This window comes from Numenius arquata, chromosome 14, assembly GCF_964106895.1.
Source record: "Numenius arquata chromosome 14, bNumArq3.hap1.1, whole genome shotgun sequence".
Lineage (NCBI taxonomy): Eukaryota > Metazoa > Chordata > Aves > Charadriiformes > Scolopacidae > Numenius > Numenius arquata.
Window position 1 is genome coordinate 1,260,898 of NC_133589.1, and position 143,427 is coordinate 1,404,324.

At 47.2% G+C, this 143,427-nt stretch overlaps 2 protein-coding genes across 2 annotated transcripts; both read left to right on the forward strand.

Annotated features, from left to right (window-relative positions):
* Window positions 1-41,186: 41,186 nt before the first annotated feature.
* On the forward strand, window positions 41,187-99,795 carry FAM20C (FAM20C golgi associated secretory pathway kinase). The gene is made up of 10 exons (XM_074158396.1): window positions 41,187-41,713; window positions 43,844-44,016; window positions 53,268-53,346; window positions 86,442-86,534; window positions 88,287-88,402; window positions 94,850-95,030; window positions 95,617-95,726; window positions 97,149-97,230; window positions 97,328-97,387; window positions 98,655-99,795. Exons 1-10 carry the CDS (start codon window positions 41,187-41,189, stop codon window positions 98,905-98,907), a joined length of 1,674 nt encoding a protein of 557 aa, XP_074014497.1. The 3' UTR covers window positions 98,908-99,795.
* Window positions 99,796-126,986: 27,191 nt separating this feature from the next.
* On the forward strand, window positions 126,987-128,822 carry FOXL3 (forkhead box L3). Its single transcript, XM_074158723.1, has 3 exons — window positions 126,987-127,093; window positions 127,818-127,986; window positions 128,340-128,822. Exons 1-3 carry the CDS (start codon window positions 126,987-126,989, stop codon window positions 128,820-128,822), a joined length of 759 nt encoding a protein of 252 aa, XP_074014824.1.
* Window positions 128,823-143,427: the final 14,605 nt, after the last annotated feature.

Below are 143,427 nucleotides of genomic sequence, written 5' to 3' on the forward strand. Positions count from 1 at the left end.
GGAAACATCTTCTCTTCTGGCCATGGGGAGTTCTCAGCCTCTTGGTTTTGCTGATGACGCTCAAAACTCATTCCACATTCCTGGTCAAAGCATCAGTCATAATTATGGGAAAAATCAGCCTGGGACCCCAAGGAGCACAGCACAGGCTGCAGCGCTCTGCCTCACCATCTGTTCTTCCCTTCGCATCTCTCTCCTGTTGGGGGATGGTTTGCATCAAATTACAAAAATTACACTCCACAAATAATAAATAACCAAATCACTTAGAAGATGGCACGCACAGGACGTGGAAGGACCGTGCTTTTCCAGTCCTTCAACACCTGTTTGTCGCTCACGTATCCTGTGTGCTTTTGCCCCTTTGGACATGTGCTGTCAATGATTTGCTTGAATCATACACGTTTCCAAATACCTACATGACCCAGCACCTAGTGGCAAGCTCAGAAACCAGCAGCAGTTTGTAAATCATTCACAGATCAACCAGAGAACAGAACCTTGGAAAGTGCTATTTGAACAGCTATAATATACTTAACAATATTGCAACAAAATGTTGATACTTGGAAATCAATAGGGTCTGACAGACTAAGTATAACTCTGCCGTCACAAACATGAGTTTAACTAACTTCAGAAATATTACCTAGGCTGGATGAAGATGAAAATTGGCCTTTTCCTTTATTGAGGGAAGAAAACATCCATTTCCTGCACTGTGGTCACACAGAGATTTCACCTCCCTGCCGCAGCACCGCTCTCCCGATAAGGAACCGTTTAATCTCCCTGACCCAGGGAACGCCAATTCTGCCGATTCTCCCAAGGAAGCCATGACATCCAACGTGCCTTCGCCCCAGACGTGTCCAGAGCCTGGAGTGAAGCAGCGTGATGGGACACACACCACAGCTGTGGCGAGGCATGAGTCAGCCTCCCCCGGCTGTAAATCTCAGCCATTGCAAAACTCCCTTCCATTTCTTCCATCTGATCCTCTCCCCTGATTAATTTTGCAATGGTGCAATTTTAAAAGCACGGTTACCCTCTCAGAAGGAGGCACGGGATCTCTCGGGGAGTCTTGGAGCAGCGTTGCCAACTCACATGATTTTTATCTCGAGTCTTATGATTTTTGAGCATTCTTCAGCTTTGGCTGCCAGAAGCGTGCGATGACATGAGAAACTCAGCTAGCTCCTCTCTTAATTTTTATTAATAGTAATTTTCTAGACTTTATGATTGTACCCTAAAGACCCAGAAATCAGAAGGCAAAGGAAAAAGGGGCCAATTTAGTCATTTTAACTGTGATTTTTAAGATTACTGTGTAATTCATGAAAACCTGACTCAAGACATTTTTCTATTGCAGTTGGCAGCACTGTTTGCCTTTCATCCTCACTAAACTGCCCCTTAATATTATTCTAATTTAACTGTCTAGGTTATTAAAGAACAGGGCGTACAAACTCCCCATATCTGGAGGCAGAACAGGGAACTGAGTCATTTTTTTCAGGTGCTTCCAAAGGGCTTGTCGGTACAGGACGAGGAAGGAGGCCATCGGGATGGTGGGGAGGAGAAGGCAAGGAGTTTGGTCCTAACTGGAAAGGCAGAAAAGAGCAGGAGAAGATGATTTTGCCCCTCCATGGAGCCTTCCACAGGCAGAGCAGCCTCTTGGGCTGCTTCCTCCAGGATGAGACGTGATGGGATGGTGAGAAGCCCCTTTGCAGAAAACCTTCTGCAAAGCAGGTCCCCATGGACATGGCTTTCCACAGGGCTGCAACCACAGCCAGCTCAGAGCCAAGGAAATACTGTTCTTGGGGCAGAGAGGAGTCTGTATTTCAGCAGCTTTGAACCCAGAGGGGGAAAATTATACATGTTCCTGCAGTTACGCAGCTTCCAAGGTGGGTTTCTGCTTTGCCTTTCCAGGGGCTACGCATCCACGGCATCACTGCTCTTCCAAACATAAAGGCTTGCACATAAATGAGAAGGAGGTTTATTTCTCTTCTCAGGCACTCAGAAAGGGTTTTGCTGAGGTCTATTGTGACCAAACTATGCTGCTGACAGGGCCAAAATCCCTGTGTCGTTAACACAGCAGCCAAGCTCCCATGAAGCGGGGCTTTGTTAGGGACAACCGGTTTTGACCTTGAGGAGGCATATGACCATCAGAGCCGCTGTGTTTTTCAGGGGTGGGCAGGAGGCTGTGCACAAGTTGCCTTTTCCTCTCTAAGAAGAGCTGCTTTGACACCAGTGAGGCAGTGCAAATGAAGTGCCTCTGCCCAAAAACATCGCGGCAGAATACTCTGTGGGTGTCTGTTCCCTTGCCGAGATGTGGCACGGTCACTCCTGGTGACCACAACAGGACTCCTGTTATACTTGGCATCTTTCTGAAAGTGTTACCTACTGAAAGGGTTTAATTAACTGATAATTTTAACCTTCAGAACAAACAAAACAAAAAGCAACTGTTTAGCTCTGATGACTTTGGATAAAACCTCAAAATCATAACCCGGGCATCCCCTGTAGGCACCAAAGGCAAGTGGAAAGGTGCCAGACTTTCTAGTTTGCTTTCAGATACTGTGGTTGTAAAGTCAACCTCCTACTTTTAGAGGATCTGACATAATTTGTGCATGGGAGGAGGTATTAACGGCTTATCTGGGCATTATCTTTGAGAGAAAAATCATTTAGCAGATATTAGCTATCTCTGGATAGTAATGGGCCAGTGAAGAAAAATGCGTTTTGCTTAAGTGTTCATTACCATTGCAAGTCTCACTTGCTTTAAAACAACTTGCATATTAAGTAGCAATAATGTAAGCCTCTTTAGGGGCTGCCCATATGTCTGGCAGTGAAAGGATACATAGATCTCGTACCGTGAAAGAAATAAAGACTCACAACGGTAAACTGTTCCCAGCCTCTTCCCAGGCAATCCCACCCTGCCCAGCTCCTCATCCGGGCAGAGGCTCCCACTTCTGCCCCTGGATTGACCTGCTGTCATTCCTCCCCTCCTTCAGGAATAACTACTCCCCTACCTTCCCATCTGTCGAGGGGTGTATTGCTCTGTAACTGCAAAATAGATTACTGGTATGTCCATTACCAGACTGGAGTACCAGCGAAATAAAGTGATATTCGAGGAAGATGAGTAAATGTATCAAAACACGGCGCTAAGGAAATGTTCACCCCAGTACAAATGGAGAATTATGGTCTGCTGTTCCGAGCTCTGCCCCAGAGAGGAGGAGAGAGACCGGGAGAGCTCTGCCTTACAGCTTGATAATATAGATAATATTACTGGGAGAAGGGGTCTGAAAAAATGAGCAGGTAAATATGCAAATCTGCATTTGTAAATTTGCAAATGTAAATTTGCACACAAAGACGAAGATTTCTAAGTGCACTGGATATTCTGGGAATGTGGAGATTTGGCTCCTTTGGAGTGAAAAAAAATCAAGACTGGGTGTATTCATAGCCAGACCCAAACCAATAATGGAAGAATTTCACCCCAAATTGTAAGATGTGCTGTATTTTTCATGCCCCTAAGCAATAAATATTGGTATTTCCTACAATCTATAATACAAAATAACTTTAATTTCTTCCAAGTGCGCATGTTTATGAAGTTAGAGGGATAAAAATTCTGACCTTGAAACACAGCCATACTAACAGCAATAAACTACAAAATATGTACGATCCAGTTTATCATTATGCCTCAGTTAGATGAGATTAGCTAATCACGCAGCTTATTTCCCAAACATCTATATGCTGCCATTGTTTGTTTGTTTGTTTGTAGTTCTGGCAGACAAGCCTCAAAAGGATGAAAAACATGATTGAGGATTTATTTACATTTTCTTTAAATATCAGCAGCATTATATTACGAACAACGTTTTTAATCACCTACCCAATTCTGTGTTTATAATGCTGCCCGTAAATTCTGAACACAGATTTATTTTTATTTTATTTTTTTTGCTGGTTTATGTGCAAATCTACGGAGCCTGATTTAACCCTCAGTAGAGTCAAGAATCAATGGCTCTTACAGACACCTGGGCGTTCCACCAGGTCCCGGTGGTATCTTTGCAATCCCCAGCGATCACAAAGGAGCAACGGAGAACTTGCAGATTCATCTCAAAATCTCGAGTCGTGTTGGATGGGGGGAGGGGGGAGATTTTAGCAGCAGCTCCGAAATCAGGGCATGGAGGAAGCATCTTTATCCCTACACCTCAGGCAAACTAAGGATGAAGTTACACAGCACGCCTGAGCAGACCCACCGTTTCTCATTGCTGGATGTGGGAATCCCCCTCCCTTCGCCATCACTGCTCCTTGCTCCCCTCGTCCCCAGCTCCAGCCTCCCCCTCGCACAGCCTGTCCCTGTCAGACGCCCCACCGGGCCAGTTCAACACACTAATCCAGCAGAAAACCATCCATTTCTTCCATCAAGTCCGCAGTTACCTTAAACCCACACTTGTGCCCCTCCAAAGCCAACAGATTGCAGGGGACTACCACCATGTTACCGCAATTATGTAGAATCATCAGCATCAAAAGCCTTGAGCCTGATTATACCCCCAGTCACACAAATCGAGGGCTTTGTACCCCACCAGCACATAAACAAGCCAGAAGCGAAGGGGGACCGAAGGGTGGAAGATGCCCGGGCACCGCAGAGCGCCCGCGCTCAGGCTGCCCCTCAGCACCTGGGATGCTGCCTGAGAGGGGAGGGGGAAATCCAAAGGCTGAGAACAAGGCAGGTCATTCAGCAACTATTTCAACGCTATCTTTATTTTAACCACAGCCCCCAAGAACCAAGAGCTGGAAAGACTTATTAGGTCATCCTAGTCACCCGCCTGCCAAAGCAGGAATACGCTCCGGAGTATTTTCTTGAGGGCTTTTATCCAGCTTATGTTTAAATGATTCAAGTAATGGGGATTCCACAATCGACCAGACTGCTGTTTGGAAAAACTCACTGCCAGCCAGCTTACATTTCCTGCTGCTCATTTTCATGCCATTCCTCCTTGCCGTGCCTCCTCCTACCAACCAACACGACTTCTCCTGCTCTTTTGGAGCAGCTTCCCTGTCCCTGCCGCGTTGCGCTCGGGGCGGGATGGAGCGAGGGGAAGGGTTGACTCATGTGAAACGCAGCTTTAAGCACAAATTTATCTCCAAGATCTCGGGATTATTTGCTCCTTGGCTGCTGGCATAAACCACAGCAGGCTTGGGAGTGCCCGGAGAGGTTTAAAGCACAAACTGGTGATCTTAACAAACTAGACCCCCTGCCCTGCTGGGTGTCCCAGTGTCACCATTGACAGCTGAATTATACCCCTCCCTCCAGCTTTTATTTAAGCCATTCAGGCATCTTCTAAGCATCCCTCCCTTTACAGCCCTCCCGCCCTGATGCCCTTCCAATCTGTCCAAGGGAGCCTTTGTTCCCCCGATCCACTCCAGAGCAACGAGGCCCCTGGCAAATTGCAGACCATCCTTTCAATTATATTTCTATAGTAATGCTGGCACATTAGTTCCACTTATCCTTGGTTAATAGTTCAGCTTATATTCAAACAGCCATTAACATAAAATCAACACAGCAATTTTGTATGAATTCTCATATCATTAATCCATTTAAAGTGGATACACAGTTCACACTCCAAATTCACTTAATTATTGACTTAATAACATTTAAAGAGGCCATGATCTTTGGCTCCATTGGAATGAAATCTTGGGGCTTTTTCCCCCCCTCTCTCTACTTTTATGGCTTTTCTGCAGAACTTAATTTTGCAAGGTTTGGGTAATGCTTGGAGGTGTGTCACCTCTGTGAGAAACCTCCACCTAATTATAGGTTCAACCTCATGAGGAATAACCTTGCAGAGCCCATTGGGCGGCCCAGTTGAGGGAAAGAGGGGAAAAGTCCCTTATGGGCTGCATAAACTGGACCCCATTTGCCCAAACCCCTCCACGGGAGGCAGTCCCAACCATTCCAGCCTGGAGCATCCTGGGGGGGCTCCTTTAGGCGTCCTCCATCGCCGTGGGCTTCAGGAGGCCCTCATGTTGTCCTGCTCTGGTGGCAGCCACGAGCCCTGCTGAGGAGAGGGAGATAATTATATCTTCCTCTGTATCTGACATAATTAGCTCTCTAGCTCTGGCACGGACAGTGGATACATCATGCTAATTTCTAAGCATTACACACAAAATTAATAGTTTCATCAAAATTGTCTATAGAGAAGCTTGTTTTCCTCCACAATGTGATTCAATACCTCTTTTTTCTCACTCCTTCCCCATCCCCCTATTTCTCTCCCTGTCCCCATCCATGGCGAATGATGTTGTTTGCGCTTCGGTTGCTGTTACAGGGCAAATGCAATCAGCGGGTCTCACATTTCACTTTGAAAAACGTCAGGTTGGGACTTGTCTGAATCCTCACATAATTTGTGCCGATGTTGGAAGCCCTTCCCGGAGACTCGGCTTCCTCCAGTGGCACCGGTGGGATTTGGGAGCGTGAAGAAAAATCTGGGGAGGATCAGAAAGACATCTGAGAGTTGTGGGGAAATGTGTCCATGGCTGATACAGACCTTCATCCCATCCAGCCTCCCTGTGTGGTCTGGGTGCTTCCCTGAGGGTCACCAGTGCCAGCAGGGGAGGATGCTGAGCACCACACCGTGCCCCAGCTGGATCCCACCTCATGTCCTGTGAGGATGGACTGTCAGAGTCCAGCAAAAGGTAAGTCCATGCTGGATGTGCTGTTTGGCCAAATCCTTAAAAACTACTTGGAGCCCTCCCTGTGATTGTAGTAGCCCATTTCATTACCTTAAAGCCACTTCTGTTTGCCCCAGCCATGTTATCTCGCAGTGTAGACATATTCCAAGCACCACTTCTCCTCTCCGAGATAGCAGGGCGAGCCAGGCATCCCCGCTGGCTCCAGTCCACTCGCAGCACGGTATTGGCAGGGAAACGTCACTCTAACAGGCACCAGTGGAGACTAATTGCATCGGGCTTTCTGCTGGAGAGGGGTCAGCGGAGCCCACGAGGCTGCTCTGCTTTGCCCTGCCTTTCAGAGAGAGACGAGCTCTTGGAGGATGGGATCGATGGACAGGAGCCAGAGTTCGTTAATGCACTCCTGCCGCAGACAGGGCAAAAGCAGAGTCAGACACGCAGAGCTGCAGGTTGTGAGCAAATCCTTTCGTTGGGATATTGCAGCAGAGAACAGAGCAGAACATCCCAGGACAGATGATAACCGCAGCGTGCGGTTTCCTCTTCTCAACGGGGCCTTAGGCTGGTTCCCACATCTTCACCGCACTTAACACCATTCCCTCTTAATTTAGGCATGTGGGAATTCCCAGGTTGTGTTTGCCTGGGACTGCCTTTAGAAGAACGGGCCGGTACTTGATAAAACTAGGTGCAGCTTTGCGCTCATTTTATTGCTTGCTGGGTTATGGCATTGGGAGTGAATGTTGTTTCCTATTTGAGATGCGAGACTTATCTGCACCAGTAAAACCAGTTCCTTCTTTGTTTCATGTCTACTGATGCATCTACTTATTTTATAAGGTGACACTGTAATCCTGCCTTTACTATAAAATGCAAGAAAAATAATATTGAAAGGAGTCGTAAAACTGCCCCTGAAACTCTCTGTGACATTTCACAAATATTGGCAAACATCTCCATGCTCTTCTTAAATTTGCCACAGATTTTTCTAAACACTGTGTTTATAAAACACAGTCCTCACAAACAACAGCTTCTCTGAGCGAGGTCCAGAGCCTGGTTTCGGGCAGGACGCAGAGCAGCGCTCTCGCTGCAGGCATTTACGTGTCCTTCGGGACCCTGGCCCCTCTTGTAATTCCCAAAAAGATGGAGCAAGCAAGAACTTGCCCATCCCTACCTCACACACAGCAGCCACCGTGACATGTGGCTGTTTGAAGGGTACAACAAGAGAGGGGAAAGTCTACTGAAACACAGAGATTGCTCCTAAACAGCCAGGTTCACATCAGGATATTGGTGATACGGCCCCGGCAGCGCAGGGTGGGCATCACCCAGCAGAGTGCAACTACACAGAGGGCTGGACCTTGTGGTGGCCTCATGGCTTGTCCCTGTGGCTCAGATCCCTGCCCGATGGCACAGACATCGCTCAGGAGACCCAAGAGAGCCACAGGCATCGTGAGCAAACAGAGCTGGAGCCCCTCCGCTGTGAGGACAGGCTGAGAGAGTTGGGGGGGTTCAGCCTGGAGAAGAGAAGGCTCCGGGGAGACCTTAGAGCCCCTTCCAGTCCCTAAAGGGGCTCCAGGAAAGCTGGGGAGAGACTCTTGATCAGGGAGGGGAGCCATAGGACATGGGGGAACAGTTTTACAATGAAAGAGGGGAGATTGAGAAGAGATATTAGGAAGAAATTTTTTACTCTGAGGGTGGTGAGAGCCTGGCCCAGGTTGCCCAGAGAAGCTGTGGCTGCCCCATCCCTGGAGGGGTTCAAGGCCAGGTTGGAGGGGGCTTGGAGCAACCTGGTCTGGCGGGAGGTGTCACTGCCCAGGGCAGGGGTGGGTGGAACTAGATGAACTTTAAGGTCCCTTCCAACCCAAACCATTCCATAATCCTATGGTATTTCTACCTAGCATTTTTAAGAGAAAAAAAAAAATAATAATCAGACTTTTTGGGTAGAGCACAGAAGCAGGTTAGGGTGCAGAGCACACCTGCCATCTGCATCCAACAAAACCCCTGGGGACTCGTGGCAGCCCTGCCAGCAGGGATGGTCTCTCTGCTGATGCTCATCCTCAAACACCCAGCCTGGGACATGCCTGGACAAAGAGAGCTGCCGAGCTCCAGCCCCAAGCCAGAAGGGACGCAACAGCAGGAGTGGAAAATTACCTCTCTCCCACGTGTCTGCATTGAATCCGAGCGCCCCGCTCCTCTCCATGCTGTCCGTGAGTTAATATAAACTACCTTGGAGGGTTGCCCTGCTTTCAGGATGCACGTCATGCTTCCTGTTAGGCCCCTCGCCATCCTCATAAATATGTACTAGAATGGTGGTGGTTGTTCCCAGAATAGATCATGTCGTAATCAAATCTGGAACAATCCAGTTAAGTATTTTCTCCATCTTGCTGCATCCAGCTCCTCACTATAGAGAAACATTAGAGGGGACAACTTCAGGTTAAGAGATCCCAAATGTAGCACACACGCATCTTTTCAAGACAACACTTAGGGGAAAGAAAGGAATTGCTGGGCTCTGCCGGGGCATCTGCCAGCGATACCCAGCTGGTGGGATGTGCCTGTGGACACCCCAACTACACCCAACTCCCGTGCACAGCTTCCCCGGCCCAAAGTGCTGCCCGAGAGAAGCACCGAGATGCTTTGAAATACCAGTCTCAGAAGTAAAGGTAATTTCCAGCAAGCCATCTGCCTACATTCCCATTGACTTCGGTGGGATGAGGATTTGGAGTCTCGTTGTGGGGACCACCAGAAGGGTCAGCGATGCACCGCTGTAAGTCAGAGAACACACACCAAGGACTGTCTCTATCTCTGGAAGGTGGAAGTTACCCAGAGATGTTCATACACACCCCGACTGCACTTGCACATGGCAGGTACTATGAGGAGGACACTACAGCACCATCAGCTTTGTCGTTCTTGCAGAAACAGAACAAAGAGGAGCAATATTTCATTTAATTTCCATGTTTGTATGCCAACGTAATCCTGATTACGGTATATGCTTCTTGAAAGGTAGAAGGACATATCCTTTTTTTTTTTTTTAATATAGATGAAAAAGGAAAATGAAAAAAACTTGTTCATACCAATCAACAGACAGATTAGATTTTATCCAGTGTATGTTTTAGTCACATGGGATTTTCTTAATGCCTTGGATTTTCCCTCTCCCCACTTTTTGCAGTTAAGATAAAGATGCCCAGCCAACTACTGAGACTTTTTCTATCTGTGCTGAACCATGCCCACCCCCCAGAAAAAACACCCAACCCCCCCTGCTGCTGGTAGCCTTGCTTCCCAGAGCTGAGATTTCACCCTAATTTTTATAGAATTTTGTCTCTTTTCAGACCTAAAATCTTTAGATCCTCTCACGATTTTAATCTAGAGCTCTATGATCTACATAGTCCTGGTCATTTCTGCACAGACAAATGAGCTGCAGAAAGACTGAACTACTTGACTATAAGAAAGCCTGTGTTAATGAAAAGACTTAAAGCCGTATCCACCAAATCCTCGATAGTGCTCGGACCACTCAAATTTTATCTGTAAGAGCATTTCACTGCAGCCCTGGGTCACAACTGGACACCACGTTCAGATGAATTTCTGTTCCACATCAACACAAAACACCAACATTTCAAAATTCCTTGCAATGAAAATTTTAGAGGAAATAGGTGCTTTGGATTTATCAAAACATTTGGTTTCTGCATGAATTACTTATTTTTATTTTTGACAGTTTCTATGACAGTAGGAAAAATATAATTTGAAATTCTCCAAGGGGTAATTGAAGTTTCTTGTTTTACTGCTGCAGACATGGACCATTCTGATGCTGCTGTAATTTTCTTGTATCTTTTTTTTTTTTTCCTCCACTTCTACACCAAAAAAACGACTTGACTAAACAACATCATTTCACAAACAGTTTCGATTCTGGTGGAATTTAGTCCCCGATAGAAAGATACTCAATGAACATCCCTGTGAGCAGCTCCGGCTTGTTGTCAGAGGTACCAATCAACTGAACATCTGCAGCTGGAAAAGCAGGTTTTTCTCTGCCTTTTATTTGCAGATGTGCCTGTACTGCCCCGGCACAGGGTTGCTGTAGTACTGCTGCCTCTCTCCCCCATCTTTTTTTTTTTTTTTTTTCTCCCCCCTTTCTTTGCTCCACCAACACAACTTTTGGGATATAAGGGATATATAAGGCCTGAGTTGGTCAAGCTGCAGCTCAGCAGGATCCCAGAAGCGCTGGGGTTCTCAGATGCAGAACGAGAAATATTTGCTGTAGCACAAAGCAGACAGTTTAAATTGACTTTTTGGAGATGAGCAGGAAGAAAGCCCCATCAAAATTGCTACCTCAGTTCTGTGGTGGGGTTTCCCAGTACTCACGAGCAACCTTAGAGGTTTTCGGGGGGATTTTAATTTTTACTGTGCATCAAGTAGGCGTTGCCGCCCATGTGGCGTTTTGCTGTAGGGCTGCCACATATTTTGCTATTGTCTCTTCCTTCCCCCAAAGCCATTGAAAATTCCTCTGCCTCATGTTTTATTTACAAGTTTTTGTGGTTTGTTGTTTTATCAGTTTGGATGGGTGGAGGAAACTTAGTTTTATGGATTTTTTTTTTTTTTTCAGAAACAGCTTCTCTCTCAGTCTCTCAGTAACGGCTTGCAACTTGTGAGGGACTATCCTGCTTCATGGAAGACAGAAGACAGGTTCCTCTGGTTTGGGTTCTGAACTGAAACAAACTTTCCTCTGAGCAGCTGAGATACCGAGTGCTCAAAATCAGAGAAAAAAAGCCAGCGCTGCATTTCTGGTCATGCTCTAATCTGCGCCTGTCAGCTTGTTTTCCACATTGTTTTTGCTGTATGTACTGGCTGAGGGTAAATCTCCCCCGGTGCTACCCAGGAGTCAAAGATGGGAGGCAAATTTCTTCCCTCAGAGCATCAGGATCCAAGGAAACAGCAAATGAAAAAAGACAAAACCTACATAAAAAATAACAACTGTATACGGAGAGCTCAGCATAAGGTAGTGTGCAGCACTGCTTCCTTCTCCTTGGGGAAGAGAAAGGCTGCACAATGATTATTTCTTCTCCTGGTCCAGTTCTTCTTTGCAGAGACCACAGCGTCACCTCAGCACGTGGCCCATGGGGGGACAAGTGGTGCCGACCCATCTGGGAGCGGTTCTTCGGAGACCCCCCCGTTGACCGGTCCTTCCCAGCCAACGCGCAGGAAAAAGCAGCTGGTTTTTCCCATGTTTGGGGGCTGGGAACAAACAACACTCAGGACCAGAAACATTTGCCTCGGAGCCAGCGAGGGGAAAAGGTCTGCGCGGAGCACTGCTTGTGCAGGTTGGCTCTAGCTGAGAAGCCACCCATATTTTTTCAGCTGCATCCAGTACAATTTCATACTTGCATGTAAATCAGCGCCCTTGGAACAGGGTGGAGCCCAGGTTTGAAAGCCAAGAGTCATTTGAAAACGTCTTTCTCTGCGAGCCAAACTTCCCTTGTTTGATACGGCCAGAAAGATGGGAAATGCTTTCCTGGGGCCTTGGAGAGAGGATGGAGCTGGTCACTGTGAAGCATCCCTGGAGCCGGCGTTCTCTCAGCAGCCCTCACACCAGCATCACTGTCCCAGTGAGGCTTGTTCCTGGTCCGTGACAGGGAGGATGTGCTGGTACAACCGGCCACACACACCCCTAAGGGAAATACAGCTCACACCCATAAAAAAATAATTCATTTGTCAGGATGGCTTCAGCGGGTTCTCCGAGCAAACAAGCAGTTATAGGCAGAAGGATGTTGTTGCTGTATAAATGTGCCTCCATTAAGGCTTTTCTCCAAAATTAAAAAAATGAAGAAAAAAAAAAAATCATACTTCTGTGGAGAAGTAAAGCTAGGGTCAGCATTTGAGAAAACTTTAGGTTTTTTAAGACAGAAATCTATATAATCCTGATCATTTTTCACTTCATTGAAAGAAATCGGGGATGGATACTGTTATGAAATGGTTTTGAAGAATGGTCACAAAAAAGTGGTTGAAACTGGCTATTCAGAATTAGAGAGGAAGACTCATGTTTAAGTACAGTACAATTTTACTCAAGCAACTAAGAAAGATGGGTGATAAATATTAAATAGCTCATAATACTATTATTTTATTATTTATAATGCTTACTACAAATACAGGACACAGATTTTAAATAGGAAATCAAGCCAATTTTTAATTACCAGTGATAAAATGCTTTAAACTTCGCATTAGCTGCAACCAATACAGTGCCTTTGACTCCACTAATCAATCTTAATCGCTAAAATGAATGCACTTCGTCTCTGGATTTTATTGCCAGCATATTCTGCCACCTTCTATTGCAGTCCATTTCGGGAGATACCTGCTGACCGTACCTGAGCACCCTTCCCTTTTGTTCTCAGTTTCATCCTGATTAATTCCCTGGTTTGAGCACATGTGGAGAGTGCTTGTCCTGTTTCTCATGAAGTGATGGCCTCATGGCCAGTTGCCCACAGCCCGGCTCTGCCCAGCGAGGGATCCAGGGGGTGACACCTCCAAATCACGGCACATCCCACCCCACCAAGAGCAAACGCCTTTTCTATCCAAGTCCCTGCCTCAGTCAAATGTTGCACCGCATACAAGACTCCTCTGGTCCATGTATTCCTTTCCATTAAAGGATCTTTGAGCACTTTTTGACAAGGTCTCGATATACAGCTGCTTAATAGAGAGTGCTGTATGTGTTTCAATAACCTGTGTAAATCTAGTTAATATTAAGATGTTTTTCCTCTGAAATTTGCTCTGGGTTTCAAGGGTGCAATTGTCAGTCTCTAGAGAACCTGCAGAGTGCCTAGAGGAAGGGGAGGGTGGTGGAGAAAACTCCAAGAATTAGGATAACATGAAAATTCCAACCGCATTATTCAAGCTAGAGACAAAAAGGGAAATATTCCCTGAGACAGCAGACAGTGGAACACCTAAATGATATTTTTCATAACATTAACCATGAAAGTATAGGTCCTCAAGCAGTCATGTAACGAGCAGTGTATTCTCCCAAGTTACCAGAGGAATACAGGCCTGGATGTGGGTTATTTGTCCCTCGGGACTTCAGAGCTCATCACGCCAGCTCAGAACGCGCTCTGACCCACATATGCCGTTAGAGTATTACACACAGCACCAACTGGATTCCCGAATGCAAGGGAAATGTGTGTTAGCACAATCCCCAGAATCTATATTCATGAGAACAAGCGAGGTAGATAACACACAGAAACCAGCAATGCAGATAATTAAGAGGAAAAGGCAGATAAGTTCTGCAAGGGAGAAAAATGGACCATCTCTCTTGCTCTGTCGCTGTTTTGAAGAGGGAGTGTTCCAAGAACAGGAAACCCTCCTGCTGGGTCTGGAGTTCCCCAAACGACTGGGGATATTGTGGATGCAGTGATTCGGGAAGGCTGAAGAATGATAAATCTGCAAAAGGTCTTTTTTTCTGTCCTCACCACAGAACAGAAATTCGAGAAACGCTCATCCACGAAAGACAGGAGCCTCGCAGCCTGCGAAGGTCAGCAGTTTTGGGGGAATGATTGCCACGCACCTTAACGCGGCATGAAGGCTATCGCAGAGCAAACAACCAAACCTCCCCGGCTCCGGAGGGGGAATTACAACCTGTGCGGGATGCCTTTGTTACAGCTCACAGTCTGCAACAGAAAGTACACCTGGAGCCAACAACTGGGATTTGCTTTTACTACCAGAAACATAATTCCTCTATAACACGGTATAAATCAATGTCTATTTTCTTTTTCAAACTGACGCCTGCTAAGGTTTGTCTCCTAGAAAATGGCACTTCCAAGTTCCTGCTGCACTTAAGTTTTATCTCATATATAGATCTTTATCTTATCTACTGCATGAGTCAAGTAGGGGAGGAGGTTTCCTTATCTTCCTTCGCCAACAGGGAAGAGCTTAATGAAAAAAATCCTATTGTTCTTCTGTAACAATCTGCTCGTGGCTCCCAGCGAGGGACAGAGACAGAGATACCGATGGAGATACAGCGATACCCATCGCACAGCTACAAACACTTCTGTAGATCCAAATCACACAACCCGGTTACTCTAAAGAGCCCAGAGAACATTTCACTATTTTTTCCCTCCATCCTCTGGGCTTCTGAGCGTGCAGGTATTACTGTATTGTAATCCTTAGCTGGAGAATTTCCTCATTACCGCTGAGGATTATTAAGTGTGATAAAGTTAACTATTTTACACGGGAAAGGTGATTCAGATTCAGACATACTTCAGCCTTCACACTGCTAGGGCTTTTCCTCAGTAACTCCTTGTGCAGACGCTGTAATTCCAGAGCGTCCCCTCCACAGCAAGACCTTTTTTTGGGGCATTCATCGAATTCAGAAGTTACTATCTCTGCTGCCACAGTCTCAGGAGAACTTCAAGACAATTTAATCTTTCTGAAGAAATGCATTAATACGTTTAACACCTAAAGGAGAACCACTGGAAGGCTGTTCCTGCTGAAGTGCTAGGAAGTATTTTGACTTTGCTAATATATTCCTGCAAGGGAAGGCAAGTAAGCTGTCTCAGCATATGGTAATTTTTATTTTTTTAAAAGTTTCACACATGGATTCATGCAGATATAAGTTTTTCTTACTCTTTCTGTATTGAGGACACCAGAGAATCAGTTCATCAGGTGTAGCGAGGGCCACAGTGCTGGCTGGCTTTGTTTTCCTTCATCAAAATGTAATTAAAATACCAATTCCATCTTCTCCTTGCATCAAATTTGTGAAGAGGAGCCATTTTCTTGCAATAAATTCCTGAAGATTTCATGACACTAGCAGCAGAGCATAGAAGTGCATAATAAATCAGTCCAAATTCTAGCTGTGTCTAAAGGGTTTATAGAAAGCTCTCTATCCGTTTCACACTCCAAAATCTGAATTATAATTAATTTCAGGAATCAACCAACCTACCCTTACTTTAAAAATGTCAAGCTGAGGAGTGCATTATGTGAGATTACAATTACAATTAATCAGAAGTGCAGGCGTGCACACACACATCTTCCTACTTAAATTCTTTGGGAAAAAAAACCAACCACCAAACATTACAGCAGCTCTGACAGATACTAAATGATCTTTTTAAATAATACTCGCTGGTGATGAATGTTACAGTTTTGCAGCCTGGTGCCAATACAGAGCTTTTCGGCAGCAAACAGACCTCATTTGACAACTCCTGCATTAACTCTAACGACACGCTGATGGCCGTGACAGTTTTCTCTTGCACTCGCTATCCCATCTGGAAAGAACTCCGGGGATGGAAGAGCCCAGCATGCTAAATTGTGGTAAAAAAAAATTACCAGCGTTCATGAAACATTAATGAAACATTAAACATAACTCTTTCTTAGGACAATGCTGTTATTTACTCATTTTCTTGCCCAGATTAAATGAGTTATTCATAACTGCTGCTCTCTTTAGGCCCTGATGGAAGACCAGCAAGCACCATCGACCTGATGGAAAGCAATGGGGCTTTTTCTGCCGGGGTCTAATACTTTTTAAAATCTGTGGCTCCTACCCAAGCTACCCAAATAGTCACAAAAAGCACCTTCACATATAAAACAGAGTAATGACATAGAATCATGGAACGGTTAGAGTTGGAAGGGACCTTGGAGATCACCGAGTTCCGAGCCCCCAGCCTTGGGCAGGGACAGTACCCCTTTAGGCACATGAGAGGAAGGCACCCATCCCTCTCCAGGCAGGTCCTCCCATGCCCTGCCTGGTCCCCATCCTTCAGCCCCATGGGCTGGGAGGAGGAGATCCAGGTCACCAACACCACCCGTAGCTAAAGCAAACCAAGATATGAGTGTTCACGAGCTTCCCCTGCCCTCCTCTGCAGCAACGCCTAACCTTCCCTCTCCTCCTGCCCCAAGTCACCCCAAATCATCTCCCCACATGGTGAGCACACCAAGGAAGGGCATCTCCTTTCCCCTGCCTCAGTTCCCAAGGTGCTAATGAAAAGGCTGGACATCGTCTGTACAAGGCAATAGTCCCAGAAATATCATTTTGCTTCACTGTCACCTGCAAGGGGTGAGGAATAAAAATAACTGCTCCCTAATTTAATACGAGCTTCAAACAAAAGCACCTCCTCTTCTTCCATTTATCTACACGCCGAGCTATTTTGGTCCAGTTCACTGGAAGAATTGTTACATTCTGTTGTGCCTAAAATATTGTGCTTCTTTAATCATTGCACAGGGCTTCTACCTGCAGTAAATGAACTGAGCTGACAAGAGAAATTTATTACAGCCACCAGCCAGAGATCAAATTCTTCTCTCATCAATTATTTGGGCCACTATTGTTTCTAGCAGTTTCTCCTCTTAATAAAACTGATCACAGCTGAATGTTTGGCTGCTTCTGTAGGAAATGCCAAGACTTGTTATTTCATTATACATGTATTCTCCTTACTTGTATATTCTCTAGAAGGGTTTTATATGTAAGTGATGAGCTTTGTCTGGTTGACAAAGTATGACTAAAGTACAAGCTGAAGAGCTGGAAGATAAATTCGTCCTAGCGGGGCTGCGGATGATTTTTTATGCAGCAATTAATAAAAAGCACTTTTCTTTTGCTCCTCTTCCAGAGGCAGAGCTGGCGATTTGGATTCTGGAGAGAAGAAAAAGAGTAAAGGAGGAAAAAGTCTGGGCATAGCAGCCTTCCGATATCTGAAGGGAGCCTACAGGAGAGCCGGAGAGGGGCTCTTTGTCAGGAAATGTAGTGACAGGACAAGAGGTAATGGTTTTAAATTGGAAGAGGGGAGATTTAGATTAGATGTTAGGAGGAAATTCTTTACTGTGAGGGTGGTGAGACACTGGAACAGGTTGCCCAGGGAAGCTGTGGCTGCCCCATCCCTGGAAGTGTTTAAGGCCAGGCTGGATGGGGCTTTGAGCAACCTGCTCTAGTGGAGGTGTCCCTGCCCAGGGCAGGGGGGTTGGAACTCGGTGATCTTTAAGGTCCCTTCCAACTCTAACCATTCTATGATTCTATGACGACCAGCCAAGGGCTGACAGAGCACAGGACAGTCTTGTCTCTAAGAAAGCTCTTTCCTACACTGGGAACCAAACGCAGGGATCAAGTGATATGGACTTAGAGCCTACATTACTGTCGGCTTCACTTGTAGGGCACGGTTAGGATGCCCTCTTCCAAAAAAAAAAATCCCTTTGCAATTCCCACCCCACCTGGGGATCAGTGATCTGGGGGCAAATGCATCCCCAGCCCCTGTGCAGGGTCTCTGGCACGGGGCATCATGTGCAGGGGGGACTTTGCCATCTCAAAGACCAGCCAGCTCATCTCCAAGCCCCGCCAGTTGCTGGACGGTGAGGCTGGATCACAGGATTTATCACTGGAAACAGAGATGACTCGCTTGGAGGAGCCATTCTGGCAGCTTCACGGAAGCAGGAGGTGGTGTGTGCGGCATGAACAAGGTCTCCCTGCCCCTGAACTTGGCACTGGTGGAAAGGCAGCAGCGAGGGAGCTGCTGGGGACAGGCCTATTTCCATATGTTTCTTTTTGAGCGTGGCAGCGCCTCAGGAGGGATTAGCGAGAGAAGTCAGGGCTCTTCCCCAGGCTCGCAGGAGCTCGACATCTCATGAAAGAGACGCTGGCAGCTTTGGGGACCCTGGGCACGCAGGTCCAAAGCAACGCGCCGCAGCGAAGACACTTGCCTGCCCTTGAATAAAGGGCTTTAGCATATTGTGTGCTGCGCAGGATGCTCCTGTTGCAGGAGTATAAACCGTGGTCTTACCTCTCAGAACAAGAGAAACCAGTGAGAAGGAACCAAGAGCCCATAAAAGCACTAAAATACAGAGCGTGTGCCTAAGGGTTATAAGCCCTCGCTTTGATAGAGGTGCCATGAGAAATCCTTGCCAGGGATGGGCACAGAGCAAGCCAGAGCAGAAGGAGAAGCCTGGTTATATCTCAAGGACTGTCCTCATTCAGCCAAAAAGCAGCTTTTGCGGCAGTTTTCCTAACAGCATTAATAAGGGTAGCTCAAACCTAGCTTTGTGTATCAGCCCTGGGGTCTAATTCAGCTGCCGTAAGCAAAGTGCACTTCATCACTCTCTAAAAAAACACCAACAAAAAACCTAAAAGACAAGTTTCCGTAATCCATATTTTTCCAGCTCTTTCCACTGTCTCTGCAACATTTACTCAAAGGCAACTGAGAAATAACCATCAAAAAAGCAGGTGCTATAAAACTTCTTTCGCCCTGTGTTTGCAAGGCTCACCACCCAAGCAGCCAGGAGGAAGGCACTTTATTCCCGTGAGAATACTTTTGGGTCCCACTCATGTTTCTAAAGACACTTCCCAGCTGGAAGTGAAGCTCCCTTATAACAGTGTAGATGCAACTACTGTGACAGTAAACACCATGAATTGATATAGCAAAATCACCCATGTCCCCAGTGGAGTAGCACAAAGTCTTCTTAATCCTTGCTTCATGGATTACAGGGCTCCACAGAATTATGAAAATATCTTATTTTAGACTTCTTGTTTGTGGAACTGGATTTCACAGTTGTCTTGTGACCTGGAGAGAGATGTGTCATGTGCGTGTCCAGTTCCTGACAAAGCCACTTTATATCTGTTTTTGAAAATACATCATTCTGCAGCCCCAATCTGGGATTTCACTGAAGTCAGTGAAAAGTCTGACTTGAAGAAACTGCCATTCATTTGATCACCTGAATTTTCCCTCCCATGTTTCTCAGTCATAACACTCTTACTCCCTCATTTTCAGCTATGGTTCCTTGAATCAGTTGTTTCAGAGGTCAAACCCCAGAACACCTCAAAGCTCCAGGTTTCTTTTCATTCTTCTGTTTCTAATCAGCTAGAGAAGTAAGGGAGAAGTAAAGGCAAAACTCAATCTCATTCACTCAGAGGGTGGGTCTCCTCCTTGAGTGCCTGCACATAAGCAGTGTGAAGAGAAGTCAAACTAAGCTGGAGAAAAGGCTCGTAAACGTCCTCCGCCAGCCCTGAAGATGCAGCCACTGAGGGGCGTTTGCCCTGACTCAGAAGATGAGCTCCAAAAGCCCTGAAGTGAATGGGGTCCCACCATTCATGAGTAGACTTCTGGACTAGCCCCGTTATCTCGCACAAGTCATTCCACATCCTTTTCATTCACTTCCTTTCTTTGGAAAGCGAGAATAAAAGTAGATCTCTACTTTACTGAACTGCCTTTGAGATGCCCCAGTTTGCCTGAGGTCTCCCAGTGGACGCCGCCAGTCTGTTATTGCAGGTAGATCAGTCTAGGACCAGCCTTGGCAAAGCACGTCAGGAGACCTCAGCCTTGGAGAGCTAATGAGAACTCCAGGTTCTAGTGGGAACAGAGAGCTTAGTCTAGAATATGAAGAAAATGTCTTGAATCTACTATATAAATTGATTTAAGAGATAGATGAAAAATTAAATGGCATAATTACAAAGGTTAACAAACTCAAGGGAGTCATTAGACAAACGGGGAAAAAATCATCAGTTTTTCAAAAAAAAAAAAGAGCAGAATCAAAGATAATGGAATTCAACCATTTCAACTCAGTTTTCCTCATTTCCCTCAGTTGAGAAAACAGTGTAAGCCCATGTCAAACAAAAGTGTTAAATGGTAATTTCTACAACGTTTATCTTGAGTATTAGGTTTAAATGAGGCTTTATAAGGTAAAGGCTGGTGACTGTTTAACCTGCTGTAGTGGAAAAGTATTTGAGATATTAAACATGGTCTAAAATTATTGCTATAACTCATCATTTCCTAATCCCTTAGCCATTAGGGAGGATTTAAATTATATAAGCTTTAGTAAACAAATAAACATACGATATAGGAAACCCAAACCGAAGCAGACTACCTGAGAAGGAATTGTACGTATTGCGAGAGAGGTTTAAGGGAGAGTTTTCCAAAGCACCTTGATGAACCAAGAGCCTGGTTTCATCTATGGGAACACTTCGGAGCTTTGATAAAGGAAAGATTTTCTCCTGGAAAATTTTTAACTAGAATTACATGACAGAAGCACTTATTTTATGATTTTTATGACAACAAAAATACACGGTGCAAAAAGGCTCCTGGAGCTCCCGATAGCTCTCATTTCATTTCTCACCACAAAAGAGAAACGGGGGAATGAAGGGAAGATTAGATGGCCAGGTCCTTCATTATTAACGATGAAGGAAATAGTTGCCTTAATGCATTTGATTACACCTTAATAATCACACCCACCCGGTTCCCTTTTACACACGCCACATTCTGCAACAGGAAAATATCTCTGCACCGGCCGTGAACTGCTGGGTCCTGACCAGTGACAAGTGGTGACAACTGGTGGGAGCCTCCAGGGAGGGGGTAACCGGAGCCAGCCCCACGCCGGGAATGTCACCGGCTGGGACAGGGTGTCACCAGCACCGCTGGGGGACAGGGACGGGGATGGACTGCGCAGCCTCCCCGAGTCCTTCGGGATTATAAAGAGCACAGGCACACGCGGGAAAGAGGTGCTCGATAAAAGCGTGCAGTGCAAGAACTGCCCTCTGAATCCTGATCTCCCCCGGCTGTCCTCGGGGATATTCCTGGGAAAAGGTTCATATAATATAATATAATATAATATAATATAATATAATATAATATAATATATACTGGTAGAGCTGCTCGTGGAAAACTCCGCACCTAAAGCGTGCCCAGACACTGAGATAGGGCTATCAAGTGTGCCAAGCTGTTAAAAAATCCTGATCTTTAATAGAAAAATAAAAATCAATCACTGGAATGTGACTGAAACATCCCAAGCCTGAAATGGGCTTTCTTGATTTGAGCTGAAGCAGCCCGGAAGGCTTTCAGGAGCTGCTTCCCTTCTCCTCCTCCTCTGTTTCATACCCCTCTCAAGCTTTTGGGTCTCTCCTGACCAGCCAAGGCTTGCAGAAATCATAGCGTGGCTTGTAAAGTGCATCAGCCTTTTGTTTGCTGCCCGACAGAACCAAACCTCACATCGGAACTGAGCTCCTTTGTGAGTGTCACAAACATAGAGCAGGAATGTCCAGCCACCACCCAGCAAAACACAGACCTGCCACAAACAGCAGCATCCAACCGTGGCTTGGTCTCCTCTGTCACTTACTGCTAAGAAATTAGAAGTTCAAGAATTAAACATTTCTTTAATAAAACCCCCACCTCAATAAAGTCACCCGCACAGGCTGGTGTACTGGGACTTGGCGCTCTGAGACCCTCGGATGGGACAGAGATGCAGAATTCCTTCCACCCACCAGCCTTTCCTGTTGCCCCAAACCCCAGGAGCACGGTTCCCACTCCCTCCTCAGCCCCTCACAGGTGGTTCTCTGGAGGAAGATCCCAGAGGGATGGAAATGAGGGAAGTGTGAAAATTCACAAAAAATAGGCTGTAAGGGAGAGGCGGGCGGAGGAACAGTAGCTCAGCGCTGCCCTGGGACTGCCGTAAGAGGATGCTGCAGATGGGAAGGGAAGAATCCATTCTTCATGTGTGTGGTGGGTTAGACAAGAAATAATGAGATAAAATTACAGCCAGGGAAATTCAATTCGGACATCAGGAAATACTTTCTAATGGCGAAGACTGTTATGCCCTGGAACAGATAGCTCAGGGAGACTGGGGAATATATGGTGCTGGTGGTTCAAAGAGACAGATGAACTAAATGACCTCCCGAGGTCCCTTCCAAGCCCATTTTCTTTAATTTAGGTTAAATCACTTCAAATTTCTCCATAGACCCTTGCACCTGTATGACCTCTAACTTTCCAGACTTAGTGGATGTGCTTACTTCTGAATTAACAGTGCCTTTGGGTTTTTTTTAAGAACAGCATACAAACCAAGAAATAATAATTACAGCCTTTTATGATATAGTTTTACCACAATTATACACAGACTACAGCTCCATTTAATCCAAGAATGCCATTAGGCATCTGGCTCTGCGGCCTTCGATCAGTCAAGAGCATCAGGCATCGCCAATAATGCTCCTCAGCTGCTCCCAAGCAGCACCCCCAGGTTCCCAGGCACAGGCTGGATTTAACTGCCTCGAGCACCTCGGTGTGTTACCTGGAAGGGCTGAGGTTGGCATCACTCCAGGTGAGCAGTTTCTGACAGTCCGCGTTGTCAAAATTCTGTGAGAGAAGCACTTTTTTTTTGGGGGTGGTGGTGGTGTGTGATTTATTTAGCGTCTCCACTTGTTTTTATCAAAATCACAACTTGAAGAGCGGGCCTGAAGAGGCAGTAAGTGAAACCCTGCAGCCCCCCTGTGTGCAGAAACCAAAGCAGGGCTCTGGTGATCACCACAAATCTCATCTCGCCCCCCGTTGCACACCCTGGCATCAACACAGCAAAGCACTTAAGTGCATGCTTAATTTTAAGCGTGCAGGTAGTGCCATTTAAGCTAATGGAATCACTTAAGTGCTTTGTTGGCCCAGGGCCAGTCTCCTCAGCATCTTCCAGTGTCAAGTACGCAGAGCAAGGGCTTCATCTAATTGCATCAGGCTTTAATTGACAAAAATCACAGCACTGCAGCATTCAGACAGCCCCTCTCGGAGGCAGCTGTCGCAGTCCCAGCGGGTAGGACAGGGTTTGTTCATGCTGCCCCAGCGCCTGGAGCGTCCTCATGGATGTCACCCATCAGACCTCGGTTCTGGTGAAACCCTTTCTCCCCAACTCCTGTCTAAGTTTCCCGTTCAACACACTCTCATCAAAACAACTGATTTTTTCACCCATCCCAGGTGATTACACCAACCTCTCGTAGAATTCACTTGTCTTTCATCCCAAGTACATTCTATCATTTACTGGTGTCTCCTCCAGACATACCCTCAGGCTTGGGATGTGGACTCTTTTAGAAAATGTTTTTATTTGTGCTTTGAAACTCTTCATGCATCTGTGGAACTTCACAGAAATTAATTGGAAGAAACGCTATTAATGCTGCAGCAACTGTAGAGAGCAGACAGCACAGTGGACAAGCCTCACATCTCCATAACCTGAAGAATAATGAGTTCAATATGTATAAGGAGTATTCTTCAATTTCCAAGGAAAGGAACAGCGTGTACATAACGACCCATCAGCTCAGGCAGTCTCACCCCTATATAAACTCGTACAACAGCAACACTGCAGTTCTGAAACAGTCCTTTTCAGCCAAAAAACCCCAAGACACCTAACACAGCGTGGATGTGGAATTAACTTCTCGCCACAGTGTATTCCTATAAACACAGTTATGAGACGGAAAGAAGTGACACGTCTGGGAATCTGTCAGACTGTTGAGTTTAGTTAATGCAATTACTGAGACAGGCTGTTTGAGGGCTGTGTTAGCAGAGCACGGTGATGGCAAAGTGCAAGTGTTCCTGCATCTGTACAACCCCCCTCTCATGAGCAAGCCCTTTGCTTTAATTGCCTGTATCCAAGCCCAAACCCAGCGCAGGGCTGAGCCACAACCCCGAGTCGCGATACGGCAACCAAAACGGTGATTGGGAAAGAGGGGAAGAAGTTTCCAGAAATGCAAGGGGAGTTTGTAACATCTTTTGTCATTGTGTTTTTCCATGGTCACAGATAGAAAATAATCATCTGTCATTTATAGCTGAATAGACCTGTCTGAAAGGCACATTTCCCTATTAAATAGGGAAACACGTGGAAGGTGGGGACGTTCACGTAGTTGGACCCTGCAATGGCAGTATTTCTGCAGTAGCTCTCTGAAATGAGACTGTGCCTTCAGAAACGCAACCACATTTTCCTGTGCCTTCTGCAGGAAGAGAATTTATTCGGTTAAGAGCTCAGGAAGTGGCTTTTCGCAACACCCAGAACCGATCTGCCCCTGAGCATTGGCCATCCTGGCAGCATCCAGCAGTCAAAGGAACCGAAATCCCCCAGATCTGAAATGCCTGGACTCTCGATGCCCTGGTGGTACCTGTGCTGCAACCACCCCCCGACGCGGACCCGGAGGCAGGAGCAGTTCACATACAGAGGTGATATTTAAGTTAGCACATTCGCAAACAGGACTCGTCTTCCTTCACGGTCTGAAGAAGCACAAGTCCCCCCTGCTCTGGAGAAGCTGTGTCGAATCCTGCTTTAGCAGAGGAGTTGGGCTAGATGATATCTAGAGGTCCCTTCCAACTCTGAAAATTCCGTGATTCCGTGTCCCCATCCGCTCCAGACTCCTGTTGGAAGTTACAATCGCGGTCCAGCAACTTTGAAGATGTGAAATTTCGAAATCAACTTGAAACAGCTCTTCCTGAAGACAGACCTCACTTGTCAGCAACTGTGTAAAGAATTTCATCTTTTGTAGTGACCTTTTAGGATTTGAGCCCTCGTATGCACTTACAAAAAAAGGTAAAAGTTAGTGATTCTTGATGAATACACCTAAATGCACGTGAATTTGGCTACAGTAGCACTTTTGCAGCTCCAGATTGCAGGTGCACCTTCACACCTTGCTGACAACACACAAAGTCATTGGGACCCTTCTGCGATTGAGTTATTCATGGGGTTGGATCCTGAACGAGCCCACGAGCTTCCCAATTGCCCTTTGCAACCACCTCCTGGGTAAGGACCACTTTCTACACTGCGTGGGCCAGACAAATATGAGGATATAAAAAAGTCAATTCAAGGAAAAACTAATTTTAAAAATGTCAACAAGACAATCCCTCAGCATTTGCTCAGATCTCATATCAAGTCCTACAACTCTACAGTGGCTGTCTCTACCGGGGTGTTTCCCCTAAAAACCACATTCTAGCTGCAAAAAGAAATATCCGAACGCATTTTCCTCTTTTGTGCCTGTCCTGCAGAAAAGGGCTTTCAGTTATTAGCTCCAAGTCTAGTTTTTAATCATATGTGCTCAGAAGAGGGCTGAAGCTGTGATGCAATGCACAGCCTTCCTGCAAAGCATGTGGTATTTGAAACGCAAGAAGAAGGGGAAAAACGACAGACAGGAAAAGGTTCAGACTTCTGTAGCCTGGGCTTTGCACGGCGCGGTAATTATACTGAAGAATCCATGACTCACTTTGGGGCACTACTGTGCGCTGCTAAATTAGAAGTTTGGCAAGGACACCAGACACACGATGAAAGATATAATATTGGTTTCTCCGGCATAACTCATCACTACAGGCTCATGGCGTTTCAAAGGTCTTTTTTTAGCACACTAAGCAAACAAGGGTTTTTTTTAAACAAGAGAAACATGTTGAATCAAAAATGTACTGTATAGAAGATGGCAGAAATAGGTAAAATTTCCTCTTTAAAAAAAAGTCAGCCTTTCAGGTAGTTTGGCTCCCGAAAGCTTATTTCTGAGTCTCCAACGGAGTATCTTACATGGAGACTGTTTAAAACTGTTGTGCACTAAAGCCTAAGTGTGATGTGGAGATGAAGCTCCTCCACTATAGAACATCCATGAAGGAAGAAAATGTTTTCTTTACACCCGCTCACAAACGTGTATTGTCAAAGAGATTTCCATAAAGGCTCCCTGGTCATTTGACAGCTGCCGTGAGGCCAAGCACGCTGGAAGGTGTACACACTGGGACAGCACTTAAATTAACTCTTCAAGACAAATCCTTCCCTCGCAAGGACTGCAGTCAGTCTGGAGTTATGCTGCATCTTGGAATTAATCCAGTTTTGCCAGATGCAGCCAATCCTCCATGTAATGCTGAACCAGTTATCCTGATTTGTAATGAGAAGGAACTGGTTCCAGTCATAAGAAAGATGCATCAGCATTAAAAAAAGAGTTTGCTCTGTGACCCAGAATTAACTTCTTAACATACCCAGATACAAACCAAATAAAAACACCCGGTTCCCAACAGGGCAGGGATGGGAAATAACTTCTATTAGGCTTTTGCACATCTTTTCACAAAAGTTACTGTAACATGCAAGCGGTCATTAGGATTTTCACAGCTCACAGCAGTCAGAGGGTTTGAACACGGAGAAAGTGCTTAAAATGTTTGCAGAAATGCTGCCTGTGGAACTTGTCATTAACTTCAAGGCCCCCCTGCATAAGCCTGGCAAACTCTCAGAAATAGCGGAGGCAATTATTAACGTTAAAGTCTCCATATGCTAAACAGCCACTGCTCTGGAGATTGTGTATTTTGTTTAAAGGCAAGCGCAGAGATTGCAAACAGTTATTTTTAACTCTTTTCAGCATACAGTACATCTGTTGTGTTTTTGATTTCCATTAAAAATCAGAGTCATTTACTGATCTGGCTCCCATCCAGATTTCTACATGAAACACATGGACTAAGCACAAAATAATGCTGTTTTATGTGCATGGGTGCATGTATTGTATTTATTATCTGCTACGATAACTAGAAACGCAGTTAAAAGTGCTTGGGGGGGCTTTGAAGGAACAGACTATCATACTTATCTTCTCATTTCCTCCAAGTCCCTGGGCTTAAAAACATTAAGAACAAGACCGTGAAACCTTTCTTTATGTTTATGTGCTGCGACACACAGCCCCATTGACTTCGTTTCCTTGGGAAGGGGCTCCCGGGGGTGGCTGCTGCCGGGACAGACCAGTGTGTACCCAGATACCTCCAACACCGCTTTAAAGAACACACATTGAGAAAAGCCTCCAGCAATAATGAGCTACCGAACTATCTGCCAAGATGGACCCGGGCCAGCAAGCCCAGCAAATTAAAAGCTGCAATCGCTTCTCTGACAATTCTCCAGCAAAACTTGTCCTGGTTTTTTGCTTCCCCGGCGAAAACCGGGAGCTGATCAGGGCGCACCGAAGGGCAGGGGCTTCAGACCGTCTGAGGCCAGGGAAGGGAGGAAATTAAAGCGCTGTGAGGGCACCAGAGTGCTGTGCCAGCAGCCTTTTATGAGCTCGCTCCAAAGCCCGCTGAAGTTGACTGGACTCTTTCTGTAGATGCCACCAGCTTCAGGTCACGTCCCGGCTCCTTGCAGGGCTCCGGTGCCCTCCTCTCTGCTGGGCAAAGGGGGACTCCTTCAAATAAGCACGGAATTAGGCTAGAGAAGTTAACACACCTCAACACTGCTCTTACTGACGCTTTGAGTGGAGAAAAATATGGAGATATTCACTTGAATTTGAAAATTAATTCCAAGGTCACTGTCCTGGCAACCTTTCAGCGTTTGTTTTCCATGCCCACGTGGGCAGAGACCTATTTCTAACCAGGCTCCTTATAAAATCAGCAGGCCTAAAACGCCAGCAGCCAGATGTTCAGGAAAAAAGAAAAAAAAAAGGTGAAATCCAAATTGTGTGTTTGATTCCTGATGCGATTACACAACCTGTGCAGGAGGAGAGGAGCTGATGCCCCGCAGCTGACGCAAGTGGCCCAGATGGAGCTTTGCTGGAAAGGCAATTCCAGTTGTGATTAGCAGAGGCACATCTGGCCAGCCCAGCCCAGCCCCAGCACATGTCGGTCCCAGCCCATTGGGGACCACTCTCAACAGGGCAAGTGATGGGGATCGTCTACCTACTGTGGCAGATGATGGCACAGAGATGCCACCGGGTCCCCTCACCCCAAGCAGGGCAAGCGCCCGCTCACTCTTGGGGCAGATGGGAAATTACGGTTGTTTCAGATGTGCAGAGTCTCAAGTTTTTCCTCTTTAAGGACAATGTGATCTTCTCTCGCTATGATTTATTCCCCTGGCCTTTATATGCCGGCTGCATATGGTACTAATTTCACACCCATTTCCAGATGATGCAATGAAATTAAATGACATGGCCACGGTCACACGGGGATGGAGGCATCAACTCGGGCTCTGGGAAGCTCCTTGGTTTATTTGCTCTAAATGCGGGTGTACCATTTTCTCGTATTGTGTTACCGCTCTATGGACTGTCAGACTGACAATACCATCTTATGTTACAAAACCTACAGTTTAGTGTCCTTCAGAGGTTAAATTTCCATGGGAAACAATTGTTGGAGAAATATGGCTTGCATATGGCTGTGCCAGAAAGATGTTTCTGCTGATTTTCTCCACAACTGTGATTCCTGCATACTACTTTTTTTTTTTTCCCTTTTTGAATCATGACTCAGAAAGACTAAATAAAAGCTCAGCTTGGGTTTCAAGAATGCAAATGTGCATATTCAGCACCCAGGGCCAGTTTTCCCACCACAGGCGTTAGCCAGCCCCAGCTGAAGGCAGAGCCCTGCTGGAGGACAGGACTGGCAGCCATCGGAGTCACCGCCTGCCCTTGTAGCACCGGGGGCTCGAGGGCAAAGAAAAGCAGAAAAAAAAAAAATAAATTTCCACAGACCTTTCTATTAAAAGACTTCAGAAGCGATTGCCACGGCTGTGTCTCTCACCTCTCCCAGCCTCAGCCCTTTTTTCTCTCCTCGCTCTCCTTCTCTGCTGTTCATCTCTCCGCCCTTCTGGCTGTCAGGTGCCAGAAAGCGAAGAACTAAATTACTTTAGATGGCACTTACTGCGGGGTACAAACAGGAGCGCGTCCGCAGTCTTCACCCATTTCTTGCTGCCACTGCAATGAGGGAGCGGATGAGAAAGCGCTGCTGCACGGGAACACAAGCCTCGATAAATTTAATGGCAGAAGAGAGGCTCCGGGGGCACACAAACTGCCAATGTTTCCCCCCCGCGGGAAGGCTATTTGTATTTCGGTGCCTTCCAGCATCCCTGCCCCTCCTGAGCCGTGTCACAGCAGTGCCAATGTCTCCCTTCGGGGCACAAACCAAAATACCAGAGCAGGTTGGGGGGGGGACACGACACAGCCGGTTTCTGTGAGGTCCTCTAAAGGGGAAGCAGTTTGGGTCTGGCCAGGCTCAGGAGATCCATTGCCCATTCCACTCCCATTTTGCCACAGGTTTAATAACACAAAAACAGGTGGGAAATGGAGCGATTAAGCACTGTGGCTTTTGTGCTGCCTCTGTAACGGGCTCACCCCCAGAGTGTGCTTGGGCATCTGTTACACACCTGCAGCCAGCCCCAGGGCTAACATCCCTCTGCCCTGGGCAATGGAGCCCGGGGCAGGGGGGGGGGGTGTTATCTGGAGCTGCTGCACAGCAGGACCTGGTGGCCCTAATTTATATGCTTATCTCCACATCCAGTCTTTCCAGTAACAGCTACACACCAAGAGCAAGACACACAGCATCTTCCTTAGTACAGAAACTAACCCTAGAGACTGTACCACTGCCCAGGTGCTATCCCTAGGGACCCGAGGCAGAAAGCACAGCCTACTTGTAATTATTATTAGAAGGAACCTATAATTATCTTCTCTGGGGTAAGAAACAATAAGAAAATAAAATAGGAAGTATAATGCTAGTGTTCGTACTGGACTGTGAGCACCTACACAGTGATACTCAAAGCTGCATCTCACACTCTTTGTTATTCCCTTGTGTCATTATTTCTTCATGTCCTTCATTTTCAGTCCTTCTGTACAGGACATTTTGTTCTTTTGCTTCATAATTTTGTTCTTTAATTTATTTGTCCCTATTTCCTTTTGTTCCTCCTTTGATGTTTATCCTTTTAATGTTTCTTTCCAAAAGCTTTTTTTTTTAAATCCCTACCAGTTTCAATGTGCTATCTTTGAGGCATTTTTGGATTTGCTGCTACTTTGCTCTTCATGCAGTTTTTATTTTTCTTGCTGGCTTATTTGTTATGTGCTTTGGCACAGAAGCAATCAGATACCAGGGACCTTATTGCATCACTCCACATCTCAACTAAATACAAATATTAAGTTTAATTTTCACTTTATTACCCCCAGCACTTGACTTACCACCTCATTTCCGTTTGCAGACTGGGATTCTAAAGTGAACCTTACGGATAACAAGAAAAAAAACCCTCCTTTCTGGCCTTACATTACATGAATGTCTCCAGTAATTTGTATGTGGGCCTTGCAGAACTTCATCCAGCAAAGCTTTGACCATTAGTGAGCCCAGCAGGACCTCTGCTCACATTGGTGTTGTGCCCAAGGTCTCCAGCACGAGCCGAGCAGGACCTCTGCCCCTGGTGATGTTGTTACACCCAAGGGCTTCACCAGCCTTTCAATTCAATCTGTTCAGCCCTTGACCATCAAGCTGCCAAGCTGAAGACCCACGATCAGAGCTTCTCTTGGCTCCAGCAAGCAACGAGGAGGACAGCCAGGCTTTGCTGCCAGCTCAAGCTGGCAACAGCCTCTTCCTCATCACTTCAATGCAAGGAGCTGCAGGGGCATGGCACTGCCCATGTGGGGATCTCAAGTATTAGCCCTTTTTCAGACTTTTCTGGCTACGTCAGTGGTGGGAGGAGCAACGCCTCTGCAGAAGGCAGAGAAGTCCAGTCCCCGTGCCCTGGCTAACCCTGCCAGAAGGGCACGGTCTATATTTGAAGACGGCTGGAGAGGAGAGGGAGCTGCATACCTTCACGCAGCAAAACGTGAGTGCAGCAGATCTTCACAGCCACTTACTACAGCCCCCATACGCTCCTGAAGCTATCAGCTCCAGCACAAACAGCAGATACACCCTTCGAAGAAGAATCCATATTTAGATGAGTCACAACATCAGCATTTGTATGTACAACGGTCTCGTCTAAGGGGCCCCAGCTGAGCTCGGGGCCACACCAGCCCTGCTCAAGCCAGCTTTGCTCAAGTTTCTCAAGTATTTTACAAAACAACAGCTACTGCAGCAGCTTGCACCTATTCTGCATGTTTTCCTATGAGAAAGGCCAGAAATGGGAGCAGACAGCCCTGTACAGAGCACTAATCTAAAAGATAATAGGAAAAGCTCTGCAAGGAGAGAATTCAATTCACTTTATAACGAGAAAAACGTTCATTTCTCTCAGCGACACCCAGAATGGTCAACGCTGGGCTCCCGCAGGCTGAGCTCTGCACACAAGGGTCACCATATTTTGTCAGCAAAGAAAACAGAGGTGCTGAGATGGGCTAGTCAATAATTGACTGAGCCTTGTTACTCACTGCAATCTCTACCCTGTCACCATGTCCCCATCCCAAAGTTCCAGTTAAAGCCAGTGAATCACTTCACTGAAAAGAAGAAAAGACTTCTTACCTTGGAAAAAAAAAAAAAATCACCATCACTGACAACAACAACAAAAGACTTCCCATCTGGTTTTGTCAAAGGTCATTCAGCAGTTAGGTCCATTTACACTGTGACTCCTATCAGCTGTGAAGAACACAGAACAAAGCACACACTAATATTCACTCCTTTGGTTTCAAAAAATTTCCATGGAAACCTTTTTTTCCTTTCCCCCTCCCCTCTCCTTTTTAAGTTACCTCAATCTTCAAAGAGCCAGAAAAGGAGAAAGCCTGCACTCGAAACCACTTTGGCTGTGTGTGCCTGACACTCACGCCTGCAGCCCACCCCAGAGCTATAACCTTGACACTTTTCTTGGCAAATGCCCGAAGTTTTTATCTTCCAGCAGAGAAGGTAAGTGAGCAACTGCCTTCACCCCTGGATTACCGGCACTGCGCATATATATATTATCCCCATCCTTCTTCCAACCGGCATTCCACCCGAGGACACCACGCTCTTGCTGTAGGCACTGTACAAACACAGAATAAAGGATGGGCCCTGCCTCAAAGCATCCCCCCCCCCCTCCCTGAAGAGACCGAGCAGATAAATCAAGTCTTATTACTCCAGCCTACACGTGGAAATCTGCGTTGGTCTCTCTCAACTAAATGACAACCCCAAAGGCAATTAGGTCTGACTTACAAGGGAGTCTGTGGCAATTATGCTTCCAGCTCAGGTCCCTGAGCTGCCTCGAGTGTTTGAGCCCATCCCTTGAAGGAGCCCAAGACCTGACAAGAAATAAGAGAGAGCCAGAAAACAAACCTGCCCCCAGCACCCTGACCCACTTCCATACTCATAGATCCCTCCCTCCTAACAGCTGCTCTACCACTGGGATACACACATCCTCCCACGGCAAATGCAGAATAACTCCATTTATTCGCCTGAGTTTACTACTGAACATATCAATAGAACCACGCAAGGAAGTGAGACAGTGCGAAAAAACCCTCAGGGAAACAGGCGGATTTAGGACCAGAAGAGTGGGAATCACTGACTACAAAACAGTGCCAGGAACCACCGTCCTGCTGATGCGGAGAGAGGGAGAGACACCAGAGACCCCTGTTGAGTGACAACTATTGTACAAGAATCCTCCATGGTCAAAGTTTTCATCGTCTTTAATCTCAAATCACTAGAATTGGGTCTGTGATTGTGTCCAAACAGTGTTCAGGAAAACTCTTTAAGGACAGGGTGCAGGAAAACAGAGGGGACTGGGGAAACGAGGAGGTGCAAGGGGGTTCTCCCAAGCCCCTCTCTCCGTAGAGACCCCACTGTGCTTTGCACTTCCAGTCACATCACACTGTCCCTATGGACATAATCATATATCCCTGAGGATACAACTACATTTGAGGGGTTTTGTGACTCCAGACTCACCTGAAGTCCCAGTGCTTCAGCCCTTCCTATCTAGAACACACTTAAGAGTAAGTTTCTGAAGTCAGGGGTACGAATTATTCTCCAAAGAAGTGAGACCTAAAATATCATCATTTTCTCTCTCCTGTAGCGCCACTTATTAACAGATCTTAACAATGCTCTAGGGGTATCCCCCCCATCAGATGAGGAAACAGAACCGAAGCAGCCAGGGAGCATCCAAGCTGGGGAGAGTCCTGGCATCTCCTGGGGGCACAGTGATCTGCAGCCTCTTAGGTTACACTGCCTGGTTGTAAGATGCTCCCATGAGGGTTTTTTATTAGTATGTTAATTCCTATTTCAGGCTGTGGCATGCTTAAAATGTTTTTGTGGTTTTCTCCTACTTCCTCAGGTTTTTTTAAAATTATCTGACTGAAAATTTAGCCAGCCAAGAGGAAAAAACCAAAAAGCTCAAGAAGTCAAAACATCCACACAAATCAAAATTAGAAAGCAACAAAAAAAGAATTCCCAGAAAGAGCTTCTCCAGCGTACAATTAAACTGTTTGTGTGTGCATCCATTTGTGTCCCTGTGCACCCAGTGGGTCCGTGACTGCCCACTGCAGCGTGAAGCTCCCCGCGTGCGTAACTACATCCTGCTTCAGCATCAGGACACATTTTCTCCAGGCATAAATCACGTAGCTCCATCGATTTCAACGAGTCTGCAAAGTGATTTTATGTGTAATTTAGCAAGCCATGTTTTATACACTTTAAAAAGATTCATGCGCTATTACCTGAACTCGGGAAGTCCACAAGGAATCCGGGTTATTTGATCACAATTCCTTTTAAGGGAAACAGTTTTTCTAGGAAGATGAAATTATGATAACTCAAGTAGTGCGTGCTCTTATGTCATGCACATCAAGATAATTTGTTTTGACTTACTTTAAATAATCACCTTTAGATAAGAACACAAGCTCCCAACAGCTAATTTTCTTTATGACATCCTACCACTTAAGGAGGCAATTTCTCAGCCCTCTGTAGTGTGGCTTCATGCAAGATTCCTGCTCCGCTTGAGTGACTAAAGCAAATGGGATCCCTCCACAGGCCAATCACACCCCTCCAGCAGCAACAACGCCGGGGTTTGTTCTTGCATTGCCAGGCTGTTCTTTGTTCCAGCCTATGGAAGAATGGAGCATTTGTGGTCCAGATCCTCAGCTGATATAATTAGACGGCATTTCATTGAAACCAAGGCCAGCTGATACCAGCTGAGGAGCTCACCCTTGATCTGCAGCGGTAACAGCTGAGGAGTAGTAAACAGGCAGGGAAAAGCCTTCTCTTTTGTTTCCTTAATATTATAAAAATAATGAGTTTTCTGCTTTCAACAGGTTTCTCCAGCAATCCCTGGGCTTTTGGATCATCCAGAACATTGTACCCCAAATTAAAGACCGGAGCAGTCAAAGCAAAGGGCTGGAGCTGGAAGCCTTGAGCTCAGCTGGGGCTGGTGAGGTGTTCTCAGGCTGAGCTGCCCTCTGCCCAGCAGGGAGGATTTCACAGCACCAGCCAGCTCTGCTGGTGACAGGGGAAGCCAACCACAGGTCCCTCCTGTCACCACTGTTCAGCTCAAGCTTGCGGCTCGACACCCCTCCAGTCACCCTTCGCAAAACCTCCAGGGGAAGGAACGGCTGCCCACGTTCCCTCTCTGGTTTGGGGGAGGAGATCTGGTCAAGATTTGTTCAAAAAATATCACATAGCTAACAAAATCCTGGGCTGGGAGGTAACCAAGACATCATGGGTTTGATTTTTTTTTAAAAATAATATATATTGACTCCACTTCAAACAGGTATCACTGATCCTTCATACACCTACACGAAGCTGACTATAAAGTCAAGCTTATGGAATTGCCACCTTCTCAGTGCTAAGCTATTCCTTAGCAATAAAGGTGATTTCCAGTGTGGGAGGTTCACAGGCAGTGCCCGTGAGATGACCAGCGAGATCTGCGTTTAAGGCAAAGCACCAATGAATTGGGTCAGTACACGAATCTTCACAGAGGGAGGAAGGAGGAAGAGCAGAAGAGCACCCCGAGCAGCCCCACCACAGGCTGCGATGCCCTCGTGATTTCCAGCATCACAGAGAGAGGTTCTCAGAAAGGAAAAATCCATTTTTCCATTAGAAGTAACAATAAAAATATTATGTTGATTGAAAATGTGCAATCAGGCCTGACTTACAGTTTGCCCTGCTGCTTTCAGGCTTTCCATCAGAAGGCTGTAAACCGTTATAACAGAAAATAATAGCTGGGTCTGTTTACTCACCCAAAACCATGCTTCATTTATTTACCTGAATACATTATCACGTACACTGACCATTGTCGCTGCTCAGCGAGGCAAGCAGACAAAAATGGGGAAAATAAACATCTACACAGATTTCAGCAGCAGATAAGCTATTAATTCATGCACAAAACAATGAAGAAATGCCAGGATCTACAACAATAACCACTCCTGCATTCTTGATTGTATTAAATAAAATCAAAAGCAGAACATGCGAGAAAGTGCTTAGTGTTAGTTTGTAATATCAAATTAAAAAGCCTGTTAGATCCAAAGTGATCTTGGCTTATGATGGTAGTAATTCAGTGTGAAATCTCCAAAAACATTCAAATACTTCCAAGAAAACAGAGGAAAGATATTTTAATTCAATGGCCAAAGAAGAAAATAAAGCATTGATGTAAGGGACTTGATTTCAGTGAAATGATTGAAATGAGCTGTATGCAATAACTTATTAATGTCAAAATATTCCATTAAGAACTTATTATTCCCTTGTTTACATAATGCTAGCAATTACTGGGGTGACACTGGTCCAACACACAGCACAGCAGAAATTAAAAGCTGTTGGCCATGTGCTGGAATTCCATATGAAGACAGAGTTTAGATAGGGATAAATATTTACATTTTTCTTACTGAGTCCAAGACCCTGGAAAGTAAAAATAATAAACAACTAACTTCTGAAAGTGCCCAAATCAGGCACTATTACAGAGACCCCATGGCTCTCTGTGCACCAGTTCTGTGGTTAAAAGCTTGGGTGAAGGAAGAGTTGAACAAAGCAGCAGTTACCAACAGTTTTCTTTCCGCATCAACTCCACATCTTGAAGGGAAACGTTTGAAGCCAGGGGGGTAACCTGCATGGAAGTGGAGGGGCCAAGGCGTCAGGGTACACGGACGGGGGGGTAGAGCTGAAATCCAGCTGGCTGAACACACATCCCCATTTCCCCTGTTCCTTACTGGGGGTGAGTCACACACAGCCCAAATCCCAGCACAAGAGCTCTCCTGCACCAAGCTCACACTGGCCCAGAGTCAGCAAGAGGTTGTCCTGGGAAGATGCATCAGCCTTGGCAGCCCTTAGATCTGGTCCCCAAGTCCTTGTTTTGTACCTGCTGCCCAGTTTCCAGGCCATCCTGACCTGTAGCTCCTGACTTATCTCTATAGCTTCAGACACCTACAATCTGAGGCTTCCTGACCACAAGCCACCTCAGCCCTCCCAACCCAGCAGATACTCAGGTTCCCATCTCCAGCCAAGCCCAGAGATCAGGCTCCCTGCCAGCCCCATGGGGACACCAGCAGGAATGCAAACATGAAATTGTCACTTACTCCGTGGTCCCAAACAGATGGGTAGAGGCAGGAGGAGCCCCTCCACTCACACCCAAAACAAGAATAGTGTTGCATTCTTGCACCTATTCATGAGGGAAAAAAAAAAAAAAAAATCAATGGGAAAGCAGGGAATCTGGTACCCTCCTTGTGTTGAGATGGAGCCCACCCAGGAGAGGGAAAAGCCAGACGTATCCTGGCTTCCTTCCCTTGCCTCACCCATCAGCAGAGCTGAGACGCACAGAGGGGCCGTGAGATCCTGCTGGGGCTGATCATTAACAGACAGTCTCCAGGATGGAGGGAGAAAGGCTCAGGAAACAGAATTACACATTGCCCCTTTCCCCAAGGCAAAGCCACAAGCTTGCTCTCTGCTAGTGTTTGCCAACAAGCCAGTGCATCTCATTTCACAGATGACCACATTGATGGGTAAAGGCATTTGTAGGGACTGAAAGTTGAGAAACAAAGAATTATCTGGTGTTATTCTCCTTTAAAGCTTGCTTTATTGCATGGAATAAGAAGACAAAAGAAAAATCTGATTCAGGTAACAGCATCTGCTCATCCCTGCTGGGAAAGACTGAAGCCTGAAAGATATCAGGCAATTTAAGGAAAAATATACCTGCAGACTGTCAACAGGAACAGAGAACTTCACACTGGAGGCAGCCCAAATTAACCAGGTTTAAGATATTTCCCAAGACCTTGAGGAGGCTGAGTCCAGAGCCAAGAGACATCCTCTTGTCCATGTAAGAAAGGCACCAGCCCAAGTGACCCACAGGAAGTACAGGGGAGGATCCCAGCAGGAGCTGCCCTTCATTGCTGCCCACATCTGGGTTACCATCACTCCTCATCCTAAACCACCAGAGGACAAGGGGTACTTGAGAACGGTGCATTGAAGGACCCCATGAGTCTCTTTTTTTAAATCAGACTTGCTAAAAGCAGGTTTTACCCCTTATTTAGCAAAGTGGGGTATCCCTTGCCCTTGATGGGTACCTCAAAGCAGCTGCAGGCCAACAGAGCCCTAACTCCACTGCAGGCCACCACAGTAGGTTCTTCAGACACAGTTTAGACAAACCCATCCTTAACCAGATAGCAAATATACACCAAAGGTCATGCTGATAAAAAAAAAAAAAAAAATCAGTTCCAAGGAATCAGCGACTTCTTCGTGATACTGCTATTTCACCTTTTGAAAACCATGTAATTAATTCCATTTAGTTGCTGACATGATATTTCAAAGTTAATCTCACTTTCATTAGATACCTCTTGCACATGGAGCTATGACATGTTTGACATGATGTTCTGTTACTGCAAAATAATAGATGTATTCAAACAACTTTCACTTAAAGAACACATTTGAGTAACTTTCAGCTTTCTCACCATCATACTTGTTAGGGCTCACCCCATCTCACACCACAGCCTTCAGCTTTAGTAAGTTAAAAACCAAGAAAAAAACAACCCTGTAGACACAAGCTGGAAGCTACAAACCCCACTGTGCCATGCTAAAACAGATAACATCTCATATTATCCATCCTCGCATGAAGTACAAGCGGCTCACTCAGAAGCCCTTCAAAAAGGCCACAGCAAAGGGAATAAAAGTGATGCCCTAGAAACTGCGTACCCCACACTCACCCCTCCTGGAGCCCCGGCCACTCTCCTCCATCAGCCACTCCCTGGGACACAGGCTCCAGGTCCCACCTGCTTCCTTTTGTCTCCTCGGGCTTGATTGCCAATCCAGCCCAGCTGGACTGCTAATCCAGCCCATCTGACAGCCCCAGAGACACCACCAAAAGCTCAGCAGGAGAAAGGCTGCAGCCACAGACAGGAAAGAAAAAGAGCAACCAAACACAAATGGATGGTCTTCCATGTGCCCTTGATGCTGCACCCCACCATGTACCATCTCCCCTTCCAGCAGCAGTGGGTTCCCCAACTGAACCAAAACTGCAAGCTCCGGATGGACCTCCATAAAGGTGCGGAGCAGTCCATAGGATCATGGCCCTCTTGTTTTCAGCTCTTTTTTTTTTTTTTTTATTAATCTTTTTTTTCCCATTGAAAAGCAGTGACCTCCCTTGTGCAAAACAAGGTGACACCGTACCAGGGCACAGGTGTGCGTCAGGGGAGTGCAGAGCACAAGGCCCTACAGAAGTGCCCAGTGAGGGAACACTGCTGGATGGAGCCTGGGGGAAACAAATACTTTTTTTGGGGAAAGATAGACTTTAATATTGCTTAATCCAGGGAAAAATGGGCCAGTAGGATCAGCATTAGAGATGATTCTATGGAAAGGTGGTGGTGGGTAGGCAGAACCATGGAATCATAGAATCCCAGGTTGGAAGGGACCTCAAGGATCATGTGATCCAACCTTTCTTGGCAAAGCACAGTCTGGACAAGGTGGCCCGGCTCCCTGTCCAGCCAGATCTTAAAAATACCCAATGTAGGGGAATCCACCGCTTCCCTGGGGAGATTATTCCAGTGGCTGATTTTATTTTTCTCACTGTGAATAATTTTCCTCTTGTGTCCAATCGGAATCTCCCCAGGAGTAACTTGTACCCATTACCCCTCATCTTTTTCCGTGTGACTCCCCGCAAAAAGGGAGTTTCCATCTTCTTTGCAGCCACCCTTTAAATACTGGAACCTTGGGATAAGGTCTCCCCTGAGCCTTCTCTTTGCAAGGCTGAACAAACCTGGTTCTCTCAGCCCTTCCTCACACGGCAGCCTTCCCCCTCCTTGGACCATCTCAGCACGTTGCCCGGCTCATTCCTGCTGCAGCCTCACTCCAGGACCATCTGAGCCCCAGTGAGGACCAGGGACCCCTCACCCAGAGACAAAATCGGCAGTCCACAGCATCCCTGCCTCGTCACCTGGAGACTATTGAGGTGGCTTGTCCCTTCCTCCAGACCACCCTCAACCTTAGACCCTCTGGGGGCTGCCTTGGCCCCCTGACCACTGTCTCCATTAGCCATTAGGCCACCCTGCCGCAGAGCCGCCTGCGCAGCCGAGGGCAGCAGAAGGGAGGGCAGATTACCCCCCAGCACGCTCCCGGATTATCACAGCCCACAGGATCTCGGATTAAAACCAAAGCCTGTTCCTCCGGAGGAAGCGGAGCACACGGCTCTCCCTGCTGACCTTGCTCCGGCCGGGGCTGGGGGCGAGGGGCGGCTGGTAGCCGGTGGCCGGTGGCCAGCCGCTCCCCAGCCCAGGCAATGACAGGGCAGAATGGCTGCTCCCAGCCGGGCACAGCGGCCGCGCTCAGGCGTTGCAACGCCATTAGCGCAGATTCCCCTCTCCCCTGCCGCTTTATTTTTTTTTTTTTTTTTAATTCTTTTTTATTTTGCAAACCGTTGTGGAACAGACGCCCTCTCCTTGCCCCAGTTGGAGCTGCAGTAGAATGAAAAGGGGGGTGGGAAGGAGGGAGGAGAGCAAGGGAAAAAAAAAAAAAAAGGCTTTTGGTTGAGGTTTTCCTGTTACTATCACTGTAGCGTTTATTTAGCCAATCTCCTAACTATGACGTGAGGAAGGCAGGAATCATGGCTCGCTCATAATATTTAACACACCCACTGAAAGCTGGAGCTGCAGAGCTACTAGTCCAACCAGTCTCCCGAATTCAGCATAGCTGAAAGAGGTTTTCACTCTGCACCTGCCAAAGATCTCTCCCCCCTCTTCCCTCCTCTCCCCCTTCTCTCCTCTTCCCTCTAAAAGGCAGATCTGTAAAACCCAGCAGAGATCAAAGACGGGACCTCTTTGCTTAAAAAGAACCTCTACTGATTTATATTAGTTTCTTTCCTCTAATCCTTTCCCCCCCTCTCCTTTTTTTTTTTTTTTTTTTTTCCTGTGCCATATTTAACCTTTATGTTGCAGTTGTGCCATCAGACAGTTGTGCAGCCAAAAAAAACCAAGGCAAGCCAAAGCGAAAGCCCAGCTCGGATACAGCAGCCACCCAGGCTCCATCGCAGCTGAACATATTAATCTCCCGCAAGCCCTGGACGCGATGGATGAAGAAACTGCAACCGCTCTAAGAAAATTATTTTCCAGCCAATGTTCTTAAGCAGCCCGAGAGGAGAGCGAGAGCGAGAGGGAGCGGGCGGGGAGCGCTTCTGCTGCATCACTGCTCAGACCCGAAGGAAGGGAGTCAGCGTTTCCAGCACAGCCAAATATTATGGATGATTTTTTTTCTTCTGTCGCCTTTCCGTACAGGTTTTCTTAATATTATTCTTCCCCCCTCCCGCTCCCCGTTATTTTTTGGGGTGGTTGTTTTGTTCTTTTTTTTTTTGTTTTTTTATTTTATTTAATCAGAGCTGGCGTCTGATGCCGGTTTCTCTTCAGGAACCCGCTCTCCCTGTTTGTTGTGATCCCTGTAATATAACGAGCGAGAAGCCGTGAGCAGACGGCTGTGTACCCTGCCGTGCCGCCGGCCGCCTTTTCCTATTGAAAAAGCTCGCTCCGGTGCTATTTTATTATTTTTTAAAATTTTTTTCCTTTTTTTTAATTTTTTTTTTTTCCCTCCCCCTCCTGAGTTCTTGATGATACTGGGACATGAGGACCTATTGTTCGTAGCCCGTGTGTTTCTCGGCGCCTATGGAGATAACTTTACGGACTTGACGGCCCGCTGCCCGCCGCGGAGGCAGAGCCCCGAGCCCCCGGGGGGGGCCCGCCAGACCCCCGCCCGCCCCCTCCCTCCCCCGCCGACCTCCCTCCCGCCCCGGCCATGAAAATGCTGCTGGTCCGCAAGTTCCGGGTGCTCATCCTCATGGTGTTCCTCGTCGCCTGCACCATGCACATCATGATCGACCTGCTGCCGCGGCTGGAGCGGCGGGGGCCGCCCGCCCCCCGCCCGGGCTGCTCCTGCCCGCCGCCCGCCGCCGCGCCGCCCCGCTCGCCGCCGCGCTGGCCGGGCAAGCACACCCTGCGCATCCTGCAGGACTTCAGCGCCGAGCCGGCCTCCAACCTCTCCTCGCAGTCGCGGGAGGCGGCCGAGAGGGCGGCGGGAGGCGGCGGCGACGGCGGCGGCGGCGGGGGGGGAGCGGCGGCGGCGGCGGCGGCGGGGCGGGGGAGGCGGCTGATCGCCCCCGGGCCACCGCGCCCGCCGCCCCCCGCCGCCGCCGCCCCGCTGGCCGCCCTCTTCCAGCACCCGCTCTACCGCGCCGCACGGCCACCGCTGGCCGACGGCGACCGGCTCTTCAACGTCAACAGCGACATCAGGTTCAACCCCCGGGCGGCCGAGCAGCCCGAGTGGTGAGTGACGGGGGGGGGGGACGACAAGGGGGACACGGCCCGGTGTGGTCCCGGGGGGGTGGGTGGGGGGGGAGGCGGAGACACGGGCGTGGGATCCGGTCCGGGGTGGCCCGTAGCGGCGGGCGGGGACGGACCCGGGGACCCGGCCCGGTGTGGCCACCGATGGGACACACGGGGACCTGGCCCCCTGTGGCCCCGTGGGGGGGGGGGTACCCGGGGTCTCGGCCCGATGTGGCCTCGGGGGGGACGGACGTAGGGACCTGGCCAGATGTGGCCCTGGGAGCGGGACACGGGGACTCTGCCCCCTGCGGCCCCGGGGGGGGGACACGCGGAGACCTGGCTGGCGGAGGGGGACCCGGGAACTCTGCCCCGTGCGGCCCCGGGGGGGGACACGGGGAGTCGGCCCGGTGTGGTCCCGATGGCGGGGGGGGATACGGAGACCTGGCCCAGTGTGGCCCCGGGTGGGGGGTCCCGGGGCAGTGTGGGGGGGTGGAAAGGCGGCACCCCGGGGTCGCTGCCTTCCTTCTTCCCCGTCTGGTGGTGTAGGTTTCCCCCGGGAATGGTGTCAGGGCTGGTTTGGGGCTGGCAGAGGGTGAAACTGAGCGATTTGGTGTCACCGGGAAAAAGAGGAATCGGGGACACAGGCCTGGCCGGTTGTGTTCCTTCAAAAATATTAAAAAAACCAAGCCTTGAAATACAGAGTAAGCACAGGAGGGGGAGAAGGCGGGAGCTCCAAGGGTGAGTGTCCCCTCTCCGGCCGCAGGCAGAGGCAGATGCCACCAGAAGAGGGGTGCGAGAGGTGGGGGGTGCGGGGTGAGCCCCCCTGTACCTGCCGAAGCGGGAGCCCAGTAAAGCATTAACTTCCCTCAAAGGCAGCGCCTGGGGTCCCGGGGCTGTTCACCCCCACAGGGATTTCTGCCTCTGGGGTCTGCCCTGGGTGCTCTGTCACCCTCCATTAATGCTCTCGCCCCTCTGTGGCCCCCGGAGCCCGCAGCCCCCACTGCGAATCCCCTGCCCTCGTGGCTCGTAGGAAACGCTGAGGAATTCCCACTTCCTGGGAAATGGGAAGGCGAAGGCTTGTCTGATCCAACAGCACCCTCTTCCTGGCCCCGGCACCCGCACGTCTCATCCGCTGCGTGGTGTCCCGCGGGAGCTCTCTCTGCAGAGCCGCCGGCGAGGCTGAACTGCTAGGAAAAAAGAGAAGAAATATTCCTGTTTTCCGCCCCTCCAGCCTGTGAATTGTCCAGGCCCCTTCTGTCTCATAATCAAAACTGTGGAGTGAGATAGCCTGAAAAAGTTCTGGTTTCTCTGAGAGACAAGAAACAAAACAAAACAAAAAAAAAAAAAAAAGGAAAGTAAAAAAAAGAGTCACAAACGTGTGGACATTTGGAGATGGCTAAAAGCACGGAGGACTTTGGGATTGAAGATCTGTGATAGTGTATGCAGTAGGTGAAGAGTGAAATTATCACTGATGCCCACAACACAGCTGCCTCTTGTACCTATTTTCCTGAGAGGCTGCAGCCAAAGTTCACCGAAATAACATGAAATGTAGCAGCTAAACATCATTTTAACCATTATTTGCTGTAACAGTGTCCTGCTGCTGGGGAACGGGCAAACCCACCCAGAGGGAGTTCAGGGTGACCCAGGTTCTTCTCCTCCCCTGGATGGGAACAGGAGCAGCAGGAGAAGGGGGATGTTGGGCAGGGGAACAGGGGACCACCGCGCTCCCAGCCCCGCGTCCCCCTCGGATAGAGGTGCAGGGTGATGCTGGCCCTTGGGTCCCCGGTGTGTGTGGCATACTCCAGCCTGAACACAGCACAAAGCGCACAGCTCCGTGTTTCTGCTCCGAAAGGGCCCCTGCCGAGCTCGGAGATGTCACACCGGGTTTTGCTCCCGATTTCCACGGGCTTTAAGTGCAGAGTGAGGAAGGGAGGGGGGGGATGCAGCTCCCCTGGGACCCAGTGGGTACAGGGACAAGCCGGGGACTCTCCCCCCTGCGTCCTGCTGTGCCTCTCCCGGGTGCCACCTTTTGAAGCCCTGTTTCTTGATGCCTGTTACAAACTGTACCGTCATTTCTTTCTCCTCATTTTGGGTTTTTTTGTTGTGTTCTTTTTTTTCTTTTGGTGATAGGCAAAATGAAGACAATGAAGAATTTTTGCCAACTGGAGAGACCACCATAGACTCCTACCCAAACTGGTTAAAATTCCACATTGGCATTAATCGGTACGAGCTGTATTCCAGACATAACCCTGCGATCGAGGCTTTGCTGCAAGACCTTGTCTCCCAAAAGATAACCAGCGTTGGTATGTCTGGATTTATCTCATTTTTTTTGTGATTATTTGCTCATTGTTCAGGGTGTCATTGCCATTTGAATATTAACGAATATTTTGCATGGCTTCTCCCCGCTGTGCCTCCAGCATCGCTTCCCGGCAGCCGCACTCATTTTCCCTGTTAAACAGAAGGAGCTATTGCCAGCTCTGTATTACCTGCATAACTGAGAAGTCGGCCAGCGAGGCAAGCGCCGGGTCTTTTAGTCACAGTCGGGCTGAAAGTGCCCTGTTCGGGTCTTTAAAATAAATACAATAATTAAGACAAAGGGTGGCAAAAAGCAGAGAGCATCTTGCTGGAGCTGGGGTTGTACTGGTGGCTGAGGACTGTTGAAAGGCAGTGCCTGGCGGCTCCCGCTGTTCCGCTTGGGAATCCACCCCGGGATGCGCAGCCCGTGGCGCCGCTTAAACAAGGTGACACCGTTCAGGGCTTTTCTCCAGGGCCTGACGGCAGCGTGCGTCTCCTTGAATTTAGCTGTGCAGGGAAAAAAACCCCACAACCCCAAGGGGAAACCCTGGGATACTGAGCCAATGCACCCCCGGTGTTCTTTGAGCCGGGTCCCTGCAGCAGAGCCAGCCCTTTCCATTGGCTGCGCAGAAGATGGAGTTACTTGCGCTGACCAGGCGGTTGCTGAGTTGGTTCCCGAGGCTGGGATGAGCTCAGCAGGGCTTTAACCCCAGGAGGCAAAAATTCCCTTGTTTCAGCGGGAAACGGGCAGCAGGAACAGCACCAGCAGCCCTGAGGTGCCCATTGTCCCTCGTGTGGGTCACAGCGGCTGCTGGGCAGGAGTCGGGGGGGTCCTCGGTCAGGAGGAGTGGGCTGGTGGGGCTGATGTGGATGGAGAAGGTGTGAAAAGCAGGATGGCAGAGGAGAGCTGCTCCTGTGGGGATGGAGCTGCGGGGGGCAGGCCTCGGGGTACAACACTGTGTGGGAGCTGGGTGCCACCCCGCATGCTGGGTCCCAGGGTCCATCAGGGACCCTCATTAAAGACAACAAACACAGGCTTGTTTATTAGCCTGGGGTTCTGTCCCCAAAACTCTGGATTGGAGTGATTCGCTGAGGAGATCGGGTTTGACAGTTAAGCTTCAAGTTGCCCCAGGAGGTGGTTAGGATGGATATTGGGAAAAATTTCTTCACCAAAAGGGTTGTGAAGCCTTGGAAGAGGTTGCCCAGGGCAGTGTTGGAGTCGCCATCCCTGGAGGTATTTAAAAGCCGGGCAGACGTGGGTTAGTGATGGTTTTGGCAGAGTTGGGTCGATGGTTGGGCTCAACGATCTGAAAGGTCCCTTCCAACCCAGACAATTCTATGATTCTATGTATTGTCCCTTCTCTGGCTCAGTGGTGACACCGCAGGCACTGCCTGTGCTCCTCTGGTCTGTGCTGGAGGATGACAAGGGACGTGGCCCAGGTGATGGTGTCCTTGACATAGCCCTCACCTTTCCTGACCTCTCCCCTCAACACCAGCCCATTTCTGGGATATTAGTGACACGTGTGAATGGGGATTGAGCCAGCACTTTGTAACACGTGTGTTGACGTTGCTCTTTGAGCGCATCCATCAAGGAGGAAAGATGGAGCCTGTCCCTTCCCTGTCCCCAAAGAGAGAAGTGGTGCCCCCAGCTGTCCCCAGCTCTGTGCAGGGCTGGTGCTCAACCAAACCATCTCCCGGCTCATCTGCTGAGGTTTACACAAAATGCATTGGCCTTGGTGGTGTTCCGTAGCACGTGGCTGCTGGGTGTATTGATACTGTGAGGGTGGTGAGAGCCTGGCCCAGGTTGCCCAGAGAAGCTGTGGCTGCCCCATCCCTGGGGGGGTTCAAGGCCAGGTTGGAGGGGGCTTGGAGCAACCTGGTCTGGTGGGAGGTGTCCCTGCCCAGGTCTCTAAGGTCCCTTCCAAGCCAAACCATTCCATGGTTTTATGATTTTATGGTGAATGCTTCCAAGCTCCGCTGTGTTGTCTATGCAGGAGGAGAGCAGGGTTTGCAGCAAACTCGGCAGCGTTTGAGCCATGGCGTCTGTCACTTCTGCAGAGCAGTGGGACAGTTAAGGTTGATGCAGGGACGTAGAAGCTGATGGGAGAAGGAGGGAGGTAGGAATGAGAAATCACAGTTTAGTGCTCACTCTTCGCTTGATCTTCTGGGCTTGATCTTCACTTGTGCTTCTGGGCATGTTGCTTAACCCCTCTGTGCTGCTGTTAATCTGGCAGTGAAATGGTGATCATGGAAAATAGGAGTGAAACCCTCACCCTGGTGACGTAACGTGGAAGCTTACTTCCCTGGGGCCATGATTTCACCTAATGTGTCATATAGATGTGTCATGAGGTTATCATTAATTATGATTTTGGTAGAGCTTTCAGATCGATGGAGGGAAAGGGCCATGGGACCACAGAGGAAGAATTATGGTCGTTATTAGCGATTTCCTACGGGATTGTCTCTCTGTTAATGTTTGAACAAGGCTCTTCAGAGCATGGAGAGGCCCCTTGTGCCCCTCACAAAAACACAGAGCCACGGTTTCTAGCGATGATCCAGGATAATTCCCATCAACTAAAAAGATGAGGTGCGTTTGTTATCGGTCACTGTGGGAACTGACAGGGAATGATTCCTACACATAAATCCCAGTCTGAAATCAAGCGTATGGAAATGGAAGGGGACTCTCGCCCATGTAGAGATGTCAGGATCTGAATTTTGCTGGTAGCATCCACTGCCTGCCCCTGGGGGGATTCAGGAGCTTTGTCAGGTTGCAAAGCAAGAAAGAGCCTATTGTTAATATACTTTTTTTTTTTTTATTACACAGTGCAGCATCTCTTGTTTTGTGTTGCAAATTCTTTGGGTGTTTAAAAATATATGCTTTAAAATAATACCTGCCAGTTTTCAGCTTTACTGCAGAGTAGCAATGGGGATTCAAAAGCGTGTAAGCTGATTAATAAAGAGCAATATATTTGACGAAGGGACATTTATAGGGCTCTTCCATTCTTTTGCATATTCCTGCATGTCTTCTTATTTGTCTGGGTTTTTTTTCCTTATGGTCATTTTTTGTTCTTTTGCTTTTTGTTGCCAGGTTAGAAGTATAAAATAAATGGAAACCTTCATAATGGCCAATCTCCAGGCTTCTTCTTGCAAGCAGGACAATGGAATGTACAGGCTTACATGCATTAGATGAAATGGGATATTGCTTTATCCAGTCTCTTCCCAGCATTCAGATTTGCTTTGGCTCTAATGGAATTAGGTGATTTGCTGTGCGGGTTCTTGATATCTCCAGTAATTAGACCCAAACTGCAGCTAACCAGCTTTCTTAGCCCCGCTGTAATTTCTCTGCTGGGCTGCATTATTTATGGGGGAGAGCGGTGACCAGATTGATCCCCGCCATCCACCAGACCCCCTCACACCACTTTGTAACCTGCAGCGTGATTTCTAAAATGAAAACGGTGACAGAAGCAATTCCCCAGAGCAGGGAGCACCAAGGTGACATTTTCTTGATGTTAAAGTTTAAATGGAACAAATGCAGGGAGGGGAAGGAGCGTCACACTCAGCTCCCACAGTGACACCTAGAGCTGGCCTTGGAAAGGACAGGGTTACCCGGGGCTTGCGGGCTGAGGATGTGTTCTCTGCCCTGCATGGATATATATATTTCCTATTCATTTTGTTCAGCATAAAGGGATAGCTCTTAATTTGATTTAATTCACTGAAAATTTCCTCTTGCCATAAATAGGAGCCAAGAGAGAATTGTTTTTCCACTGAGCGCTGAAACCCAGTTTTCAGGAGCAGCACACACACAGGCAATTGCACATTTCCTCTGCCTTTCAGAACTGTTTATTGCAGGCATAAATAACCATAGTTAGCTTATTTTCTTGCATATTTACAGGACGTCTGTGCATAATTGCGGCAGCGCTGTCAGCAGTTTAACGACAGACACGGGCCGGTGGGTTGTCGAGGCAGCGTGGTCTCGGTCCTTCTGTCTGAGGCGCTGTGCTGGGGGGGTGGGGGGGGCTTGTCAGTCCTGCCTTTACTTGGGGTTGATTTTTTGATTCTTGAAATTTCCTGGTTTGGAAACATTACCTGCCTGAGTTCATGTCGGAACCTGCGATGCCTTCAGTTTGTGCAGGCAGTAATTAGAAAGCAGGCGGGCGAGATTACTCACGCAGCGAATAAATGCTGCAATTAACTCAGGTGGACTCTGCTTCAAGTCAGGAAAAAAAAAAAAAAAAAAAAAGACAAGATGCCTAATATTGAACCTAAATTCTGGTGCTAAAGGAAATTATAAAAATCTCATCCAAAGGAAGGGGAAAAGTACTGTTGAAAACGTGTGAAAAACATAATGAAATGTATCAGCATTGATTTACTGTATGAGAAAACAATGAATCTGCCAGGAGTCAACAGATTGATTTACAGTTCCAGATGAAAGGAGGGGACTTAAAATGTACAACAAAGCCTCTGAACGGTTGCGCAGATCTCTTCCCCTCCACAAGTCTTTTACTCTCTTGACTAAACCAAGAAAGGCCTTTAGAAACAAGTTAGCAGAATTGGCTGAACAAGAACAAATTAAGAGATGATGAGGGCTTGAATTTGTTTTGAAATTTGTTCTTTACAGCTTGAACAGGGCCATGTCTCTACCCTGGGGCAGAGCATTGCTTGTTAAAGCCAATCAACATGTTTATGTTAGATTTAAGCTTGATCTATAAATAGGAATCCAAAATGGATCTGAACGTCCTCCGTTTCAGATGTTCCTGCATCCCAGGCTCTGACTGGATCTCACTTCTCAGGCATCAGCTTTGCATGATTAAATACATTTTAAAATGTTTGTTGGATTCTGACCGAAAACCAGGTTCAGAGGTCCTGTTGGGACTCCTGCTCTCCATCAGAAGACCACACGGTCCAGCCAGGCCAGCAGGATGAGGGCTGTCCTGCAGGAAAACTGTAAAAAAAACCCCAAAAACTGGAAAGCCAGACCAGTTCACATTCCAAATCCTTTTGGGTCAAAAGCCTTTGGGCAACATTGGGTCTCTACTAGGGGTTGGTACCAGAGGCTTTAGAAGAGAGAGTCAGAAACCCTGTGACACGCAGTTATAAAACGATGACTGAGAGATGACAGGGAGCGCGTCTTTTTTACTGGATGGTGTCTGTGGATCAGGGGGGATATTCACGTCTTTTATTTGTGGGGGGACAAGGGATGTAGCAGGCATGGCACGTGGCCCTGACAACAGGCTTCTAGATGGAGATGGAGCGGGGATCTTCGGAAGCTTGATCCAAAGTCCATCAGAGAAAACAGAAGGAATCCCACCAGTTTCACTGGTCTTTGGACAGGGCTCTAATCCCACAGACACTCAAGCAAAAAGATGTCTCTGGGAATTTTTTGCAAAGCCTCATAAAATTCAGAAGATTTCTGTTCACACCCGAAAGGCCTTGCATGGGGTTAACCGGAAAGGTTAATGCTGCTTTCCATTCCCTTCTGCTTTGGGGGAAAAGAGAGACTTGAGTTGCCTGAAGATAAAAACTAATGGTTGTGTTGGGATTTGTTTTTAACACTGTGCCAGTACGTCCAGGAGCTGTATGAGACTTGATTTGAGGTACCTGCTGGGAGCTAGCAGGTTTATAAAGCCTTTTACAGAGCTGTTCATGACCTGTGATGTTACAGGGTATTCAGAAACCTTAAAAAAAAAAATAAGGTGAATTCAGAGTGTGACTGGAGTTTCCCTTGGAGTCAGCCTTAGGTTGCAAGGCCTTCTTAAAGATTCCTCAGCCTGCTGATCGTGGCTGCGACAGGCTGTGATGGTGTAGCATCCTCCAATTTCTTGGAAAATTGTATATGTTGCTTCTGAATGTTAGAAATTCTTGAGGAAGGTTTGTGTGGGTGGTAGGTGAAGGGACAAGGGTACCTGCAGATAAGCAAACAATGTTTGCTGGCGATAAGCTTCTAGAAGATGATGGGTCTCCCACTCTTTGGCCATAATGGCCAGAGGGACACGTTTAACTGAGGTCTGAGCAGAAAGGAGAGTTCCTGAAGGAATACAGCTCAGAAAGGAGAGGGGAGCCAGTGGGCAGATGTAACGCTAAGTTAGGCGAAGGGAAGAAATCTGATGTAGGGGTCTGAGGGAGTCATCTCCAGTGAGGCCTGCTCTTTCCTGGCATTGCCACCCCCAAGGGTGTCCCCAATGGGACACTTTTCCCACCAATGCCCAAAGTTTACTCCTCGCAGCAGTGGGGGGACACGCGCCAGCAAAACTTGTGTTTGGTTGAGGCTCCTATTGTAGCCAATTAAGGCAATACAATAAGATGGATCTAGAAAGACCAGGGAGATGCTTTTGTCTTACTTCAGCTCAATTCCTTCTGACAGGAAACCAGGCCTTTTTTTCTCATGGAAGAATTATTCTGAATTGTTAATCTTCTTCATACGTTTCCCTGCTTGGTGATGACATGCTCATTGTTGAGTTCGGCTGCTAACAAAATCATTATCTGTCGAGTGGCTTCAATTTGTTGAGAAACCAGCCCTCTTAGTCTATCTGAAACTTCATGCCTAGAAAAGGACATGCTGGAACATCACTTTTTTTTCTTCTTTGCGTTGAGGTGATTTCCCAAACGCTTGGCTTCCCAGCCGGACCTCAAAATAGGCTCTATCCTTCCCTTTTCTCTGATGAGCTTACAGGATCTTGGCTATGTTTTGGATGTACATGTCCCATGGAGGAGAAGGAGCCAATCTCTAAGCCTTGAGCTCCTCGGAATTTAATGAAGCAGCATAAATGACATAAATTTTGGAGAAAATGTAGAGAAAAACTGGTCTTCGGTTGGTGGAAGCGGTCTGGAAGCTGCTGTATTGAGGCTGCTGGGCTGGGGAGAGTAACAGCAGAGAAAATGGAGGCGATTCTGCCCTGGGGTGCTGAGGCCGGTGTTACTGACCTGTGTGGAGGCAAAAGAGGGGTGCAATTACCCCAGGCAAAGAGGGGTGCAATTACAGGCCGGGCCTTAACGAGCCAAGCAAACCCTGCACCCCAGGGCAGGGTGGGCAGAGGGGCTGGTCGGGGATGGCCACACGTCCCTGTGGGCCGGCCAGAATAACCTGGGGGTCCCCGAACACAGAGCTGTGCTGTGAGGGTCCCAGGGTAGCACACGTGGGCCTGCGGGGGTCCCCAAGCACAGAGCTGGGGCGTGGGGGTCCCAGGGCAGCACACGTAGGTCTTTGGCTGGAGAGGTGGTGCTTCTCCTGGGCTTCAAGCTCTGGGCGAGCTGTGGAAGCTCCGACTGCCCCTTCTTCCCCCCGGGGCAGATCAACCGGCCCGTTCTGCACCAGGGAGGGATTTTGATCTGTGAAAGCCACGTGCTTCTACTTTACCTGTTCAGTGCAAGTTATTTAATGCCCTCTAATTTCTAATTATTTATTTGCTCCTTTGGGATAAACTGGAAATGCAAGAGAAGGCTGGGGTCAGCAAAACAGCAAGGCAGGAGGGATTTTATTCTAGAAGTGTAATTACACTGACCAGATTTGCATAGCATTTTGTTTGCAGAAATATATATCACAAGTGCTGAAAGAGAGCCGATGACCTGTCAGTAATAAGGCACAGAGATGAGTAATTAAAAGGATGTGCAGCTAATGGCATTGGTTAGAGAAAAAAATGTACAAGCTCTATAGGTGGAATGAGGGCAGCTCTAAGCCAAAATTTGCAGAGCAAGGTAACTTGACATTTGTGTAGTTCTCCAGTTGACACAGGTTTTGTCAGAACTGTAGAGAAAGGGATTGATTATCTGATCATTCCTAGGAAGCGTTTTTAAAGGCCTGGCTCACCCACACAGACACGGCTGCCGTGGCCCCTCTCTCCCGGCACAGGAGGGAATCGGGAGTCAGCGTGTGGGTCGTTTCACTTACTGGGGGCAGTTTTGATTGAGAAAAGCAGCTGGTTTGCCAAAGTGCGTATTTATCTCTTTTAAGTAATCTTATCATCAAGTAAAATGCATTTTTATGAAATCTTGTATAAAAAATAAGGGTTCACTCTGACTTTAGAAATGCTATAATCTGGCTGTTAACATGATACTGTCCAAATTGTTCAGACTGGTTTTGAATAAGTGTCCATCTCAGGTTCCTGTTAGCTCTCAGGGGGAAAGTGAGGGTGTTTGATGTCTGATCAGAGCTGGCCCCAGCAGGGACCAGGAGAAGAGGTAATGGGCACAAACTTGAACATAAGAAGTTCACTTCTTTCCTGTGAGGGTGGCAGAGCCCTGGAAGAGGCTGCCCAGAGAGGTGGTGGAGTCTCCTTCTCTGGAGACATTCAAACCCTCCTGGACACGTTCCTGTGCAACCTGCTCTGGGTGACCCTGCTCTGGCAGGGGGTTGGACTGGATGATCTCCAGAGGTCCCTTCCAACCCCATATCATTCTGTGATTCTGTGAGAACGTGCACGGCTTGTCTGTGTCACCTGTGTCTCCAGCCACCACAGATGGTTACCATGAGAAGCCATGACCCTCCAGGGACTGCTTGAATCTGGTTTGAATCAAGGGGCCATTTGACTCCAGAGTCCCCTGACTTCTGATTCCTGCCTTGGAGAAGCCTGTGGGGTTTGGTGGTGGGTCCCTTCCAACCCTATATTGTTCTGTGATTCTGTGACCACAGTCCTTCCCTCCAGTGGGGCCAGCTCTGCTCCCCTGCACGGGGAATCCGATCCCCTGGAGGGGAATGGGTGGCCTGGGATACATATCCATGGTGCACAGAGGAGATGAACTTAGATATCCCTACTGCTCATCAACAATTATTAGGCTCGCAGCAGAGATCAGAGATTGCTATAGTATCTGCTCATACTTTTAATTAGGGAAATGTCTGCTGCGCGTTGGACTGTCCATCCCTGTCTTGGGGAGCACCCCGTCTCCCTTCCCGTGTGGGCCCCTGGTAACAGAAGTCCAAAAGCGATGGGAGATGGAGAAAACAGGGCTGTGACCGTCAGTTCCTGCACATGCTGCTCAGCTGGGTGCTTACGGAGCCCGTACTGGTCCTGCCTGTGGCCGGTTGAAGAAGACAAAGACACGTCAGGGAGTACGGTCCCTCTCCAGTCCTGGTCGGCAGCTCAAAGCCCTCCCCGTGGTCTGCCCCCGCTGAAGGATCTGTTCTCCAGTTAGGATTACCCTGCTTGGTGCTCGGATACCGCAGTGCTGACTAACACAGAGCAAAAGATAAATGATTTTGTTTTGAGGAAGCTGAGTGTAAGTAGATCCACATGCAGCATTTTAAAGCGGTTTTGTTTTTTCCCCATAGCGATGAAATCAGGAGGCACCCAGCTGAAGCTGATCATGACGTTCCAGAACTATGGACAAGCATTGTTCAAACCCATGAAGTAAGTACAAAAAAGGCTGTGTTGTAGAGTGAAATTGCGGTGGAATAGCCTGTTGCTGTTTTTGAAGCTGTTAAAAGTTGGGTGTAGCGTCTCTTGAGGTTTGTGTGTCTGGTTCCCCTGAAGGTAGAACTTTGGGGCTGTGGAAACCTTGCCCTGTTGGAGTGGACTTTGGGAGAAAAACCCAGGGCTTTGGATACATTGCAGAGTTCTCAGGAATGTTCCTCACCCCCATCTCTGTGAAATCTCCCTTCATAAATACAGGATGTTTTCAGCATTTCTTTCCTATGTAAACTTTATCTGGTGTCAGTGCTCCTCTGGAATATGGCCAACAGGAGAGATGCTTCAGAACAGCTTTGGGAAGGGCTAAATAGTATTTGTCCGATAAATTATAATTTAATCCATTGATTTATTGCTGTTTGTATTAAAGGGTTGTATTAGTCATTTGGCTGTGGCTGTGCTGACTCTGTGGAAATGAGTCTGTGCGAGGGTGGTACTGCAAGGTAATGAATCTAGAGAGAATGGGAAGGATGGGATGATGCAGCCTTGATTTGTGCCTGCCCGGATCCCATTGAGATGAGGGAAGTTTTTCAGATACAAAGCAGATGTAGATGAGCTCTGAATCCTGACCTGTGTGTTTGTGTTGTAGTAGGGGAAATGGCTCTGTGCGTATTGTGGAGGGTTTAGCAAAGACACTCGGGGCTGGAAAATGTTTAATGAAGCTACTCAGTATCTGTGTCAAGGGTACCACTGGAATAATAAATTCATTCCTTTCTTTTGCTCCCACTATAGGGAAGTTCAGTTAATTTCCTCCAAGATGGCCCATAAAAGACTAAAGTAACCGAGAAGGAGTGGTTTGGAGGATGTTGGCTTTGTTACAGCCGTAGTGGGGAGCACAGCTCAGGGGCGAGACTGAGAAATCCCCTGTTTCGCTGTGGATTTCGCTGTAGACTGACCCCAGACAAGTACAGGTTTGACTTGATCCGATCTGACTGCCAGAAGGACCAAAGCATGGGTCCCACTTTCCTTCAAGCCCCGTTTGAGCAGGAGCCCTCCCTGTGTGCGTTCATCCTGGGAATGACAAGGAAATCCTGTGAAATTCCAGGCAGCACATGGCGTTTGTGCAGAGGCCAAATGCCTCTCTGTTGTTTCCCAAACTGCACACAAATTTCCCTGTGTTTCTGTGGGTCAGTGGTGGCCTGGGAGCGGTGAGAGGGAGCACAGGTAATAGTGGCAAGTCAGAGGCAAGGCAGTCCCAGAGAGCATCTACTCCAACATCTTCCCCTCTCTGCCCTCTCCCTGAATGCTCAGACCATCATGGATCCATCCCCTGTATCTGCAAGTTTGGTGACAGAGGCACAATTCTTAATTTGAAGGGTGGAAATCGGGAACCAGGCGGGTTGGAGCCGCCTTTAGGTGTTTGGCAGAGTCGTGGTTGCGCTGTTGGCTTTTTGCGCGGTGCCTGATTTGTTTCTTCCCCGTTTGCCGAGAGGCAGATAATCTCAATCTTTATCATTGGTGTGACATTGTAATTCTGGAAATGCTAATGAGGTCAAATCAAAAGTTTACCCTTCCTACTGTATACAACACGGCCTTGGCAAGATGATGGATGGCAACACAGGTACAGCCACGCTCCTGTGTAGAGGCAATTACGACCATCCACTAGAACAATAGCAGAAAATGATGATGTCTTAATCATTCCCTTTGCTTGATTTGAAGGGCAGCAACACCCTGTTTTCTCACTGCATTAAATACAGCGCTGGGAAGAGCAGCGTCAGAGCCTTGGGCAGCTCTGTTCCCTCGCACCGCACCGCAGCGGGGCGACGGCTGCCGTTGTGCTGAGTGTGACCGAACACGTTAGCGATTTTGAATAAGGATGTTTGCGAGCATTTGTCTTCGCGCTGGTAACAGCAAGGAGGGAGCCAGATGCTTGGGTGGTGTAAATCTCCCTGTCTCCTTTAGCATCTGGTCCCATTGGCCTTTCTCAGCCAGGACTGTTGATGATGAAGTTCTGGGCTAGGTTTGCAGCATCATTTCTTTATACAAAAATAAGGAGCCTGGAACTACAAAAAAAACCCAAAAAAAACCCAAAAAAGACTTCTAAAGCTATGAGACTTCTTTTAGGACCTTCTTCAGGCCTTAGACACCTTCCAGGCTGTTTCTGGTGCCCCCTCTTTTCTGCAGGGTACTCTCTGATCCAGGCTTCACAAAGCTGCCTGTGCCTTCTCGGGTCAGGAGGCTACTGGGAGCTCGCAGATCAGGGGCAGACGTCACTGGTCATCAGAATCGGCAGTGTAAAGGACATATTTTCTAAGTATTTTAATTTGAGGACCATAAAATATCATCCTGGTGGCTACTTTTGAGGCCAGGTCACTGAAGGAAGTCCTTGGTGGATAGTCAGGATGTCTCCACGTGGTGCATCCCATGTGTTTCAGTTGTTCTGAACACAGTCGTTCTGTGTTCTCAGCTCCGTGGCTTTTCAAAGCAGCAGAAATTACACTTTTCTTTCTCCTGAGCTGATAAGCAACCTTCTTCATGAACCCCAGGAAGCATAACCATTGAGTAGTACTGAGGGCCCAGCTGCAAATGGGGCCTCGGTTGATCTCTTCAGTGCTGGGGGAGGCGATGTGAGTTGTGTTTCTGTGTTAAACTGACCTGAGCCACTGTTCTTCAAAAAATACAGTTGGCATCAGTAGCATTTCAGGCCTGATCCCAAGGAACGTTGGGATCCTGAGTTCCCCACCCTCTCTGGGATTCAAAGTACTGGAAGGGGAATGGTGTGAGGTCCATGGTGGGTGAGGTGCAGGTGTGAGGCTGGTGTCTGCCTGAGTTTGGTTCAGTGGAACTACCTGGGGAAGCTGGGTTTGCTCTACATAGCTGTTCTCAGCAGCTTCCCAATGGAATTTCTGCCTGTTTGGGCAGGGGAGGTCTCCAGAGCTTGGCAGGGACTTCTGCAGGGGGGTGACAGCAAAAGGTTCTCCTTGGCACACTGCTTGAAGCCCTGCGGAACCATCGGGCTTGCTCTGCCCTTTCCCAGCCTCCTGGTTCCACCTTGACTTTATCCAGGGCACAAGGAGCTCCAGGAATGGCCAGGCGGGATTTGGAAATGGGGAAACCGGGATCTGCCTTCGGCACCTTTTGTGCTCCGTGTTTGACATTAACTGACAGCTTTTCCTGGCCCGTCGGTTTGGGCTCACGGAGCAGATGGGAGGAGGGAAGCCTGACAGCCAGGGAGATGGGATAGCCGTAAATAAAGCCTTATCAGCTGCAATTATTTTATTTATTTGTGGCTCTGCATCTTCATTTCTGAAATAATTGCCCATAAAGTATAGCAGAGGGAGCCAATTCTATTTATAAATCCTATGGCCCAGTGTAGATTCCTTTGCTAATTCCAAATGCATCATAGAAAAAGCAAGTATTTGCTAAAACTCCAGGGAAGATTTAATGTTTTTGCAATGTATCTTACAGTTAATGTGTAGTTTTATTTAGCTCATAACAGTTCAATCACGCAAAATTATTACCATATGAGACAGGAAAAAAATAGCAACCTCCCCTTCTCCCATGATTAGTGTGTCTAACTGTACTAGTGTTGTACAGCATAATAAAATTTATTTACATGATCGCTGATATCTGCAGCCGCAGCTTTCTGTATGACTTACCAGGTAGGGATGCTGTAGAGCCATAAATTTCCAAGGGTTTTGGCTTATTTGTCCAAAAGGAACATGCGCTTTATGGTTTTATTTGTTTTTCCCGTTGTTTCTGCTGGCTGCTGGACTTAAATAGCTGGCTCAGCAACAAAACCAACACGCTGGGTTTTTTTTTTTTCCTCCCAAGGCTTTATTCTTGAAGGGGGAAATTCTGCTCCGGCAGAGCCAGGGTTGGGATTCCTATCGCATACGCGGGTGCCAGGGTTTTGAGAGAGGTTTTTATAGTTCCTTCTGGAAAAGCCAAATGGGATGGAATAGAAGATGATGCCTTGTTATTGGAGTTGTGAGAAAAGTGTCCTGTGGTGTGTGTTTGAGAATGACATCTCTCATTCCCAGTTTTATAGGCTGCTTTGTAGAAAAGTGTAGAAAGGGTATTCATTATAAAATCTTTGAGGTTTATTTGTTCCATTCAAAGAAATACTACTGTATCTAGTGAACTCACTTTTGACTGAAACAGATAAAAGCCAGTTCTGTTCCAACTTTAGATTTCGCTTGATATTTTTAACGTCTTTTTTCTTTTCTTCTGTTTTTACAAGTCTCAGTAGAGGGTTGGTAGGAGCCACGTTGCAGTTTCTTTCAGCAGCTGCAGTTTGCGGTTGAAGTCTTTAATAAAGTAGAACTAAATTAGCGCCAGGGTGAAATCAGGCCAGAAGAGACTTTTGGGGTCACGAAAATCGGTCTCCTTGAATCACAGGCGATCACGTAGTGAAACCCCATTCCTTGGTGGAGTCCCCATCCCTGGAGGTATTAAAAAGCTGGGCAGATGTGGTGCTGAGGGACATGGGTTAGTGATGGCTTTGGCAGTGTTGGGTTGATGGTTGGACTCGATGATCTTAAAGTCCCTTCCAACCTGGACAATTCTACGATTAACAAATCAAACACTGCTGACCACACTGTTTGTCACTCTTGCCCCCACTGTCCCCCCTGACCCTCACTGCTGTAGAAGTGATGCTGTCCATGGGGAGCATCTCCTGGTCCTTCAGCCTTGGGGACACGGCCCAGCGTGTGGCCAGCCACTGGCTGGGCTGGTGGCCACGCTGTGGTGAGGAGCTGGTGCTCTGTTGGGATAAAACCAGCAGACCCACCTCTCGGGCTCTGCAGTGCTCCTGTAGCCCATGTTTTGGCTCAGAGACACCAGCGCTGTCAGCTGGGCTGGGATGGAGCAGCCAGGGCCACGGGGAAGGTAATGTTTTTGTTTTGATTGGCAAAGCGCAGGTTTTTGCCGGCTTTTAAATGTCATACTTATAGTGACAAAGGATTAGCAACGTTCTTTAAGTTTCTCTTTGATTTCCTTTTAGGGTTGCTCAACAAATAATGCATCTTTGGGTAGGGATATTAAACAGGCCAAACAATCCCTGTAATACAAACAACTGTTAATCACTTTCACTTCCTATAGTAATGTTCCCTTCCTGAGCATTGTACCTGTGAAAGGCAGCCTCCAGGCCTGATTATCATATCAATTAGGCTGGTGAAATTCTTCCCAACCGGTAGCATTGATTCCAAGTCCAAGGAGTCAAAGTGAACTTCAGGATCGGGGCCGCTGGGAGATTGGTTTCCTTATTCCATGGCCTTTCTCGTGCTGTTGGGAGGAAATACGTTTTCGCGAACCTGTTGCATTTCAGCTGGCAGGGATCCAGTGCAAACACACTGTTATAAGTCAACATAGCAATTAAATCCAATTGCGATGTTTTCTCTGAGCAGCTAGAGCAGTGGGATCCGCACACAGCGGCTGCTGGGCTGGAATCCCACTGGGATTAACACTTCGGCAGGGTGGAATGTGCCACCGGACCCTGGAGAAGGCTGACTCCGTGCGAGGGATGTTCCTGGAGACTAAGGGTGAATAAACTGGCCCGAGGGGTCGAAGCTGGTAGTCCCAGCATTCACTTTATATAGATGTATTTAAAAATTGCAAGGAGTGCTTACATCACGAAGGAGAAATGCTTTCCTTGCTGGACAGAACAGTCAATAATCAGATATTCTGTGGGCCTCATCAGGTTTTGGGCTTTTTAAGGGCATTCGAGTCCTTACCTGCCAGGTCCCTGCTGCAATGTTTGCCTGAGTGAGACCGACAGGCAGATTGGATTGTACTTACATCAGGAACAAATCTGGAGTAAACTGGATGAATTATGTCACTTTTTATTTAAAGAACATGAGATGTGAGTGTGGCCCAACATAAGGACAGTAGAGGTTGTCCTTAACTTCTGGTATATTGCTCATTAACTGTTTTATAACTAAACCGGTTCATCAGATCATACTTCTTCAGTATTTCAGTGCAAATTGTCTTTTAGCACCCAGCAGTGCCTCTGGTCCAAATCTCATTTCTGCAGATTTGGAAATCTGGGGTGATTTGTGGATCCGGGATGAAGCCGCTGGCCCTGGACAGAGATGGGACCCGGGATGAGACCTTCTCCCTGTCCCTGAGCGCTGTGTTTCCCCCGCCACAGCTCAGCGACTGCTGGCTGGAATATGGATTGGTCCCAGCCAGCCCAGGAGAGATTTGTTCTCAAATTCTGCAAGTGTGTTTGTGAAGTGACCCCAGAGTCAAAGTCTGCAAAGTCCAGGTAGCTCAAAGGTTGCTGATCCCCATTGGGATCTGCAGGGACAGGGGACAGCAGCGTTTCACCAGGCTGGCAGCCGGTGAGGGGAAAATAAACCTCTGTCCCTCTCTCTCTGCCCCAAACCGAGCTGCCCCAGGTTATCCCTGGGTTATCCCTGGGTTTTGCGCCCCTGGAGCCAGGCAGGAGCCGCCCAGAGCCGGGATGGGACGGTGTGAGTCACTGCGGTCGCAGGAGTGGACCTTCCTCCAGCAAACCAGGGCTGTTCTGCAGGACATCACCGTGTCCGTGGGGTCAGCACCATCCGTCTTCCAAGCCCCGGGAAGCTGCCACCCACCACTACTGCTGAATCCTCCCCAGAATCCTTCCCCATGGCATCTCCAGCTCCTGGCAGGAGAAGACTTTACAGCTCACAGACCCCACGGTCTCTGCACCTGGGGCTTTTTGTACAAATAATTCAAGCCTTGCATTTTAATCCCACTCATTTGTTGGGGTTTCTCTGGCAGACGATAACACGATGCTCAAGAGCTATTTTTGTTCTTGTCTTGCATGGACACAGAAGGCCATGGGTACTGGCTGTACCTGCCCCTTCGCACCTTTTTGAGGGGCAGCCGAGTGGGCAGCCAGATTTCACAGTGGTGAACTGTCTCTGCTTGATTAGCCGCCTTCGATCTAAGTGCTCAGAGAATCTTGCTAATTAGTCTTTGGGAATAAAGACATGCCATGTTTTTTTCTTTAAAAGCCAGTTACTGCAGCAGCTGACATTTTTTTGTGTGTGTGTTACCACAGCGTATTAGGAAAGAAGCATCTTCAGCGTCTGATTTTAATCAAGCTACTTCTTCATTGTAATTTCCTGCATACCAAGAAATGCGGTCCCACGGCTTTGTCTTATAATCAGGCGCCCGCTTTCAGTTCCTCAGTTTCTTATTTCACATGTTTTCACCCGGTATGGGCAGCGCAGCAAACGCTATCGAGGGAAGAGCTGGCGTGAAATGCGTCACCTGTGATGTCCTGCTGGGTAACGGGGCTGGGGCCACGGGGGGCTCGGTGGTGGCGCTGAGCTGAGATGGCCTGAGTAAATCTAAGCAAAAAAAAACCCGTCCAAAATATTTTCGGTGGGATATGCAGATATCGCTACCCCGAAATATTTCATGGGAACTCGTCTCCATTTCTCTACAGCTTATAATCCTTAAAGGAGGCTCAGGAGACTGAAATTCAGGGAGGGAAAATGATTTGTGCAAGGCTTGTGGCGTAAAGCAGAGGCTGAAGCTGTTTTCTCTCTGGAGCAGCACATGCATCTTTGTCCTGGAGACAAGTTGTGCCGTGCTCATCTCCCCCCTTGGGAGGAGGTATTTTTGGAGGTTTTAGGGAGGTAAATTGCCCCCTCTCTGCCCCTGGCCCGTATCTCACACAGGGATAGCTCTGGGGATCCCCACGGCCCCGGGGGATACAGATGGGGGTCTGGCCGCTGGCGCCGAGGTTTGTTTGAAGCTCTTCCACCTCCTGCTCATTGGATCCCTCAGCAGAGTTCAGGATGTTGCCCTTGGAAGCGGAAGGGGAAAAGCAGTGGGGAGACGGGGCGGATGAACCAGCGTGTTCATGGGGATGAGGATGAGGACCCGCATCCAGCTTTGCCGGAGGTCACCGGTTCAGGTGACACGATCCCATGGTCAGTGACAATGGGAAAGCAACTGGAGGGACCCACAGCCGACGTGACAGTGTCTGGCAGGTGGGGGCAGGAAGGTTTTGGCAAAGCCCAGAGAGCGTCCAAGTGACGCCCTTGGCACGGTGCTGCTGGTGACTCACTGCTGTAAACAAACGAAAAAAAGTGTGTTTAAAATAGCCATAACAGCTGTTAATAACACAGCTTTAGGACACGCCGGACATCTCTGACTTTTTTTTTTTTTCATTTTCAGTGTCTGGTTCAATAGTGTTAGTACTTTTCTTGCTCACTTACAATTTTCCGTTCTGCGTGTGGGCAAATAGAAGCGAGAAAGCCTGAAAGTCTCATTTGCATGTGAAGAAGCAGCAGAAACCCAGAGTCAGTAGTGACTGCAAATGTGTGGGAGCTGGGGAGTGGGGGGGGACAGCAAAACTGTTGTAAATAGAAGCCATTTAAAGTGCTGGATTACGCGCTACGGATAATAAAATACCCCGAGCCAGCACGTAAGAGGGATCCTGTCCTCGGCAGCAGCTTCCAGCTGATCCTGTTAGCGCTTCCAGCCCTTTTGTAATAAACCTTGCTAATCGGGGGGCCAAATCCCTCACGCAGGGGTGCTCACCCAGCCAGGGGCCAAACAACGCCACGGCCGGGCATGGAGACCTGGGAGAATTAGCGGGAATGTTGCCCCCGGAGTGCAGATACACACAGGCTGTACGTGGATTTTGAGCTGCTTTTATGAGCTGGCATGAAGCAGCAAAAGAAATGAAGATGTTAAATTAATCTGTAGATTTCCGGGGAAATCTAGCAGCGATTATTATTATTTTCTTTAGTTTTAAGTGTGGCTGACTTGTATTTTGTTTGATTCTCTCTCCCGATACACAAGGAGAGAATTTCGACCCAGCGTGTTTGTTTCCCTATATTTTGTGCTTGCTTGAATCGCTGCGATATGATAATCCAGCCAAAATTTTCAAACAAACCTCTTTTGCATCTGATTCTTTAGGGGTTTATTAAGCAGAAAATCTGATTCCCAGAGCGTAAAACCCGGAGGTTTTTCAGCCTTTCATGTCGCGAGGTTCTGTGTCAGGGCCCTGAGTGATGCTCGGCCGGGGGGCGGGAGAGAGATGCTGTGGCTGGAATGGCGGCTCTGCCTCCCGGGGCTGGCGGCGGCACAGGCTCCTGCCAGCAAAATGCTGGTTTTCCTCTATAAATGGAGAAGGATGGGGTGCAACGAGGAGGGCTCGTGCCAACCCTGGGCAAGGTGAGGACAGCAGTTGTCCCCTTTGGCATGGACCGAGTGTCACCGTGCGTCTCCCTGCATCCTCAGCATCAGCCAGCCTGGGTCCCTGGGCTCCGACACCCGCAAAGCAGGCAAAGAGCCTGCTTTCCCCACTGCCTTTTTTCAGCAGCCTCCTGACCCCGGGTACAAGCACCGAGTAACTGGGAATTTAGCCCCAAACATGCCCGTTTTCACTGCGCCACGTCACTGGCCATGGGAGCCGCAGGGCTCCTGCTCCTCCCGTGCCTTCGCTCCGGGCGTCCGTGCTGCTGATTCCATCCGCGTGCCTCGAAGCTGTCTTGGTGTGCACAGGGTATTTTGGTACAGAAGCTGCTTTTTCTGTGCCTCTAGCACCCAGGGCACTAACAGCCTCCTCTCCCGTGCTGCGGTGCCCGGGGCGATGTGAGCAGTGTGAGCGCAGCCGCATCCTGCTCCGTTACCCGTCGGCCAGGCTGTGCAGAAGAGAGGGATGGCTTTTGCAGCGTATCCAGGCCACCTTTTCCAACCCAGGCCCTTTTTTGGCACCCATGAAATCGTCTGACTACTTGTGAGCGGGCACGATGCCACCCGAGCAGATGGGGCTGAGCGTCCCAGCAGCCAAGAGCCGGGGATGTTCATCTGGCAGAGGGATGGGAGAGCAGCGCTCCTCGGTGTTCGTCTCCCGGTGCCCGTCCCTCCTGAAGCCACCGTGGGGAGAACGGCCACGGCCATGGGGTGTCTGGTTGGTCAGGGAGTGTTTCACAGCAGGGATGTTGCCCCCACATCCTCCCCTTGGCTCCTGCTGCTCCATCACTGAGGATGAAAGAGTTTCTGAGATGCCTCCAGCCCCAGCTCCCCATTGGGCTGGGGACACGTGTCCTACCTGGAAGGCAACAGCAGAGAAATTCTCTTTTTTAACTGCCTCTGCTGGGTGGTTCCCTGTGAGAGGCTGGAGTGAATCCTGAGATAAAAGGATTAAAACATCCTCTTGGAGGCTGCGCAGAAATTGTCACCAGGGCTTTCTTTAAAACGTACCTCCAGGGAAGGCCTTCATGCTTAGTGCCGCGAGGGGAGGCTTGTCTCACACAGGCATGCGTTTCATGATGATTGACATATCATTAATTAACTATTATTAATTAACCCCATAATCTGAAGGGGTGGGGGGAGGAATTCCTCGCAGGCCTGGATCCCATCATTTCTCTGAGCACGCGAGTCCCCAGCTCTGCGGCATTCCCAAACCCTTCTGTCTGTGGGACCCAAGAAGCTCCTGACGAAGGCAGGACTAATGAACAGCCTTTTACAGCCCCTGAGAGTTGGGGGGGTTCAGCCTGGAGAAGAGAAGGCTCTGGGGAGACCTCGGAGCCCCTTCCAGTCCCTAAAGGGGCTCCAGGAGAGATGGGGAGGGACTCTGGATCAGGGAGGGGAGCCATGGGATGAGGGGGAAGGGTTTGACACTGAAAGAGGGGAGATGGAGATGAGATATTGGGAAGAACTTCTTTGCTGTGAGGGTGGTGAGAGCCTGGCCCAGGTTGCCCAGAGAAGCTGTGGCTGCCCCATCCCTGGAGGGGTTCAAGGCCAGGTTGGAGGGGGCTTGGAGCAACCTGGTCTGGTGGGAGGTGTCCCTGCCCAGGGCAGGGGGTGGCACTGGGGGGGCTTTAAGGTCCCTTCCAACCCAAACCATCCTGTGATTCTATGATTCTGTGGATGGTCACGCACCCTCTTGGAGACTGGCCATGCTATGAAATCCCCAAATCAGGACAGAAACCTGTTTTTGCCCCTGTTTGAGCCCCAACGTGATGACCTCCCCACTGCCCTCCACAGCCCAAACCATGCCCAAGTGCCGAGCTGCCCCAGAGCAGCAGCAGAAGGGACAAACTCCTCCCCTGCTGACTTCAGCTGGGCTGTGCTGTTGTCCTCGAAGACTTTATTTTGCTCTAAGCATTTTGAGCCAGCCTGTATCTTCTGCCAGTTCTGCCTGGTGGCCTCCTATGCCAGGCAGCAGCACGGTTATAGCTTTATTGAGCTTACTTTGTCTGTATTTGCCTTTCAAGGAGCAACAATGCAGCGATTCTGTGGACTAAATGTGGCCTAAGAAAAGAAATTGTCTTGTTTATCCACAAACACCGGGTTCTTGGGGTGATGCCAGTCTCCAGAAGATGCTGATAAGCCAGTAGTCCTAATCGCTGATCAGGGTTCTGCTGGTGTTTTGGCAAGGTTTTGTGTCCAATATTGTTGACCCTGTGCTTTTCCTGTTGCGTGCTGCATCTTCTGGCAGGAGAAGGACCTTCTCGGGGATCAGGATGGTTCCTGTATTGCAGGAGGTGCCTCAGAGCCCTTCTCTTCGGCAGGTCTCGCTCCTGTTGCTGGGCACCGGATACCAGGGTTCCTCCCTCCCTCCTGTTCCAGGCTCGGGGGTACAATCCTGCCCTTCTCCATCCCTGCGCTTGGGAACGGCCTCACACCGCTGACACCCGAATTACATTCTTAACAACAGTTTCCTTTGTTGTATCAACCCAAGCCAAAACAAACACTGGTACTGGAGGCTCGCTTTCTGGTTTAAATAACACAGACCTTTAAGTGGATGAGAGCTGTGAATCATTTCTGTGTGGATCCTGGTTGCGGGTTGTTTACTTGCTTGTTTGTGAAGGATTTTGTTCTTTTATTTTTTATTTCCCTGGCAATGTCAGTCTATCAGTCTGGATGCAGTAGCACAGCTTGGAAAAGCTCCCTGGTCCCTCTTATCTAACTGTACTGGTATTAGATTATTGGATTCTCTCTTCTCTCCCTTCCCCCCAAAATCCACTCACTATAAGGGGTGAAATTGCAGTGTATTGGATTGCCTGATATTGCACCCATTCTTTATTGCAATATCTTTTAGATTTCAATGGCTACAGGCCTTGAAACTATTTTGGTGTTACCAAAGACATTTAATATCTGTGAACTCAGGGAAGGTATTTCCTGGCACTCAGCAATGACTCCAAAGCCCCAAAGAATTACACTCAACAGCCCTGAATTTCAAAGCCTGACATCACTACGAGCCACGAATACAAATCCATCAACAGGAGCAGGATTTTAATTGCTTTTGAATGATTCTATAGAAATCTAAAATTGCTTTGTGGGATGAAAAAAAAAATCCCCACTTTTATCTGTGAAGAGGTTTTAATTCTGGCGAATAAAATAAGTAGCTGCTGTAATAATACAAGGTTTTTTCCCTCTGACTGTGTCGCCGTTCCTGCAGCCCCTGCCTGCTGGGATTTTATCCTTGAGCAGTGAGACATCGGAGTTCATCAGATATTGTACGTGGCAATTGCCAAAGCAGGAGAGGCTCTTTGGTGGCTGGAAGATTTGTGCTTCCATTACGTTAGCTGTGAAAAAATGAGACCACCTGCATTCTTTTGCAATGTGACCTTCTCTAGCTGGCGAGACACCGTGTTTTCTCTGTGATCTGATCTGATTTTGAGGGCAATCAAAAAGGCCAACAGTGCTTTAAAACCCAATAATACCTTGTCTCTTGCTTTACAATTTTATCTTTTTTTTTTTTTTTTTTTTTATGAAAGGAACGAAAACCTCTGCAAACATTTCTACATCTGGCTTAGCTTCTGGTTAAATGCACCCTCAGGGAGTGCTGGAAAATATTACTTCTCCTGTTTAGAAGAGAAGTAAATGAGTCACATTTTCCAAAATAGTTTTCAAGGAAAGGGCTATCAGAAGTGGTTTGTATTTTCCCGTTTGATAGATGTGGTGAATACTCGAAAATCCTCTGCGTGGCAAGAGAAACGCCACCGGAGTGTGACTGTACCTGGGGGACGGGCAGGCGGCGAGGGTCCCCTCGCTGTCCCCTGGTGGGATGCCGTGGCAGTCCCTTGAGCTGCTGCGGGGACAGAGCCCGGTGTCCCCCCGGGGTATGGGGTGGCGGAGAGCCCATGTGCCCCAAACTGGGGGAGCTGGCAAGCAGAGCAGGGGGCTTTTCCCCTCTTTCCCCCAGGGGACGGTAACTGGGGACACGAGGCTCCGCAGGGCTCGGTGGGCACCATGGCAGGACTTGTCTGGGGTTCAGAGGGGACCACATCTGGCCTTGTCCCATCTCAGCATCTATTTCTGGTCAGCAACAACACCTCCTTAACCAGGTTTTAAAATGATTATTGAGCTTGTTCTAGGGACCAAAAAAAGGACAAAGGAGTATTTGATATTTTAGTTAGCATTAAACTTACAAAAAGGTGATTGGTGGCAGCACCTGAAACTCTGAACTCATATTTTTTGTGTCGTTTGAAGTATTTTGATGCTAACGTGTATTAAAGTACAGAAAACCTTCCTAGTGAGGGCTTTAAAATATTTTTAATTATTTTCAGAAATAAACCTAGCCATTATTGTATTTTTGAAGGACAATTATTTTGTCCTTTCTTGCATAACTACACATTTTAAAATGCATTTTAAAATAATTATTTTAAAATTGTTTTTCTCCAAATTGACCATAACAATCCAGACAAATCTCTTCAGGATTAATTTTCCACCTAGCTGAAGAAATTAGCTATTGCTTTCTCCCTCCCACCCCCAAGCCCTGCTCCAACGGTTACCTGGATACCCTGCCTGTAAAGGATGTATGTGCTGAAGCAATTTAAATAGCCTGATTTGTCATCTAACTGCAGACATCATTAGCAAAGCATTATTTGGCTGGAACGTTGTAGGCTGAACGTGGCCAACTCCTCTGTGCTGAGGAGAGATTTCATTTAACCACCTTGTGACCAAATCTTGCCTGGCTTGAGCGTGGAACTGCGGCGGGTCCGGTGTGGGGAATACGAAAATGTGATTTTCCCGTGGTGTAAAGCTGTTGGAAATTTATTCTGCACCAGGATGGAAACAGGCTCTTTCAAATAGGTTGTTTTGGAATCCACGGATTCGTTTATTTGGGGGCAAGGGGATAATTTTTGTGTGAAGGGGGAGAGGGAAAGGAAGGAAATGTAAGTCTGGATTTTGCTTTTTTTTCCCCTGAGACTTTTCTCCTTGTCACAGCCCCCATTTCAGCTTATTCCTCTTGTTATCCTCTTGTTTTAACACGGCAATTCCACCAGGGTGGAAGGACCCTCATAAGCAGTTTTTTTAAAAACAAGCTGGTGAAATTACAATGATGACTTGAAATTAATTTTACTCTGTATGATAGTGTGTGAAGCAGAAAATAGTGACCTCTGATAAAGGACCTGACCTGATAAAGGACCTTCTCCCTGGCAGAAATCGTCATTTCCCTGGAATCTGACCATTGAGCGTGGTCAGGGAGGTGGTCTGTGCATAACAATAATGTGTAAAAACAAATCTGAGCTTTAAAAAGAGGATTTTGTTTGTTCCCAGTTCGTTTTTTAGGTATGGGCTGGAGCTAACCTACCGTTGGGAGGTTTTATCCCAAAGCAGGTTATTTATTATTGATCCCAGCGTGACGTGGAGAACCTGGCTGGGGTGAGGGGGTCTGTCGGGTCAGATGGATAGACCCGCATCCTCCCGTCCAGGCCGAGCCGTGGCTGCCCGTCACATATTCCCCAACGTCCTTCCTGGCAAATCAGCTTCCAAATCATGCCCAGGAATCGCAGTCCCAAGTGAGGCACGGCTGCAGGATATTCTGCTGATCCACGGTGCAGGTCCTTTCCCCTCAGTCATAATTGATGGTACAAAATACTTTATGGCTTCTCTCATTAGCATTCCCAACTCAATCTGCAATTTATTTCATGCTGTAAAAATGCTAAGAGTTTTCAACTGATTAGCAACAACATTAGGGCATGTTTCTAGATTTATCAACACGGGGTATTTTTGGGTGGGTAAGGAGGCTTTTGTCTTTGAATTAAAATGTGTCTCGACACTCCTCCTTTTTTGTTACAAATCTAGCAAAATGAAGACATTTTTGAGGTAGTAATTAAATTCTTTCAGTGACATACAGTCTGTTATACACGAGGCTTTAGTACAATGAATATATTTATTTCCAGGAAACCTACAGTATTTTCCTTGCCATTTGTAGGACTCTGCGTATAAATAATGCAGCCCATGCTGTGCTGCTTTTCAGTTCATCCCAGAAAATTATGCCATTAAAAATGGCACGGTTCTTTCAGGCACAGGCAGACGCAGCAGGTAAAGAGAATATTCATGTGAGGAGCGGCGACAGGAGCAGCCTCAGCCAACACATAACCCTGAAAAGCAAACTGCAGACGGGGAAATTGTTTGTGGTGATTATAGCAGGGAGGGAGACTGTTGCTTAACTCAATATCGCGGCACCCAAACTGCGATCCATCAAGGTGGGCTCTGAGTTTGTAACCCAGGGTTTAAGAACCACAGAATTATAGAATCACAGAATGGTTTGGGTTGGAAGGGACCTTAAAGCCCCCCCAGTGCCACCCCCTGCCCTGGGCAGGGACACCTCCCACCAGACCAGGTTGCTCCAAGCCCCCTCCAACCTGGCCTTGAACCCCTCCAGGGATGGGGCAGCCACAGCTTCTCTGGGCAACCTGGGCCAGGCTCTCACCACCCTCACAGCAAAGAAGTTCTTCCCCACATCTCAGCTCAATCTCCCCTCTTTCATTGTAAAACTGTTCCCCCATGTCCTATGGCTCCCCTCCCTCATCAAGAGTCCCTCCCCATCTCTCCTGGAGCCCCTTTAGGGACTGGAAGGGGCTCCGAGGTCTCCCCGGAGCCTCCTCTTCTCCAGGCTGAACCCCCCAACTCTCTCAGCCTGTCCTCACAGCAGAGGGGCTCCAGCCCTCCCAGCATCTCCATGGCCTCCTCTGGCCCCGCTCCAACAGGTCCACGTCCTTCCTGTGCTGAGGACTCCAGAGCTGGACACAGTTCTCCAGGTGGGGTCTCCCCAGAGCAGAGCAGAGGGGCAGAATCACCTCCCTGGACCTGCTGGCCACGCTGCTGGGGGTGCAGCCCAGGATGCGGGGGGCTTTCTGGGCTTCACCTTAGAATAAAGGTGAAGAGCTCTGGAGCCTCCCCAGACACACACAGTCCATAACCCCAGTGAGAACGAAACTTCCTTTGGAGCAGTTTTGGAAATAAAAGGTCCCGATAAAATTTTTCTCAGGTTTGGTTTCGTTTGGGAGCCCATGTTGGTGATTGAAATCTGCAATTCAGATATTCAGATATCTCTCCTGTATAAACCGTGGCTGCCCTGGCAGCGTTGGGGTGGCAGCGATGGGCGGTGTGGGACAGCCCCGCCGTGTCCCTTGGCTCGGGATGGTGGGAGTGTTCTGTATGTTTAAGAGGGTGAATTTACCGTCTCCCATTCGCTGGCGTTACTTAAGCCTAAGCAGAGCTGTAGTACGTGTTGCAAATGGGAATTGGGTTCAGGATGTGCCTGGAAGGAGTTTATTGAACTATTTATGGGCTGATCCCATTTTGGGCTCGAACTGACGTGGTTATTTTTGGTGAAATACCGTTGCGGTAGTAGTTGTGTTTGTAAAGGAGTGAGAAATTTCTCCTGCAGGTCGCAGGGTGGGTTTCACTTCAATCCTTGCCGTCCCCGGGGCAGAAGGTGCGTCCCCGATGCCGTGGGGCTGCCCCACACATCACGGGTGGATGGGCTGCAGCTCGGAGGGGGACATGGAGCTCCCACGGAGTGGGGCTGTGTCCAACGGGACCTGCTGGCCTGGGGACACCGCTCTGGACTGGAAGGGACCATGGCTGCTCCCTCGCATCCCAGCAGAGGTTTCCAATCCCGTGGTACCCGTGGGAGAGCATGGTTTTCCCAGGGCTTTTGGAAGAGGTTGGTTTCCAGAGCGGGAGTTGGGTGAAGCTGGTACAAAGGGACTTGGTGCAGGAGGGGTTCAGCGGGACACCAGGCTTCTGCATGGAAAGGTCTGGCTGGATCTCTGAGAATCCTTCAAAAAGCCAAAAATCTCACTGTCTTTGGGAAAAAAAAGCCTCAATCTGCTTTCTTTTCTTTATTTTCAGGATAAAAATCAACAATTTCAGGCATTTGCTCTTTGATATGCCTTTAGAAAGAAGTTCCAATAACTTCAGAGATGTAAATGTAAAACATATCTACAGCACATCATTAGCATGAGTGGCTGTTCCTTCTTTCTAATAAAAAAGGAATGGAAAACCATTAAAACTCATGAAATAATAAGGCAGAAGCAGATAATTTAATATGGTCATCTATTTGGAAATGCACATTATGCATAAATAATCAGAGGTATCAGCAAGGAATCCGCAGCCATTGAGCAAGAAAGTTGTTTTGCGGTTGCCATCTGACCTGTAGATAAGTGGGAACAATGTCTTCATTAAACTTACAAAACCGAACATTAATCATTAGCAAAACCAGCGCTGCAAGAGGCAGGGGAGGTCCTGCTGTGTCCCCGGGAGCCCTGTGCCTGTACCTAATGGCAGGATTTAGCTATTAAGGTCATATCAAGAATAGATCTGCTGTTTGGCCACAGGGTTTAGGGGCCTGATACAATCGGATTTAGGGTGTAGTTTACAGAATTAGTGTGTGTTGGGGGAAGAAAAGGTGTATCTTGAAAATATGTCTGTAAAAATCTGACTTCACAGGCGGTGTCCTGAAAAGAGTGTGTAGTGGGGATGAAGTGGGGTTTTAGTGGGGATGAAGGTTGTACTGAATGCGCATTCTTGGAGAACGACTGGCTCCGTGGCTCCCAGAGTTCCCCAGCGAGCCCTGGTTGCCCAGCCTGCCCGAGATGGTGTTAGCCCAGCGCCTTCCAGTAGCTCTGAGCCAGAGACTAATGTCTGCTTCTCCTCGTATTCTCTCCTCAGGGTGTAAAAGATTAAGAACAATCAGTGTTTAATTTTCTTACTGAAGGGTTTTTTTTAGGTTTTGGTGTTCTCACTGCTCTGTCCTCTGCTCCCTGTTAGTGGGAGTGGACCAGAGCTGGGTGGGGGGAGCAGGAGGTGGTGTTGCCCCAAGATTCCCAGGGCAGCTCTTCTCCTGCTGTCAGACTGCACAATAGTTATGTGAGTGAAATCCCTCATGACAGGATGTGATTGATGTGATGGGGTGGTACCAGTGCATGCAGTGCTGGAAACCAAAGGGTGAAGCTAATCATAGAATCACAGGATGGTTTGGGTTGGAAGGAACCTTAAAGCCCCCCCAGTGCCACCCCCTGCCCTGGGCAGGGACACCTCCCACCAGAACAGGTTGCTCCAAGCCCCCTCCAACCTGGCCTTGAACCCCTCCAGGGATGGGGCAGCCACAGCTTCTCTGGGCAACCTGGGCCAGGCTCTCACCACCCTCACAGCAAAGTAGTTCTTCCCCACATCTCATCTCCATCTCCCCTCTTTCATTGTAAAACCCTTCCTCCTCGTCCCATGGCTCCCCTCCCTGATCAAGAGTCCCTCCCCAGCTTTCCTGGAGCCCCCCCCTTTAGGGACTGGAAGGGGCTCTAAGGTCTCCCCGGAGCCTTCTCTTCTCCAGGCTGAACCCCCCAACTCTCTCAGCCTGTCCTCACAGCAGAGGGGCTCCAGCCCTAACATTTTTAAAGATGTGACTAAAAAAATCTCTTGCATATTTAGAAAACGCAATGGCAAATTGAACCCTGCTCTGCACCTTTGGGTCATTTTGCAGATATCCCTGTAGGCGAGCAGTGAACCCACTTTATTTAGTTTCTTTTGTTTTCCTCTCCTGCCTGCTTCAGCCAATAAGCCGATGCAGTCAGAGAGCAGTCGGACTCTCTGTAACTAATCCTATAATACTTGCTTGACATTCATATTGCTGTCGAGCCTTTCTGTCAATACAGGCATTGCCTGTGAGCTGCCTGGAAAACAGTGCCCAGGAAAAAAAAAAAAAAAAGAAAAAAAAAAAAAAGCCAAACAAAAATCAGGTTTAATTCTTACCAATATTTGTGATAAAATGAAGATCTTCACTCAACTTTATTGGAATTTACTCAGGCATTTGGTAATAGCAGCCTCCTGGAGCTTGCTAAGGAGGGAACTCCAGGGACCTGTAATAAAACACAAGAAGATGGCTTGGGTATTCTTGATTATCCAAGAGCAGTCCTGAAAGGGTTGGGCACACAGTGTGCTTTGGATGGAGTTGACATTCCAATATTAATTTAAGACCCTTCTGCTCCTGCTCATGCTTAGTCCTGCAATACCTGCCGTGACATTCTCAGGGACTGTGGACGGTGTCATGGACGCTATTCGAACTAAAGACTAAAAGCAGAGGGTATGGCTTCTGTCCCCCACGTCCAGGCATGGACATGAGAGGGTGGTTGCTGTCAGGGGTGGGCTCTCATAGTTACTCACTTTAACCTGCCTCTGCTCCACCATCCACTGAGGTCAACGAGAAGCTTCACCCAGGACTTCACTGGCCTTTAAATTAAGGTATGGGTAGGTGGAGTCCCAGTTTATGAACTGGTTCTGGCCTTCCCAATCCAGTTCACCTTGAGCTCAATGGGAGACCTTTCCCCGAGTAGAAAGGAAGTTGGATCAGACCCAAAGGAAAACAGTAAGTGCTGGAGGAGGGGGAGGATGACGTCCAAAGATCATACCACGCCATCGCTTTGCTCCGCCGTACACTTGTCCTCCCAGTTCATATTAAAAGGTGGGAGAACTGGGATACAAGTGTCCTTGGCCTCAGGAAAAACACAGTCCCCCCTTTGAAACCAGGCTCCCACAGAACTCCCGTGGGCCACGCACACATACCTATCGCACTGCACGCTTGATAAGCTTCATATTTCCTAGACATTTAAACGCAGTTAAAAATTGAAGGAGAAGTAGCCAGACACGCACTGTTTGGGAAGAGCAGCTGCACGTCATAAATCAGCTCCAGAAAAAAAAAACTGGCAGCAAGATCATTTCGCTAAAGGTTTTACTGCACATCCTTTGCAGATTTTCCCTCCCTTCTCTTGTCCTCTGCTCTTATCTCTTTTTTTTTCTTGGGCGTTTTTTTCCAAGCTCTTCTTTTATTATCACCCCTTGCATACTTTATTTTAGTCTGCCCTTATCTTACCAAGCAACCCCCACATAGGCAGGCTTTTAAGTCTTAATTAGCCAAAACTAATTTCTACGTCTTGTCTGGAGGAGGACACCAGGTTCACACCGAGGACCCCGGCTTTGGGTGGATGTGTTTTTGTGATCCCCTGAGGGTGACTATTTCTCTGCACCGTGATCACGGGAGCTCACCCAACGCATTGCCCTCGGTGGGGGGTGTTTAAATAAAGCAGTGATTATCCCGAGCAGCCAAAGCAGCCCGAGCCGTCCTGCCCCTGCAGCCACACAGCCCGTCCCTCACGTCCTCCTGCTCTTTATTCTTCCATATCGGGTGTTTTTCAGAGATTTCAGTAGGTCTTTTTTCACTTTAGAGGAGCAGGTGAGGCCAATACCGAGTCCTTTTGAAATCCTGCATCTACTGTCCTTGGAAGTGATGCTCCTCAAAACCTTCGCCTCCAGTTTTTTTCTTAAAATGCAGTGTCTTTAGGATTAAAGGAGGAGAGGGATGATGCTCTGCAGAGAGCCCCTGCAGCAGGGCCCGTCTGGGGGCCAGGAGGTTAAAATCCTCCTCATCAGTGGAGATGCCGAAGAGGGAAGAGATGCTAGTAGGGCTTGATTTTCCCTGGGAGCAGCGTAGTGACTCCCCGTGGGCTGCGGAGCCCTAAGCCACCCTTTCGCCAGGCAGTTGCAAGCCCAAAGGACCCTGATGTGTAATTCCCAGTGTAATTTGTGACTCATGTGGTGCCCTTAGTACAAAGCACGGATTAGCGGTGGGGGTTTCCAGCCTGGGAGAGGAGAAGTTTAGAGCGAAAGTAAAGTTTTCTTATAGTTTTGTAAGGCAGCACCATTAGTCTGTGAAATGGCTACAAAAAAGGGCTCCCAGCCCTCTTACTTGGGTTCCCACTCATGGAGTAAATGAGCAGCCAAGGGTGAGAAGGGTATGCTCAGTTAATTCAAATTTAGCCGGGGAGTGAAACGTTGGGGTTAATACTAAGACAATCCATGGATTTTCTTTCTTCTTGAAAAGTTTTGGGCATCCTCTGGCTGAGGCTGAGAAAGGCTGTTCCCCAGTTCTCGAGAGGTTTAGGGGCACCCTGGAGTATTGGCCCTTGCCCATCACCACCAGGTAGCAAGGAACTGCCTGAGAAACGCTCAAAACGGCAACCTACAACCTATTCTGGGATTCTGAGATTCTGTGGTTCTGAAATGGTCGTTTACCCTTGAACTGCGGGACCAGCTGAGGGCAAAGAGTAAGTTAGAAACCCTTCCTGGAGATGGGGTTTGCTGACAGGAGGAGCAGTAAAGGGACAGGAGTAAAACTAAATTAAATGAAAAAAGTGAGATGTTGTGTAGTTTGCTTTATTAGAGCAATAAAATACCACACTGTATCAAAACAAATCTCATTTCTTTTGTAACCACAAAGTAACCTGAAACAGGCAATTACCTCTTCTCGCCAGCCCAGAGAGGCACGTTGCCCTTTGCCACTCGTTAAGGATCATTAATAGCAGCGGGTCCAGGGGCGCGTGGGCTTTACTGGGAAATCACGGCACCTCGGGGATCGGAAACGCAGCCCTGGGCAGCGTTATCTCGCAGTAACCACATCCCGGCTGACCTCGGTGCCACAATTACGGAAGGTTCTCTGGATTTGGGGTGGAAACAAGCTTGAGAAGCAAAGCTGGCGGTTCTGTGACTGGGCACCAGCGGGGACACTGGTGTGTGGTGGCTGGAGCTGAGGCATCCGCTGGCAGGCAGGAGATCTGGGGGTTGCAGGAGGAAAGCGTACAAGGTCCTTCACTCTTCTGATCCCTTCTTTCTCCATTCGTGCTGGGTGGGAGAACAGTATCCAGGCTCTAAGTTCCAGAGCTCGCTGCACAAATGAGAATTTCATGCTCTTTTTTTATGCGTTGGTCTACACATGCACACCATGTAGGCTCTGGCCTATTAATGATTTTGACAGTAATTATTTATCTGCAAAATCTGGGGCACTTAACTCAGTGTAATTCAGTATCCAGTACCTGCTGAGGGATTAAATAAATGAAAAGCCCAAAGTGTTTTGCTGCTGCACGGGTAGGTGGGCAGGGAGGAGGGACCGTGCCGTAAGTTTGCCTGGTTTCTCCTTTGGGGTCCTTGGGAGAGTGGCTCTCCCTGTACAAACCAGATATATAGGTCACCCGTGGCACAAACCAGGGAAATTTAAAAGGATTTTCCACTTTCATAGCTGGAGGCTGAGCATCCTTTTATTTATTCTTCCAAGCCACCATAAAATGACGGCCTCATTGTGTGGCTGATAGAGAGGTGTGATTGTATTAGGCTTTATCCCTATTATACGATCTTAAGAACTGCAAACATTTCATTTGAGAGAGGAGAAACGCAGACTCTGAACTGCAAACTGAAAGAGGGAGCCGGTACCAGAGTGCAAACACTGTGGTCCTTCTAGTTGTGTCAATATTCGGTCCGAAGAACTTCTTCCCCTCGGGCTGGGAGGAAGATGTTGGGTCTGTGTTGCTCATACGAACAGCCCGTGACCCTTCAGCTCCTTCCTCTACCTGGCGCAGCTCAAACAGCTCTTCTGGAGCACAAGAGCTCATCAAAATTCTCATGAAAGGAGTCTGAGCTTTACTAGATCCATTCTTAATGCCCTGTGTGGAGCAGGAGACACATTGAAAGCCAGGATTTGGGCCTTATTTCTGGTTCGTCTGGCAAGACACAGAAGACAGGTCATTATTTCTTTGTTTAGAGGCATTGCAGTGCTTGGCGTGGGGCAGGAATTGGGGTCCAAGGAGCCTGGAGCACCCCTAGGACCTGCAGGTGTCGACATGAAAGGTGACGCCTGGCCTCTACCAAAGCCCGTGGCCAAAGTGACTTGTACCTTTGGCAGAACGACACACTTTTTTTCCCAAAGTAGTTGTTGTCGTGGATGGAAGAAGAATTAAAAAGACCCAACTGTGGGTCTGGAAGTGGCTGGAGCCGCTGTGGGGTCTGGGGCTTCTCAGGGGCTCCTTCTCGCCAAGCGCCGAGCACAGAAGAGCTCTGAGGAAGACTCTGCTTGACTGGCAAGGACACGCATAGTTCACTGGCTCGATGTGTGCCCAAAGTTAAGCGTGTGCTTAATGAGGCTAGAGTGCTTTGCTTAGGGCAGAGCTGAATCCTTAACAGCTCCCTGTTTTGCAGCTTTTGCTGAAAAACGGGGCTAGTATTTTCCTGCTTCCTGGGAGATTTTGAGGACAGGCTTACTAGCATTCACGGTTCTCGGAATGACGGCAAGGGAACTCAGGAATAAAAGGGGAGAAGTTATGTATCAATACATCAGATTCACAGTAATTACTTTTTCCAGCCTATTTTGAACTGGAACCTGTTGTGAACCCTTGAATTTCAATGGCACATACATCACGTAGAGCAAAAAGAAAAAATCCAAAAGCTGAAAGAAATTTGAGTTCTGCTATGCTTCTAATATGTTTAATGTTATTGTTCCGTTAAATCCCTACCCTTAATAACCCCAGACATATTAAATAACATTCTTAGGGCTGCAGAAATGCTTCACACTTCTAATTTTACACCTATTTTTCCTCCTGCGCTCGCAGAGCTCTACAAATGGTGTAATATTGAAAAAGCTGTGTGGAAAATGCTTTGCTGTCTTTTTCCCGAGGAGAGGCCGGCGGTGCCTGGGCTCACACGGGGCTCCGGCGCGCGCTGCCCGGCTTTTCAGAAGCGGCTTTTGCAGCTTTATCGCTTTTCAGGTTTGCAGTTTATGGCCAGCGGAGGATGTACAGCCCAGCCCCAAAGGGTGAGCGGGGGGGAAGGATGACAGACACCGTGGGCTCGGCGCAGTTTGGGAGCAGGGGGAACCCAAGCCGTACCGGGGCAGGAAATACTGATGGCGATACAGCTTCTTAATGAAGATACCTTAAAGGAAGGCACCGAATATCATGGTCACACCTCATTAATGGTGTCTCCTCCTGGTTTAATTGCTGTGAGACTGTTTTCTCCCCGCTGCGGCGACAGCACTGACCGTATGAACCTTGGCACTGGGAACTCTTTTGTTGTGCTGTCAAGGGCTTCTTAATCTCTCAACCCCTGTGTGGCAGGCCAGATTTCTGGCTCAGAGATGAACCAAACCTTGCTTCTGGGTTAAGAATTCTTTTATCTGCAAAGTGAATTAGCAACAGGAGCTTCCAAGAGCTCACCTTTCTCCTCACACCGTGACTGCACAAGCCCTGCTTTTCCTGGGGGGCAGAAAAAAAAATACCCTAGCCAAGAGGCACCACCAGTTAGCCACCGGGGCATCACCATCTTCATCTCCTCTCCGACCCACCAGCATCCCAAAGGAGGGAGATGGAGATGAATTTGCAGCACATTTGCACGCCGGCAATTTCTGCATGCGAGTGCTGCCTCCCGCGCAATCAGCATTCCCGTATGGATTATATACCCCCCGCCGGGCCCCTGCGCACAGGGCAGGCTTCTTCACACCAGGGTAGGAAGCCCTGAGCTTCTAATTCTGGAAATACACACCTCAATCCCCACCGCGGACCAAAGAGCAGCCGTGCGTGTTGTTACTCGCAAGAGAAGCAGCCCTGCACGCGCCTGGCAGAAGGGGTGGTGGAAAGCATCTTTATTTCCCTGCCCCCGGCCTGCGGTGGTGCTGCTTTTCAGAAATAACCGAGATCAGCCTCTATCCCATAATGTTGGGAAAACTCACCTCACCTCGAGTATTTTCAACTTGCTCGCTCTCTAATGCTGTGCCTGCCTCTAAATGGGAGGTGTTTGTGGGGTGTGGGGGAAATATGGGAAAATATTAATAAAGAAAGATCCTGCTTGTCCGGTGCCGTGGTGTCCGGTGCCGCAGCCCGCGGGATTAGCTACTGGTGTGGGTGTTGGGTTATACATGGAGGGCACCCCCGCACGTCCTTCTGGAGTCTGGTACCAGTGGGGTTCAGCTCTGGATCTGTATGGATTGCCTGCTTCGTGACAGCATCTCGCTCTGCCTTCTTTTCAGCCATCTTCTAAATAATAATAGTAATAGTAATGATGATGATAACAGTAACAATAATAATAATAGTAATAGTGATTATGATGATGATGATGATGATAATAATAAAGAACCCGTGACTCTGCTCTCTGGCCAGGCTGGGGGTGCAGCCCCACACAGGGACCCCCTCTTTTCTGCGCCTCCCCTGACACTGCCGACTGTCGCGCCGAGAAGCACAGGGTGTGTGGGGGGGAGAGATGTCCTGACAAATGTGCTTACGTTAATATGTATTTTTTTTTCCATTTGCTTTCCCCGTGGTGACAGGCAGCTGCTTACCAGGCAGAGCTGGAAGTGATATTGCGAATTGCTGAAGGAAATTTTCCCAGTTGATCAAACTCTTATGTGTTTTGTGCTGATCAAAGATTCTCTTCATGTCTTATGTATCTGAAAGCACAAAAGGATGAATGAAAAAAAGAACTATTCTTCTGTGCTGGTAGACAATGAAATGATGATTGGTGAGATTATGCCTTGACTTTACTGTCAGCACAATGTCAGGGAAGGCAACGCTATAGAGAGGGCACATTCTGAGGTACTAATACCCAATCCAGATCACTAGAAGGAGCAGAGAAGCCCTGAAGAAGAGGAAAACGTCTGGTTTTATTATTATTATTGTATTTTAGTGGAGAATAAAATGAATCTTTCATATTCTTGGATCATATTAGTTGCCCTGATTATTCAACCCTTCATATCCTATCTGCTTGTGTAGTCAGGAGTGGTAACTCATGTTTTGCTCAGGTGAAAATCTGCTTTTTTATATATCACAGAATCACAGAATCTTTTTTGGTTGGATGGGAACTTTGAGATCATCGAGTCCAACCAACAAAAAAAAAAACCAAAACCCACACACCAAAAACAAACAAACAAAAAAACAACCAAAAAATCCCAGAACACCAAACACCAAAACCAAACCAAAACAAACACCCACAACCACACACCACCCAACCCACAAACAGACACAATATACATATTTATATTTGCATCTTGTGCGTGGGATGGCAGGAACCTTTCGCTGGTGCTGCTCCGAGGAAGGGACTGGTTTTGCACAATCTTTTCACAAACTCCCTGATCTGTGCAGAGAAGCCAGAGGTTGCTTCATTGCCTCCTAGAAACAGGGGTGTTTTTAATGGGAAAGCCTGAGGCGGGCTTGAGGGGCTTTGGGTTGGTTGGGATTTCAAGGAATTAAAGAAAAAGTTAATTGTGCTCAGTAAAGAAGGGGCCTCAGAGCTGAGGAATCTGCAGTCTGACGGCGTTAAGGCTGAATTCCCAGGTCCTGGTGTGGGGATGCTCTTCTCGGGCACAGGAGGCTGTTGTTGTGGCGTGTCTGGGCAAGTGGCCGCCCTGGGAGAGGCTCAGCCGTGGCACCACCGGGACTTTGCCTTTGTCCCCCAGCCGGGAGGAAAAGCGAGGCTGGAAACCAGCCGAGGAGGAAGGCTGGGACGTGGGGATGAGGAGGAGAGGGCTGTAGCCCTGGGATTGCGAAAGGACACTTTGAAGATCACGTTATAGCGACGTCTGTCAGGAACAGTTAAGGTCCGGCTGATCTCACCCGGGGCCAGGGGCTGGGCGAGGTGACCTCTGGAGCATCTTTTCCGTTGACTCCTCAACTGGAAATGGAAAGAAAACCTACCTTAATGTACTGTTTCCCTGTGGATTTTCTCTCCCTCTCCCCCCCAACCGTCCTCCTGTGCCAGGTAGCAAGGTATTTATATATACGGATGCTCTTTGGGAAGCTAATTGTCATTCTCAGCACCAGAAGTTGATTTATGTTCAGCTCGCTGGTCCTTGAGCATGTGCTGTTGTCAAGCTCCCTTCCTCTGCTCTGGAGAAGAGCACTCCGGGGCTGGCATGCCATAGCATGATCTCGGTATTTATCCTTTTGGCAGTTTGCTAATTATTCCTATTGCTATCACATCCCTGTGCGAGTTCCTGTCTTTCTGCCACAGTAAATATTCTCTCGTATTTTCTAGCTGCAGAACTGCTTGTTCAACGGGAGCAGCCTGAATATCCTGCAGAGGCCCATATTGTCATTTGGATGATAGCGATAAAATGGGCCAAACATCCTTTCTGTACCACTTAAAGTGCATGTCTTTGCATCCTTGGGTTGGCTGCTGGTTTTCTGGACTGTTTTCTGCTCTTGTAAAGAGCTCGTGTCGTTCCTGGGAGGGCTCTTTGCAGCAGAACGCTGTGAGGAAGCCAAAGCCATTGGCTGCCAAGGCTCCATAAGGAGTCAGGAACGGGCAGCAGATACCTTCGCTGCTGTAGATGTAGCTGCATTAGCACTATCATTTATCTTCCTAAGGACTTCCCAAGCCACTAAAATGTATTATAAAATTAAGTGGCATTTTTTCCACCTGTTCTAACTGGTACAAAAGGCATGGAAAGCCCTCCTGGACGGCACAGCTCTGCAATGCAAACCCCAGTGCCCTCCTCAGGACTGCAGCTGCCACACGGACGTGGGGCTTTTTGGTTTCTTTTTCCACGGGCTGCCTCCTTCACTTAGAATAATAAGCTTTAGATTATCTCAGGGCACTCTGGATCCTGCTGCTGCACAATCCAATTTGACAGAAGGGTTGTGGGGCGGGGAGGGAGAAAATCCTGCCAGCAGACACTGGACTTTTCAGTCGGAGTTTTCCACTGGCACAAAGGAGGAGTTGGCAGCGAGGGCTGGGGAGGTTTTTTAATGCCCGGCTGTGCTGGAGGGAAGGCTCTCAGCCTCAGTGGACCATCCGTGCCATGGGGGCTCGGTGGACCATGGGGTTGCCTGCAAAGTCCCACCGTGAGGCTTCCAAATGCAAACGATCCCCATGTCCCTCCCAGGTCACAAAATAACTGAAACAACAGCAAACCGCTGAGCGGCAGCCTGTTAGTCTTGTATTAACTATATTTTATCAGTTAGGCAACGCTGTATGTTTATTAGCTGTTGAGCCTGCCCCCCAGCTCCAGGACATGTATTTAAACACCTTGAACCCTCCCTGGGAAGAGAGGAAAGCTGCTTTCCAAAGGAGAATAGTGACCTGTAGCTGTGGGTGGACCCAGATAATCTCCAGTTATCTGTTCCAATAGCCAAATTACTCTGTGATCGATGTGAGTGGTGTCCCTGCCGATGTGATTACCCTGCCCCCTTGGGCTGTTATGTCTCTAAGTGGTTTTGCTGCTGCCGAATTTCCCCGGCCGGAGAGGGTCAGGGTCTCAGCAAAATGCCCAGACCCCCTCAGACCCGCTGCCTGCTGCTGCACAGCTCATCGTTGGGCTCCGTAATCATCCCTAATCCCCGATTCCCCCCATGAGTGTGGCAGCAGGAGGACCGGGGGCCGTGTTCAATCAGTGTCACATCCCTTCATTAGCCGAGATACGTGGGTCTGGCACACAGGGTGGCTCAGAAATGTCCCTGGGCTGTGGCACAGGAGGATGGCGTGTGTCTGTCAGGGCAAAACCTGGCTCACATTGGGCACTTTGCCCTATTTTCTAGCTTCTTGGCTGCTGTACAGATAATAGGACCCCTCCAGAGCAGAGGAAATCTGGCGTCGAGGCAGGGTTCTTTCGAGTAATACTTGGCCCTGGTGGGTATTAAGCCTGGTAATTTGGGCAGGTGTATGCAAGGGATCCTGGAAACTGAATATAGATTTCCATGGTAAAGGTTTAGTTTCTATAATGGTGTTTTCTGAAATGCCAGAGCATCTGCAGTCTCACTGCGGTGAGCAGGTTCATGAACGGCAGAAAAAAACCCAACCCAATAAAGCATTTATGTTGGGTTTGGGGGATCAAGTAATTGGCCAAAAAAATGTTTACAGAAACATTTAAGAAACGCCTGAGGCTTTGCGATTATTTCTGCACGCAAATCACTGCCTTGGTTTATCCAAATACTGCTGAAGACCAGAGCAGGTCCCGACCATAGCCGGAGTGGGGCTGACTCACCACATCTATTCATGGCCCTTCATTCATCAGAGCAGCTTTATTTCTTCTCTTCGGGAGCGTGAGTCGTGTTTCTGGCCACAGGATCAGGGCTCCGTTGCATCGTGTCTTGTGTGAACGCAAACACGTCCCTGGCCTGTTTGAACTCATTCTTTGCTTCCCGTGTTTTCTCCGAGTTGTGCCACGGTGGGGAAATTTTCAGGGGCTTTGGTTTCCCCTTAGCTCCTGTTTCTCCTCTATGAGTGTTACCGTCCCGATTCGTCTCTTCCTCGTGCCGTAATTGGGCTGGTGCCACTGTGTAATTTTTAACTGTGTGCGGTATCAACAGACCTCCATCTGTCTTTCCTCCAGAGCTTCCCCTCCTGCCGGTATAAATATCTGCCAAATCCTTCTCCAAAGAGAGGATCACCAGATTCCAACTGTTTGCAAAATAAGAGGCGCTGCCAGGACTCCTCTCCCCCCGTCAGCAGGGCCCGTGTCCTGCACCCTGGGAGATGGTGCTGCTGGCACCGGGACCTCTGGCCGTTGCTCTCATTTATTGTCCCTCAGAAGCCTACCCTTCTGCAGAGGGTCCGGCATATTGGTCTGTTTGCTCAAATATCTCATTAGCTCTGACATTTTATTAGAAAATAACCTTCAGTAGCCATCAGGTAAAAGAAAAAAACCAAAATAACTTGAGGATTGGGGCTTTTTTCCCCTTTAAAATGCAATTAAAACATAGAATGATAGAGTTGTCTAGGTTGGAAGGGACCTTTAAGATCATCTGGTCCAACCATCAACCTAACCCTCATAAAAACCATCACTAAACCATGTCACTTAGCACTATGTCAACCAGGCTTTTAAATACCTCCAGGGATGGTGCCTCAACCACTGCCCTGGGCAGCCCATTCCAGGGCTGTGGGATGGGTCGGTTCCAGTGTTGGTTTTTAAGATACTTTACTCAGGGTCTGTGCCCCTTTCCCAGCCCGTCACTTAGAGACCCAGGGCCAGTTGCCACCACCCAGAGCCCAGGTAACTGATGGGACTTGCTGACACCACATCCACACTGCTGAGAGCAGGGTTTGATCTTCCACCTCTCCGTACATACATCAGAGCAGAGCATTAGAGGAATTGGCATCAAACCAGGCAATGCACTGATTGGATTGTGCACACTGAAAAATAGCAGCTTGTTTAATGTGAATAAAATAAAATCGCATGTGTTGGTGTTTGCTGGTGGAACAGCTGACTGTGGCTGAGTTACCAGTGAACCTCTTTAGGTGCTGCTGCAGACATCAAATTAACAATAAATGTATGTTTGAATAAAAAACTTGCCAGCTAAATCAGATGCAAGGAACAAGGTTCCTGTTCTCTCTATGGGAAACGGGAATAAGTCAGCAGAAAGGATTTTTCAAGGTTATTTTAGGAGTGGGTTTCATGCTTGGATCTGCTACATCTTCATTCGGCAGAGCTTTGGAAAGGAACATAAGGAATGTAAAGCAACTCGTGGTGATAGGAGGATTGATAAATCCTCCTTCCAGTCTAGAGTCAGGATAACCAAATATTTCCAAGAGACAGAAAAGTGGGTACCACACTGGTTTGATGGGGGCATGGACCATGGGGACCACGGCTGGAGAGTCTTTTTCTGTAGATAAATAGAGGGAAGCACCTGAAGCACCAAAGAAACTTGTGAGTTTGTTTCATGATGTATAGCCAGGTTCAAAAAACACCGGTATTTCCATTGTCTACATTGCGGTGTGGATTTGGTGTCCAATTTTGAAGGTTTTAGGACAATGAAGTTCACAATCTTCTATGAGGGTGCGCTACCACTTAATAATACATTATGACAGGAGAGAAATATGTACAAACAAGTCTAAGCCTGCAGGACAGCTATGCTTACTTACAGATGAATAATATCCCCAGCCGTTGCCGGGGGTGGCAGGGAGCAAAGAGAAAAGTGAAATTAGAGGGACCAGAACATCCCGGGGGGGATGTGGTGAGGAGGAGCCGGCTGGGGCTACGGCTGCGTGGGGGCAAGATTGAGATCTAGCCCTTATTGAAGTCTGATTTTTCTGGAGCAAGATTTTCTTGTAAAGGAACAGCCAGGATTTGTGTAAAGTCTTTGGGAGATAAAGAAGCAGATGGCATTGATTAGCTAATTAGTAATATTTTCTGCAACTTATCGGCTGTGCTGATATGTGTGAAGTTTGCAAAAGCTTGGGATGAATCTTTCTCTCTTTGGTTTGTTGAAAAAATCGACTATTTTAAAATCTGGAGGGGAGGGAAAGTTATACACAAATGTGTAATTTTCTGCCCAACAGAAATATGTTAATCTTTTCCTTTGAATTTATGTTCGGGGCTCGTTTCTTCATTTTTGAGGGGAATATGCACAAGGAGGTTGCAGCTCTCCTGGCTCTTGTCTCGATGGCATGGTCTGTTGTGTGACATGCCCTAGGATTCTGGCTTTCTGTGTTCCTCTTTGTGGGCCTGCTCCTTCCCCTTTTGCATTTATTATGGAGACAAAGCAAAATACTATTTTTATATTTTATGCCAGACTCACTTGTCTCCTTGTGAACCCTTTGCAGCCACAGGACTTATGCCAAGGGTTGGCCAACTCCGTGACCATTACTGTGCCAGTGGTCAGTGCTCTTTTGCCCAGAGCATCACTGGGGTGTTGGAGGCCCCTCTGACCTTGAGTTAGATTGGACACAACTTAAATATCTTGATGTTGTCTCTATGATGGTGGTAGCTCCTCATTTAGGGCAAGAAAGAGTACCTCGCCAAGATGTTAACGTAAAGAAGAATGTCTGAGTGAGGGTATCAGCCTTTCAGACCCTGCTGGTTCCAGAGCAAAGTCTTCATATAGTCAAAAACCACGAGATTCATGCGGTTTCCTCAGCCAGGTGGATGCGGGCAGGCTCATTGGCAGACACCGGTCCTGATAGTCATGGTGGTCTTTGTGGGAATGAGCGTGGGTGGACATGGCTTTGGGTTCCCAACAAGCCCCGTAATTAGGACTTGCTGCAAATTCTCCAGAGGCTTGAGCTCTGCAACAGCACCACCCCAAAGCCTTTCATGCGATGAGGTCCCAGTGTAGAAACTGTACTTTAATTGCCAGTGTGGAGCACGGGTGACGCATGAGCTGTCATCTGGCCACCTGTGACAGCGGGGAATGAGAAAGAGCTTTGTTTTCCTCTGCTGGGGATGTGTCCTCCCTTGCAGATGCTCTGCGGAATGGCTTTGTGGTGCTTATCTCCCGTGTAAGGCTTCCAAACAGGGCATGAGGCAGGTTGAGGTGGGGCCCAGGCATTGTATTGGTCAACTGCCTGGGTTGTGCTCCATCCAAACGCCATCAGGACTGGAAATTGCCTAAAGTGGCAATCTTCCACAGAAGATTTGCTCCTTCGTTACATAGAGCTTTCTATTTTCCGTGGAGTTTGGTGTTGAAGCTTTAGCCTTTCTATTTCCATCAGAATGACATTTTTTATTGGTTCTTAAACTGAAGAAACAACAAATTCTGCATTCTCTCTGGAGCACGGTCTTGTTAGTGTTCTTTGAAACATGACATGTGTCGTGGCCGTCAAACTGCAATGATCCCATTTCTTCTGAAATGAGAAAAACATGTCACTTTTGGCTCTAAGTAATACGAAGGGAGAGTCATACTTTAGAGAGGAGCTGCATGGCTGCCAGAGATGAAAGAAAAATGTTATTACTTTTGGAAATTTCATAATTACGGTTAATGATAATTTAATGAAATGACATTGTCTTCACCGCTATCACTAATGAAATGTTTGAGAGTGATAAAATGGGTCTTGTTAAATAGAGCGAGAGTCTTCGAGTGGAAGAGCTTTGTGACAGCAGCCTGTGTGCACAAGTCTTGAATTCCTATTTTTTTTGTTACAGTAGTTTAAAAAAGAAGATAAAATGAAGGTTACCTGGCAAATAAGGCACACATGAAGTATGTAAAGGCCTGCCATTAAGCAAACAATACCGAACTCCTGAATAACAGGCTGATGACTGAGTACTGCTCTTTAGAAATGCTAACCCTTCATTAAAACACTTTCCTTGTTTTTCTTTGCAGACAAACCAGGGAACAAGAAACCCCACCTGACTTTTTTTATTTCTCAGACTATGAAAGACATAATGCAGAAATAGCAGCATTTCATTTGGACAGGCAAGTAAAATGGATTTGCAGTAAAAGAAAAGTGGAAATATTGTGATAAGTTTCTGCACTTGGCCAGCCCTGCAACTGAATTACTTTTAAAAATGGGGAAAATGGAACAAAGGTGGGCAAACACCATGAATAAATGGAATGGCAGGTGATGAAAGGGTAGATTAATAATTAGGAAATGCAACTTGCTGTGGGAATGAGAAACCTGGCAATAAGTAATTCTCAAAAAGAAAGAGAAATGCTATTGAAGAGAGGCTGAGAAATTAATGTCCCCTGTGATCCCGAAGTGCAGGTGGAGAGGGCCCGTCTCCCGGGGAACATGTCGTGTAAGTGTGACAGGTCTCTGGCTCACCCGAATTAACTCAAGGGCACCCAAATCCACACGGGACGTGGGGAATGGTGTGAGAATTCGGGGGGGAGTCACCGAGGTGGGGAGGGAGTTGTGGGGCCATCCCATCTCAGAAACGTCTTTAGGCCACAAGCCCGTGGGAAGGGGAGGGCCGTGGTGGCCATCCCCTGCTCCTCTGAGCTGAAGACGTCCCCCAGGATACGGTGGACACACCAAGACTGGGAAGGGACTGCAGCCCTCCCAGCCTGCCCAGATTAGGAGCAGGAATTAGTAATTAGTGATTAATTATTAACAGTATGGCTAGAAGCTGTGGCATTTCAGGGGCTGAAAAAGAACCGAAGCATCTTTCACACCTTGAAGTGCCAAGAAACAGCCTTTCCAAAGCTTGAAGCTTTGGGGCCACAGGTGATTTGGGAGTATGTGTGGTATTGCTGCCTTCTGGGTTGGTGGTTGGGATGAGGGGACGTACCAGTGGGGGCACGGGGTAGATTGGTCATTAAGAGCCACCCTGGTCAGATCCTTCAAGGATCTTCTATATTTTATTGGTGTTGACCTTGGTGTTGATCCCTCCTGCTTTATATTTTATATTGCCATTTTAAGCAGCTGGTACTGTAGGAAAAACCATTAATGGAGTTCCTGCAGAGAGGTTTGTTAAATATCCACACGCTAAGCAGAAAAAGCAGTTGCTACCCAACGTAGAAAAGCTTATCAGCAGACAGCGGACATAAAAACTCCACCTACAGGGAGGCTTGATGTGGGGACTTTGCTCTTTTACTGTATCTAACAGCGATGCTTCGTAGGGAGTTTTTAATGATCTATTAAAGTGGGGGCTTGGGGTAGAGAAAGGCTCTTCACCCAGCCTTTGCCCGTGGGAAAATTTTTAACCTCAGGGAGATTGTTTAGGTTGGTGTAAGGGTACTGAAGCAGAGAGGAGCAGGGCAAATAAATCAAACAAACGCTAAGACTGTCAGAAAAAAAAAAATAAATTACTGTTAGACGGTGTTGTGGAAGACAGGCTGAAATCCCATTCCTCAAGTCACTTAAAAAACTGGTGAGTAAAATGCATGTTATAACAATCCTGAAGTAGCACAAAGTCAAAAACAAGTTTCTGTTGTCTCTTATTTCTGGAATTCTACATGTCCTCATTGTTTCACAGAACAGTGTCCCCATGCTCCCGTATTTTGCATCCGCTCCATTCTACGTGGGCAAGTCAGAGCTGATCATATTCAGGGCATATTTTGTAATATATTATATGAAGGATTATCCAGTTTAAAGTTGGTGGGCTTTTTACTCCTTAAAGACCACAGATAAATGTGCCTTCGGAGTGTAATGAACCTTCCTAAAACCTACCGCTATCGTTCTATTTTAATCCTTTACCTGAACTATCTCTTTCCTCTCTCTTGCAGGATCCTGGATTTCCGCCGCGTGCCACCGGTCGCCGGCAGGCTGGTTAACATGACGAGAGAAATCCGGGACGTCACCCGGGACAAGAAACTCTGGAGAACGTTTTTCATTTCACCAGGTAGTCTTGGAAATAACACTATATTCTTTTCTATCCCACCGAACACGTACTTAAGGGAACAATGTGTAGATTGCTTAATTGCTCAGGTATTTCTAATAGAACTGTCTTCTAGACCTTTGAATAAAAATAAATGTGGAGACATAGCCTGCAAAGAAGACTTTATTGTTTTGAATTGAGTGCCTTTTCCCCTTGACAAATTACCTGCAGAGACAGGCTTTTATGTTCACAAAAGCAATGTATTCAACAAATGTTTTATGTAGAGCAATTTCTAAAGCAATTTCTTCTGTTGCTCTCAGTTTACCCAAAACCTTATTACTTACCCCATTAGTTATTTAGACTTTTTTTCCTGCTGCGATGTGATCCGTCACTTCTGTTGGTCAGACGTGTTCATTTCTCAGGTTTGACTGGAGCACCAAAACCTAATTTTCGCAGGGCCGTGACCCTTAGGTTTTATTACAACAGGAGTTTGAAAAAAATCAAGGAAATAGAGGTGTAACATACCCTGCTTCCAGCTCAAATTCTCCCACGGGCAGAGGCCAGAGCAGAAGGGACCTGAATTGTCCCCGGTCCTTGGTCTTGCTTTGAGGGCTGACCCCAGGAGCCGACACCACTCCCTATTTCTATTACTCCTCGCTCTTTCACAATGTCTGGTGGCTCCAGCCCAAGGATGGAGCTCCACAGGGTGGGAATTTTAGAAACACAGGGTAAACCCATGCCCTGCTCACCAGAACATACATCTAGAACTGGTGAAGGTGGGCAAAGGGTGGGAGAAAGCGGTGTCATCTCTGCTTAACATCTGGGATGCTGCGGTGGAGAAATTAAGGCTCTGAGTTAAGGCACAAAAATACAGGCTTAAGTATCTTCTTAAGGGAAAGAAGATCTAGGGAAACTTTCAATGTAAAGTTCTATGTTCCAGTGAGTTTAACTCATATTATTTCAGCTGCCTGCAAACGTGCTTTGCTGAGCCCGGGCTGTGGCGTGTGTGACAGGGAATCTGGAGCAGGAGCCTCCAGAGAGCTCCTTGCCCTTGCTCGCTGTGCGATTGCCCAGGAGCTGTTCATCCCCGATCCCTAAAGTCAAGATCCAAAGACTTAATTACCATTTCTCCCGATGTAACTGTCGTTTATTGCTGTTGGCCAGAAAGCAGGGCCCTGTCATTGCAGAGCTTTCTCTCTTAAAGCGCTTATCACACTTCTGTGATCACCAATAAAGTCATTATTATGGCTGTTATTTTTAGCTTTGTATTTATGTTCAGCTCTGCAGGACACACAGTTGAGCGGACAGTTATTTATTGCAGCTGTACAATACGTGACATAATTACCAGAGGTTTCACCTTATACCCCGTGTGATGAGGGCTCCGGTTTTACACGTACAGTCATGGGGACAGTGGGTACAGTCCTCGGTGAGAGTGTTCCCCAAACCTGATGTGCCGACACTCCGCTTGTGCCTCCGTCGCTTTCTCTCCCTCTTTGTCTCTCTCTCTCTGCGTCTTTTTTTTCACTTGATTTTTTTCTGGGCAAACAAGCACACAGAAAAGATGGCAAAACCATCTTGTGCCTGTTTACGTGCGCAGGGCGCTTTGGCTCTTTTGAAATCTAAGCCATTTGATTCCCGTTTTAGCAAGTAAGGCAGGGATTAGGAGGTTTGCCTGCTTTTTAGCCTTCCCAGGTTGTGTATCGCGGCGGAGGGTAAACTCCAGTGATTTCTGTGAATTACAGAGCTGAACCGCAGCGCGGAGCAGCTTACAGCAGGCAGAGCACGGCCGTGCAGAGTGAAGGGTGCCGGTTCGGATGAAGATCTTTATCTTGTCATTATGAAATTCCAGACATCCAAGGGATGATCCAAGCGTAATCCTTTATTCAAATTTATTTAGAGGCCTCAGATAAATTCAATTAAAATATTTGATTAACTATGAATCAGGCTTTTCTGGAGAATAAAACGCTTAAGCAATTAATTTTTCTTTCAATTTTACATTTCCTAAATCAATATACTTTGCTTAAAACATGTTGGTTACTTGTCAGAGTTCTTCCCTGCAAGTCCCCAGTTTAATTAGCCGGATTCTCATTAACATATGCCCAACCTCCATCTTGTATTTCATACTGACCTTAAGAGACAGGCATTAATTAATGCTTAATGAAAAAGTAATAAAGGTCCTAAATTAAGCATTTGGAAAGGAATCCACAAGCCTAGCGGGCACCGCAAGCGGCGATTTGAGGGCAGGAGAGGGAAAAGCAGAGGGTGCAGAGCCTGGGGAGGGACCGGGAGCCCGGGGAGGGCTGGCAGGGGCTGACTTGTCCCCGGAGGGGCAACAAAGTCACTTGGTTTTGCAGGAGAATGGGCAAATTGAGGTTTGCCATAGGGGATACCTGCGCCCGCATTAAGCTGTCGAGGCTTCTCAAGTGCCTTTGGGGTGGCTTTGTCTCTGCATCTCCATCCCAGCAGTTCCCAGGGACAAGGGCATGGGGACACACTGTGTCTGCGGGTGGTGTGTCCCTCTCCACGCACCCATAGGCATCTCTGGAAATTAAATGAGCCCTAAATGTAGTTCATCTTGTACAAAGCTCTTCCCCTTGGGCTGGGAGACCACTGTTTGTAGCAGAAGCCCCTTCAGAGGGTAGATGTTGATGATGCCCATCAATGCACTGTGTTATTCCCTGGACCAGTGTGGGGATGGGGCAGAAGAAACCTCACTGCATCTCCACGCCTGGGCCATCTCACTCGTCCCCTCGAAATCAGGGCTTCTTTTCACCAGGGCATGGAGTGATAGGGCAAGGGATAACGGCTTCAAACTGGAAGAGGGGAGACTTAGATGAGATCTCAGGAAGAAATTTTTCACTCTGAGGGTGGTGAGCCCCTGGCCCAGGTTGCCCAGAGAAGCTGTGGCTGCCCCATCCCTGGAGGGGTTCAAGGCCAGGTTGGACGGGGCTTTGGGCAACCTGGTCTGGTGGGAGGTGTCCCTGCCCAGGGCAGGGGGTGGCACCGGATGGGCTTTAGGGTCCCTTCCAATTTGAACCATTCTGTGATTCGATGATTCTATGATTCTTACTGCCAGGAAGCTGCAGGCAGATGCAGGTCCAGAGCAGGCTGCAGTCCCTTCTCCATCGGGAAGGGGAGATGGCTGCAGGCAGAGGTCAGCCCATGCATTACCCTGCCTTCTGAGAGAAAGCAGATTGCAGAAAAGTGCACTTCCAGGCAGTTTGGACTAAACATGAGAAATGGAATTAGGTCAGTAATTATTTAAATTAATTTTGCATCCTTTGCAGTAGGGCAGACTGCAGTAGCCCCGCTACTCTTACAAATGAATGGTAATTTGCTAGGAAAAAAGAGACATATTAATGATGTCAGCCTTCGTTTTGGAAGTAATTGAGGCAGCAGCTTAAAGAAATCGATGTTACACAGCTAGTAAGCATTATGGTTTTGTTCATATTAACCAGTTCCAGGGGATTATGGATTTTTTTTTCCCCTCTCAGCAAACAATAGCAATTCTGAATTAGCTATTATTTTGAGCAGGTAAAAGAAAGATCTTTTCATGCATTGCTTTAGTAAATATTCAGGATTCTTTCCAGTTCTCCAGTTGCACAGGCTTGTTAAATGTCCTCTATTAACAGTCATGCAAATCTCAATAAAAGAACTGCTCTGCCAAGCAATTCGCTTTAAGGTATCTCCACTTCTTCCTTTTCTTCCCAAGAAGAATTATTGTTCAGCTCTGGGAATGACGCACAGGAAATGTGCAGATGAGTACGCAGACGCTCTAGTTCTTAATTGTTGTAATTAGTTGGAGTTTCGATCACCAGACCATGATTTTTTTGCGTGGATTTCATTACGGATTGTGTCCGTTCAGCCTCAGATAATGAAAATCAGACGTTTGCGAAATGGCCCGGGGTTCTCTGGCCTCTAGTGCTTTGGGGGAACAGTTTGGGTTTCTAATGAGGGAGGAGTTTGCATGTCGCAGATGCTCAGGGTTTGGACAATTTGCACGTACAAACATCCCTCCCCTCCTGGTTTGCCAGCGCTGCCGCTCGTCCTGTTCCCACCCGATACTTCAGGGACGGGGTCTGTGCAGAAACACCTGCATCACCTCAGAGAGGAGCCCGTGGGCCGGGCAGTTTCAACGGGAGGAGAAGGACCACGCTCCAGTGAGACCTCACCTCCCCTTTCCCTCTGGATTCTGCCCTCGGGAGGCCAAACCCTGCTCTAACGTGGGATCGCGGGCGAAGCACTGGGCTCTCTCTGGAAATCCCCCCCAGCCCACTGTGCAGAATGTGGGTCACCTACTTGGGCTCCAAAGAGGCTTTGCTGCCGCACCTTGAAGTCTTAAATGAGAAACTGTGGGTTTTTCTATATTTGGTATTTCTTCTTTTTTTCCTTCTGCGTCTTTGAGAAACCTTAAAAATGAACGTTTCCCCAGAGAATTTGAGCTGCTTCTCACCTCATCTCGATTCTGTGTAAGAACCAGGGTAGACATACCCGCATGTCTATTCTGTGTCGATCAAAGCAGCTGATTTCTTTAATTGTAATGTGAGATACAGCATCCTTTCACCTCCACTACCCCAGCAATCCAGCAGGAGCCGTGGAGATAACGTACCACAGAAAAAGCTTTGTCGTTGAAAGTCACTTCTCCCCGAGAAACACACTGGTGGGGTTTGTGTTTGCTGTCTGAATGCCAGGAGCCATCCTCCCGTCGTGGGGAGGGTGGGCTACCGTGACAGGCCACGGGGCTCGGTGGGGAAACGGCAAGTGGGAAGAGTGGGGCGAGTGGCCGGCGAGTGACAGAGAGCTCACGGGCTGGCCCTGTCACCCAGCAGCAGCGAATGCCACCACTGCCACCACTCCTGGGCTTCCCTGCAGGTTCATCTGGGCACCAGCCTGTGATTAGTGTCAGATGATTAGTCCCAGTCGCCTTGTTGACACTTCGGAGCAGGGCTTCATCGTTCCCAAAGTTGAATTCAGAAGCAAACTGTTAAACAGGGTATTTATCTCCCCACCGGGCAAAATGTAGTTTTGTTTAATGTAATTCCTTTTGGGAAAGGCCGGGTTTCCATCGCGGGGCAGAGCCCGGGCCCTTTGCTCGGTGCAGAGCGGGCACAGCGGCGGATAACGGAGCATCGGATCCGCTGCCAGCAGGGGACAGCTCATGGAAACCCTCCAACATAAATTGTCTCAGGCGATTGAGATGAAATCCCCTGGTCTCCCTCCCTCCAGGGACGAGCTGGTGATGGTGACGCAGCCGAAGGGGAGCACGAGCCCCACGGCAGCTCCGGCCCCGGCTGCAGCGTGGGAAGAGCTCTGCCTTCCCACCCGGGCACGGGGAAAGATGGGAGCTCCTACCGTCTCCGCATCTGCACGGGATTCCTTGTAAAGCGTCTCTTGTGGCAGCTTGGAACCCCTTGAAATATTTGGTCTGCTTACCTTTCCCAGCCTCGTGGCAGGCAGAAAATCACCTCCCTCCATTCCCCAGCCCTTCCCGCCTCATTTCTCCTCATCCTGCCCAAGGGGAGAGGAGCTCGGGCGCAGGATTTGAATTTGGAGGCGTTGTGGGGAATTAGGGAGCAATGTGACTTCTCAGCTTCCTGCATTACCATAAGGAAAGGGCAGAGTCTAATGACATTTTATGTGCATAAAGCAATGTCAGAAGAGTTGTAGCACAGCAAGAAGACGAGTTTTGTGCTCCTGTTTGTAGTCCAGTGTTGGAGGGGACTGGGATGAGCTGCCTTCTCCCACCTCCAGGGAATCCACCTGAGAAGGGGGTGCTGGTGAAGAGGTGGGTGTTCCTGTTGGAACAGAAGTTTGTGGTGGCAGCTTTGGGGAGGTTTGAAGGTAACACACGCTCCAAAACCACCTGTGGGTTCTTTTTCTGTGGCTGTTGGAGTAACGTGATGTGTGGAGGAAGAGATTTGTGCTTGGGATGTGTGCTGACAGGGTTCCATCTGCGCCATTTCCACCTTCCACACACCCCCACATTAGTCTTCATGGTAAATAGTTCTCCTTAGGAAAACTGCCAGTTCTTCTCCTACCAGCAAGTAAATGAATGAAATGTTGTTGTCTGTTCTTAAAGAAATGAGCCAAGATTTTGAAAGGTGCCTTAATTTGGGGCACGTGGCACTTGTTCAGCTGTGGGATTTGGGGTCCTGGGGCAACAAATAGATCCCAAAGGATGTATCCACCTGACAAAATGAAAGGAGAAGGGAAAGGATTAAAAAAAATAAAATTTGTGTTTTTTTCTGGAATATAAATAGACTGGAAATAGCCACGGAGAGCTCAGCACAGGGTGTGATCCCAGCCACCAAAATGAGCGTCTCTCTGCTGGTTTCAGCGGAAGAAAACTCTTGTGGTAACGGGGTTTGGGGTCTGAGATTTATTTCGGCTCATACATACATCAGTGCTTTTATGAATTCTCGAACAGCAATTTAAGAGCAGGTTGTAAAACTTTTTTCCTTTATTTTCCAGCCAACAACATCTGCTTCTATGGGGAATGTTCCTACTACTGCTCCACGGAGCACGCCCTGTGTGGGAAACCGGATCAGATCGAGGGCTCTCTGGCCGCTTTCCTGCCCGATTTGTCTTTAGCTAAAAGGAAGACCTGGAGAAACCCTTGGAGACGCTCCTACCACAAGCGCAAGAAAGCAGAGTGAGTAGTGGGGAGTGAAGGGCGGTAAAAATATAACAATTCTGCAGTTACTGCCCTGGCCCGATGTAAAGCACTGAGGGTCAGGAGAGCATCTGCCTGTCTTCAGAGGGTCCAGTCCTGGGAAGGGACGGAGCACTCACACTTGTGAGGAGCTCCAGCTCATGGTCCTGAGCCTGAAAGGACCTTCAGTGGCGTAACTCCCTGGTGGGACAGGAACCTCTGGTGGCTTTGGAGGATGCAAAGGGACCTGAGTCCTGTCAGAGAGAGAGAGATTCCCTGCCCCCAGCTGCCCTCAGCGAGTCTCAGGTGTTTTCATGGTACAACCGATGGTGCAGCTAGTCTCCTAAACCCTGAAGCTCTTAGCCAGAGAGTTCTCAATCTTGTCATTGTCTTCCTTTTTCATCAGTCACGACCTGTATTGGTTGCCCGCATTGCTGGAAGCAGCCTGAAGAATTTGCTGCCTCTACCTGACCCTGCCCTCAATCGAACGTGATACAACTGGATCTTTGCAAAATAACATTTTCTTTTTAATACTCAGTAAGCTTTGTATGCCACATAAAATATCAAAATATTGGTTTTTCTCCAGATGGGAAGTTGATCCAGATTATTGTGAAGAGGTTAAACAAACACCTCCGTATGACAGTGGGACCAGAATTCTGGATATAATGGATATGACAGTTTTTGATTTCCTAATGGGTATGTTTCATCTCTTTCAAAAATTAAATGCAACATTTAATTAGAGTAAGAACCATTTCTTTCCACACTGCTCTGCATAGCTCAGCAGTTTGCGAAAGCGTGGACGGATCTGCATTTTCTGTGTGTGCCGTTCTAGATGGTGATGAGAAAATGCAGATTCCCGTGGTTGTGTGTTCCCATCAGCATAGATTAAAGGAGCAGAGATGCTCAGAAACACAGAGCGGTGATGGACGGGGTCAGGCTGGTCCTTCACAGCAGCCAAGGGCTTCACGGTTTGCTTTAGTGAGTGCTTCACCATGAATGAACAGGCCAAGGACCTTCATTACCCGCACATGGCCGTAGTATTCACTGCTGCTTCCTCTATAAACTGTCAAAAAGAGGTGCTGCTTTGTCACAAAGGCCACTGTTCTCTCTATCAGAAAGTTTTTTCTGTTCATGTAACGTTTGGAGTAAAATAATTATTATCAGGCAGGTAATAGTGACCAATTCCAAGCCAACTCAGTAGTTACCACTGAGATGTCCTTGTGTGAACTGCTGCAGCCGAAGTCCCTGTAAGGTGCCCACAGCCATGATCCTCGGCCACGTGCCAGCACGGACATACGCTCTGCCACTGCTGCGATCCCTGCAATAGGCTGCAGCAGGAAAGGCCAGATCACAGCCCTGCAGCCATATGTGGCATCTATAAGCTGCTTAAGACCCCTACCAGGAAGACAAAATTCATAGCGTGGCATCAATGCCCAGCAGGAGCATCCTGAGCATCCCCATCCATGCGTTAGAGCCATGCAGTAGCATCCTGAACATCCTGATCCATACAGGATGAGCCATGGTACCGCTTTGGCTTCCCAGGCAGCCAGAAAATTTGGACAAAGTTCTTAATTGAGCTAAGCCAGGATGTTTGGTTGTGGTTCAGAACATTTACCACGATATTAGCAAAGTCATACGGATTGAAATCTCTGCGTGGAGGATGCCTTTTCTCCTCCCTCGCACCCAGCACATGTCCCTTGGCTGCGTTGCTGCTTGTTTGTGCTGGTGAAGCTCTGCTGGCTCAGGAGGTGGCTACCTCACGGATGACCAGGCTCCTGGAGCAGCTGAGATGCCGTCATACTTGAGAGGGATTCCCTTGGCATACCCCAGGAGGGAGTTGCTGGAAGGTGGGAAGGTTCATTCTGTCTCCTGATGGGTCATCTAGAGCTTGAGAAGCTCCCAGAGGTGGAACAGCCCATCTTCCAGTGTCCCACGCTCTGGGCTTTCTGCAGGAGAAGCGAAGGAGCCCAGTGGACCCATTGCTTTCTCTGCCCTACATGAACATCGCGTTTGGGCAGCTCTGGGCTTCTCACTGAGCGGTGGCTTTGGTCTCTCCTTGCCCTGCAGGCCCTCCAGCGAGCCAGAGCGAGAACAGTCTTTTTTCTCTTTATTCCCTAGGTAACATGGATCGACATCACTACGAAACCTTTGAGAAGTTTGGAAATGAAACATTTATTATCCACTTGGATAATGGAAGAGGGTAAATACCTTTCATAACCTTTCTGGGGGGAAAAAAAAAGAAAAAAGTTAGTCTTTCAAACAGCCTTTGTCATATTCTTGCTCTTATCTTTTAACAGGTTTGGAAAATACTCCCATGACGAACTTTCCATATTGGTGCCTTTAAACCAGTGCTGCAGGTTTGTTTCTGGAGTTGTTTCCCATTTGTTACGGCTGTTTCCACTAACAAGAGTGGAGTGTTCAAGTGAATCTTTTACTGCATGGTGGGAGAGGGGGAGATGTTGGGGTCCTGGCCACTGAGCCCGACCCGAGCGAGCCCCAACCGCTGGCACTGCCATGTTGGTGCTTTGTTGGGACCAGGACCCTGCAGGAACGTGGCCAGGAGCTGCTGTGGGAGAAGCTTGAGGAGGACAATATAAATGTCCCATAAAGTCAAGTGGAAAACTGTCCCCAGCCCCTTTGAGTGCTTCACGAGGGCTTTCCAGGATGCCCATGGTCAGGATTTTCAGAGGTGTCCAAGGCCAGGTTGGACTTTGAGCAACCTGGTCTAGTGGGAGGTGTCCCTGCCCAGGGTAGGGGGTGGCACTGGATGGGCTTTAAGGTTCCTTCTAACTCTAACCGTTCTGTGATTCTATGACATTTAGAGGTTCAGCTTTGCATGGCTGGGACCCAGGGCCAGCTCTGTGTCTGCGGAGCCTCTGGGCATCCCGGCCAGCAGGAGCCACTGCTGCCACCGCCCTCACCCCAGCTCAGGGCCACCTGCCCCTCATGTGTTGGGACTGGTGTCCCCCCCTGAGTGCTGCACCCCACTGAGGAGCAGGAGGGCTGTCTGCTCGGGGCTGTGAAACCTTCAAAACCTCTCCGCCTCCCAAAGCTTAGTAACACCGTGGCAGTCCCTGCTTCTCAGCATTCCACATCACATAATTCACTAGAACATCTCTCTTATGAGGAGAGGCTGAGGGACTTGGGTCTTTTTAGTCTGGAGAAGAGAAGAATGAAGGGGGATCTGATCAATGCTTATCAATACTTAAAGGGTGGGTGTCAGGAGCATGGGGCCAGTCTTTTTCAGTGGTGCCCAGTGACAGGACAAGAGGTCACGGGCACAAACTGGAATGCGGGAAGTTCCATCTCAACATGAGGAGGAACTTCTTTCCTGTGAGGGTGGCAGAGCCCTGGAAGAGGCTGCCCAGAGAGGTGGTGGAGTCTCCGTCTCTGAAGACATTCAGACCCGCCTGGACACGTTCCTGTGGGACCTGCTCTGGGTGACCCTGCTCTGGCAGGGGGTTGGACTAAGTGATCTCCAGAGGTCCCTTCCAACCCCATATCATTCTGTGATTCTGTGATTCTGTTTTCAGACTGTTACCCCTCTACTGACGATAAGCCTTTTAGCCCTGACAAGACCAATAGTGATGAAAATACTGATTTGCATGGTTTTTTCTCTTCTAGAATAAGGAAGTCCACCTATCTGCGATTACAGTTGTTAGCCAAGGAGGAATACAAACTCAGTCTCTTGATGAAGGAATCTTTACTAAAAGATAAAATCGCTCCCGTTCTCTACCAGCCTCACTTGGAGGCCATGGACAGGCGGCTGCGGATTGTCCTCAAGGCTGTTAGTGACTGCATAGAGAAGGATGGTTATGACAATGTGGTTGAAAATGACTTTAACGCTGATGTTAACACTGTTGCGACCGAGAGGTAGTGAAATGGCAAGACTACGTTTTTACCAGCCGAGAAAAGAAGATTCAAAAAGGAAAAAAAAAGAAAAAAAAAAAAAAAGTCTTGCAAAAGACTGTATATGCCACTTTGTGAATTCAGTGAATTCAGAAATGAGATATAATTGTTCCCAAAGTAGGTAAAGTGTAGACTCTGCAAAGGCTTAGTTCATTAAAAAAAATAATGTGATGCTTTTCCTTAGTTCCTAAAGAGAGATTATGAAAAGGTTCAGAAAATGCTCAGATCATGGACAGACAACAGTCCTGCAGCGAAACACCTCCTGTCCTTTTTGTATAGAAAGGAGGCCTTTACTTAATATTTTGTATTTATATATGGTATATCTATGAAACCCCAGACCTACCTACCAAATTTAACTGAGAGGGACGGCATAGTTTTGTGACTCACACTTTATTTGTGGTGACGGTCCACTTAGTACTTTGTGTTAACCCTTTAAGTGCTCTAATCCACTGTATCTTATTTAAATTGAATGCTTTTTCCCCCCCAGCTACTCAGCATTTAAAGGGTTAAGGCATTATGAACTTTTAAAGGCAAAAAATAATAATTATTATAATAATAAACAGTGGTTACAGGAAGGGAATGTCACTAATTGTGCATTGACAGGAATACTTGAATGTTGGTTTTACAAAGTGATGTAAAATGACAAGTTGTACTATTTGTCCATAAGGAGGTGGCAGCTCTTATCTTTCTAGACTATCATAGCTGAGCTGCTGCTTCTCAACTTCGCTTTTGATAGTTTTGTGTAAATATATACATATATGGGTAAAAAAGCTGCTTTCGGCAGCTCTAGGCTTACTTTTGCAGCATTTTTGTGGAATTGTTTGCGACGTGGTAAAAGTGCAATAAAGATATGGCAAAATGTGTAGCTGTCACGTCCGAATGGATTCATTTTTCCCTGGAAATCTGGCTCAGAGCCAAGCTGGGAGCAGCAGCCACGAGTTCCAGAAGCAGCTGTTTAAATTGTCACCCCCTTCTGTACCAAGAGCCGGTCGAGGCGGGGCAGGGAGTTGGCGATTAATACACATGGCAGCTCCGGTAAGGACCATGGTGTTGGAAATGGCTCATTTGTCATATGAAAGCATCTTCCTCTCGCAATTAGGGCTGTACAGAAACACCTCGAAAAGATTATGCCGTGACGCACTGCCCAGGGGATTTAGGTACATCGGTTCCCTGAACTTGGGAGGCAAAAGCCCTTGCACAGCCCAGAAAATCTCAGCCTAAATTCTCTAGAAATACGATTTTCTTCACCAAATAGTTCTGAATCATGTTCAGCTGAGTTCATGTAACGTGTGTGGAGACTTGCAGCCCAAAAGCAAGCTGTAAATTGAACAAGTGGCTGGTTTTGACTGGTGAAAACATGGTATGGTCCGGAAGGAATCCCTCGCCACTCTTCTGGGCGAGGAGAGAATTTATTATGTCAATATTCATCACAACTATAATTCAAATCTGCCATTTGTTTCATTTTATGTTTCGTCTCAGGGATTTATAAACGTATATATACTTTAAAAGCTTGTAGCCAGATAGACTAAATGTAGGCATTTCAGCAGGTTGAAATTATGAATGAGAGAGAGAGCTGCTTTATGAAGTCTCATTCCCTTCTGAGGTTGATGCATTATCACTGAAAAACATATGTCTTTTACTATTTCACTACCTGTTTCAAATTCCCGCAGCTCTAACAGCCGTGGTGTACAAAGACATCAGAACATCTCGGATTATACAAGCGTCCATGAACTTGGAAAATTTCTGAGTTTCTCCAGGTTTTTTTTCCCCTTTCCGAGACCCACCCGTGCCGTGAGGATGCTCTCTGTAATGCAGCACTCGCGCTGCCGCTCGCTCTCTGTCAGCCAAAAAGCCCAGAACTTGGGATTTTTAAAAGGTGAAATGGGTGACATTGTCCTTGCTCTATCCTTAATGCCTGGCTGTGGTTTTCCTGCAGGTGCAGCTTTTTCTCATGATGAGATTGTGCCAGGAGAGAGGGCAGGGGCTATAAAATCACTGCCCCAGGTCTGCTCTTGGAGGCACCTTGGCTCATGGAGGAGCAGGGGCAGCCCAGGGCTTTGTCCTGGAGGAGCTGGGTTATGGGTCAGGAGCTTCTGGCAGGGTGGGTCAAGCTGGAGGTGTCTGCAGGGGCTGCAGGGACATAAACTCACTCTTATGAACCTGATTCTGAATTTCTATACGCAGGATTAGTAGTGTTTCTGGAGAATAATTAACCAGAGGTTGCTTATCCTTGCCATATGTAGGGTCTCTGGTTTTTCTCCTTTCCTGAGCTTTGATGCCCCCCCTCGCAAGCTCTGTCCTATGGCTCTCTACACCTAAAAATTCTTGTCCCCTGTCCTCAATTAGGCACACAGAAAAACCGAAGGGAAAGCTTTTCTTCGGGATGAGACATGCCAGCACCTTGGAAGGAGAGAGATAATAGCTAAGAGCTGGAAGAGATTTGCTTTCCTCTGGCCTCCGATGAGAAATTGGGGTGAATTGACCCCACCTGAGCAGTGGGATCCTCAAGTGCTCGGGCAGCAAGAGCCGAGCCCAGGCCCTTCGTGAGGGCACGGGACTGATCTGGGGGTTATTTCAAGTGGAAGGGCTGGTTAATTACAGAAGCTGTGGAGCTGCTTCTCGGTGTCTCCCAGGAAGCTGTGGTGTGTTTGTGTTCCCGCTGCCAGGTGGGTAGAGCTTTGACTGATGTTAATTTCCTGCAGGTTTGGGAAGGGAAAGGAATTCTTGCCTTGTTCCGATAGTTCTTTTCTCCGTGGGCAGGGGTGGGTGGGCACGACTGATGGGAAAGGAGCCAGGGGCGGGGGGGGTGAACCTGTGGCTCTGCCTTTCAGCTCCTGGGCTAATGCAGCCTTGAGAATGGCTCTGTACAGCCCGGGGGGGGGACCTGCGCTTTTGGGGTGCATCTGCACCTTTTTAGGGAAAGGGTGTTGCTCTCCTGGGGTGAGATCCATCCTTCTGCAGGCACCGAGGGCTCACCTAGCTATCTCAACAGCGGGGACAACCTGAGGGTGGCTTTGCCTGTTCTGGGGGGCTGTGGTGGGGAGGAGAGGGTGGGTTTGGGGGGCAGAGGTCCTGCTCTTTGTCACGCACGTGTGACGGCAGATCCCCGCAGTGCGAGACGGTGGCTCTGGAGTGGCTGTCGCTGCGCATCGGGTCAGTAACTCCTGCGGCGAGGAGGATTAGCGTGGCAGGGTGGAACATCTCCCCAGGAGCCCTACGTACCGCACAGACAAACAAATTTGCTCTAAGAAGATAATTTAAACGTCGGAATCCAATCGAGTTTTGTCTCCAAATCTCAAAAAAGGGGTGGAGCAACAGCACACAGGCAAAAACACACCAAGAAATCAGTGTAGTCTATTGGGGCATAACGTGTTCAGCACAACAAATATAGTATGCACAATACATAACAGATAAAAATAGATAGTGCACTTCTAAAACCACCTAATTACAACTGTATCTGACAGCCTAGAATAGCTTACTGTATTCTCCGGAGTAATTCAGTTGAGAGCCTCATTTTGTTTTGCTGTTTTTCTGTTATTTAAGCATCAAAGGGAATTCACACAAATTAAAAAAATAATCAAAAAAAGCTCTCACTGTTTGCATTGGGTATCAGTGCTGGGATCAGCAGGGCCCGTGGTGGAGGTACAATCCCGGAGGAGATGGCAATGGGAGCAACAGCAAGAAGCGTCCTGTGGGAGGAGGGACCTGGGGCTTCAGCCTGGCTGTTGCCTCTGGGCACTGGACTGGGAATGAACTGGTCCCGTGGGGCCTTCAAGGGAGGAGCATCCACAGGATGCTCTGGTTCCTGGTTCCTGCCGGTGGGTCTGTATGTGGTACTGGTAGCTCTGAGGGGGGTGTCCTGCCCGCTGCTATTACAGCAACTGCATTGTCCCCTTAACCATCTAAACTCCTCCTGGGGACTGTCCCCAGGCTCTTGTGGCCCCAGCCAAAGTGGGTTGAGGTTCCAGCTTGGGGCTGGATGTGTATTAGAGCCTTGATTATTTGCATCCTGTTCCTCTAATACTGAGTGTAGGACTGCAAAATTAATTTTCCAGAATTTATTCCAGATCTTGGGTGTTTCTATGGGCTTTCTTGCCGGTGGTTGTTTACTAAAATATTTGGGGCTTAATATGCAGAAACGAACATGAACAAGGAAGATCCTTTTTAAGCTGTAAATTGAGTGTTTGAGGGAAATGTTGAGTTGCCTGGGACAAGTTTTCACATGGAATTTAAAGTTATTACTGGTTAGAAGCTGCTGGATTTCTTGAGAATACTTTTTTATGCTAAAAGGGATTCATAGGTAGCCTCCAGCCATAGCTCAGTCTGTGACCAGATCAAACTGAATTATCTGCTTCCTTCTACATTTGCATCAGGAAAGTACCAATCCAATGCTTTTGGGGGCTGTCTAGAAAAAAATTAAAAGCAATTCAACTTGGTGGGTCAAAAGAGCTGAGAACTGAGGTCAGACCAGCTCTGGTCAGGGGGGAAAATGAAGAATAAGTAAAAAGGAGGGTATTGGTTTGGCGGTACCAGAACCTCTTCCTTCAATGCAAGGTCAGAGAGAAAGTTTGTGGCTTGAGATTGTCTTCAATCTCAATTGCTGGAATACGTGCTCTCTGCTGTCCATCTTTTCTGAGGTATTAAACGCCTTCCAAGGCTTTCCGTTCCTGCAGGTTTGATGTAGTTCACAAGAAGAAGTGGGGGGTTAGAGCAGGATGGGGGGAATGCCCACATTTATGTCCAATCCACGATATGAAGAGTTCTGTGCTGGGACATCAGCTCCTCTCTTTCAAACCACCTTCATTCACCCCCAGCCCCTCTCCCGTCAGAAGCAGACTGTGTTTATGCCTTGACTCCTGCCCAGACCCGGCCCCAACCCCAGCATTTGCGGGTGGAATTGGCAGCTTGAGCTGAAGCAGAACATCTGCAAATTGGGGGTGTCGGATCAGAGCACCCTCCGCTTGTGTGAAGGTGGGAATCTGGGTGGCCTTGGCCACGGTAAGGAATGGCGTTAGGACCCCCACGGGAATTCCTCTGCCGCTTCTTCTGGAAAGGTGCCCACCAGTTGATAGACACGTGTACAAAACCACGTACACCCTTTAGCTGACCCTGACATCACTTCAAAATACATCCCAGGGGGATTTGAGGTAGAACCTGCCCAAAAGATGGGCAATTTAAGACCTCATCCCTCCAGCTGCCGGTGCTACACGAGGGCCGTGTGTCCCTCCGGAGGTGGCTGCTGGAGCCTGCTGGAATACAGAGATCTCTGGAGGTTGCTGGAGCACCTGGACGCTGGCAGAAGGAGCCATAAATCAAGCGTGGGCTACAACCTGCCTGCATCGTCTGAGTCCTCATGGGCAGCTAAATGACAAATGAACGATAAAGCCGCCAGCAAAATGTAAGCAACGCGGCTGAGGAAGCCCAGGTGGGGGGGTAGAAAACAAACCCAGAATGTCACAGGCAAGTTGATGGTGAGATCCTCTCTCACAGACACTGATACACAACGCGGGAGCAGCTTTTATTGCCCCGAGCTCGGGCTGAGCTTCGGAAACGGACGACAAATCCTCTTCTGATTTGTAAACTAAGAAAATGAGGCTATCCAGAATCACAAGCAGCTTTCCTTCCAGCGTGTCCTCCTCAGCCCTTCACCATAACAAGTTGTGTAACCTCTTACAGAAGCACCAGGGATCTTTGCCACAGGCAGCGCTTCATCAATAGCGACGATAAAAGGCTTTTCTGGTCCATCCATTGAGGGAGGTTCGCGTCGTTTCCCAGACCAAATCAGAACCCTTTCTGCTGAGCTTTAAGCAACTCCTTCCCAATCAGTGAAGTTGGTGAGAGTTTTACAGAAGCAGAATTTAGGCCCATTATCTTCTTTCACTGCCCCATTTACAGATGAATAGTCTCTCTGGCTTTCTCATGGCTTTCTTAGCTATAAAGCTTAAATAATTTATTATTATTATTGTTTATCTTTTCTCTGTATTTCTAGCTGTTTGCTTCACTGATTTGCACTGGATTTCCATTTTTAATTGATGCTTTTTTAGCCTGAATGAACTCCAAAACTCATTATTTATAAATTGAGGCATCTATAGTCAGGTGTTTGCATTGTAATTGGAGTTTTGTTTAAATGCTGGCAGTGTCCTTCAGACCCAACCGTTTGCAGTAAGTTCCCTTACGTTGGCTGTGCCCACAGAGACCCCACTTTGTGACACAGCAAGCAGGCTTCTATAGGAGCTTGTGTGATAATTCCTGGGAAATCACTTATTCCTCCAGAGCCCGTTCACAAGAGCCTGACCAAGTGCTTTACCCTCATTGTCCACCTGAGGGGTGTATTTGAGGACATCTTCTGTGCTCTCCGTACCTGCGCGGAGATGAAGACCCTCCCTCCGTGTGTGTAGAAAAGCTTTGCTGAACTTTGCTCCTTAAATTCTGCTTCATTTTTTCATCAGGAGGCACTGCAAGTGGTGTTGGCACAAGAAACCCACAAGAAATTGGTAAGAAAAACCCAATTCATACTAATTCAGCACCTACAGATCCTCACGACTTCTGTTTTTATCCTGAAACTTGCACTGAAACTGGTGGTTTGGTCCTTCAGCATTTCTCCAACACCCAAGTGGTTGGAGGGGGTGGTTCTGCTGTGGTACCTGTTACAACTTTTTCCTCTATGTGTTGGCAACAGCTGAAGTAAAAAATGTAACTAGAAATTCAGCTGAGTTTCCCTCATTCCTTGCTGTCCTAAAGGAACTTCTCAGCTGCTCAGAGCAGGGTAAGCACGAGGAGCCCGCTGGCTTTGTTCAGGTTTGATGCAAGAAGTGGAAGGAAGCTCTTCTCTCTGAAGAAGCCAAAATAAGGTGAGAAAACTCGTGTTGTGACTCGGGTGTTTAAATGATAGCTCCTGTGGAAAAATAGTTTTTGCAGCGTTCAGGATGTGTGGTCCCCAGAGCGGATTTTTTTTCCACCTCTTACATAGGCAACGGCTGAGCCAGCGCACGAAGCCTCCGCGCTTGCCAGAAATGGCCAGTATTTCCCTGTTAGAGGACCTCACCTCCTGGAAATAATGGAAACCTCCCCCATGGTTTGGTCCAGCCCCGAGCAGCCGCAGAGGGGTGGTGGTACAAAGCCGCCCCCCTCAGCGTCTGAGAAACACCCTGGAAATAAGGATGTTAAAAATTAAAAGACCTTAGTGGTTGTAGCGGTGTTTTATTTGAGCTGGTGGTGGTACGTGCGGCTCCTGGTTAAACAGTAACCCTTCAGCTATTTACACGGGGCTCAGTTTTGCAACAGGTGAAAATAAATGTTTCCTGCCAGGGAGGGAGGCCGAGAAATCACAAGAAAAACATAGGGACTGTACATTCCCGTGTGGGCTGCAAAGAGGACACAGACCAGCTGGGGATGCTGCACGTTTGTGAGAGCATCTCACCCACCCTCCCTCCTATTAGAGCATCCTACCTGAAGCCTGTCATGCTAATTAGCATTTTAACAGGTTCAGACACTTATTTACCAGGTCTGCACACTTTGCACCCCGGACTGGGTGATTCAGATGCTGAGCAGAGGCGACTCGCAGGTGTGTTGCTGTCTAAGAGCATCCCCCAGCAGCCCGGGAGCCCCTTCTCACAGCCCCTCTGCTGCCAGGGATGGTGGGGAACTGACCTTTCAGGCACCACTTCAGCCAGGCCACAAGCTTCCTGGTCATTCCTCAGCCTTCAAACCCCTTTGTAGTGACACACCTAAAGCTGTGGTGGGTTTTCTGTTCTATTTGGGCCCCTGAGCCCCACTGTTCAGTGCAAAGCTGCAGAGACACCGGGACCAGCTGTCTCTCGCCGCGACGAGGGCCGTTGCAGTTGTCCAGATTAAGTCGGAACCCAAAAAAGTTTAAAAAGTTACATATAACAGGGAAACATGTTTAAATAGGGCCACTATTTAAATAAAGCAAGGTCATTAAGAGGTCAGCAGTGCACCGATATCAGTTAGTTGTAAAGAGCAGCTCCTACTTCCACCGCTTTTGTGCTGTGGAACCAGCGCACCCCGTTCCCCTCCCACCAGGCACAAGCTGGGGTGAGGCCTCGGCTGTAAATGGGGTCATTAAGAGGGTACAACAATCACCAGGGTCCAAATCATGTCTGCTTTCCAACATCACCTGCAGGAAAATATCGGCTCTATCAATCTGTTAAAACCAAACATTTCCAAAACCATGATCTGGTGGTGTTTTCCTGGGCACCTGGCCTCACCAGAGGTGTTGGTGCACATCACGCTGTTGTGGAGCCGGTTTTGGCAGACTGGAGAAGGGATTTGTGTCGCTTATAATGGACATAAATTATTCTGCAGCTGTACACCCTAGAGGTGCTCTCCTGATGGCTTCCCGGTGCCTGAGCTGCTATCGGTGCATCTCCCGGTGGCTGTCTAGCATCGGAATTGCCTTGGAAAATAACATATTTTTAGAACTATCCTCTGAGTCATTGAAGGGGGAAATAAAAGCTCATGATTTGGTTCGCTCGAGCAAGGAGAGTTGCTTTCCTTCCAGGGAAGGCTCGCATCTGAGTTGCAGATACTCGAGCGGAGGCTGATGTTGTCCGTATCTATCGCTGCCACCTTGGACTTTGCTCAGCGCAGGAACCCGTGATGTGGCAAAACGCGGTTTGGAGCGTGGCTGGGAGCCCCTTGTCATCCTGCAGCAGGGGTGGGGGGAGGCTGGATAACCCCCCTCCCAGCCTTTCTCAAGGCAAATGTCCCAAAGCATTTCTCTCTCTCCCTCTCTCCCCCCCCCCCCCCCCCTTTCAGGGAGCCGCATTTTCTCCTCTCTCCGCAACGTGGTCTAATTTATAGAATGAGATTTGTGCTAATTGAGTTCAGAGCTGGATGCTGAGCCTTCTCCATAGCCCCTGGGGTTTTCCTGCAAACAAGATGGATTGCCCAGTACGCCCCAGGCAAAAAAAATAATGAATGAATAAATAAATACATGAGTAACAGCATGCCTCATTTTGCCTATCTCTTAGAGAGAGAGGAAGCTAATTCCTTAAGTATCAGGAATGTGCTCATTATGCAAAAAGTGGCAGAGCAGATGCACATATTCATAATAAGTATATTAAAAATCTCGTTTTAGCTCCTAGAGGACAAGTGCAAGTGCAAAATTGGGTGCAATTATATTTATCTTCCCACCTATGGTGCACTCTCACTTGAATATGTATTTGTTTGAGCTGGTTGTATCTAGAAGCATGGAGTTTCCTGTGACTGAAAAAGCAAATTATTATAACTACCAGCCTATGATACTTCATATCAGAGGCTGCATCCAAGGTCCTCTGAAATCACTAAAAAGGCCCTTCTTGAGTCCAGCTGGCTTTGCATCCAGGCAAGGGCTGGTCTCTGGCGCAGCCAGTGCTAAGTGTGTGTTAACAGCAATGCAGAAGAGCAGAGGACACAAAACAAGTGTAGCTGTTCATCACAACTATCCTTTAATCAAACTCAAATGATGAACTGATAATTGGATGCCCTTGCAAGGGCTGCGCAGAGCCAGAGCCCTGGGTAGGGTCCCTTTCACAGACAGAAATAAATCAGAGTCATTGTCTGCCGTGGGCAAAGAGATTAATCTTTGGCCTGAGCATGAACAATAGTGGAAATAAGTGTTGCTCATGAGACCATTGGTCCGTGCCCAGCTGCCCTGATGTGCTTGGTGCTTGTGAATGAAAGAAGCTGCTCTTTCCTATCCCTAGAGCAGCATTACAGACTGTTGGAGTTCTACATGCCCAGGGTTGTTAAAAGGCTGTGACGGTGAAAACCTGAGTAGGTCTAAGGCAACTATTTCCATAGAGAATGTATCTTCTTTCACTTCAGCAACATAAAATAGAGGGGGCGATATAAGACTGAACCCAAACAAGGACTGGGACACAGGGAAGAGACCTGGAGAATGGTCCCACCCAGGCAAGGAAGATGGACAAAGTCTTCCTCTGGAAATTCAGCAGCAGGAGCATCCTGCAATATATTCAAAATTCTTTTTAATTAACAGTAAAAGTGGAATTTGTGTCCTCATGAAATCCCAATCCCTGCACCATCTGGGAAAACCTAACCATTTCTTTGAAAAATCAAACAAAGTCATTATGAAAAACAGCACTGCAAAGACCAGAAGTCAAAGGAGTAGGAAGGAGAAGAGTTTTCCTTTCACAGGGGAAAAAATCGACAAGAACAAGAAGAAAATGTGGAAAATGTCCATAAACACAATTATTTCCTAAAAAGCAGCCCTGCAATGTTTTAACTGAACACTGTTATTATTCTGCTCTATTCCTGCCCAGCCGAGGCTGTGGTACGGGCACTGCTGCCACAAGCAGAGTCTTTGGGCACCTCCAGTAGGGACTGGCTCCTGTCACCGGGGTTTTGCTCGGCCATCGCAGCGGGCATGTAGCAAAGCATGTATTTTGTCTGGGGTTGGGTTTTTTTCCCATCACTGTGACTCTGCTGGAGAAGCAGCAGTTCCACACCAGGATCAAAGGGGATCGGGGGGTTCCTGCATCCCCGTTCCCTGCAGGAGCAGAGCCTGGAGCTGGGATGGACTCCCCCCTTACAGACAGCTCTGGTGCCAGAGGAACAGGGCTGCTGCCCACCTGTTCCAGGGTGCTGTGTAATAGGTATCAGCTGAAAATCTGCTTTCCAGGCCTCGGTGAGCCGGGATTAATTGCAAACAGTTTGGCACTGCAGGTTCCCGCTTGGCTCCCTTTTTTCAGACACATATTACATCTAATCTGAAACCAGCACTTTTTTCTGTATTTTTTTTGCAGTACCAACATTAATTCTCTAATTTTTTTCCTCTCCCTCATGCACAAACAAGTTAATAACTACACTTGCAGTTCCTTCATCCCTAAAATAAGTGCAATTTCATAATTTGAGAGTTGGGATATCTTTAATTTTATAACAAGTGTAGAGTTAAAGCCTAAACCCAGACAAAACAAAATTCAGCATTGTGAAGAGTGCAAAATTCAGTGTCTGTGTCTCCAGTTTTATTTCTGAAGTGAGTGTTGAATCCAGGGTGATGGGTACCAACAAGACACTAGAGAAAGGATGTTAGTTAATTATATGAAGAGAAGAACTCCTGTTAAATTATTCTGGGGTTATCGTAAATATAACCAAAAATGCCATAAGACAATATTAGTTGCTATCATTAGCAGAGCAGTTTGTGTGGAATAGAAAGAAAAAAAAATTCTGTGCTTCTGGGACTATTTTTATTTCTATAAGGAAGAATTTTGCAAGTGCTTTCATCCTCTCCAACATACAAGAGGAAAGGTTGTCTGCCTTCCAGGATTTAATGAGCACCACTTCTAACACTGCTGTGGACTTAGAGGCAGTTTAATGAACACAGTACCTGTGGAAAGTCAGCGTTGTCCGAACTGGAAGAAAATATGGCTTAAATAGCAAAAAAAATATCTAATGTTCAAGATCGTGGCTGAAGAATACAAAAGCCCAGTCTTGTCACAGGACTATGAGGCTGACACAGAACGGCACCTTCAAGGTGTTTAATTGGCTCTAGTTCTGCCCTGTAAGGGTCTAACGATTTGGGTCAAGCCCTGTGTACGGCTTCTGTTGGGCCAAATCCTGATCGCTCCTGGTTTACAAAGGGCATAGGACCAGGTGGGATCTCTCAGATGGGAGAGCTGACCGTGGCAGCCACCCAAAACAGCCTCCTCTGCCAAAAGGGGGAAGGAGGAGACCGCACCTGAAAGCGGATTTCTAAATGAAAACTAAACAAGATATATTTCTCTTTGCCATCTATTCTTGATTCCCTTACTTAGATGGAAACAAAGGCAACCACACAAATAGAGAACGTGACATTTAGCTGAACAAAAAAAGCAAGATGAACTGAGCTGCTAATTATACCTCCTATAAGAAGACAAAGGGCATTTTCAGAAATAACTAAATATTGTACATTTATCCATAATTAGGACAGGATATTGCCAGACAGGAACATGAAGGTAAGAAAACAAAGACAGGGAGAGAGGGGTTTTTTATAGCTTTTTTTTTTTTTTAAAGATTGTTAAAATTGCCACCAGAAATATGCTGAAAAAGACAAGCTTGTGGGCAGAAGCACCACAGAACGAGGAAGAAATGCCACAGGAAGGAAGAAGAGTAATTCTAGGAGTAAACAGCTACTTTTAGAAAATACCATCTGTCCTGAACATGAGTTTGCCATATATTGTGACTCAAAAGGCTTTTTCCGCTGAATTCCCAGCTCTGACTTTGTTAAAAGTTGAAAACCTAAACCTGCCGCAGATCAGGTCACATCCTGTGATTAATGTGTTCCTTCATCTGCAGCCAAAAGTTACCAGGAAGGAGAATCTCCAGTTCCAGAATTCATCTTGATTCCTCCTGTGATCTCATGGCGTCACTGCGTTTTTTCACCCGCATTTGTCCATCAATGGAAACTCTCAGGACCCGTCTGCCTTGGGAAATGCATGGGTTCTCACTTGCTAATGCGTGTGGAAGATAAAGAAGAACATAAACACCAGGAGTCATGTCGCAGTAGATGTTGAAAACTTTATATTGCTTAAAATCAAATTTGACAGGACATAAACAACAGGAGTAGAGGGAGTGACCTCTGCCTTTTCCATGGAAAAGAGCCTGGGATGTCTAAAATGTAGAGAGGAATGGACTATTTTAGGTAATGGAAGGAAAAATACACTAATAAGCAGCTTTGCAAGTCATTTATACTCAATCTTCTAATTACCCACAAACGTTGGAGGTGGGAAGTTGTCTTCTGAAATATGTTATTCTCCATCAAAGATGGTTTTCTTCAGGGCTTTCTGTAATGTCAGTAGGAAATCAGAAAATGAGAGGGAAAACAATTAATAGATATAAACATCAATCAGGCTGGAAAACAGGCCAAGCGGATTTGATCCTTTGAGGGAACGAGGCAGCCTTTCATTGCCAAGCCCTAAGCACCTCCTAAAGGATGAGGAACTGAGCAGCGAAGGAAAAAACGAAAAGGCAGATCCAGTTGAGGATTACATGGGAAGAAGCTTAGGTGGAGACGGTCCCCAAATAGCCTTGTCAGGGAGAGAGGCTTTTTTCCTTACATTTTCCCCAAAAAGACCTCCTTTTGGATAATAAAACTGCACTGGGGACAAAACCAAGCAGGAACACCCCACACAAAGAGTTGTCTTGGGTTTTTAACAGCACCCTTTGCGCATGATGTTGATGGGGAGGGGAAAAAGATGCATCCATCTGCAGAAAATGAAAATGGGTATGAAAATGCTGATTTTGGCTAGAAAATAAAGCAGCAGGTGCTCATGCCCAGCATTCAGGGTAGCAGTGACCTTGTCCGGAGGTGGCTGAGTCCCAGCGACACGGGACCTGACTGATTCCTCTTACTCTGGTTTAGCTGTGCTGCAACTTCAGTGCTTTCCATGAATTTTCCATGCAGCCATCCATGAGATTACATTTTTTTCTTCATTTCTCTCTGTAGTCTGAGCTAGTCCTGCTCCGGAGCTCTGCTAGTGAGCAGCGCTTTCACCCACAAGTGGCTCTCAGACTTTAAGAGGACTCTGAGCACAAAAAAAAGTCTTCCTGATGCTGAAGTACTGGATATTGCAACCCCATCTTGCATTAAGTGAAGGATCTGAGCATGCTGAGTTTTCCAACAACAGCTGGAAACACTCTTTATACTGGTGCTGCTTTGGTGAGCTGGTGGCCACTGATGTGGACATTCAAAGTCAGATGTCCATGGAGATTCTCCAGTTGCTTCCTATTGCCATCCATTCTTACCTCTTCCTGCAGGACTGGAATGTGAACAGTCAGCATCCACACCGTGGCATAGATGTGGACAGGGGCAGGTAGACCACACACGCTTTATAATAATACTCCTTGTTCCCTCCTCCAATGTCCCGCAGAGTAGAAGTGAAAAGCCCCAGCCTGCCATAACCTGCTCTGGAACACTATTTCTTTTTCAGCGTGGGCAGGAAGAGGAGGGAAGCTTCAGGGAGTCGGGCTGCTCTCAATTAGCAGTTATCTCCAGCAGCGAGTCTGATTAATGGCTGCACCTCACGCTGTGCCTATATAATAGGTGCAGGGAAGGTGCTTCCAAAGCTCTTTGCTCCTAATTGCTGTGGAAACTGAAACAGTGGGTCTCTCTTGTTAGAGTAAACATCTTCTCCGTCCTTCTCCCAGCTCAGATCTATGCAAGTGAACCACTGGGCCGGGGTGAGCAGACCACGTAGGAATGGAAGGAAGCATGGCAGGTAGACTGGCTGGGGCCAGCAGGAGCCTCAGCACCATGGACTTGAGTGATGTTATGTGCTGCCGTCACCACTGAGCATTCTCACTTCAGGGGACCTCATGCCCTGCACCAAAGTCTTCCTGCCTTCATGGACCAGAGTCCAGCTTTTTTGAAGCTGATCTTCAAGGTACAACAGCACCGATCTGTCGTGCCAAGCTCTCCCAGAGCCAGAGATGTACATGTTGGTGTAACACATCAGCACATACAACATCTCACACTGGATCCAGCTTGTGGCTGAACTGTGGTCCCATTCTCTGTCCTGCCACGAGACTTTGGACAAATTGATTTAGTGTGTCTTCTCAACAGAGGTAAATCAAATATGCAAATACCTGTGTCTTGGGGTAGCTTAGCTGAGGCGGGAACAGCTACGTTGCACAACTATGACTTGATGCCCTAACTGCTCAAGATCTTGTCTGCTCAGCTTCTGGTTTACACCGTGCGATGTGCCGAAACGCTTCCCAGGAACTATAGGAAAACCTTGTCTCTACGTCCAAGGGAATGCATTGGAAGATCATTTCAAACTTGGGCAATTTCAGCCTGCATCCTTGCTCCATGAGAGGAAAGCGAGCAGCACCAGTTAATCTCTCTCAGCCAGGAGGACTCAGCAAGCCCAGGCTGAGGACACCACCACGGCTGGGCAACGTGAGACCTCGTGGTGGTTGGCAGGAGACAGGGAATCAGAGTCACTGTTTGACTTGGTCTGCTGAGAAAATGGTCTTATACTCTGTGGACAATTTGCTCCATGCCAAGTCTCGTTTAGCATCTGCAGAGCTCTCTCCTACCTACGTATCAACAGGTCTTCAGGGTTGTTTTAGGTGTTAGGACACTCCAGTGCAGCTTTCAGGACAGACCAGTCTGCTCAACTGGTTTCAGCAACATGGGTCTCTGGCAGGTCAGGGAGAGCTGAGGATGACACCCCAGCCAACAAGAAGCTCCTTGGCTTTGGGCATAAAGACGCAGATAACAATAGTCACCAGGCAAGAATTTGGAGATCTTTTCAGAAGTCACTCTACCAGCGCCAAACCCATGGCTGGACTATGAACTGGAATGCAACAGCATTTCCCAGTCACAGCTGAATTACATGAAAATTACACTCAATTCATGGCTACCTGGGTGACCCTACTCTAAACCTTCCTTCCCTCTCCTCCTTTTCAGTAAGTTCACTTAATCGCGCATTCACCACAAAGTAAAGAAAGGTTTTAAAGTACATTTACCTTGTAAAAATATCAAGTCTTCTTTAGAAACGAGCACTGGTGAATTATGAATGAAGGCATGCAGTGCGGAAAGTCCCTGCTTATACATTTTTAAATGTAGCCTTTCACTTCTGATAATACTTTCAAAAACCCACTGGACTGGAGCTTACAGTCTATCACAAAAACCAGCCATATTCTTTACCACCACATTCCCTGGTCTGAGGAACTCCCAGCTCCTCCAGCCGTGCTGCCTCCCTGGCAGCCTGGAGAGGAGGCCAGCGGATCCGAGCAAAGGTCACCTCAAAGGGCAGGAGAGGAAGAATTCATGGTAAATAGCAATTATACACTGGGAAGAAAATGTAAAGGTTTAAAAAAAAATAAAAAAATAAAGCCCCACAAAAATGCACACAGACAAATTTCCATCCCCAGAGCTGTTATTGGGATGCTTTGCTGGGCAGGGTGGTTGCTGCTGTGGACGTGCCCAGCCCTACTAAGGGATGTCCGCAGGGTTTGTCCAGCTCCCAGCCCTGGGCACGGCCATGGATTTGGTGTCTCCATGCCCAGCAGTGGCACATTGACCTGCTGGAGAGGTGTAGGAGGGGGAGCACTGCTGACAGTGACCAGCTTTGTGAAATACCTCCTTTGCAGCACGGCGTATACACTACTGGCTTTGTTCACTAAAAAATTTGCAGTCAGCAACCCGTGGTTCTGAGCTATAAATAAATACCCAAAACCATGGAACAAGGTCTCCTACTCAGCTCCGCGATATTTCCCAGCCAGACCTCCAAAACGCTGAGCAGTTCCTGACACAGACGCCTGGACTATATAAAAAATTAAAAAATCAAATAGAATAGTTTAGGTAGAAACTTAATGTGCAAAATAAATAGCTCAAGGTACAATACGCCACAACGCACCAGGTTTTAGGAAATATGCATATACCATATTGGATCTGGCTCTTCTCCCAGCACTTAAGGGAATTACCAGCAGTGCGGTGTTCCAGTTCCCAGTCATTGGCAATATACCCTCCTGTAAATGCAATTAAAAAATATCTCTGCCCAGAAAAAAGAGGGAGAGACCCCAATCAAAGAAAATTACGGCCTTTTCTCAAATTTTTTATCATACTGCACCATCTAGAGGGTGGCGGCAGCATCTCCCAGCTCCAGCTCAACCGCTCCTGGAGGGGAAGCAGGGCTGAGAAGATGTTTTTTCTCTCCCACTGTATAGAAAATATTTCTATATCCCCGCTGCCCCCCAGCCGCTGTCGGGGGCTCTGCAGGAACCTGTGCTATAGAATCATAGAATTGTCTGGGTTGGAAGGGACCTTTAAGATCATCGGGGCCAACCATCAACATAACTGATAAAAACCATCACTAACCCATGTCTCTAAGCACTATGTCAACCCATCTTTTAAATACCTCCAGGGATGGTGCCTCAACCACTGCCCTGGGCAGCCCATTCCAGGGCTGTGCTGTGAGGAAGATTTTCCTGGCTCTGCCAAATTGCTGAGGAGTTGCCCAAAGACGAGGAGCTGTGTGTACCCCAGAGGGGTGAAATCCTCCCAGAGGCACAACCTGCCCTCCTAGGGCTCCTCCTTCATTATCATTGGCAACCGGGAATCAGCAAGAAGCCTTTGTACAATATGATGGTCACAGACCTCTTTCATTTCTTCTGCTTACATATATATTTTATTTTTAAACACTCATCCTCCCCATCTCTGCATGAGAGCTCACTGTGATCACATGTGTCTGTAGCCAGGCAAACCACCACCTGGAGCCAGCGGTTGCATTTGTGCTCTTATTAAATTCACATCAAGCTTGATAGTGACCTCTCATTCAGCTGGGGAAGTATTTCCTGGCTTGCTTCATGACAACTGTTGTATCAAACCATTAATCAGTTTATTATTAGGTTATTAGCACATACTACTGTATTAATCAGTGCACTGTTCGGCGATGGGGGAATGTTTTTGGCAGGGTACGTAGTGATCCATGGAATATTAGCTGGAACTGGTTATCCATGAAGCCAAACCCACTCTCAAACACGGTGACACCTGGAGAATATTTATCTTTCAAAGAGGAAAAAATCTGTTTCCAGTCCCTAGACCACCTAGAAAGGTGGGCATCTAGTGGGGGAGTGGGAAACTAATTCTCTTATTGAGTTGTTGCTTTATCAGTCGATGGCCGTGAGGTGCTACACGGCTGGGGAAGGGCCGGGATGCTGCTGCAAATGGGATGACTCAGGGAGTGGAGAAGCTTGGCAGAACCACCAATATCTGCCTCCAAAGTGCAGGTCCACGTGATGCCTCAGACATCCAGCAAGAAACGAGCCCAGGCTCAGCCTTCCCATCAGATAAAAAAATAAGTTATTAATAAAATTAATTAGATAAAATTCTGGACTACTACAAAAAATTGTTTGAAATAAGTGTAGAGATTGAGGCAAGAAGCTGGTTGATGCACAAATATCTGCACATAGACAATGTCTTCACGTATTTCTCATTTCTAATGCAACCAGCCTAATAACAAGAAGTTGGGCGAGGAGGAAGAAAATGTACAAACTAAATTTCAAAAAATTCAGAGGTTTCCCAATCTGCCCCTCATCTGGTAGCAAAATACACTGAGGAGCTGTGAGATGGATGCATCTGTAGGACTGATATTGCTCAAACAGCTTTACGCTGCCCTAAGGAAAACTGAAGACATCCCTTGAAAGCCATGAATGGTTGCCCTCCTTTACTTCCAAATCAAGATTAAGTTCCAAATTGCCCGGATCAGATATGAACGCATTAGGGTTGGAGCCAGGCGACGAGCTTCAGACCCAGACTCCAGCAACCAAAAATAACCTTGGGAAACAATCTTCTAAACTCCAAGTTTTAATCAAGAACATGTCTGTCCCCACCCCTATTCCGGGGGAATGAATCTAAATACATCTCTGGCTCTTTACTTGATGCTGTTCAACCCCAAACAAACAAACATAAGTCTTTGGGATGCCTTTTTTTAGAAGTTTTCCCCACAAAAGCTAGCAAGAGATGCAAAAGACCCTTAACCACAAAAAGCCCGAGATGAATTCTGCATGCTCCAAATTTAGAGAGATTGGGATCCAAGACTTCTATTGAGTTCTGTTTCAGAATGCAAACGAGAGTTCGTGATTTGGACAACCCTTCCACAGTCTTCTCATTCTGGTGTCTGATTTGAACTTATTAAATAAAAGGAGCAGAAGAAGCGTTCTCTGCCCAAGCTCAGTTACTGCAGAGCAGCTCAGAAGCTCACTGTGTGACCTGCAAAACTCCCGTGCTCCAGTTCCCTGGGCTGCCAGCACACAGCGATGCACAGACGTCTCTGCAGCGTGTGCCACAACAGGATTCTCTGCTTATTATCCCTTAAAAGGATAATTTGGCTGCTTCGCATCCTGCTTCCTAGAAATCCCAATTCTACCCCAACCTCCTTTGTCAACACCGATGCATCTTTCCCTGTCTCAGCAATTTTAAAGATTTTTTTCTGTTTATAGGCTGCCTCTGCAATAAAAATGGCCTTTAGCAGCGCACAGCCCGATGCCAGGATGCCCAGGTTTGCTGAATAAACACCACCAGGAGCCACCAGGCCCGGCTAAATCAGCAAAGATCTGTGCTTGGTGTCCTGCTGCCGGTCACCGTGTTGGAAAAGATGGGGCTGCTTCTGCTGCAGCTCCCTGCTGCTCATTTTGGCATGTGCAGGGTGCTGTTTGGTTGGGTTAAAACTGGAGACACCGAGCAAAATAGCTAGGGCTGCCTTCCATCGTTGCTTCCTTTTGGATCAATGCTGTGCGTGGGGCAGGGGCAGGTGGTGGTTTGGAGGGTCAGCACAGTCCTTGTTAGTCTCAGAGCATTTAAAATTCCATTTTGTGATTGTGTCTATCTTTTTTTCCAAATTGACTCATATTGAAAAAAAAAAAAAAAAAAGAAAAAACACCCCAATTTGTCAAGACTGCCAGGCAGCTATACAGGAAAAATAGTTGAAATGACCCCTGTGTCTCACCCCCACCCGCTGATCACCCCTTTATGGACCCGTCTGCAAACGGTAGCACTGAAGTTCCTTCTCGAGACTATAGTTAACAACAGGATCTGCAATTAAACATAGATACATCCCTTGTTGTTTCCTGGGTCTTGTCACTACCTTTGCCACCTCCCACACTCCTCCTCCTCCTCCTGGCACCCCAGGCAGCTGCCGTGGTGTCCACTGATCGGTGGCTCTGTCTCAGGAGTACAACGTTGGGTCATTTGGTGCCCTTGGAGCCGTGGCACCAGTCGTGGACTGGTGAGCGGGGCAGCACGGGGGGCACCAGCCCAGCTCTGCTGCCTGCAAAGCTTCATGCTGCAAAATACCTCATTTAACATCATTTTCAGCACACATCTGGGCTGCAGCTCTAAGGACGGACGTTGTGCTGTGTTCGCTTTGGGGACTGCACCAGCGTTAGAGCCGATGAGCAATAAACAGTTGGATTTAGGCATATATTTTGCATGGTGAAAGTGTTGACTCTGCTCCCCTGTGATATCCCAGATCCTATTTGTTCGCTTTTGAGCACACAGCCAAAAACAGAGCCCCCGAATCCTTCAAGTTTCATAAATTGATGTTTGCCTAGAAATTCACACCAACAGTTAAATAGGTGTAAGTCATCTACTATTTCCCGAAAAGCATTCTATCCAGAGCTCAAGAATCATGACTGATATTTCTAAGTTCTGAAAGTCCTGAGAATTATTCATAGGAATTGATGAACAACTTGGAAGATAAGGAAGATACTAAAGAAAAATAAACTGCTCTCACAAATACCCATTAAGGGAGGTATGCCTGTAAGTAACAACCTCTGTGCTCACACACCTGGTCTAACACGCTGCCGCAAAAATAGTAAATACACAGGATTTGGCTCTCCAATAAGAAAATCTTCAACACTTAATCAAGATATGCGGCTTACTGAGAGCTTCCCTGTTTATACCTGAAAGCACCTCACACCAGACAAATGGGAAGAAGCTGAGCTTCCATTAAAATATACGGCTTCTGGAAGGTTTCATTTTGTTAAACTCGGCTGTCTAAAGGAGAGCAGTTCCATGCTGAGCGTGAGGAAAGTGAGAAACTTTTAACGCTACAATTTGGCTTTAGACATTTTTAAACCCCAAAGATATTTCAAACAGAAATGCTGATGAAGAAAATAATCTGAGGTAAAAATTTAATGGGACAAAGCAGAAAAAAATCTGGTTTACATCTTTATGTATATTCTTTTTATCACACTTACCCAGTTGAAAGAGAAAATATGACTTCACAATAAACAGCAAAGCTCCCAACCTTCCCAAAGCCAGCAGAAGCAAGGACTAGCATTACACTACAAGTATTCTCACCTGAAGCTACTAATGGTGAGACTGCACTTCAGGTGGCAGAGATCAAAGCTAATTTCCCTTCAGACTCCGCTGTGCGCATCCAGAAGCCTCTCCTAAGATGAAAAGGATGGAAAAGCAGGAAGGGAGTTTGTACCTCTTTAAAGAGCTATCAGCAGAAACCTCAAAATACAACATGAGCTGACCCTTCTCTGCTGAGAGCTGCTTTCATGTGATAGATGGCCAAATACTTGAAGGATGATAAATGATGAGCTGTGAATGATTATTCTAATTCAGAGGAAGAGAAGAAGGCTTATGTCTGGCAGAGGAAAATGTAATCAGATGTCCCTGACACATTAACCATCAAGTGTTTATCCTGGAATGGAGTCAAGTAGTTTAACCAGCATTAACAAAACATGATTATTTTTTTTTTTTCAGAATTACAAAAAGCCTTGACAGTTGAACTTTCTTACTGGGAGAAATACATCGAGTCAGATCTATGAGCTAGGAGGGGCGGGCTATGGGAAAAAAATCATACTGGTAACAGAGAAATATTATTAGCATTTGGTAGCTAAGAGGTAGGAAACATCTTACAAAGTGTGATCCCATTTTAAAGATAGCTATTGTGAAAAAATGGAATATCCTAGGAGGTTTATGCAGCTACAAATTGCACCTTATGGAGAAATTAAAAGGGATTATGCCTGAAGGAACACCAGGAGATGGAGGACCAGGAGAGAGGCGCTCCTGCAGTTCAGCTGGGAAGGAGCAGGGAGTCCCTGCCCACCGTCCCCTTCTCCAGTAACAGCCCTCACTTAGGGCCCGGTCTCCAGTTGCTTTTGTCCTGCCCAGTTTGATCTGCGTTGTTTTGAGATTGTTCATGCAGCTCCCAGAAAGCCTCTGCGTGGGTGAGAGCTATGAGTAAGGGGACTGGAATGAATTATCACTTTCAAATGAAAATAAAATCACCAAAACATTACAGTGCTGCCTCTCCCTACCCCTTCTGCTTGCCCAGGGTGCAGGATTTGTAATGCTCAAGGTGCCAACAGGGCACAGAACGAGGCAGTGAAGGACCATCAGCTGCTCAGATCTGCCCTACAGCTGTGGGTCCTGGCTCAGCACCCACCACCAAACCCCACAGGCTTCTCCAAGGCAGGAATCAGAAGTCAGGGGACTCTGGAGTCAAATGGCCCCTTGATTCAAACTGGATTCAAGCAGTCCCTGGAGGGTCATGGCTTCTCATGGTGACCATCTCTGGTGGCTGGAGACACAGGTGACATAGACAAGCCATGCATGTTCTCACAGAATCACAGAATAATATGGGGTTGGAAGGGATCTCTGGAGATCATCTAGTCCAACCCCCTGCCAGAGCAGGTCCACCCAGAGCAGGTTGCACAGGAACGTGTCCAGGGGGGTCTTGAATGTCTCCAGAGAAGGAGACTCTACCACCTCCCTGGGCAGCCTGTTCCAGGGCTCTGCCACCCTCAGAATAAAGAAGTTCCTCCTCATGTTTAGATGGAGCTTCTTATGTTCAAGTTTGTGCCCATTACTTCTTCTCCAGCATCTCAGAGACCACCTCCTCATCCATCAAGGAGGCAATGACCTGCATGGCCAGGGGGTGAGTCCCTTTGTCCTTATAGGCCCACACATGTTGGGCAGGCCTGGGCTGAGCTTGCTTGCACCTTGTATTCACTTGCCTTGCATTTATCCGTTTTGCAATATCAGAGAATAAAAAAGTCCCTGATTCACTGACTCTGAGCTGCATGGAAGGCAGATGGAGGGACAGGTCTGGACTTGCCCTGCTGTGCATCTGCCAAGTGCTTGTGTGACCCCCTAATAAGTCCCTTAAACCAAGAGATGTGTGGTAGAGAGCAAACCAAGCACCGCAGACACCGGCCAGGTCCACCAGCCCCCGAGTGGCTACCATCCTCCTAAATATTGCAATTTGTGACTGGGTAAAATGCTCTGTCATTTAGATTTATGGTGTTAGGAGAGCCACGTTGCCCTTGGGATATTTGATAGGCTCCTCTGAGGCCTGCTGGTGCCACAACAGCAGACCTTAGCTCGGCTGGGAAGTAGCTTCTCCAGGCTCCTCCAGGCCTGGCTGATGGTTGTCCTTTCTCCTCTGGAATAATGATGATGGCTGAAAATAAATGTGTGGGACAACTCGTGCCAGTTTCCACAATTTAACAGCACATGGACATTTGTGTGAAAGTGTGAGCCAGGATGTTTGTGTTCATTCTCTTAATTCTCTCGACAAAATGGTTTTATAAATAATCAGGCCTTAATTGTGTGATTCCAGTTAATGTGGAGGGAGTTAATTAACATCTGGAACAAGTTTCCTGGCCCAAGCTATTAGCTGTGTCTGGTGCAGAATTCAAACAATGTATGAAGTGAGGCCTATAGCCAAATGATTTTGCACATAGCTGAAATGAGAAATGCCCAAAGATGGATGAGGTATGGCAGCTGCACCAGCATAATGTCCCATTCTGGTAAACAAGTGTGGACTCAGTCAGGGCACGATCATTGTGCTGGTCCAAGGGGTGCACTATGTGGCAAAGAATAGACACCACCTCTCAATTTATCCCTTCGTCAAACCCTCCAGCACTTCCTACTTATCTCCAAAAGCCTCATGGATCAGTGATTCCAGAGACTTTCACAACTCGGGGAGGAACAACCCCACCAACACAAAGTCCAGGTCTCCTGTGCAACCTTGTGCGTCCCTGCTGTGGTTTATCCCATCTGTCTGCGAAGTCAAAGAGGAGGATTTAATTTTGGGCCACTGAGAAGGAGAAGAACACCAAATCACAAGTGGGCAAACTCTGAACCTCTGCCTCATGCGTCTGTATCAAGCAGAGAAACTGGGATGTGGCCTTTCAGCTGCCAGCATCCGTCCTGCAGAAAGGTGCTGGGCAAACCAAGGACACAATGCAAAATTTTGAAAATCCTTCTAGGTGAATCCAAACCATTTTGTCCAACTTAAACTGATTTCTTTTTTAATTCTTTGTAAAGCTTTTTAATTGTCTCTCCATAATTTTTTGGTTTTAAGTAGAAAATGGACTAAACAAACCTAATAATTTTGCTTAATAAATGTCTAAAAGCTAGAACCTGCTGATGTTCTCCCTCCACTGCCTTTGAAGCCATGACCCCATGGGAGCTAACTGTAGTGCTAATTCATGTGATATTACTCGCAGTCAACCCTCAACATCAGTGTGACCAACTCCCGCAGGAATCCCAGGAACTGGTCTCTTAGACCTGCAGGCTTTCTCCACAGCTCCTGGCTTCTTGCCTACTCGGTGGCTGTCACTTCACTTGCTTGAGAGCTTCTCACTAGAAAAGGATTTGCCATTCTCTGGGAAAGGGAGCTAATACTAGAAAAAAGAGTAGTCTGTTGGGTTGAAGATTGATGGAGTGGGGTACCAGGTCCTCACATTAAGCAGATAAGAAGGTACCATCTAAACTTCTCCCTGGCCCAAAGGGACATACATGGTCATAGGGCTTCTCAAGACCATGGAAAGCCCTCAGCTTGGCCAGCTGGAATTTCTGACAAAACCATTTTTTTGACCAATAGTCACGACCCAGAAGCAGGTAGGAGAAATGGCTTTTCACCCTAAAAGCCCTTCTTTTCCTGTTTTTCACTAACAAAACACACTGAACATCTCTAGAAATGGATAAAGAAAGTGGTGGTACAGACTGCCGTTGAGTGACCCAAAGCCTGCTGAAGGTCACTGCTTTTTTCCACTGATTTAAACCGAAAGAGGGCAGATTTAGATTGAATATAAGAAATTCTTTATGGCAAGGGTGATGAGGCACTGGAACAGGTTGCCCAGAGAAGCAGTGGCTTCCCCATCGCTGGAGGTGTCCAAGGCCAGGTTGGATGGGGCTTTGAGCAACTTGGTCTGGTGGGAGGTGTCCCTGCCCAGGGCAGGGGACAGAATTTGGACTAGATTATTTTAAAAGGTCCCCTCCAACCTAAACTGTTCTGAGCTTCTATGATAAATTGAAAAGGTTTGGGATAAAGTCCTGAACTGCAACCAGCTCTGGCTCCCAGGTCAGTGGGGTAGCAGAAGCCGTGCTACTGGGAAACACCAGTCTATACCAGTAAGAGGACTGGGATGTCAGCGTGCAGTCCTACACTGAGGTACTCACTGTTATTCTGAGGAGCTATAATGATTAGTAATTCAGACCTGTTTGGATTTATGGCATGTCTAAATTTCATGTACAATTTTCATAATCTGTGTCGTAATTACAAAAATTGCAAATAACTTTTTAATATCAATGTTAAAAAAAACAGACAAATCTTTTGCAGCATTTTTATTGCCTATTTACAATCTCAAATGAAATGGTTTACAACTTTGTGTTCTGAAAATATACAATGTAAGAAAACACTAGCCTGGCAAAATTATGCTTTTATGATAATGACAGGGATGAGTGATAGTTATTTTAGTTAAGCTCTAACGGCTGCACAGATGCTGGGAAAAAGCGCTGCACAGATGCTGGGAAAAAGCTATTGTACAACATGTTTTGCCACCAAAAGCATGGCACCTGCTGGCTCCACCACGGTACATATAAGAGCATGTTAGCTTTTCTTTATTAATATTATTTTCACAGATTATAATTGGACCATAAATATTCACTTGGGGATAAAATACCAGTATGCAGGCTTTAAAAAGTACCTTGAGAAATACTCAGCTAGTTTTGCATATCTGGGTTTCAGAAGCAAGTTTATGAGAAATAATATATCATTTGTTTCTGATTCTGTAGGACTCAAAAATGGTCTGTGCTCTCCTTATGGTCCATATGAATTTGTAGCAGGTAATATTTATTTTAGTGATATTTACAGAGCCAGGAACTAAATCCTCCAGCCCACTGCTGGCTATCAAGAAATAATAATATTTATCCACAGAGTATGTGTGACCCAAATGACAATGGCAGGAGTTTCCTACGCGTCCTGCTCCCACCCATGGCTCCACGCATCCCTGAGGACACCAGCTCAAGGACACCAGTGCTGGTTGTTATCACCTCCCTCTGCTTGCTGGATTGAGTCTCACAAACCGGCCAAGGAGATGCAAATGGAATCTAAGTGTTACTTTCCACTGCAATGGGTGAGGAGTAGGGTGGCCACGAGCTCTTGGGCAGAGAGTAGAGCCAACCACTGGCTGTAATGCACGTTATAGCCATGCCAGACATGGGCGAGCTGATTACACTCACCACAGCAAGAAAATACAGGAATTCAGGGAAATAACATTGCTAAACCTATGCCACTGCAACCATTTCCTGTAATTCCCATTACAGAAAACCTTACCTATTACATACTGTCAGTAAATATGTAAGGATTTTGGTCAAAGTGTGTTGCCTGACTTTCTTAACAAGGCAATTTTCATAAATAGAGTATGAAGAACTGAAAAAAAGGTGCTGACAGATTGTGTAAAATCAGAGTCAACTAACCCAGTTCTGCTTTATAAAAATTCTTACGAATCAGAAGCAAGACTCTTTGAATTACTGCAATTTCAGTGAGGTAAAACACCTCCGAAGAGAGGGACCACTGCTAAAAATCAAAGTGGACCTTTGCTTGTGTCTCAAGGATGGTGGTTTTTAGCGAGGGAAAATCTTCCCAAGTCTGTGCCCCAGCTTCGCCTTTACTTCAGACCTCTCAGTGCAGCCGGACAGAGCATGAATGAAGATCAGGCATTATATATTTCATTTTTCACCACTGAACCTGATCTATCTTACTCAGTATTAAAGCTCTGCTAATGCCTTAGGCAGCAGTAGCTGACCCTTTCCATTAAGACCTCCTCTGCAGCGGATGCCTCATGCATATGCCTATTGATGTATTTTAGAGTGGAGATAATTATTTATTTTGGGGTATCTGCTCTGGCTTCAGGTTCCCAAGAAAACACCTCTTGTATCTATTTCTTTTGTGCTATGTATTTCCCCTTACTCCTTGCTATAATGTATTGTTATGTTCCACCGAAAAAGCTTTCTTATGTCCATCTTCGTCAAATCTCTAGGAGCCACTTAAGCATCACTTTAAGGGGCTCTTTATCACTCAGAGGAATTTTCCCCTAATTGTATCCTTTAAGTCCAGAAGGGGTTTGGGGACATACTTTGTATGAAAGATGCTACAGAAAACAAAAGTTGCATCGCTAGTGGTTCTGCTTTTATATTTCCATGCAGGTAACTCTCTGCACACCAATTTGCTTTCTCTTTTGCAATACCCATTTCCTCCTGGGGCTAGTTGCTGGGACAGAGCTGCCTTCAAATAATTTAATTATCATGTGGCATACACCTTTTTTAGTCCCCCCTGAAATGGTGCATGATGCCTTTGGTTTACATCACTTGTTGGAAAACACTCCAAAGCATTGAAAAACTATTAAATTGTTACAGTATTGGATGCCAACACACAGGGCTATTAGTCTAATTCATCCTTCAGATCAAAGCCCACACAGGCAGCTCTCCTGCCTACAGCTATTTTCCTTTTACTTTCCTGCTTGACAGTAGTCCCTCATATCCCTCTGTTCTACTTTCTTTGAACATACACATTTTCCTTTAGTCATGGAAATATAATTTATGTCTATTATACTGTATTATAGATTGCAGATCAGGACAAGCGTGCATTACTGCCTGGAACGTCTGTTTATTGTACGTCGGGGTTCTAAAAATAAATAAATAAGAAAGCCACCCTGCTTCGCTGGGGAGAGAAAAATAAGAAGGGGGAGTACTCGGGGGCTGGGGGGAGCCGCGCTCTGTTCTCAAAGTTTAATTTCCAAGTGGAGACCTTGAAGCGTGATTTATTAACATCATGCTGTTTGCTTTTGTCACGTAGTGGATGTGGCAGGGGAAGCGCTGGCCCCTCTCCAGCCCGGACCACCCAGCGAGCCAGCCCGGCTACCGGCGGCACACACCCCGCTCCACGGCTTCACCCCCAGTTCCCCACCTCCATCCATCCGGCCCCGGCTGCTGGCTCCCCCACCCCATGGCAGCCAACAGAAATAACAGCAATAACACCACCACCACCAGCCCCCCCCCCCCCCCAAAAAAATAAGAATATTCTAACAGCCGGGCTGTCTGGGATGCGAGAATTGCAAAACCAGTCCCCACCCCATCACGGAGAGTGTGTGCGGGGAGGAGAGGGAGCGTGAGGAGGGGGCAGAGAGGGAACGAGACAGACAGAGGGGAGGGAAGAAGGGAGGAGGGAGCCCAAGCTCTGAGAAACATCACTCCATCCCTCTCTCTCACTCCACGGGAGCTAAGCAAGGAGCAGGACGATGTTTGACAACACGCAGTACCCCTACAACTGCTTTAATTACGATGGGGATGATTATCCTACCTGTAGTTCTGACGAAGAGAAAAAATTCACCAGACCGGCGTACAGGTAAGATGAAGTTTTTCCAAGTCCCCCCAGCCCCGGGGAGGCTCCTGAGCTATGGGCTGGTGGGATCAGAGCTCTGGGGGAAGCGTGGGACCTCTTCCAGGTGTGGCCGTGAGTCTGGCCCTGGTGTGGGCACCACGGAGGGCAGATTTCCCCCCTCTCCGTCTTTGAAGTGTTCGGGATTTGTTTCCTCCAGTGCGGGGTCACAGCAACTCCGACGTGCTGCTGAGTCTCCAGATCTCCCATGGTCTCCTCTGACCTCCAGGAGCCCCAGGAGACAGGGAATTAAATGTGCATCGTGCCAGTGGGTAAAGGGGATGCAGACGATCCCCGGGGTGGTGGGAGGATGTGCGGTGTAGATGTTCACAGGGGCACCTAAGGTCCTCTCCACGAGCAGGCAGGGTCTCCAGTGACAGTGTCTCTGTCTCACTGCAGCCTTCCAGCTCAGGGAAACTTTTCTGATGGGGTTTGAGAGGTGGGAGATATTCCTGTAATCCTGGATCCAAGCCCTCTGCACTGAGCACCGGGGCAAGCAGCCGGGTCAGGGCTCCGTTGCCTGGACCTAACACCTGAGAGTGGCCCTGGGGCTCGGGATTGTCTCGGGCCAGGGCATGGATCCACCGGCAGAACTTTCGGAAGCAGGATACAGGCAGACATACCCATAAGGTCCTGAAAACCGAGTATGTGAGTAAAGCCATGGTGTAACAGCAAGTTTTCCTTTTTTCAGCTACATTGCCTTAATTGCAATGGCCATCCAGCAAAGTCCTTCAAATAAAGTCACCCTCTCTGGCATTTATGACTTTATAATGAAGAAATTTCCTTACTACAGATCAAATCAAAGAGCCTGGCAGAACTCCATCCGGCATAACTTATCGCTTAACAGTTGTTTTGTAAAGGTAAGATCAGTAACTGTGTATTTACATACACACTGTGCATGTCTAAAAAAAATATATGCAGGAATAATGTCATCACTGGGAAAGAAAGGAAACAAACAGCTGAGCTGCGAATCACTTAAAATCCCTCTGAGTTGTCAATTATAGAGATAAAGAATATCTCCTTGTCTGATGTGTGCTAATAGATAACAAATTGACAAGGATGGAGTTTACATCCTATTCATATAATGAAAGAGAAGAGGCTTGAAAGTCTTGTCATGTGTGTTTACACCATTCCTGAATGTAAATGAATGCAGATGTTAGGCAGCAGCATCTGTAACACATACAAATACTGAACTGCCTTTAAATAAATACAGGTTCCCAGAACAGAAGGGAATGAGAAGGGGAAAGGAAACTATTGGAGCTTTGCAACGGGATGCGAATCCATGCTGGATCTCTTTGAAAATGGGAATTACAGGCGAAGACGGAGGAGGAGGAATGTGAAAAGGGAACACAAGGAGCAGAGACCAAGCAGAGGCAAAAGTCCTTCATCCCCCGATATGCCTTCTGTGGACTCTGCTTTAAACAGCATTTCCTCTTCTGAAAGTAGACACGAAAGAATCGAGTCGGGCCCGAGACTCCTGGAGCCCCGGGGCTTTGCTCCGAGCAGCCTGACCACCAGGCAGAGCCTAAGCAATTCCTCCTTAGCAAAATCGGATTCCGAAATTAAATTCAGCATCGATTACATCCTCTCAGCCCCCGACCCTTTGCCTGTCCTGAGATCTCAGTATCACATGCAAGAAAATAAATGTCATCTACTGGAGGCCCAGCAAATTAATCTCCAGTTCTGGACAATGTGATGTTATTTATTGGTGGTGACACAGCCCGAGTCGCAGCGTGTCCAGCAGCCTCACGCCACCGAAACCCAGTCGCCTGCATCCTCGATTCCTCCCCGAGCAGCGCTCCAAAGGGGTTATCCATTCACCAGCTGATTCTCTGTCGGTACCCAAAGAACTTCGCCAAGATTAAAGCAGAAATAACACTTCCCAATATCGGTTTTCACGAAATTCTAGCTTTGTTTTCTGAACTGTCGTGGACATCGTTGAACACCGCAGAGAATTTCCTCTCCCAAGCAAAAGCCGACAGAAAAGAGACTTGCTTATCACCCATTGCTTTATTAAAGACAGAGTGAATTTGATTCCACTTTCACTGGTGGAAATTAGGATTAATTCCTCTGAAGTATATAGGTCAGAACTTAAGCTGATCTAAAGCAGTGTAATTCTGTCGACTTACACTGGCTGAGAATGTAAGGGGGCGGGGAGGGGGGGGCTTTGTTTTCTTAAAAGGAATCACAGAAAATCACTGTCTTCCCTTATTTTCTGTTTTAACATCATGTTTCAAACTGTTCTGCAGCTTTAATTCATCATTAATTAGAAAACGTAGTTGTTAATAAGTGTTTAAAGTATATTTTTGCTGATATTCAGGGCAGAGTGGTTTAAACTGTTGAAGTGAAGTTGCATTCAAAATAATTCCAAGAAAGCTCATGGCAAGGCTGTTGAACTCTGGTAGACTGATGGGAAATGGGACAGAGGTGAGGGCCTCTTAATGCCTTGGGTTTACACAAAAAAATCCCAACTTCTCCCCTTGTAGTGTCCAAAAGCTTCCTGGGATGCTGCAGGGAAGTCCCTGGACATGTTTCATTCAGCAAGTGTGAAGGGAGACCCAGCTTTGCAAGAAGCTGTATCCAGTGTAGGCGAAAGCTGGAATCCCACCTCCCGGCTTTGAGACAAGTTGTATATTCCTATTAAATAGATTTTTATTGATCCTTCTTGCAAAGCAATTACCAAAGTGATACTTGATACAATTTCAGCAAAGCTGGTGAGAGTTATAATTAACAGACAGCAGCGTTAGACCATGAGCCCCGTTTCTACAGAAAGCCATTTCATCACCATTTACATGTTATTTCAGAACAGAACCCGATGAACAATGATGAACCGTAACGAGCATTTAAGAACTTGCTTTTATACAACTTGTTCACAATGAATTGCTTCCCAGGACCTAACGGCAGCATTAGTACAGGCTCCAAAAAACCTTGGGTTTGGCTTGGAAACTGCAATCCTCACCTACTGCAGATAAAAGGAAAAAAGACAAGGATTCTGGTGGTTTTAAGCAATTATATACAGAGAGATAAAATTATCTTTGCAACATGAACTAAAGGTAAATGAAGGTATATGAGATAAGATTGAGCAAAATTGTGCTAGAGGTATGCTCAGGCATGACTTGAATTTTTATGCAGAAGCTTTGACATTTCACTAAGTTATTTTACATTGTGTCTAATATATACTGTACATTTATACTATATATTCTTATATATTGTTATTGAGAAAGGGAGCAATATCACTGCACTTATATGTTGTAAAAATGCATGATGTATGTTGTCATGATGCTGAAACTCCTGCCATATACTTAAAATTTACCATCAGTGGTATTTCACACTGATTGGTAATAAATGCTCATTTTTTGGAAAACTATAAAACTTACTATCTGCAGGCATTTCCACAGCATGCAAAACTCTGTGCTGCTTCTTCAGAAAACACAAAAAGGAAAATCCTGCCCTGTTGCATCGCTGCATGTGTTCGAACTTTGAAGGTATGATTCCTTGCGACCAAATTCTGCCTTCAGATGGGAGCTTTCAGTGCTCTCTGAATCCCATGGTTATTCCGGGAGATTTTCTGAAAGCAAAGTTTGGCTCATTAGACCTGACTCAACTCCTGTTTATACTGAGGTCAGAAAAAGGAAGAAAACCTCTGGGGTCACTGGGCAGATGGATTCTCGTTTGAAGAGGGACGAGAATTCGCTCCTTTGGTATTTATGCTGGGTCGTAGATAGGTGTGGGAAGAGCATGTCCTCATGTCGTCCTTCGGTGTGTGCATGCGCTCTCGTGTGGGGTGGGATGTGTGCACCTCTGGGACCCCACCAGCGTTCATATACTCATGCTTTATATGCAGATTTTTTTCCTTGGTTGTTTTAAAAATGGCAATGCTGCTGTTAGGCTGAGAGTTATAGTCCACATCTGCAGTATATTTAAAATACATATATTTTGCTGTGAAATGTGAGAATATGATTCTTACTACGTGTTCTTTGTTAATGGTCTTAGCGAAAGGTAACCCAACGACAGCAAAAAGTCCTACTAAGCAACACCTAACCCAGGTGAACGCGGTGGGCTGCCAGGACCAGTGGAGACAGAGTTATGGCTACGAAGCAATATAGGATTAATGCATCATCAGGAAAGGCAGAAATACACCCAGGTGGATTTACAGCAGAGATCCAAAACCATTTTCAGTTAAGATGAATTAATATTCACAAATCGCCATGTCCTTTGCTCCCAGTAAAGTGCCTGCTAGGAGAGACTGTCATACTTGAGTTTTCCTAAACATATAATCAAAGAAATTTGTGTACAAATAGGTGTTAACATTTGTTTTGCAAAGGATATCAATCATATCTCAAAAAATGAAGGGACATATTTCAATTTACCCAGTATATTATATTCTGACGACTCCAGAAAGGTTTCCAGCACTTAAAGTGAATGGCATTTAATATAGAACAACATAACAGGGGTGAGGGCTAGACGTGACCTTATTCAAATGTCGTAGCCATTACAAAGCCATTCCCAATGTAATTATAATTAAATACTTTATGCCTTTCTTGCAAATCCTCTGATCGATCATTGATATTAACATTAATATTGTATTACCCCCGAGCAAATGTCTCCCACACAAGTGTTATGGATCACCAGGTTTCCATTAACAAAGTTGTGAGCTATTGCCATATGCTGGTCGTGGATAAATTTACGTAAATTACCTTTTCTCAGGGAAGAGGGAGAAAAGTTGGGTTTTTTTTTTTCTTTTTTTTCCTGCACTCTGAGTCTAGAGTTATTTCTTCAGCTCCATCACAGCCTGTCAGCCACTCACATAAAGCCATAAGGAAAGAAAAAAAGGAAAATCTCAGGGGAACATCCCTCTTCGCCCCGTGTTGAAGCAGGTGAGTGTCCTCCAGACGCGGCTGGTTTTCTCAAAGGCTGAGCTGAAGGCAGGGCTGCACCCACTGAAGCCATCACTGGGCTGTGTGAAAAAGTATCGGCGTTTGGCTCAATTCCTCACCTCGAGGGGTCTTCCTGACTGCAAGGAGGGACCCAGAGTGAGCCATGGATTTCCTAACCCCAAAAGAGGTGCATCCTTGAAGGATAATCCTGCCTGTCCCAAGCGTGGAGGAGGCAGGAGCAGGGATGGGAGAGCAGCTCCTCCCTGCCGGGCTGGTGCGGAACGACAAGCCTTTTGTCCTCTCCTTTTAGGATCTTAAGTACCTTTGCAAAAGAAAGATGAGAGGTTTCTTTCTGGGGAGAAGCTAGACTCAGCCTCGCTGAGGGACCCTGGGATGTTTTGTATATTTTTCCTTTTAAAGGAAGGCTTCCCATGATAAAGCAAAGATTTTGATGGAGCTGCGCCAGGTTACTCTGCAGCAATTTGACTTCTAATGATTTAATTTCTTAGACTTTTGTCATTGGTGTCACAGAAGTGGTTTTTGCATGGCCAGATGATGCTCTGCCTCAGATAACACCCAGTGCAGGCCAGTGGTTGACCTCACCTACGGGAACCTCTCCCTCAGCAGAACCTCCTCCTCCTCATTACAGGAGTGTTAATGCAAATTAGGACACCTGAAAACAAGCCTTTTCTTTGTCAGTAAAGCCAAGTTCCCCTATTTTTCTGCTAATCAGATAGATCTTATTAGTTGAGACCCATTAACTCCCCATATCAACAGAAGCTGTGTTCAAGGAGCGTTTGAAGGTCAACTGTCACTGGAGAGTGGGCTCTCCCCACCCCTTTGCTTTCTTGTGCTCCATCTCTTGGGCTGACACAACCTTCCTCAGAAGCTCAGCAGGTTGATCTTGCTGCCTTGCAGAGCAATCTCCATGCTCCCTCGAAGGGGAATCGAGATTTTTGCACCATTTTCTGGTCAGAGAGGATTTTCCTTTTGGGTAGCAATTGTCTGTTCGGGTCCAAATCTTGTGTGTCCTCTCCACTCTCTACTGATAGAGGGGAAACAGTGGGAGGGAAAGGGGTTTAGAGGGACAAACTTTTGGGAAAAAGCTCTGCTACACATCTTCTAGTAGTAGAGAGTGGGTTGGGAGTCTGTGAATGGGCCCTTGGGCCCTTGGGGTTGTATCAAGTCTCTGTATTGTACACCAAGGGCAGCATCTCCCCAGTGTCCCACCACACTCAAGCTCAGGAGAAAGCAGAACAGTGCCCACATGCCCCTAAGCAATCAGGGCCTTAACCTTCGCAGTGTAACACAAATCCCTGTCTGTGATCAGCACTTCAGATCCCAAACCCAAGACATGGAAATCCTGGTCTGCACATTCCAGTGGCCTCTTCCCACTTGGGCTCCTCTGGTGCGTGCTTGCCTCCCAGCTGTGGTGGTGTAAATCCTTGCAAATCCATTAACTTTGGGTACAATTGCTTTTGGAATTGAAATAGCACGTGTGAAACTGAACTCCACATGTTATACCCAACATCTCTACTCACACAGGCTGCCAAACTGTGCCAGCAACTCATCTCCTAGATAGCATTCCCAGAGCAACAGAAAGTCCTGCCTTTTCATTCTGTCTCAGCATCCAGCTTCTGACTGCTTTTTCCAGAACATGGGTACCATATGCACTGCAATGCACAAAGAACCTAGCACATACTCTCTGTCTCTGTGTTACTGGGAGTGTCTTTCTAATGGCACTGAGGGTCATTAAATTAAAGAACAGGGTAGGTCCAAGTCCTATGGAACTTGCACTGGAATTTTTTTACCCAGAGAGCTAACATAAAATAACAAAGTAAGTTGTGCTCCCTCCCACCCCAGCTACAGCGGTTGGAGGCAAATCCAACTGTGAGAATTTTGCCTGAGAAAGAACTGCCGGATTTCTCCCACTGTGAAATCCAGCTGTTAATTCAAACAGAAGGGATGGACCTGACCAGATAGGCCAACTGGCTTCTTTCCATCCTGAAGTCCATTGTGTTCCACAAGTTCCTAAATTTATGGTCATGAAGGTCTTCCAAGCCCTGTAACGAAGTATGGCATGCAATGTTTTTGTTATGGAATGTGCGCTGCAAAGGAAAAACAAGGTTTGAATTTATCTTTCAAGTGAAGATCCTGGAATCTCTCAGGATAAACAGGCTAAATTAGGAATCAAAACACCATGTTTCTCACCATAACTATGAAACTGAAAATAAGCACTTGCAGAGTACCATCAGAGAAGAAAACTACAAGTTCCAGTGAGCCCCACCAACTTGCTTCTTTTCACGAGCGTTTCTCTCGTGTTCATTGTCACTTCATAGCAGGGGTCGGCAGCATGAAGCAACGGGAACAACCTTCATCTTTTGGGGGTTGTCCTTCTGCTGGAGTATTTCAGAAAAAAGCTTAGCACTTTTGAGAATTGAGCTATCGTTCTTCATCATCAGTGTTTACCTTGGGCACAGACTATCTCGTCTCGCTCTGGGCAGGTTGGAAATCAGATACCAAAACACTCTTTGACTTGTCAGCCTGTATGGTGGAGCTTTCTCATTGCTATGGCTCCACAAAATAACTGTTCTGCACAAAAGATGCTCCCTATTAGGTCTTTGTTGAAGAAATGATGAAGACTTAATAGGCTTGGAAGTTTGTTCAATTTTTGTACCGATATCAGTGTCTCTAATTAAAAAAAAATCAAGCTTCCTGAAATTTGCACAGCTACAACAATGCTGCTCTTTCCCCTGGTCATTAAAACCTTTTGTTAGTACCAGCACTTGCCCTTACAGCCCCGTGCATGCGACTGACTCTAAGTGTCCCCCAGAAGCTGCAGTTTCCATAGCTGCTAATGGTGACGCACTGTCATGTTTTCCTTTGTCCAGGAAAAAAAATACGATAGAATCAACTTTCCTCTAGAGCCCAAAGGCTCTGCTGACCATTAGCCATCTGTCCCAAGCAAGATCTGCTCTAGCTGAAAATCGTTTTTTTGAGGTTTCATGCCACATATATTTATTCCTACATCAAAATTGCTCCCCGTCTTCCCCTCTTTGCCTGGGGGCGTTACGCTGTGCTAGTATTGACTGCAACCGGTGTCCTCTGCTGCCATCCTCTCCTTCCAGCATGGCCTCCCTGAGAGTGGGGAAAAGAACCAGTTCTTCCCATAAAAGTGGATGTGGAAAATAACAGGTGCAGTGAGCAGTGTTTTGGGATTAATCTGTCTCAAGCTTTTCTGAGGCTGGGGGCTACATGAGTGATTATCAAGCCCTGGGAGGCATTTCAGTACGAATCAGCCCATAATCTTGTTCTGCATTGGAGCATCTGGGACCAGCTCCATGGGTTGAATACTGACTTTCATAAATGAATGGGATTTTTGCCATTGGGTTCAAGGGACCAAAACTTCATCTTCTGCTGCCAGGACCAGAGTTTAATCAGATTAAAGGCCATGTGGACTGCAGAGAAAATTAAATACCTTCTAGCAGTTAGTCGGTGTCTTCTCAAGACAAAATAGCAGCTTGTTTCCACAGGTTTCTTTGGCTCTGCCGTTCAGCCAGACAAAATACTTCCTGAATTCAATGGGAAATGTGTCCAAATAGGGAAGAAGTTCCCCAAAGCCCAAGGGCTGAGCTCAGCAGAACCAGATGTTGGCATCTGGGGTGAGATTCCTGGTGCAAAGATGTTTGTGTGTTCTTTGAGAGCACCTCTGCTCTGGGGCTGGTGTACGCACTCAAATAAACAACTTGCACTAAGCTCATACCCAGACTTGGGATCTCACATTTTCTTTCAATGGGAAACTGTCCCGAGATCTGCTACAGTTTGGCAAAGGGATGACACTGTATTACTTTCTATTTTGTCTTGCTGTTGTTGAAATTACAGGAAAATAAATATTTTCAAGATGATACATTGTGTATCCCTAATAAATACCAAGGGCATTTAATATAAACTCTGGACACATGGTTTGCTTTGTTGTTCTAAGTAACCATTTCCTTTTAACCAAACGAAAAGCTAGTTGTGCTGTGATGTTGCAGATTATAAATTAGCAGCTCTCATATGGTTTTGTGCAATTGTTTCTGGAAGAGCTTTAGGCTACTTCAGACAAAAATTTCAAATAAAATGTGAATTCATTGAACTGTAACTTGTGGTATTAGATTTATAATAAACAAAGGTAGGTCACATAATCATGTCATGGAAAACAGCATTTTAAAATTCAAGCAGCAACATTTTAATCCGGTTCAGGTTCCAATCCTGAAGTCAAGAGGAAGCTCAGCTCTTTCTGCTTCCCAGAGCATGAGACGGAGGCAAGCCCAGAGCGGGTGGAGAGCACCCAGCCAGGCATAGACTTCCCAACAGGCTTGCTGAGGTGGGAGAGGAGGAGACACATTTCTCATCAACCAGAAAACTGACCCAAAGGCAGTAGCAGCCTGTTCCTGGACCAGACTAGGATGGGAGGGTCAGGAGAAGAGATAAGGGGCCAGATTCAGTCCTTCTTCCAGCGGTTCCTCAGGGCTGGTCCTCACCCAGGCTTGGGGAAGCAGCTGGGGACCTTTAAGGGAACCTCATAACTGGGATGGGAAACATATTTTCCCCAGGCATGGTCTTCTGTGTTGTTTTATAAAGACACCTTTGCCACCCAAGACGTGAACCTCGAAGACCATCCTTTAGCCCAATCTCTGACTTCTCTTCCAGGAGTGGATGGAGGGGACATGCCACGTGAACCACTCCTGGGCAATCCCTGCTCCCAGCAGCCTGCTCTCTGCCATGTCCCTTCCCATCAGGTGACAGCAGAAGGGACATGGGGGAAGACATGCGAGGAGCAGACCATGTCATCTCTGGAGACCACCCCCTAATTTGTGCCTGGGTCTGAGTTCCTCAGGGAAAAAGGGCATTGCATTTTGCGGCGTTGAAAACGGTGTGGGATCTTCTCCTCGTGAGGCGTTTGCTGCCCACATGCTGTGTATCCATGCACCATCCCCTCCTGTGGTGGGGACAGGCGATGGAGATCGTGTGGGTACCACCAGCACGTCCACTGCCACTCACTGGCAGGGGAGGTTCAGTAACGAAGTGCCCTCACCTGAAACTGAGGTTTCACCTAAACATGAGGAGGAACTACTTTACTTTGAGAGTGGCAGAGCACTGGAAGAGGCTGCCCAGGGAGGTGGCGGAGTCTCCTTCTCTGGAGACATTCAAAACCTGCCTAGACCCGTTCCTGTGCAACCTGCTCTGGGTGGACCTGTTTTGGCAAGGGGGTTGGACTAGAAGATCTCCAGAGGTCCCTTCCAACTCCATGTGATTCTGTGTGATTCTGTGTGAAACACTCCATGTTTGACAGATGTTTAGCTGAGAGGAAGCTCAGTTCTTCTTTTAGTGGATGTTTTGTAACACAAGATGAACAACCCTGGTAGGTCTGTGCTACAGCATCATAAAGCTGTAACTCGCTACTTAACACCAGACATGCGTTTCAGGGAGAAGAAATGAATATACCTTACTGTATAGGAAATTTTTTCTTTACTCCTAAGCCTGGCTGGATCTGAATCATTCACACCATGACAACGGCATAAGCTGAATTTGGAGAGTGAAGCTGAAAACCCAACCACAATTTATTCCTGAAAGTAATATTCCCCATTAGCCAGTGAGTTTTCTGTGCACTGGGCTCTACAGGCATGTCTACAGCACATATCAAATTGATATCTCTGTCTTAATTCTGGATTGCAATTACTGGAGCTGAAGTTTAAGATTTTTCCAACTGCCGAACTCACAAGCGAAATAACTGTAGAGCTACCGAAATTGATTATCAGGCTTCCTGTTTCCTCGCCTGTGATCCAGTAATATTGACATACAGTACAAGGAAATTGCAATCTGAACTACTAGTAGCAATAGCTGGAGGCAATTACAAAAGGAGCGTTGCTGGTGGTGGCACATGGGCTCCTGTATTAGATTTAACCACACTCTGATTGTAATGCGCTCATTCAAGATAGCAGGAAATTCTGTATTTCTTTTTTAAACTACAGCCAATAAAACATTTTTGTTTACTTCTGTATTTCAGCCTTTTCTCTGGAGTAGCCTAAGAAGAAAACCTTCTGGCTCCAGAGATTCGGGTCTATTTTGTCCCTAACATGGGCAATGCTTTGGGGCAAGTCATTTTACGTCTCTGAGCCTCCACATCCCCGTTTGCAAGGCATTTCGTTAGGAATATGCTCTATCAGCAAGCTTATGTTATTGACCAACTACATACCCCTCACTTGCCATCACCTTTCCTGGTTCTGCTCTAATCCTCTCTAGGGCTTGGACATTTCTTCCATCCTGCCACTGGCCACTTGCCACAGACCAGTTTTGCAGAGGACTGAGTCATGCAAAATTGTGCAAAAACTATCGGCTCTCCCAGTTCCCCATGACTCCAGGTGCAGGAATTTTAAGGAACATAAAAAAATACAAAGATAACCAGGACCAGGTCACAAGGCTTGGAAGTGTTGTTACTTTTTTTTTTTTTTTTTCCTAAAATAATCTTCTTGTTCCTCATTTTCATGCTGAGGTAGGGCATACCCATGTCTCCAGCTAAATGAAAGAATCTTCCCAACTTGCACCGTGTATTGACTTACCCTGCCACCGGCATTAGCAACCTTTGTGCTGGTAAAGCACATGGAAGCATTTTACACTCAGTTATTTCCAAAAAGGTGCCCAAACCAAAATTGTGCTGGGAGTAAAAACGAGCAGAGGAGTCCTGTAATTTCAAGAGGAGTCTCCAGTACTGGTGACAATGGCATTGCAATAGGTTAGTGAACCACAGTATCCAAAGGGTCTCTACTGACAGGGTGTTTTTCCAAATCCAAGGAATCCCCACAGGAGCTTCAAATAATTTTGCCACAGTGGATGCTCCCTGGATGCAAAACCTCCTGGAGAATCCAGCCTAGCTCTTGTGATATTCCCAACCCTGTTCACAGGGGGGAGTATCCAATATCCCAATTATGCAGGCTGGACAAGAAGGGAGCTTTGATTTTTCCCTCAGAGAAATTTCCCAGGGCAAAACATGCTCATTGCTTCGCATTTGCTACCAACCCAGTCTCGGTGCCATCCTGAGGTAATGATCCATGGCCATCCGTTATGCAGAGGCTGAGAAAAAGTGGATTGTCATGGATCATGGCTTCTCGACAGGCCAACCTTTTCACAGGCAAAGTTCAGCAGAAGTGGGAAAGTTGTTTGGTGGGAGATTTTTTGGGGTTGGTTTTTTTGGGGTTTGTTGTTTTTGTTTGTTTTTTTTTTACTTGCCTGTGTGATTTGTGAGAAAAGAGCTTTTACTAATGAGCTCTGCCCTCCTCTGTCCTTCAGAAGTCCCCTGGGGCTTTGCGTGTCTGACTAAGTCACAGCAAACACTGGCTGTGTGTGTGAATAAACCGGATAAAACCACACCATAATTCCAGCTATCCTCCACCTGCAACCGCTGCTGAAGGTATAAGGTGGCATCTGTTGGGGCCACTATAAGCTATAATAAGGCTGCAGCGTAGGACTTTCTGCCTCTTTGCAATGCCAGATGTTTGCAATTCAAACAAAAGCTTTGCTGTAACAAACCTTGACTTTTAAGGCTTGGAAACCTTCTGTGAACCCTAAGAAAAATGAATAATTAAGAGAGCGAGGAAGCAGACATGCCAAAATACGATGAGAGTGACTTTTCTTAGTGAACTTTTCCTTCCTCCAGATGGGACAGAGTGGGAATTTCACCACTGCCATGAGGTGTCCGGGACCAAAATAAGAGAAATTCAGAAGAGTTGTACAAATGTAACCAAATCTGTCAATCAATTTTCTCAAAGCTCTTTGGCTGGGTCTATCTTTGACCATGACAAACTGGAAGAGGAACGTCCCTGGGGGCTGGGCAAGTCTGTCATTCCTTCTCCATGGCTCGTGTAGAACCAGACTGTGCTACACTCAACCAGGTGCTGATCCCCTTTTGCTTGCAATACAAAAGTTAATGGGAATTTCATGTTGATTAAATGTGTGTAAAATGATGCTTGAAACGAAAAGTGCCCAGCTAACTGACTTTTCATCAGTAAAATCAGTTTAAGTTGCATAATGTTTTTCTTGTTAAAATAATTAGTCCTCAGTCAGGGTAATTTGGAGGACTAGCTGGGTTATTTTGAGGCAGTGTGATGCTTTCTTCAAGAACGGTCTTTTGTATTTGAATTATTTCCACAAAGCGATGCAGATAATTGCTTAATGCTTTGTCATTCTAATACATAATCCCTCTGTATCTAAACAGTATTAATGGGAGCAGAACTTGGCAAAAATACCTGTAATTTTTTTCCCCAATATTTTCCATGCCAAAGAGAGGGCATCTCAGACAACGAGGTATGCAAACTTTCTATTTTTTTGCCTGCAAATTGATCCTGAAATAAAATGTATTCCTCTGGCCGCTGCTTTGGGATTGCTCTCATGTCACTTTGGTGTTAATACATTACATTTTAGCCAGGTTTAACCCCGGTCAATAGATGCACCTTGGTTTCCCCAGATAAATAACTCTACTGAGCAGAATCAGAACCCAAGACTCATTTGTCCTTCATAAAGGCTTGGTTTGTTTGTTTAAATATTAGCATCCACCAGCTGTGCAAAATAGACCTTTTTCATTAGTTGTTTGATCATGGTGGGAAAAGCTATTAATTTAGTCAGTTCCCTGCAATGAGCTCTGGGGTTGCTACCAAACCATCGAGTGATGAAAACAATAAATGCTGGACTGTATTAACTGTAAAGGTTAATCCATAAATCAAAGGGAAATGTCAGATGCCTTTTAACATTGATTGAGATGTAATTTGGTGTTGGTAGTGATATGTTTGTTACATAAATTCACAAATGCACTCAATTCCTGTTAGGAGTCCTGGTCTTTGTAACTTAAAACAAATTAAGTAGTTTGTTTTATTTATATAACCACATAAAGATTGATTACCTCATTCTGTTTAAGTCACCATACATCACCGATTTTAAAATAAGTGAATACTAATATCCAGATCTTCTTCCTGGGTACATTTGACTTGGTATGAAAATGAGTATGCTGTTGTTTTTCTTGAAAGTATGCCATTACCTTAAATACGTTTAAGGCAGTTATTCCTTTTAATTTTTGGGTTTGATTAATGTTTTTCAAACTACAGCATAAGAATTAGCCTTTGCATAAATGTGCTCAGAAGTATACAACATATTTTCTATATTATGGATACATCGTATTTAAATATATAATATAAAACAACAAATATGAGGAGGAAATGCCACAAATTAGATCAGAATGGAATACAGTAACTGGCGCCAAAACAGCAAGGCAAAGATCATTACGGTGGCTCACGGAAACATATCTTTCCACTACTCTTCATGAAAGAAATGTGAGGCCGCGGACTTCTTCATTTGGTGCAAATGAGAATCAGGTCACCAGACCTCCAAATATAAACAAATAACACCAACCTTTTGAGCTTTATCTACCCACAGAAATTGCAGAAGGAAGTCCCCAAGAACAGGAGCATCATTCCCAGGTCTCTACTAGGCAAAAGTGGAAGCCACTGGGCTTTTTCCCTGGCTGTCACCTGGGTGGGCAGGGTACTCAAGCTGCCAAAGCTGGGAGGACTCCACACTTCCAAACACTGCCAAGTCCCTGGCTCAATCTTTACATCACATTTCTTCATTAGAGAGAACCTCAAATGGTACAGTTCAACAGGGTAATCCCTGCACGAAGCCCGTGGGAGTAATGTTTTAAAGGCAGTCAGGTAGAAGATCACAATCATTTTCTTCTGCTTAATTTAGCAGAGCCAACAGTGGGAATGTTTCCCCCTCAAATTCCTGAAGGGCATTGAGCCAAACAGACATCCAGAATGCTTCTAGTGAGATGAAGATGTGTAAGGACACAAGACTCCGTCAATTTAAAAATGCCCCAAAAGTTCTCTATTCCGCTGTAACGGGATTCCTGGAAGCTCAGTAGGTTTTAGCCATGGAGATGGGCCAGGAAGCACCTTCCCGGGTGGATGTGCCAGTTAATTCATTACAGCTCTAAGCCCTGAGCCCCCTCCTGATCAATCTCAAAAAGGAGATTTTGTCTGTCTCCCGTCTCCCTCTCTCTGTGCACACAGGTTGCAATGAGAGAAAACATGTTCCTTACTTACCTACATGTCCTATTTGCTTGCAAATGCCTCACGAGTGTAATGAGACAGTTCAGTGATGTTTGGTTCACCTCCAATGGATCTTGGCCTATATATGAAATTTTAGGAGGGAAATTGCCAGACTCATGTGGGGGCCAGTCTTTTTTCAGTGGTGCCTGGTGACAGGACAAGGGACAACGGGCACAAACTTGAACATAGGAAGTTCCATCTAAACATGAGGAGGAGTTCCTTTCCTTTGAGGGTGGCAGAGCCCTGGAAGAGGCTGCCCAGAGAGGTGGTGGAGTCTCCTTCTCTGGAGACATTCAAACCCACCTGGACACGTTCCTGTGCAACCTGCTCTGGGTGGACCTGCTCTGGCAGGGGGTTGGACTGGATGATCTTCAGAGGTCCCTTCCAACCCCATATCATTCTGTGATTCTGTGATGTGAATCCCTCTCTGCAGCTCCTGGCATAGGCCATGGTGGGCACAGGTAGACATCTAGGTAAGGGAGAAGCAAATAAAGGCAGTATCCTCGAGCTCCGTTGGCTGCATCTTCTGCTCCTGCCCTCCCATGGCAGCTGGAAGGAGTGTGTGGAGGCTGAAGGGGCTGGGGAAGAGGCCGAGAGTGTGGGGATGAAGGGTGACATGCTCCAACATCACACGGTGACTCTGCGACCAGGGTGGGAGATCTACACGGGGCTGGCATTCACCAAGCCCTGGGGACAGTCTGCCGTGGCTATCTAAATTGGCTCCTCAGAAGAAGGCAGAGAAGGGAAGATGCAGAAGGAGATTAAGACCACCCTGACCTCCAGCCGACTCCCACGGCTCTGCAATTTGTCCTCAGAAGGAAGCGGAAAAATGTCTTTGTAATCTGAAGCGATGCAGTCAAACATGAACCACAGATCTACACACAGGAAAGGCATTCTGATAAACACTACAATGTATTTTGCTGGGAAGAGCAAATCTCTGAGCTAACATGAGTCCTTCTCTCTCTCCACACTCTGTCTGGGGCATTATTTTATTATTGGCTTTTTCTCTTAATGTAAGATTACAATTCACAGATTTTTTAGCTGCATTTACTCTATTTATATACAGCGCTCTAATCAAATGTTCAATGCTTCTCACCTTCAAGAATGGAATCGTAATGAGTGTATAATGAGCTACTCCCCAGCCACTAGTTCCCATGCCTTTTAAACTAGCTTCAGCAGCTCTGAAGTCTTTGGTGTAGATTAGTGGAGCCCTGCTGATTCACATGGCTATTGTCTCTGGAAATAAACGAAAATCATATTAATATTCACAATGTCATTCACTCGT

What these genes read in the sequence shown, in the direction of transcription:
- FOXL3 (XM_074158723.1), top strand. Translation starts at nt 126,987, where the DNA reads ATGTTTGACAACACGCAGTACCCCTACAACTGCTTTAATTACGATGGG. An exon ending in TTCACCAGACCGGCGTACAG is followed by an intron (nt 127,094 to 127,817) that starts GTAAGATGAAGT and finishes TCCTTTTTTCAG; the next exon opens with CTACATTGCCTTAATTGCAA. An exon ending in TTAACAGTTGTTTTGTAAAG is followed by an intron (nt 127,987 to 128,339) that starts GTAAGATCAGTA and finishes AAATAAATACAG; the next exon opens with GTTCCCAGAACAGAAGGGAA.
- FAM20C (XM_074158396.1), top strand. Translation starts at nt 41,187, where the DNA reads ATGAAAATGCTGCTGGTCCGCAAGTTCCGGGTGCTCATCCTCATGGTG. An exon ending in GCGGCCGAGCAGCCCGAGTG is followed by an intron (nt 41,714 to 43,843) that starts GTGAGTGACGGG and finishes TTTTGGTGATAG; the next exon opens with GCAAAATGAAGACAATGAAG. An exon ending in GCAGCATTTCATTTGGACAG is followed by an intron (nt 86,535 to 88,286) that starts GCAAGTAAAATG and finishes TCTCTCTTGCAG; the next exon opens with GATCCTGGATTTCCGCCGCG.